The 144,179-nt window shown below is 43.4% G+C and overlaps 1 protein-coding gene across 3 annotated transcripts; it reads left to right on the forward strand.

Moving 5' to 3' along the window:
* Positions 1–12,101: 12,101 nt before the first annotated feature.
* On the forward strand, positions 12,102–120,360 carry NR4A3 (nuclear receptor subfamily 4 group A member 3). Of its 3 annotated transcripts, XM_075828518.1 has the most exons (9): positions 12,102–12,586; positions 14,274–14,417; positions 27,240–28,087; positions 32,098–32,227; positions 41,580–41,752; positions 69,377–69,579; positions 86,583–86,761; positions 105,902–105,995; positions 118,890–119,012. In XM_075828518.1, exons 3-9 carry the CDS (start codon positions 27,242–27,244, stop codon positions 118,924–118,926), a joined length of 1,662 nt encoding a protein of 553 aa, XP_075684633.1. In that variant the 5' UTR covers positions 12,102–12,586; positions 14,274–14,417; positions 27,240–27,241; the 3' UTR covers positions 118,927–119,012. The 3 variants fall into 3 exon arrangements, with proteins under 3 accessions (XP_075684633.1, XP_075684634.1, XP_075684632.1); XM_075828517.1 differs by lacking the exon at positions 105,902–105,995 and having other exon boundaries at positions 12,104–12,586; positions 118,890–120,360; XM_075828519.1 differs by lacking the exons at positions 86,583–86,761; positions 105,902–105,995; positions 118,890–119,012 and adding an exon at positions 86,426–86,499 and having other exon boundaries at positions 12,103–12,586.
* The last annotated feature ends 23,819 nt before the right edge of the window (positions 120,361–144,179 follow it).

The raw sequence follows: 144,179 nt of genomic DNA on the forward strand, positions 1-144,179 counted from the left end.
ACAAGACCTCTTCAAACCTGAATTGGTGCCTAAAATATATTCTAATAAAAAGGAGGCTCCAAAATCCACTAGGTGCTCCTTTTTATTCCGAGGCCTGTGCTTCAGTCCATTACCACACTAGGGCCACATGTGGGATATTTCTAAAATATTCAGAATCTGGGCAATACATATTGAGTTGCGTTTCTCTGGTAAAACCTTCTATTTTATAGAAAAAAATTTAACAAAAAGGATTTTCTCCATAAAAAATGATATTTGTAAATGTCACCTTTACTTTGCTTTAAATTCCTGTGGAAGGCCTAAAGGATTAAGAAACTTTCTAAATTCCGTTTTGACTACTTTGAGGGGTCTAGTTTTTTAAATAGTGTGTTTCCTTGGGGGTTCTAATATATAGGCCCCTCAAAGCCACTTCAGAACTGAACTGGTACTTAAAAAAATATGAGAAATTGCGGTTTATGTTCTAAGCCTTGTAACGTCCTAAAAAAAAATAAAAGAATGCTCAAAAAACAATGCCAACATAAAGTACCTATAGGAAATGTTAACTAGTAACTATTTTTGGTGGTATAACCATCTGCCTTAGGCCTTATTCAGACGGATGTGTCCGTTTTGAGCGCGCATAAAAACGCTGCGTTTTGCGCACGCAAAAAGTCTGTGTGTCATCAGCATATGGTGCGCGGCTGCGTGATTTTCTCGCAGCCGCCATCATTATGACACTCTGTTTTTATGTTTGCAAACAGAAAAGCACGTGGTGCTTTTCTGTTTTCATTCATTTATTTTACTGCTGTTGCGTGAATCACGCGCGGCACCCGGAAGTGCTTCCGTGTGCCGAGCGCGATTTGCACGCACCCATTGACTTCAAAGGGTGCGTGCAGCGCGAAACACGCCCAAATATAGGACATGTCGTGCGTTTCACGCATCGGACATACGCTGCGTGAAATTCACTAACAGTCTGAATGGCCCCATTTCAGTAACATAGGTCCATGCGACGCGCGTGATTTCCACGAGCGTAGCACGGACGTATTATACATTCGTGTGAATAAGCCCTTACAAGCAGAAACATTTTAATTCAGAAAACTGCAATGTTTTCAAAATTTTCTGTAAATTTTGCTATTTAAAAAAAAATAAACACTGAATGTATCAACCAATTTTTACCACTAACATAAAGTTCAATGTGTCACGAGACAACAATCTCAGAATCGCTTGGATTAATAAATTCATTCCAAAGTTATTACCAAATAAAGTGACACATGTCACAAGACCCAAACTAGGCTGCGCAATTAAGCTGTTAAACGGGCGGAATCAAAGTGATCCTCAATTATTCTGTTTACTCCTTAACTGCTGCCATGTACGTGGTATTTCGTTAAGGGGTTATGGTTAAGGGGTTAAACATGAACTCAAACATGACATAAATTCTGATGTGATGGGGTGTGTCTTCAGGTATGTTCACACCGGCTATTTTCAGCTGTTTTTCGGGCCTTAAATCCCCAGAATAATTGATAAAAATGCGGGGGCTGAACGCCTCCAAACATCTTCCCATTGATTTCAATGAGAAAAACGGCGTTCCGTTCCCTTGGGGCATTTTTTTCGCGCCCGTTTTTAAAAATAGCCGCGTAAAAAAGGCCTCATAAAAAGAAGTGCATGTCACTTTGTGAGCCATTTTTGGAGCTGTTTTCTATTGACTCAATGGAAAAACAGCTCCAAAAACGGCCGTAAAAAACGCAGCGAAAAAAAGAAGCGGCAAAAATGAGGCCGTGAAAATCAGAGGCTTTTTTCCCTTGAAACCAGCTCTGTATTTTCAGCAGTTTTTTGTTAAGCGTGTGAACATATCCAAAGAGCTACTGTTTGCTCATTGCACAATAGTATTTGCGTACTCCCGAGAGCCGCACTGCATATACTGTACTGTGCCGTATACTCAGACTGGCAGACGTCATAGGAAAGTTGTCCTGCCCTTCAGGATCCTTCAACCGCTTTTTTGGAACACTTTGGGAACAAAAAAGTACTTATCCAGAAGGGTCAGGGTATGTTCACACGCTGAGCCCAAAACGTCTGAAAATGCGGAGCTGTTTTCAAGGGAAAACAGCACCTGATTTTCAGACGTTTTTTGAGCAACTCACGTTTTTCGCTGCGTTTTTCGTGCCGTTTTCGCAGCGTTTTCGCTCCGTTTTTTCGGCCGTTTTTGGAGCTGTTTTCAATAGAGTCTATGAGAAAACAGCTCCAAAAACGTCCCAAGAAGTGTCCTGCACTTCTTTTGACGAGGCTGTAATTTTACGTGTCGTCTTTTGACAGCTGTCAAACGACGACGCGTAAATTACAGGTCGTCGGCACAGTACGTCGGCAAACCCATTCAAATGAATGGGCAGATGTTTGCCGACGTATTGGAGCCGTATTTTCAGGCGTAAATCGAGGCATAATACGCCTCGTTTACGCCTGAAAATAGGTCGTGTGAACCCAGCCTAACTGCCATAGATTCACAGATACACAGCATGTGACATGTGACAGATACACAGCACATTAATCGTTTATGTCGGGAGCTATTCCGATGTACACAATAAACGTAGGGGACTAATGCGATGTGAATGGGGCTTAAGGCTGGGTTCCCACAGTGCAGATTTGCTGCAGGTTTTGCCTGCATTTTGTAAAAAAACTGAATTGGATTTAGGAGAGCAGACCTAAGAACTAAGGCCTTTCTTCATATATTTCTTCTGTTTAGGTTCCGTTCCTGGTTTTGGCTTAAAAACCGCATGCAGAAAATCTACACTGTGGGAACCCAACTTTAATTTCCGCAACCTAAGGGCAGATTCACACGAACGTTGCGTTTTTGCGCGCGCAAACAACGCAGCGTTTTGCGAGCGCAAAAACCATTTGACAGCTGCGTGTGTCATGCGTGTCTGATGCGCGGCTGCGTGATTTTCGCGCAGCCGGCATCATAGAGATGAGGCTTGTCAACGCCCGTCACTGTCCAAGGTGCTGAAAGAGCTAAATCTTTCAGCACCCTCGACAGTGAATGCCGAACACAACAGCGAAAAACCTGTAAAAAAAAAAGATAAAGTTCCTACTTACCGAGAACTTCCCGGCCGTTGCCTTGGTGACGCGTCCTTGGTGACGCGTCCTTGGTGACGCGCCTCTCTTGACATCGGGCCCCACCTCCCTGGATGACGCAGCAGTCCAAGTGACCGCTGCAGCCTGTGATTGGCTGCAGCCTGTGCTTGGCCTGTGATTGGCTGGAGCTGTCACTTGAACTGAAGTGTCATCCCGGGAGGTCGGACTGCAGGAAGGAGACAGGAGTAATCGGTAAGTTAGAACTTCGGTTTTTTTTTACAGGTTAATGTATTTTGGGATCGCAAGTCACTGTCCATGGTGCTGAAACAGTTTAACTCTTTCAGCACCATGGACAGTGACTATCTCCTGACGTCGCGTACCGATAATTTTTTTGCCGGGATCGGCCAAAACGAGTTTGGCCGAACCCGGTGAAGTTCGGTACGCTTGTCCGGCTTCGCTCATCGCAAAGACACTCCGTTTGGATGTTCGGAAACAGAAAAGCACGTGGTGCTTTTCGGTTTTCATTCATCCTTTTCACTGCTGTTGCGCGAATCACGCTCGTCCCACGGAAGTGCTTCCGTGTGGTGCGCGTGATTTTCACGCACCCATTGACTTCAATGGGTGCGTGATGCGCGAAATACGCAGAGTTATTGAACCTGTCGCGCTTTTTGCGCAGCAGACAAACGCTGCGCAAAAAGCACGGACTGTCTGTACTGCCCCATAGACTTGTATTGGTCCATGCGTGCCGCGTGAAAACCACGCGGCCCGCACGGACCGAATACACGCTCGTGTGAATCCCCCCTAATTCTGTGCGTAAGTTCCGCAATATTTACAGTTAGCATTAAAGTGAATGGGATTTCTCATGCTCACGCTGCGAGAAAAAAATGCGGCGTAAGGCCTGATTCAGACGAACGTGGCGTTTTTGCGCACGCAAAACACGCAGCGTTTTGCCTGCGCAAAAGCCACTTACCTGCTCCGTGAGGCAGCAGCATATGATGTGCGGCTGCGTGCTTTTCGCATAGCCGCCATCATTATGACACGCCATTTGGATGTTTGTAAACAGAAAAGCACGTGGTGATTTTCTGTTTACATTCATCCTTTTGACAGCTGTTGCGCGAAACAGGCAGTTCGCACGGAAGTGCTTCCGTGCGACCTGCGTGGTTTTCACGCACCCATTGACTTCAATGGGTGCGTGATGCGCGAAATACGCCGAGATATTGAACGTGTCGCGCTTTTTACGCAGCGGACAAACGCTGCGCAAAAAGCACGGACTGTCTGTACTGCCCCATAGACTTCTATTGGTCCATGCGTGCCGCGTGAAAACCACGCCGCCTGCACGGACGCAATTCACGTTCGCGTGAATCCGCCCTAAGGCTGGATTCACACGAGCATGTTCGGTCCGTAAAGGACGGAACGTATTTCGGCCGCAAGTCCCGGACCGAACACACTGCGGGGAGCTGGGCTCCTAGCATCATAGTTTTGTACGACGCTAGGAGTCCCTGCCTAGCTGCGGGACAGCTGTCCCGTACTGTAATCATGTTTTCAATACGGGACAGCAGTTCACTGAGAGGCAGGGACTCCTAGCGTCGTACATAAGGGCGGATTCACACGAACGTGAATTGCGTCCGTGCAGGCCGCGTGGTTTTCACGCGGCTCGCATGGACCAATAGAAGTATATGGGGCAGTACAGACAGTCCGTGCTTTTTGCGCAGCGCTTGTCCGCTGCGTAAAAAGCGCGACATGTTTAATATCTCAGCATTTTTCGCGCATCACACACCCATTGAGGGCAATGGGTGCGTGAAAACCATGCATGCCGCACGGAAGCACTTCCATGCGAACTGGCTTTTTCACGCAACAGCTGTCAAAAGGATGAATGTAAACAGAAAAGCACCACGTGCTTTTCTGTTTACAAACATCCAAATGGCGTGTCATAATGATGGCGGCTGCGCGAAAACCACGCAGGCGCGCATCATATGCTGCTGCCACACGGAGCTGTCAAGTGGCTTTTGCGCAGGCGAAACGCTGCGTGTTTTGCGTGCGCAAAAACGCCACGTTCGTCTGAATCAGGCCTAACTATGATGCTAGGAGCCCGGCTCCCTGCACTGTGTTCGGTCCGGGACTTGCGGCCAAAATACGTTCCGTCCTTTATCGACCGAACATGCTCGTGTGAATCCAGCCTAAGGGCGGGTTCACACATGGCGGAATTGCACTTAAATTCCGCTGCGGACACTCCGCAGCGTTAATCCGCAGCGGAGCCGTTTCTACATTGACTTTCACTTTAATTTAGCAGTGTTCGTTTACACGATGCGTACAATTCCGCTGCGGAGCATAGGCTGCGGAGCGGAATTTGGTGTCCGCAGCATGCTCTGTCTGTTGCGGAGCAGTGGCGGACTCATGGCGGAATTTCTCCATTGACTTCAATGGAGATTCAAAGTTCCGCAATGAAGTCCGCAGCTGTCATGCACATGTCATGTGTGCTGCGGATGCGTCTTGCTTTTTTTACTTGACATTTCTTCATTCTGGCTGGACCTATGTATTTCTAGGTCTACAGCCAGACTGAGGAAGTCAATGGGGCTCCCGTAATGACGGGAGCGTTGCTAGGAGACGTCAGTAAATAGTCACTGTCCAGGGTGCTGAAAGAGTTAAGCGATCGGCAGTAACTGTTTCTGCACCCGGGACAGTGACTACCGATCCCAATATACATGTATCTGTAAAAAAAAATGAAGTTCGTACTTACCGAGAACTCCCTGTTTCTGTCTCCAGTCCGGCCTCCCAGGATGACGTTTCAGTGTAAGTGACGGCTGCAGCCAATCACAGGCCAAGCACAGGCTGCAGCGGTCACATGGACTGGCGCGTCATCCAGGGAGGTCGGGCTGGATGCCGAAGGAGGGACGCGTCATAAAGACAACGGGCGGTAAGTATGAATTTCTTTTACTTTCACTAGGGAAAGTGCTGTCCCTTCTCTCTATCCTGCACTGATAGGGAGAAGGGAAGCACTTTTCCCGCAGTCCGCAGCAGCTAGTCCGCATCAATTTTCTGCACATTTTGTGCAGATCCGCAGCCGTAATCCGCAACCCGGATTAGGTGCGGCATTGATGCGGACAGTTGCGGAGGAATTCCGCCATGTGTGGTCATGCCCTAAATGTTAATAAATTGACCTGCAGTGCAGAAATAAAATCTGTAGCATGTTAATTTATGCTGCATTTTCGTTGCTTTTCTGTTGCAGGTTTTCCCTATTGAAGTTAATGGCGATGCAAAACCCGCAACAGAAAGCAAAGTTTTGCAACTTTTGCGGGTTGCGATCATATGTTACTTTATAGTCTATGGTAAGATATGAGAAAGCCTTCATAGACAGCATTTTGGTTTGTGACGTATATGTAGTGTTTTTTAGGTCAGTGGCATATTTTGTTTTTTTCAAATGCAGCTCGCTGTTGGTATGGCGTTTTTTTTATGCCGCTTTCCCTAGGCTTCTCTTTAGGACTTTTAGCAGATTCACTCTCAACTACTCAAAATCTCAAATACATTTCCTCGACTTGACTATATACATGAGAAACAATAACATACAAACAACAATCTACCACAAACCTACAGGCCGTCCAGCATACCGGAGATGGTACAGCTTTCATCCAAGACACAAAGAAATCCATCATCTACAGCCAGGCTCTGCGGTACATACGGATCTGTTCAGACAGTGAAGGCAGAAAACAACACCTGCTATCACTGAGGCATACATTCCTACAACAGGGATACCATCCAGAGGTTAGGCCCCATGCAAACGACCGTAAAATCGTCCGTAATTGCGGACCGTAATTACAGACCAAGTAATTTCTATGGCCAATGGACACCTTCCCATATATTTACGGGAAGGTGTCCGTGCTGTAGAAACCTTTTGTAAAAATATCCTACTTTTGTCCTATTTTTTTTATTTTACGGACCGTGCTCCCATACTTTATAATGGGAGCACGGTCTGCGGCCGCCCGTGCCCGTAATTACAGACTGTGATTACGGCCACGGTCGTGTCCATGGGGCCTTATAGATGATCAGATCTACAGAGCCACAAGAATTCCAAGGAGAAATCTTCTAGAGTACAAAGAGAAGGTAGACAACAGCAGAGTGCCCCTAGTGGGGCAACCCTCAAATTAACATCTTGTGGAAAATTGCTGCTGATCTCCAACCCATATTACCTAAAGACAATCTGAAGGAAACAGTCCCAGAGTTTGCCTCTCCTCCAATAAAAACAGCCACCAAACCTAAGGATCTCCTGGTCAGTAGTGCCCGCTCATCACCATCAGAGACTGGCACATTTTATTGCAACAGTAGAAAATGCAAAACCTGTACCAACATCTTGTCATCAAGCACCATCCACATACCAAACATGCAACAGGACTATAAAATCACTGGCACGTTCTCATGTACATCATCTAATGTGGTGTACACGATACTGTGTACAAGGTGAATCAGTAAAGGAATCTACATTGGAGAAACAAAACAAAAAACTACAAACCAGGATGAATCTTCACAGACATACAATAAAACAGGCGGTGGTTCACACGGTTAACAAAAAACGTCTGAAAATCCGGAGCTGTTTGCAAGGGAAAACAGCTCCTGATTTTCAGCCGTTTTTTAATCAAACTAGCGTTTTTCTCGCCGTTATGAGAAACGGCTCCAAAAATGTCTCAAGACGTGACATGTACTTCTTTTTCGCGGCCGTTTTTCAAAACGGCCCGTCGGAACAGAACGCAGTTTTTCCCATTGAAATCAATAGGCAGATGTTTGGAGGCGTTCTTCTTCCAATTTTTCGCCCGTTTATGGCCCGAAAAATTGCCGAAAATAAGCTGTGTGAACAGACCCTCAGGCTACATGCAAAGGTTGCTATTTTGCTGCAGAAAATACGCAACAAAACTGCAGGAAATTTGCAGGTAAAAACATTTTGATGCGTAAATTGGTGCGTTTTCATGCTGTGGGTTTTGGAGTGTTTTTCTGTAGAACTAGACAGATACGATTCGCAAGCGGAAACGCAAGATAAATTGACATGCTGTGGATTTTAAAATACGCACCGCAGGTCAATTTAGGCGTAGAAAAAAAATCGCAGCGTGTAGATGAGATTTCTTGAAAACTCATTTACTTTGCTGGTACTGTATTACGCTGCGGCTTTGCCGCATGCAAATACGAATGTAATACGCATCATGTGCATTGAGCCTTAAAAGTCCTAATACTGAAGGACAGGGCCGTCCTTAGGATAGATAGCGCCCCGTGCAGAATTATCTTTCGGCGCCCCACCCATATAATAAAAAAATGCCCTATAAAAAGTATAATGCCCCCCACAGTATAATGCCCTATATAGTGCCCCCACACAGTATAATGCCCCTTTAGCGCCCCCCCATACAGTATATTAATAATATTTAGTAATATAATATATTATAACCCCTTCAAGGACACCGTATTTTGTCCTCTACCTGTGTCCCCTATGTGCCACACACAGTATCTTGCCCCCTGTAGTGCCCTTACACAGTATAATGTCCCTCTCCCCTGGCTGCCACACACAGCCCCCATCTTGTAGATAGTCTCCCCTGTAAATTGTGCCATACAGCCTCCCTGTAGACAGTGCCATAATCCCCCACTCCTCCTTGTAGACAATGCCATACATCCCCCCACCTCCCCCTTGTAGATTGTGGCATACATCCCCCCACCTCCCCCTTGTAGATTGTGGCATACAGCCCCCCACCTCCCCCTGACTACAAAAAAATTGTAGTCACCTAGGCCCCGTTCCCACGACGAACTAAGCTGTGTAGGCCGGCGTGATTCTGTAGCCTAGTACAGAGTTTCCCAACCTTTTTGGACTTGAGGCACCCCTGGAAACCACACATTTCCTCAGGGCACCCCTACCAAAATTTTTAAGAGAGACGGCTAAAAACAAGCACTACACACTTAGGGTATGTTCACACGAGGGCGTCCGTTACGGCTGAAATTACGGGGATGTTTCAGCCTGAAAACATCCCGGTAATTTCAGCCGTACCGGCATGTGCAGGCGCTTGAACGCCGCGTCCATTACGGGCGTAATTAGCACTGCTATTCATTGGAGTCAATGAATAACGGCTCCAATTACGGCCAAAGAAGTGACAGGTCACTTCTTTGACGCGGGCGTCTATTTACGCGCCGTCATTTGACAGCGGCGCGTAAATATACGCCTCGTGTGAACAGACAAACGTCTGCCCATTGCTTTCAATGGGCAGATGTTTGTCAGCGCTATTTTCAGACGTAATTCGGGGCTAAAACGCCCGAATTACGTCCGTAAATAGGCCGTGTGAACATACCCTCAGGGTATGTTCACACAGCGGTTTTTTTTTTAACGTTTTAATTAACAGCGTTATTTTAAGGTTTTTTTCTGAGGTTTTTTTAAGCCATTGAAGCTAATTCAAAAGACGCAGGCAAAGAAGCACTCCAAACGAGCACCGCTGGTATTTTCTGCCTCCTATTAATTTCAATTGGAGGTCAGAGGTGGAAACCACTTGAAGACCATCAGCCCCCACTCACAGTAAAATGACCATCAGCCCCCCCTCACAGTAAAATGACCATCAGCCCCCCCCTCACAGTAAAATGACCATCAGCCCCCCTCACAGTAAAATGACCTTCAGCCCCCCACTCACAGTATAATGACCATCAGACTGCCAGATTCCCCCTGTAGATAGTGCCACACAGCCCCTTGTATGTTGTGCCACACAGCCCCTTGTAGGTAGTGCCACACAGCCCCCTGTAGGTAGTGCCACACAGCCCCCTTGTAGGTAGTGCCACAAAGCCCCCTTGTAGGTAGTGCCACACAGCCCCCTTGTAGGTAGTGTCAGACACCCCCTTGTAGGTAGTGCCACACAGCCCCCTGTAGATAGTGCCTTACAGCCCCCTTGTAGGTAGTGCCAGACATCCCCTTGTAGGTAGTACCACGCAGCCCCCTTGTAGGTAGTGCCAGACATCCCCTTGTAGGTAGTGCCAGACACCCCCTTGTAGGTAGTGCCACATAGCCCCCTTGTAGATAGCACTACCCCTTCCTGTGGATAGCGTCACTGTAGCTCCCTGAAGAAGTGGAATCCCCGTGTGGCCGGGGATTCCGCTCATGGCCGGAGCGCTTTATGTCTCTGTCCATATATGGACAGTGACATCAGGGGCAACTCCTGAAGCAGAATCTCCGTTCCACTCCAGGGGCAGCCCCTGACGTCTCTGTCCATTTATGGACAGTGACGTCAGGAGCTTCTCCTGGAGTGGAAACCCCGGTCACAGCATCGGGAATCCCACTCTAGGAGTAGCCCGACGTCTCTGTCCATTTATGGACAGTGACGTCAAGGGCTTCTCCTGGAGTGGAATCCCTGGTAACAGGGTCGGCAACGCTGTGAACGGGGATTCCGCTTCAGGAGTTGCCCCTGATGTCACTGTCCATATATGGACACAGTGACATCGGGGACTTCTGAAGTGGAATCCCCGGCGCTGTGGCCGGTGTTTTCACTCCAGGAGAAGTCCCTGACTTCACTGTCCATATATGGACACAGTGACGTCAGGGACTTCTGAAGCGGAATCCTCGGTGCTGTGGCCGGTGTTTCCACACCAGGAGAAGTCCCTGACTTCACTGTCCATATATGGACAGTGAAGCCAGGGACTTCTCCTGGAACGGTAGCGCTATCTACAGAAAGGTGTGTGGGGGGGGGGGTGCCATCTATGGGGGGTGTGCTATGTAAAAGGGTCCTGTGTAGAACTACCTACAGGGGGCTGTGTGGCATTACCTAAAGGGGGCTGTGTGGCATTACCTACGGGGGGCTGTGTGGCATTACCTACAGAGGGCTGTGTGGCATTACCTACAGGGGGCTGTGTGGCATTACCTACAGGGGGCTGTGTGGCATTACCTACAGGGGGCTGTGTGGCATTACCTACAGGGGGCTGTGTGGCACTACTTACAGCGGGGGAGTGTGGCACTACTTAGAGGGGGGCTGTGGCAGTATCTACAGAGGGCAGTGTGTGGCATTATCTACAGAGGGAAGTGCGTGGCAAAAAATTTTACAAATTAAATTCATCCGTTTTTAAAAAACGGATGCAAAATGGGTCAAAATCGGCCGTTAAAAACATAAACACGGCCAGGAACAGATGCAAAATGGACGAGAAAAACTGACCAAAACGACACTTGGACCCTATCGTGTGCAGAGCCTTAGGGTATGTGCACACGATAAGTGGCTTTTACGGCTGAAATGACAGCCTGTTTTCAGGAGAAAACAGCTGTGTAGTTTCAGACGTAAATGCTGCTCCTCGTAATATACGAGGCGTCTTTGACGCTCGTAATCTTGAGCTGCTCTTCATTGACTTCAATGAAAAACGGCTCAAATTACGTTTCAAACAAGTGTCCTGCACTTCTTTGCCGAGGCAGTCATTTTACGCGTCGTCGTTTAAATTATTGTACGTATTGTAGCCGTATTTTCAGGCGTAAATCGAAGCATAATACGCCTCGTTTACGCCTGAAAATAGGTCGTGTGAACCCAGCCTTACGCTTCATTCAGACGAGTGTGTTTGATTTGCACACGTAAAAAATGCAGCGTTTTTCCTACATTTCATGTCCGTGTACCATCAGTGTGCGTAGCGTATGGCATGCGTTTTTCACGTCCATGCAAGCACTTCCTTTATTTTATTTTTTATTTCCATGCATTTCTTTGTAACTGGTGCGTGAAACACGGGTGTCGTCCGTGTGCTGTCTGTGGTTTTCACAGACCCAAAGACTTCAATGGGCAACTAGGCGCACAAAAATGCACCAATATAGGACATGCAGTGAGTTTCACGCAACGGACACTCGCTGCATGAAAACTCACGCATGTCTGAAGAGCCCCATTGAAATGAATTGGTCCGTGTGCTGTCAGTTATTTCAACACACAGCACACGGACGAGTATCGTCTGAATGATGAAATTCCTGAGGCAAGATTTCTGACTTCGCTACACTTGTATAGTACTACCATGACCCTCATGTGCGAACATACAACCTAAACAACGTGATGTTCACTAATGAAACATCCTCCCTCACTTGGTTTGACTAATTTTCCAGTCAACAATCTAAAGAATGAAGCGTCTTGGCAGAGGATGGCAGAGTGGAGCAGCGGCTACTGTATCTCAGCCCCTCAGCGGGAACACACAGACACTACGATAAGGGGAAAACTCCCGCCCCTCACACACAGCTCCACACGCGCGGGAAGGAGGAGGCCCGTGACGTCAGCCTCCCATGTTGTCACTATTGACGTCTCGCATTCCTGCCCCTCCACGGGGAGACTTGTAGCGCTCCTCTCATAAGAGATGTTCACACACAGCGAGTGTCTAGTACCGGCTCTGCCTCGCCGCTGCACGTCCACTTTTTCCACCAGGACAGATGCCTCTTTACACTCTCTTCTGACTATGGGAAGCGTTCGGCCGCACGTTATAACTCGATCTTCATAGAAGAGCCGGGACGTTCTCTTCACACAAGACCAGGCATTTCTTTCCAGAAGACATTTCTACAGTGTTGTAAAGACGGAATCTTCACAGCAACCAAGTAGGTATCAGGGGATGCAGCAAAGACTTAGATGTATTAGCCTGAGGAACTTGTGAAGCCCGACTTTACGGGAGAAGATAGCCGTAAGTGAAAGCGATGCCAAGTTACTCACTGCGGTTGCTATGGTAATGATGCTGCCGTGCTGATGGGCAGCAGTCGTGTGTCGCTGGGTCTAGCTAGAGTCTCGTAACCCGATATTATTGACGATACGACAGTCGCTGCTGGACGTGCGTATATATATATATATATATATATATATATATATATATATACACATCTGTACAGGGTATCGCCAATAGTAATATTTATCTGATGTATGTCTAGTCAGAAGCAGCGCTGACTACAGTAGCACCTGCCCCGTGCGCAGCGCTTCTCCTCAGCGAGGGTGGAATGACATGGAGGGGGGAACAGGACGGGGCTGCTGTAATTAGCTGCGCGGCTAAAGTCCCAATGACAGTCCCTTTGGTAACCGGGGGACTTGATGGCGGCTTCTTTGAAGGCACAGAAACAATCGGTATAGTTCAGTTGCAGCGGGTATGTTCACAGTTTTTTTTATATACGCCGGGAAAAACACTAGCAAAACGCCTACAAACCTCTTCCCATTGAAATCAATGAGAAATACACTGTGCTGGTCACATGAGGTGTATTTTTAGGGTATGTGCACACACACTAATTACGTCCGTAATTGACGGACGTATTTCGGCCGCAAGTCCCGGACCGAACACAGTGCAAGGAGCCGGGCTCCTAGCATCATACTTATGTACGACGCTAGGAGTCCCTGCCTTGCTGCAGGACAACTGTCCCGTAGTATAATCATGTTTACAGTACGGGACAGTTGTCCTGCAGCGAGGCAGGGACTCCTAGCGTCGTACATAAGTATGATGCTAGGAGCCCGGCTCATTGCACTGTGTTCCGTCCGGGACTTGCGGCCGAAATACGTCCGTCAATTACGGACGTAATTAGTGTGTGTGCACATACCCTTACACTGCTGAATTAAAAAGAAAAGTGTGGTAAAAAGAAGTAGCATGTCGCTTCTTGAGGTGTTTTTGGAGCTGATTTTCCATTGACACTATGAAAAACGCCTCAGAAAAGCTTCATTTCCAGCTCCAAAAACGTCTTGAAATCAGAGGCTCCGTAATTTTCAGCTACTTTTTGGACGTGTGAACAGTGGTTAGCAGTGTTGTCTTGGGACAACCAAGGACAACATCTGCACGGTGTTGGTATATTCTCCCCGTGTTTGCGTGATTTTCCTCTGCGTACTCCGGTTTCCCCTCCACACCCCAAAAAATATACCGATAGGGAATTTAGATTGTGAGCCCAAATGGGGAGAATAAGTGAGGACCTCTATACAGCGCTGCGTAATATGTTGGCGCTATATAAGTAACTGAAACAAATAAATAAATACCCTAATACGAGCCTTTTACGCTCCTAAATAAGCCATGTGAACATATTGAATTGGCAAAGAGGGATTAAGCTGCAAAGATAAAAAAAAGTAACATTAAGAGCAGGGCATTAAAAATGTAACCAGTTGTGGACCTGTTCAGGGGGAAGATTACTGCGACACTTTCTTCAAGCGATCCTGTGTGTAGTGCATTATAATTCTGGGAATATGCTGAGATCAGGTAACACCTGTAGTATGAAGGGTACTTTATTATAGCTACACCTATTCTGATATTTGTTTTTAAAGCCAACAGGTCGAAAGAGCGGCCATCACAAAGCTCTACTATATCCGTTACTGAACCGGTTCCTGCAAATCTAGAGCTTCCCGAAGTTCATTTTGTAGCCAGTCAGCCAAGTACTTCCACCATTCAGCAGGAAAGATACCATCCAGGTAACCGCTACTACTGATGATCTGTACATATACATTTATATCGAATTGCTCATGCGTACACACATACGTACATACATGTGTATGTATAATATATACATTATAAAAAGTGAAATAATTCTAAAATGATCACCTATTTAGTAGGCGCGATATCAAGCAGAATTGTGAATTTTTTTAGTAAGATATACGTTAGTAATTTATTTATATTTTTTAGCAATCACAAAGTAATGTTTCGGAGTATTTAGTTGCTTAATGTAATCCTAATATATAGTCCTCTCCTCTCATAAACCTATCAGTTGTGTATACTTTGTGGGCTAATAGAACATTGAGATATTTTATATATTCTATTACTTTGTTGTGGTTAATAGTGGTGATATTATTGTTTTGTGCTCCTTGTAGGAGATGCAAACCTTCTCGGGGTTGAAATATCTCCGATAATGTTGTTTACCCAAAGAAGACTTGTCAGGCAATTTTAGAAATATGGCAGTGCTGTTAGCAACGGCTCTAGAAATTGGGAAGGAATGATAAAAGCAGATATTTTGACCTAGTACATACAGACGCCTGGTTTAGCGCCTTGGAAAAAGAAGTTTAGTGCTTTTATTTTTAGCCAAACACAGGTGTGACTGCAAAGGGATGGCTCATATCAGTCATTGCTTCATACTTTTCCTTCTTTTTGGATCCACTCCTGTTTGTCCAAAAAAACAAACAAACCCTGTAGCCTTATTTTTTTTAAATGATGTTTCTTTAGAATGTTAAAGCAAAATTGTGCTTTGACTTGAAAATTGCGACTGCAGTTAAACCTCTTGTATTTTGGGTTAGCTGCGACTCGGTGAACCACTGCAGTCACGCCTGAATTTTCAGGCTTTGAGCAAAAATTTGTCTTTTAGGTTTCGCTTTGTATCATTACATTTTGGTCTGTAAATTTTCTTTATTTATGAAAATGTAAGAAATAACTTTTCTTCATCCGTATTAAAAAAAAAAAAAAGAAAGTGAAATGTATAAAAAAAAATAAATAATAATATAAAATATATTGTAATTTTTAAGTCGGTACCTTTTGTTTGTTTCCCTTCTGCCTCCGAGTAGGGCTGGACGGTTATGACCTCAATCAAAATCACGATTATTTGGGCCACACCCCTTTCTGCATACCATGCCCCTTATTTGCATGCTACACCATTGAATTAATATTTATCCCCTGAGCATGCTGTAAACTGCTGTATATAATATTCCCCCACACAGTATAATGCCCCCCATAACTGCCCTCCCCACAGTATAATGCCCCCTATAACTGCCCTCCACACAGTATAATGCCCCCTATAACTGCCCTCCACACAGTATAATGCCCCCTATAATGAAATGAATTAACCCTTTCAGGACTGATCCATTTTTTGCTTTCTTATTTTAGATTTTCACTCCCCGCCTTCCAAGAGCCATAACTTTTTTTTATTTTTTCATCAATAGAGGTGTGAGGGCTTATTTCTTGCGGGAGGAGCTGTAGTTTTTATTGGTACAATTTTTTGGTACATAAAAAGTGATTAAAAAGTTTAATTACATTTTTTTTTTAGAGCTAAGGTGACAAAAAAAAAATAGCGATTTTGGCGGTTTCAATCCTTAAATTTTTTTAAGGTGTTGACCGTGCAAGTTAAATAATGGTATATTGTAATAGTTCGGACTTTTGCGGACGTAGCAATACCAATTTTGTTCATTTTTTTTTACATTACTTTAGAAGAAAAATGGGAAAAGGTTTTTTTTTTTTAAACTTTAAAAAAATATATATTCTCACTACTAATAGCTTTAATTCTTCTACACATTTTATTAATTCCCCTTAGGGGACTTGATCTAGCGATAATTGGATCGCTGGTACAATACACTGCAATACTAATGTATTCCAGTATATTGTTATTCTTTCAGGCTTCTGTAACAGCGATTGCTGTACCTGTCCATTGGTCCCGGGTGTCAGCTGTAATATACAGCTGACACCCGCAGCGTATGGAGCGGGCTCAGCACGTGACCCGGCTCCATACATCTACCGCCGCACCATGACGGGCAATTAAGTCATAGTGCGCAAAGGGGTTAATGCACAGCGGATGGTTCAAAGTGAAAATTGCAATTTTCCACTGATATGCCATTTTAGTGCATAATATGTTGTGCCCAGTTTATGCCACAGAAAACAAATGCCTCATAAAACATTAAGCGGGTTCTGCCGGGTATGGCGATGCCAGGTATGTGGGCACAAACTGCTGCTTGGGGATGCTGTAGGGCTCAGAAGGGAGGGAGCACCATTTTGCTTTTGGAGCGCAGATTTTGCTTGGTAGTTGTTCTGTTTGGCGTTTTTGCTGGTATTTCAGTTTATAATGTGGGGGCATATGTAATCTGTGCGGAGTACATCAGGGCATAATAAGAGGGTATAATAATGGGGTAAATAAATAATAATTCATAGATATGTGGCCAGTGTCGCACTGCTAAATGGCGCCTGATCTTATCCGCTTTTGGAACACTGCACATTTTGCATCGCCATATTCTGAGAGCCAGAACTTTTTTATTTGTTCTCCACCGGAGCTGTGTGAGGGCTTATTTGTTGTGGGACAATCTGTACTTTTCATTGGTACCATTTTGGGGTACATGCGATTTTTTTTAATTTTTTTTTTGATCACTATTTATTACATTTTTTTGCAATCCTGACCAAAAACCAGGAATTCTGACAATGTTTTTTTTTTTAGTTTTTTTTTGCGGTGTTCACCGTGTACTATAAATCACATTTTTACTTTATTCTGCGAGTTGGTACGATTACGGCGATACCAGATGTATATAGTTTTGTTTTTTTTTAGCGTTTGCACAATAAAATCACTTATTTATAAAAAAATAATTTTCTGTGTCACCCTATTCTGAGAACCATAATTTTTAGTCAAAAAAGCTGTGTAAGGGCTTGTTTTTTGCGGGACGGATTGAAGTTTTTATTGGTACTATTTTCGGGTACATGCGACTTTTTGATCACTTTTTATTCTTTATTTAGGGAGCGGTGGTGACCAAAAAAATTGCGATTCTGTCGTAGATTTTATTGATTTTTTTTTTTTTGGGGTGTTCATCGTGCGGGAAAAATAACATTATAGTTTTATAGTTGGGCTTATTACGAACGCGGTGATACCAAATATGTGTACTTTTTTAACGTGTTCATTTTTTTTTTCTATAATAAAAGTCTTATTATAGGAAAAAAAAGCTTTTGTGTTTATAGAACTTATAAACTCATTTTTACACTTTTTTTTTTCTCTTTTTAAAACATTTATTACTTATTTTTACTTTTTTTTTTTTACTTGTCCCACTAGGGGACTACAAGACTTGCAGCTTTGTTCGCTGCTAGAGGACATTACACTACACACGTAGTGTAATGTACTCTAACTGTCATTGTGACGTAACTGTCACTCTGACAGGAAGCCGAGGAGGACCGGCCGGAGGCTGCTCCTCCGATGCTTCCGTACATGGCAACCCGGAGGTCATTGTCTGGCCTCCGATTGCCACGACAAGCATCGGCAACCCCCACAATCACTTTGTGGGGGCTGCCGATGTGCTTCAAATCACTTAAATGCGATGACGGCAATCCGTCACCGCATTTAAGGGGTTAATTGCCGAAAGCAGCGGCGATGGTCCGCTGACCGGCGACACTGATGTGTCAGCTGTCTAGGACCGCTGTCTGCGCGGGCTTGTCACTCTGTGTTTACACAGAGTGACAGTTTGAAATACTGACGAAAATGAACGTCATGGTGCGCGATCTAGCAGCCGACGTTCATTTTTGTCATAGGTCGGGAAAGGGTTAAGACTTATTTTAATGTTTATTGTAAAAAAATGTGCATGTGTATTTTTCATTTTAATATTACTTTGTTTTTACTTTATTTTTAAACTTTAATGTACTGGCATATATCTATATGCCAGTACATTAGCCTGTGTACGGATAGTTGGTGGGACATACCTAAGTGTGCCCTAACAACAGGAAATTTGGTAAGACAGCGCTGGGGTCCTTCAATGGACCGTGGGCTGTCTGCCCATATATGGTATGTCCCTCAATTGCGTCACAGGGATTCCTGTGATGCGATCCAAGGGGCATCCCCCTTTCTCACTTCCTCTTGAATTCTGCAGTAAGCTTTGATCGCAGCATTCAGGGGAATAGCGGCGGAGATGAGAGGTTTCTCTGATCGCCGCCGTTTTAGAGCGGGGCTACGGCTCTGTAATTGCCCCGCTCCTGACAACAAGTGCACGCGTGGTCAGCATGAGGGGATGCGGCCGGCGCTGCACTAATGAGCGGCGGCGCAGGCACTGAAGACATAACATGGGGGTATTTTGTAGTGCGCCCACCATGTTCTGTCTTCCGTGCCGCCGCTTATTAGTGCAGCTCTGGCCACATCACTTCATGCTGACCGCGCACACATGTCAGGAGCGGGGCAATGGCTGTATTACACAGCCGCAGCCCCGCTCTCATGCATTCATTTGTTACTATACTTAGCTGTGCGGCTGCACAGCTAAGTATCGAAATACATGAAATAACGGTATCTAACCGTTTGGGGATGCACAGTATCGAAGTTTCGATGTATCGTGCATCCCTTCCCCATTATAAATCCCTCCATGCTGCAAATACAGGGGCCTGTGGGACAGTACAGAAATACAGAATGAGATTCCCACAACAGTTGGTGTCCAGTCGTATGGAAAAAGAAACATTCATGGCACTTGCAAGTGAACAATTACTTATAGTGAAGTGGACCACGGTGACCGTTAGAGGGAGGGGGGCCACCATGGAAAGCAGAAACCTGTCTGTGTAACAGACTATAACAAATTTATGGGGGGGGGGGGGGGTGTACATCTTTCCGACTAGGTTCTACAACCTTACCTGGTGAAGTGCAAAAATAAGACCTGGCACAAATAGGTAGCACTCTACCTAATTCAGATTGATACCTATAACAGATATGTTCTTTTCAAAAGGGCCCAAGGACCGCTCTCTTTTCTACAGTTCCAGGAACAGGTCATTGACTCCACTGTACCTGCACAATTCTGCGAGTCTGAGGATGTGCACAGACTTTCAGAGCGCCACTTTTTACACCCCGTCCCTTCCAGTGAGACCCAAAAATATCCCCAAAATAGGTGCCGGGTATGTAGTAAGCATGAAAGGAGGAGGGATACCTTATTTTACTACCCCATATGTCCATGGCCTTTCAAAACCCATCACACAGTTTCCAATTACTAATATTAACACCAAAAATGGGATGGGGTTATTTTTAGGGAGTCAATTGCTTTATATTTTATTTTTAGTTTGTATGCTTTCCAAGTAGGGAAGATTTATTTTTGGAGAGGTTGTAGAGCATATATTTTTTTCAGACTGAATTTTTTTTTTACCCCTTGTGATTATTTTATTTTTTTTTCGTTATTTGTGGGTGATCAAGTCCTGGAATTAATGGTCCAGTACAAAAGCCCACATCTAGCAATTACAGATAATGTCCCTGAAATAAAATTTCTCATTATTAATGAGGTTTGTTTAAAAGGGAAAACCATCTGTCTGCTCCTACTCAGCTACGAGTGCTGTCCACGTTCAAGTCTCCACATAAAAAGCTAGTTTATGATTGCCAGAATAAATTGAGGCCGTTGTTCACAATCCTGTATTAGTCATTTCTATTTTCCTACACCCCCAATATGAATTTATTAGTGCACAGACACTAGGAGATCATAATTTTGTTATTGAACGAAGCTGCACGTTTTTTAGTTTTGTAACTACAGACATCATGATATAAAATATATGTATTGGATATACCACAATTTTTGTTTCTTTTGACTGTTATGACCATGTCCTGCCATGGTGATATGGGCATGATCTTTTTTAATTAGGAGGATCTCTAATAATAGAGTTGTTCCTTTTGAATACACTATGGACTTCATTTCAGTTTTGTTCAGGTTTTTGCTGGATTTTGAGAACTAGTGATCCTTTACTGTTCCTATAGATGGCTTTGGGCACTGTCCCTTTCTATATTCTATAGGTGATTGGTTGTTTGGTGCACATAGTGGTTCCTACCTTGCCGGATAGGGGCCTGTTATGGTGTACCTCCTATCTTGGCACATTCATCCCGTATATAGGAATTGATGGTGCTCAAGAGATGTTGTATGACCAGTCTCTATGAAAAATAACTTGTCATTAATAGCCCTATAGGTGTTTTTTCATTTTGTGAACAAACTCGAGCTTGCCACGTAGTTTCAAACGTTTTCCTCCATTTTTTTAATATATTGCCCTTCGCTCAGTACAGTTTATTTTTTCCGCTATAATTTGTTACACATCAAACCACAATGCTGTTCACTGCGGCATCCGAATGATACAAATGTGAGACAACTGCTTTGTTAGGCTCAGTTCACATCTCGTTTTGTTCACACGTTTGTGGTATACGGCGACATATACGTTTTTAAGCCCTTAAGGGCACTGCCAATCTTCGTTTTTTTTCACTTTCAATTTTTCCTCCACGCCTTCCAAAAGCCATAACTTTTTTTATTTTTTGGCAACATAGCAGTTTGAGGGCTTGTTTATTGCGGGACAAGTAGAAGTTTTTCATGGCACCATTTATTGTACCACATAATGTACTGGGAAACAGAAAAAAAAATCTGACGGATATGGCGTCCGTCAGATGGTAAAAATGACATGTTCACCTTATTTTACGGGTTGATACAAATACGGCGATACCAATTTTATATAATTTTAATGTTTTACCACTTTTATAAAAAAAAACTGTTTGCTAAAAAAAATAATATATTTTGTGTTGCCATATTATAATATTTAATATATATATTACAGAAGACTTTATTTAAAGGGGTTGTCCAGTCCCTAAAAATTGATGGCCGGTCCTCCGGATACATTTTGTACATTTAAAAAAAATATTATTTAAAGAGGCTCTGTCACCACATTATAAGTTCCCTATCTCCTACATAAGGAGATGGGCGTTGTAATGTAGGTGACAGTAATGCTTTTTATTTAAAAAAACGATCTTTTTTCACAACGTTAGTAGCGATTTTGGTTTATGCTAATGAGCTTTCTTAATGTCCAAGTGGGCGTACTTTTACTTTCGACCAAGTGGGCGTTGTACAGAGGAGTGTATGACGCTGACCAATCGGCATCATGCACTCCTCTCCATTCATTTACACTGCACTAGCGATATAGTTATATCACTATGTGCAGCTACATACACAAACCCTAACATTACTACAGTGTCCTGATAATGAATACACATGACCATCCAGCCTGGACGTCATGTGTACTCAGAATCCTGACACTTCTGACTCTTTTTTTTTTTTTTTTTGTGAGATCCCGGCAAGTGAAACCAAGTCTCGCGAGATCACGGAGCTAACATACAGCTGACACCCGCACAGTATGGAGTTGCTCAGCCCGTAAAATCGCTCCATACTACCCCGTGGCGGCTGTCACCTACATTCAATCTTTCTCACTCAATTACATGTCATTCATTGCTAGATTAGTTATAACCCTCAATACCATTCGTCCGTAAATAAGCACCTAGGCTTTTTTTAAATGCTGACATAGTATCTGCCATCACTACCTCTTGGTGTAGAACAGAGGCCTCAAGCATGCGGCCCCTGGGGCTGTCATCTGCGGCCTGCGGGGCACAGAGTCACTAGTATAGACTCTGCTCAGGGACTCTGGAATTCCCTGACATCGCTGTCCACATATGGACAGCGATATCTGGGGCTTTCCCAGAGCCGGAGTCCCGTGCAGAGCGCTAGTATAGGCTCTGCTCTGGGACTCTGTGGGATTCCCTGACATCGCTGTCCATATATGGACAGTGTGACAGGGTTTTTCCCAGAGCGGAGTCCCGGGCAGAGCGCTAGTATAGGCTCTGCTCCAGGACTCTGTGGAATTCCCTGACATCGCTGTCCATATATGGACAGTGTGTCAGGGTCTTCCCCAGCACGGAGTCCCGGGCAGAGCGCTAGTATCGGCTCTGTTCCGGGACTCTGGAATTTCCTGACATCGGTGTCCATGTAACTGGAAAACTGGATTGTTGAAATAAGCACGTGGAGAAATATCTAAAATTTTAAACCTAGCGATATTATTATAGTAATGTACTATTATTATAGTAATATAGTGTTATAGTAGATCAAATAACTAATTGATTAACAATAATCTTGTATTGTATCAAATTTGAAAGTAATGCGGCCCGTCAACTTCCCATTTGTTCTATATGTGGCCCACTTACCTGACTGAGTTTGAGACCCCTGGTGTAGAGCATTCAATATTATTACTACTCTAACTGTAAATAACCCTTCTCTATATTGATTTCTAAAACACGTAATAAATGTCCCCTGGTCCTTTGTAAAGTTCTTGGAAATAACAGATTATGTGCTAGCTCTTTGTATTGACTCCACATATACTTCTATATATTAATAAGATAACCTGTAAGGCATCTTTGTCCAAGTTAAACACCCAATTTTTCTAGCATTTCTTTGTGAGAGACACCTGCCAATGCCATTTAATAGTCTAGTTGCCCGCCTTTGAACCCTCTCTAGCTCACCTATATCCTTTTTACAATTTGGAACTCAAAACTGAATTCCATATTTAAGATTTGGCCTTACAAGGAATTTACCTACACGTTAAGATTACTTTTCAGTGTTCGATGTCATATGTGTGTATATGAGGAGTAACACTATTTCTGGCTTTTCTATGACTTATATCCTGCATTTTTTATTTTTTTTTAGCAGTTTTTTCCTCTGCAGGCTCTATCTCTTATTCTCAGTTTTCCCTGAGCTATTGGGCTCACTTGCCTGCAACAGTCTTAGGGCAGATTCAGACGAACGTTGCGTTTTTGCGCGCGCAAACAACGCAGCGTTTTGCGCGCGCAAAAACCACTTGATAGCTGCGTGTGTCATCCGTGTATGATGCGCGGCTGCGTGATTTTCGCGCAGCCGCCATCATAGAGATGAGGCTAGTCGACGCCCGTCACTGTCCAAGGTGCTGAAAGAGCTAACTGATCGGCAGTAACTCTTTCAGCACCCTCGACAGTGAATGCCGAACACAATATCGAGAAACCTGTTAAAAAAAAAAAAAAGGAAAAAGTTCGTACTTACCGAGAACTTCCCTCCCGGCCGTTGCCTTGGTGACGCGCCTCTCTTGACATCGGGCCCCACCTCCCTGGATGACGCGGCAGTCCATGTGACCGCTGCAGCCTGTGCTTGGCCTGTGATTGGCTGGAGCTGTCACTTGGACTGAATTGTCATCCCGGGAGGTCAGACTGGAGGAAGAAGCCGTGAGTTATCGGTAAGTCAGAACTTCGTTTTTTTTTTTTTACACGTTCATGTATATTGGGATCGGAAGTCACTGTCCAGGGTGCTGAACCAGTTTAACTCTTTCAGCACCCTGGACAGTGACTATCTCCTGACGTCGCGTACCGGAATTTTTTTTGCCGGGTTCGGACAAAACGAGTTCGGCCGAACCCGGTGAAGTTCGGTTGTCCGGGTTCGCTCATCTCAAAAGACACTCCGTTTGGATGTTTGGAAACAGAAAAGCACGTGGTGCTTTTCTGTTTACATTCATCCTTTTCACAGCTGGTGCGCTGTTTCAGTCGGTTCGCACGGAAGTGCTTCCGTGCGACCTGCGTGGTTTTCACGCACCCATTGACTTCAATGGGTGCGTGATGCGCGAAATACGCGGAGATATTGAGCATGTCGCGCTTTTTGCGCAGCTGACAAACGCTGCGCAAAAAGCACGGACTGTCTGTACTGCCCCATAGACTTGTATTGGTCTGTGCGTGGCGCGTGAAAACCACGCGGCCCGCACGGACCCAATACACGTTCGTGTGAATCCCCCGTTATGCTGTGGATTTTCCACCAAAAATGTCCGCATAAATACATTACCAGAACCAAGCTCATATTTCAAATACAGCACCAGAACCAAGCTGAGTGCATATATATACAGCACCAGAACAAAGCTCAGTACATATATACAGTACCAGAACAAAACTCCGTATATATGTTCACAGCACCAGAACAAAGCTCAGTACATATATACAGCAACAGAACCAAGCTCAGTACATATATAAAGCACCAGAACAAAACTCAGTGTGTGTGTGTGTGTGTGTATATACATACATACACCGCACCGGAACAAAGCTCAGTACATATATTTAATACCAACACAAATACAGCACAGATCATTTGCAAATTAAATTTAACACCTGCCATAAAAGATTGTGCCGCGTAAAACTACAGCTCCCAGTATGGCCTGAACAATGGTAAGGATATGCCGGAAGTTGCTGTTTCATGAAAAGGAATGATCTCACCCATCATCATACTGCAGATCATACAGTGACTATAGTACTGATCAGTCAGAGGGAGAATAAACATTTTACATTTAGTGACTCACAAGTGACATCTTCTCAGATTCTAGTTGTTCTTTTTCTAATTTCTTTGCCATCCGGTCCAGACCTCCATGACTATTTCTCCTGGCAACGACCCATTTCTGCAGTGTTTGGCTCCTCACGTTTCCAACATTACTCCGCCGATTAAACTAAGATCACACACTTCACATCTGATTATGATAACACCACACACTGTGTCCCTGAATACAATTGTGTCAAACACTATGAAGTAAAGCACCTCACACATAGTGCCCTCTGTAGATAGTGCCACTGACAAAGCCCCTGTAGATAGTGCCCCTCATAAAGCCCCCTGTAGATAGTGCCCCTCATAAAGCCCCCTTTAGAATAGTGCCCCTCATAAAACCCCCAGTAGAAAGGGCCCTTCATAACCCCCCCCCCTGTAGATAGTGTCCCTGACACTGCTCCCCAGAAAAAAAACAAATGGTACTTACCTGCCCCCATTCTCGCGCCGTCTTCCAGTGACGAAGACCTGGTCTCTTCTGACCAGGCTTGCTTCAGCGGAGCAATGCAGGCGGTGTGATAATGTCATCACGCCGCCTGCATTACAGATACAGCCCCGAATGGCGAAGCAGGGAACGAATAGTCCCCATGCTTCGCCTGCGCTAGACTACTCAATTGTATCCACGTCCTATGGACGCGGATACGGTTAAGTGCAGGGGGTCCGGTTCTTCTCCATGGTTCTGTGAACCGGCTGTCATTTTAACGACCAGCTCGGGAGAACCGGGCAGATCCTTAGTGAGGGGCAGTGGGGCCCGACACTTGCCTGGGTTAGCTGGGTGCTGACGCCGAGGAGATTATACAGCAGTAATAAGTAGTTTAGCTTAGAATCCAGCACTGGAATGAAATATAAATCTTACCATGCACTTCTGTGAATTTTTCTTCCCCCTCTGCTCCTGCTCTCCTCCTCCCCTCCATAGTCTTTTATGTAAGCTGTAACCTGATGTCCCAGTGAGCTGAGACCCTGTCTTGTCTAAGGCCTAGTTCACACTGAGTTTTTTGAAGGCAGAAAAAAATCTTCCTCCAGGAATTTTGAGGCAGATTTTGAACTGCCGGTGCATTTTTTTCAGCATTTTTCGTGGCGTTTTGTGCCTGTAGCCGTTGAATCTAATGCAAAGACCGTGGGCAACAAAATGCCGCAAAAAAAATGCTCAGAAACAAGTTCCTGGGGTTTTTCCGTCTCCCATTGATTTCAACCACTGGAAGAAAGAACATGCTGGGGTTTTTTTTTTCCACGAGTGGCCAAAAGCCGCCCGAGAAAAAAATAAATGCATCTGCCTCCCATTAAAATCAATGGGGGACTATTTGGGTCGTTTTCTGGCGCTGATTCTGACCGGGTTTCCACGTCAAAATCAGCGCCAAAAAACTCTGTGTGAACTGACACTAAGACCAGACAGAAAAAGGAGTAAATTCAGAGTGAGTGAAACATTTAGAAGGAGGGGTGCCTGATAAGTAGAGAGAGAGGAAATATCTCTAATGAGATATAGTATAAAGTTTATTATATTCGCTTATACTATTGATTTGTACAAAGTTTGTTCATAGTGCAGTGCCTATTTAAGGCTATAGTCAAGTAACAAAATGCAGTCCTTTTCATGTGTGGAGAATGTGCACTGACATGTAAAATAGAAATGTACTTATTATAAGCCTGAGGTCCTGTTCACATCTGTAGACGACCTAAACGGGAACAATAAGGGAACCCAGAGAATCATATGCAAAAAATAGGAAATCTTTATTAAATATAATTCACAGTGACATAATACAGAGTACAAGGATGGACCATAAAAAGAGTTAGCAGATTAGATGAGATGTTGAAAACCTAGTAGTCTGCAGAGACATCCGACCATCAGTAGCCATGAACCACTCCAATATCCCACAGCAACCAGCACATAGTCAGAAGGCAATACCAATTATAACATGCCCACAGATATCGAATATAAATGAAGATAGTCTCTAAAGGTAAAAAAAGATCTATATCTGCTGTGCATAAATATGTGGCCAATATAGATATATATGCTAATTAAACAGCAACACTGATAAGATAGTAATAGGATAACAAGCCGAAAAGGCAAGCTGAAAATTACGATGTTATTCAAGGGTACAGCACAGCAGAAATTGACACATGCCCTGAGACATGGTGGGGAGTGGGACAGGCAACGTTAGGTACTGGCAAAAAAACGGCTGTGTCAGGGGCTCCGTCGTAAAGATTCTGTAGTTATTTTGTCCAGCATAATGACAGAATCCAATGGGAAACCGTTGGTTTCTGTTCATGCGATGGATCCGGCGCTTCCGGTATTCTTGTTGTAAAGCTACCGTTTTGTCAAGTTGTGCATTTGGTGTAAGTGTAATGCAAGTATTTATCTGAAAAAGGTTTGTGTAGAATTTACTAATACTTAATTTACTTAATATTTACATGTTTTTACAGATATGCCCTGTGTACAGTATAATCCCACGCCACCTGGTTCTACATATGTTACCCAGAATTATGGTCATGCCTGTGAATTCAGTGTAGACATGACAAACTCCTCAAGTACAAAATACAACATGGAATTATGCAGCACAGATATCACGGCTTCAGCAACAACATCTTTGCCAAGTTTTAGCACTTTTATTGAGGGATATTCAGGAAGCTATGAACTCAAGCCATCCTGTCTGTACCAAATGCAATCCTCTGGGCAGAGGCCACTGATAAAAATGGAAAATACCCATTTGGCCAGCTACCAAAGTTCAATCTCTCAGCAAACACAAGATGCCATGCCAAGCACTTCAATGTATTTCAAATCATCACCTCCATCGATTTTATCTACACCTGGATTTTCAACTCACCAATCATTACAATGGGAAGAACCTCACACCTTGTCGGGTACACATTCATGTATGACACCCAGCCACTTGATGGATGCCTCCCATAGGACTGTTTCTCCACGATTTCCAATTCTTCACTTTAAGAATTCTCCTCCCCATACACCATTGCTTAATCCCCCAGTGTGCTATGATTCTTCTCATAACTTACCAGTAGGTTCTCAAGGAGATTCAACACATTTACCAGTGGAATCCCTACCATATAATCTGCCAATATCAAAAGTATCGAATCTTGTATTCTCCCCACTTTCCACTGGTCAACCAATTAGTCGGGTAGGCGAGGGGGGTATTCCATCACCATCTAGTAGAAGCTCTTCATCTGGGGAAGGAGCTTGTGCAGTATGTGGAGATAACGCAGCATGTCAACATTATGGTGTTCGAACATGTGAGGGATGTAAAGGCTTTTTTAAGGTAAGATAAAAACATTTAATATTATACATGTGTTTTATACAGTTTGTTATGTTATCGGGGGTACATATAGAAAGAAGTATTTTTGTGTGAAATTGTCCAGTGAAATCCACATATGTAGTATCTACTTAATGAAGTGGACTAGACTAAAGGCATCTTCATCCCTGAAAATGAACTGAAAAGGGGTTCTACGCTAAAACGAAATAAGTGAAATAGTGTCAGAAATGGTAGTAGTATATTTACCATGTTGACATTTGTCGTTTGGAACTGGCCCTTCGGATAATGCTAAGGAGGGAGGCAAGTATTGTTTATATAGCTGCGTACATGCTCATGACTACGGGAGAAGCTGCTTACACATACAGCTATTTAATCAGCTCTGTCTTTAAAGCCACACATATAGACATGATATATATTCCTACACAACTTGGGTTCACACTGTTTAACCTATTTTACTTTTAGCATAAAAACAGCTTTACTGCAGCTGGCATTGAAGTAGAAATAAACATTTGCTGCCAGGTTCTTATGATGTTTACGGCTGTTGGGGTCCCAACAGCAAGACACCACCTTGATCAGCTCTTCCTCAGGGGGGGTCAATTTAACCAACAGCGGTTGTTTGAAGCGGACAACTGTTTAAGGTTTGTAAACATTGGTTAACATTTATTTCACCACCATTAAAGAGGTTGTCTGGTTTCAGAAAATGTAAGTAATTTTTTTGCATAATTAAAAGTTATACAATTTTCCAATATGCTTTCTGTATTAATTCGTCACGATTTTCAAGATTTTTGCTTGTTCTACAATAGAAACATTCATTGTTTATTTCCAGTGGATACAATTCTGTCCATGGTCATGTGATGAGCACACAGGTGCTCGGCTCGTTACAGCATGTGTATTAGAGCTGTGTCTTTAACGATCCCAGCACCTGTGTGTCCATCACATGACGATGGACAGATTTTTATCCACTTGAAAAATGTATGATGGTTCCTTCTGAATGAGCAGAGATCTAGAAAACAGTGAGGAACTAATACAGAGAGTATATTGGAATATGTTATAACTTTTAGCTGTACAAAAAAAATAACACCTTAACGCATATTTACGTACATGCATGTCATGAGAAGGCTTCCCTTAGTGCATTCCGACATTCATGTACGTGATTGTGATTGTGATCGTGCAGGCACAGAAGCTGTGCAACCCCATGATCACCCTGGGAGTCTAGCTGTGACTGAAAGCTGGGCTCCCGCTGTAATGGCTGGGATTGGAGGAGCCTTCAATTCCGTCCGTTTAACACCAATAGTGATCGCAGCAATTAAGTGGTTTGACAGAGGGGGGCTCCCTCTGTCAGCGATCGCCGGCTATTAACTGTTTGCCATGGCAGCCAGGACCCTAACAAAGGACCCCAGGCCCGTCATGGCTTCATGCCAGTTAGGCCATGCCAGAGCATTCTATCAGCGATCAGAAGATTGCATTGTTAAGTCCCCTACGGGACTAAAAAATAGATAATTAAAAAAATAAAAGATTATAGTAAAAATAAAATTAAACCACTTTTTACCATAAAAAGTGGTTTTATTTAGTAAATTTGGGAAAAAAAAGAAAAATACACATTTATGGTTTTCCGCGATCGTAATAACCCAAACAATAAAGTTAACACATTCACTCCAGATGAATGCCGTACAAAAAGCAATGGCAAAATTCCTTTTTTTCCCCATCCCCCACAAAAAAAATTAAGTAAAAGTTAATCACTAAGTCCCATGTACCCCAAAATAGTACCAATGAAAACTACACCTTGTCCTGCAAAAAATCAAGCCCACATATGGCTACATCAATGAAAAAATAAAAAAGTTATGGCTCTGGGAATGAGGCGATCCAAAATAAATTACTTTTATTTAAAAGGGTTTTTATTGTGAAAATGTAGTAAGACATAAAGAACCTGTACATATTTGGTATTGGTGTAATCGTAGCTACCCATAGAATAAAGGTAACCTGTTATTTACAAAGTGAACAGTCCCCGGCTGCCATGGCAACCTATCGATGTCCTGCTATCACATTTACGGGCCGCCGACGGGTGACAGAGGGAGCCAGCTCCCTCTATAAACCAAGATGCCTGGGTCACTATTGACTGCGGCATCTAAGGGGTTAAACGGTCGCAATCGAAGTAAACTTCAATCGCGACCATTAGAGCATTTGTCTGTCTGTCATCAGACAGCTTAGCGCCCACAGTGGACATTCGTGCAGGACTTAGACTAGGCTGCTGTGAAAAGGCCGAAGGCTTGTTGATGACTGCTGTGAAAAGGCATATTGATGGTTACTAACGGGTTGGGCTGTGTAAAACTTTCTTTTTTTTGTGTTAGGTGTTTTTGAACATGTAATAAACATGTTAGGTGTTTTTAAAGATAAATCCCGTTTTCCACCAAAAGCAATGTAATAAAAAAAAATGTAAACATAATTGGTAAGGCTGCGTCTGTAAAACTCCGAACTATTACAATATAAAATTATTTAACCTGCACGGGGAACGCCGTAAAAAATGGATCATTTAAAATGCCAGAATTGCTGTTTTCTGGTCACATAGTCTCCCACAAAAAAAGTTAATAAAAAGTGATCAAAAAGTCTTATTTAATCTCAAAATGGTGCCAATAAAAACTACAGTTCGACCCGCATAAAAACAAGCCCTCACGCCTCACAATGGGCGGAAGAATAAAAAGTTATGGCTCTGAGAATATGGCAACACAAAACAATTTTTTTTTGTTTTGGACAATTTATTTTTTTGTTTATAAAATTAGTAAAACATAAAATAAAAGATATATAAATTTGGTATCGCTGTTAAATAACGTTAACATGTCGTTTGTATTGCACGACGAACAGCGTTAAATCGAAACATGAAAACAATGAAGTGATCGCTGTTTTTTCCCATACCACCCCACAAAGAATTTATGCCAGCCTGTGGTTATTCCCAACGTGCACATTTATGGCACATTCACAGGCTGCGCCATGCATGTGTGATTGGTGCCGGTCCCAGCTCCTCATCGATGTGGAGAAAGGGGGACTGCCAGCCACTGCATCCAGGTGGAAGAATAAATGCAAAATGCCCCGTTCTCCACATAGGTGCGGGTCCCTAAGGTGGTATCCACACTTATCACACATTTATGGCATATCCTTGTAAATGCCCCTTAAATCTTTTTTTTTACTAAACTATAGTAGAACATTTGCAGAAACTGAAAGGAAGGTTTGAATAAGTCCTAGGGATAGCCTATGACTGAATAAGCTTGTAGACGTGTACAGTGAAGGATATGACCAACCAGGCTCACTGTTGACTTCGAAGCCGTTCTGTTAAGCCAGTGTACATGTATAGTAAGGTGCCATATTGTGCATTCTAACACAAGGGTGAAACTCATAGTTTAGCTATTTTGATGAAAAAGGAAAATCATTCTTCCAAAACTTAAATTTTCTATTTCTTTGCAAAACCACCCTACACGAAATCACGAAACATTTTTTTCACATACAATTCATATAGGAAAATCCCATTTGAATTTGGGGTTTGGTTTCAGAATAAACATTATTTCCTTCATTGAAGTATTAAAACGGCATTATCCTGCTTGCTTCTCCAGGTGAAGCAGTGCCTGGAGCTCGCATATTACAGGGCATTTACAATATAGTGGATTTGTATAATATAAAAGAACTGGGCTACGACTAGAATTGGCGACAGCACGTGCTCATTATGCTCACATGAACAAACACCATAGAATAAAATCTAAACATTTTAATACAGTATGCGATAATTTCATAAACAATTTTAAATTTGTTCCAATGTCTTCCTTCAAACTCATTCTGGATTATTTCAATGACAGCCGCTAGACCTGATACGTTTTATCTTCTTGCAGGCTACTGTGTTGGGAAATTAATTTGATCTAATAATACAAATTGCATTGCATGCTTATTATGTGGTAAATTGCATGCCTTGTTTTGTTACTGTCTCCTCTTGTACTTCAATTAGCAAGTATTATGTTTTATATATTCCTCAGAGGACCGTACAAAAAAATGCTAAATATGTGTGTCTGGCAAACAAAAGCTGCCCTGTGGACAAAAGACGGAGAAATCGTTGTCAATACTGCAGATTTCAGAAATGCCTTAGTGTTGGCATGGTTAAGGAAGGTAAAAGTTCCCTGAAATTTTATAAGCTAAGTGTAGCACACCGTGTATTATGATCTTCATTCTATATATCGTATAGTGTTTACAGAATTTTTACAAATATTCGTATGTTGTATAGTTCAATGGACAGTAGTTATGTTACAAGTCTATCTTCTAAGGCTACAATCACACAACAGTGAAAAAAAATGGGCATTAAAAACGGATCAACTGTCAGTTTTTCATGCCCATTTTGCATCAGTGTGTCTCCAAATTTTCATTCATTTCCAGTAGGGCTGGGAAATTTGACCAAAATCAAAATCACAATTAATTGAACATGTAACCTCGATTACAATTAATGAATGATTATTTAGGCCACACCCATTTTAGCATACCACTCCCCCTATTTACATGCTATGCCATTGAAGTAATATTTATCCCCTGAGCCTCCTGTACACTACTGTATATAATATACCCCCTGACGCTTCCACACAGTATATTGCCCCCATTGGCTCCCCACCGTATAATACCCCATTACTGCCCCCACACATTATAATGCCCCTATAACTTCCTCCACACAGTATATGCCCCTATAGTTGCCCTCCACTCAGAATAATGCCCCCATAACTGCCCCCCACAGTATAATGCCCGCATAGCTGCCTCTACATAGTATAATGCCCCATAACGGACTTCCACGCAGTATAATGCCCCCCATAACTGCCCTCCACACTGTATAATAACCCCATAACTGCTTCCTATAAAGTCTCAATACCTATACCAATCCAGGCCAAACAATCCATATAATCTACGTATATCAATGCATAAACATAATACCTATAGACATATATGTAGATGCTACCATGTGAATATTATAATAACATAATAGCACACCATTGGTACCATACAAAAGATTTTTATTACATATAATCAAATAGTAAAAAACTATGGCCATCAATACCTTAAAATGACAAACAAGTTTAAAGCAACATGGTGGTGAGGGGACCACAATATAAAGAGCAGCATATCACAAACATTAACCCCTTAGTGACCACCAATACGCCTTTTCACGTGATTCACTAATGGGCTTTAGGCTAGGCTGACGCCTTTTCACGTCAGCCTAGTCTAAGTCCTGCACGGGTCTCCCGTGCAGGCAGGAGCCGGGGCTCTGCTGTCTGATGACAGCTGAGCTCCTGCTCCAACGCCCGCGATCGAAGTTTACTTCGATCGCGGCCGTTTAACCCGTTAAATGCTGCCGTCAATAGCGACCGCGGCATTTATCTTTGTTTACAGAGGGAGTGCGCTCCCTCTGTCACCCATCGGCGGCCCGCGAATGAAATCGCGGGTCTCCGATGGGGTGTCATGGCAGCCGGGGGCTTGATAAAAGCCCCCAGGTCTGCCCTGGACATATTCCTGTTAGGACGCGCCGGAGGCACGTCCTAACAGATTGCCTGTCAGATTTACACTGACCGGCAATAATGCTCTGGTATACGAAGTATACCAGAGCATTATAGCAGCGATCGGAATATCGCACAGTAAAGTCCCCTAGTGGGACTAATAAAATCAGTCATCAAAGTGAAATAAAGATTATTAATAAAAAGTACAGTAAAAAAATAAATCCATTTTTTTCCATAAAAAGTGGTTTTATTTAGTAAAAGTGTAAAAAAAAAAAAAAAAGTACACATATGTGGTATCGCCGCGACCGTAATGACTCCATTAATAAAGTTAATAGGTAATTTAAACCGCAAAGTGAACACCGTAAAAAAAAACGCAAAAAACCATTGCGAAATTGCAATTTTTTTCCATTGCCCCCCAAAAAAGTCATAATAAAAATGAATCAATAAGTCCCATGCACCCCAAAACAGTACCATTCAAAACTACGTCTTGTCCCGCAGAAAACAAGCCCAAAAAATCACTACATTGATGGAAAAATAAAAAAATTACGGCTCTTGGAAAGCGACGATGCAAAAACAAATAATTTTAGTTCAAAAGTGTTTTTATTGTGCAAAAGTCGTAAAACATAAAAAAACCTCTACATAAGTGGTATCGCCGTAATCGTACCGACCCATAGAATAAAGGTAACATGTTATTTACGTCGCATAGTGAACGGCGTCAATTTAAAAACGCATAGAGCAATGGCGGAATTTCAGGTTTTTTTTATAATCCCCCCCCAAAAAGGTTAATAAAAGTTAATATAAAAATTATATGTACCCAAAAATGGTGCCACTAAAAAGCACAACTAATCCCGCAAAAAACAAGTCCTCATACAGCTATGTAGACGAAAAAATAAAAAAGTTATAGCTCTTTGAATGCGACTATAGAAAAACGAATAAAATAGCTTGGTCATTAGGGCCTAAAATGGGCTGGTCACTAAGGGGTTAATGATCAGGAAGCACAATAATAGCACATGGGAAACCTGTACATATTACATAAAGAGACAGAGAATATAAGCACCCAGTATTCTACTGCATATCAGTGCTGTCTCAAGAATAAAAGAATATTATAGCATAAATAGTACTTGGGATTTAATACCAACCACTGTGCTGCATTATGTGCCCCTATTAACACCAGACCACCACCACAGAGCCCCGACACGCGTTTCGCCGTCAGCTTTTTCAAGGGGTACTGTATGGTGGGATGGATGCACCTTTTATAAGGAAATGCTTTAAATCTAGGGAGGAGATATTTGAAGCACACATGTAGCACATACATAGACATCAACTCTAACATAGGTCTTCCGTATAGGGGAATTATTTACCCACCTGAGTTAAGTATAGTCATGAGGTCGCCGTCTATATGGCGCCTGTCCATGGCGGACACGGCTGTACCGACCCTCCCAGCACGGCGTCCGGAAGATGCAGACCGCGCATGTCCATGCGCGTCTGCAACGCCACACAACCGGAAGGAGAGGGGCCGGGCCAGCGCATGCGCCATACACAGGCGCTGTGCGGCCGCCATTTTGATTCAGGGAAAGAAGGTAATAAATAGCCCACACTAAAGAGAACACATAGTTCAGTGGAACACATCGAGAGAACACCACAATATTTAAAGAGACCTATCAGTGGCTTGAAACATACATGATTCAGGTTTGCACATTAGATTACAAAAGCGATGATACATTATTTCAAAGTCCATTGTATGATATACATATTGAAAGTGACACAATAAGTAAAAAGAGGAAAAAAAATAAATATATATATATATATGAAATGAAATAAAAAACAGAAATAAATGTGTGTGTGTGTGTGTGTGTGTATAAATGTGATAAATAAAAAAGTGAACACACGTGCACAAAAATAAGTGAAAATTTCATATAGAAAAATAATTCTATAGCATATCCCCATATATACATAAGCTCATACATACTCTTATATACATACGTCCATACATGCCTATACATCATATAGGCAACATCCATGCACACGCACACGCACTGTATAAATGAAAATTGTAAAAATACCTACACCCAAAAAAAAAAGGGAGTTATGTTACATATATATAACCTAATATATTCTTCAACAAAAATTATTATAAATAATTTAATAAAGACCCGTCATTATGACAAGTCAGTGTAGATGCTATCAAAAAAAGTTATATAGGGATATAACACCCATCGATATTACTTATATTCACATCAGGGCCATTATGGCCTTAAATGCCCCATGAAAAAGCTGACGTGATCAATAACAAATATTTAAAGTGCATACCAAATTTAAACATATATACAAACCCTTAGCCAATGTAAATCCAAGCCACAAGTAAGGATTATAGACATTTTTCACACTAATAAAAAGTGTTAACGTGTCATCCAAATTCCTATATGAGAGATCATTAATAGCACCCTGAGCCATGATGAATCAGTGAAATTACAATGTTGCCATTGAAGACCTACAGTGAAGGAAATAAGTATTTGATCCCTTGCTGATTTTGTAAGTTTGCCCACTGTCAAAGACATGAACAGTCTAGAATTTTTAGGCTAGGTTAATTTTACCAGTGAGAGATAGATTATATTTAAAAAAAAAAACAGAAAATCACATTGTCAAAATTATATATATTTATTTGCATTGTGCACAGAGAAATAAGTATTTGATCCCTTTGGCAAACAAGACTTAATACTTGGTGGCAAAACCCTTGTTGGCAAGCACAGCAGTCAGACGTTTTTTGTAGTTGATGAGGTTTGCACACATGTTTAGATGGAATTTTGGCCCACTCTTTGCAGATCATCTGTAAATCATTAAGATTTCGAGGCTGTAGCTTGGCAACTCGGATCTTCAGCTCCCTCCATAAGTTTTCAATGGGATTAAGGTCTGGAGACTGGCTAGGCCACTCCATGACCTTAATGTGCTTCTTTTTGAGCCACTCCTTTGTTGCCTTGGCTGTATGTTTCGGGTCATTGTCGTGTTGGAAGACCCAGCCACGAGCCATTTTTAATGTCCTGGTGGAGGGAAGGAGGTTGTCACTCAGGATTTGATGGTACATGGCTCCATCCATTCTCCCATTGATGCGGTGAAGTAGTCCTGTGCCCTTAGCAGAGAAACACCCCCAAAACATAATGTTTCCACCTCCATGCTTGACAGTGGGGACGGTGTTCTTTGGGTCATAGGCAGCATTTCTCTTCCTCCAAACACGGCGAGTAGAGTTAATGCCAAAGAGCTCAATTTTAGTCTCATCTGACCACAGCACCTTATATAATCTATCGCTCACTGGTAAAATTAACCTAGCCTAAAAATTCTAGACTGTTCATGTCTTTGACAGTGGGCAAACTTACAAAATCAGCAAGGGATCAAATACTTATTTCCTTCACTGTATAAGAGATATAGATAACCGTAAATACACAAAATGTGTAGGAACAATCAATAGCTCCTCCTTTTTCCAATTTAATTGGATAACATCCAAAACCACTGCACAAAAAGAACATATTAAAAACTAGGAGGATGCCATAAGAATATACCACTAAAGAAAAGATGCAAACAACATTTTTTCATTAAGACCAAAAGGGGAACTAGTCTTCAATTTCGTTATCCACTTACATTCTATACGTTCCAATTTCCGAAAGGTTTCTCCACCCCGAGATCCAGTGATGATCTTGTCTATTCCACGTACTTTCAGGTCCTTCCATCTGTTGTCATGATGTTCACGAAAGTTTCCAGGAATGGGTTTTAGTTTGTTAATTTTATCCAGATCATCACAACCAATTTTTCCAGCCTTCTTTACATCCCTTACATGTTCCTGTATTCTTAATCTCATTTCCCTAGTGGTCATCCCTATAAAGTCCCCCACACTGTATAATGCCATCACTGCTGCCCCCAATAGTGCCTGATAAGAATAATAATAATATACATACTCGCTTAACCCCGTTCCAATGACGAGTGATGGAGATCCTCTGGTCTGTGCAGCTCGGCACGATGAGGCCACTGCCTTGCATCCGGCGAATGGTAGAGCAGGTCCCTTGCTCTACCATTGGATTCAACTGTATCTGCGTCCTGAAGATGCAGATATAGTTTAAGCCGGGAAAAAATAATTGATAAAACCGAAATTCACAAGATGATGTCTATTAATTGCGCTGAATATCGATTTCTATTAATTGCCCAGCCCTAATTTGCAGTCTGTCTGTCAGTTTTTAATGGCTATTTGCCATCTCTTTTTCATAGCCATTAAAAAAAAATGGGTGGATTTTTTTTTGTCCCAACCCCCTGAAAACACCAGTGTCCATGTAGATCAGGGGTCTCAAACTCGGCCGGGTAAGTGGGCCACATATAGAAAAAATGGGAAGTTGATGGGCCGCATTACTTTCAAATTTGATTAAATACAAATTTCTTGTTAATCAATTAGTTATTTGAACTATTATAACACTATATTACTATAATAATAATACTACATTACTATAATAATACCTCTAGATTTAAAATTTGAGAGAATTCTCCACATGCTTATTTCAACAATCCAGTTTTCCAGTTTAAGTGTTGCTAAATGCAGTCCGGCGGCTCAGTTGGCAGCGTTTGGCAGACACACGTGTCAAGATTGGGCAGCCCCTTTTCGGATAGTGCCACAGTGCCCTGTGCAGATAATGCCACAGTGCCCTCTGCAGATAATGCCACAGTGCCCTCTGCAGATAATGCCACAGTGCCCTCTGCAGATAATGCCACAGTGCCCTCTGCAGATAATGCCACAGTGCCCTCTGCAGATAATGCCACAGTGCCCTCTGCAGATAATGCCATCCACCCACTTGTAGATAATGCCACGGTGCCCCCCCGTAGATGCTGCCACGGTGCCCCCCCTGTAGATGCTGCCACGGTGCCCCCCCCCGTAGATGCTGCCACGGTGCCCCCCCCCCCCGTAGATGCTGCCACGGTGCCCCCCCCCCCCGTAGATGCTGCCACGGTGCCCCCCCTGTAGATGCTGCCACGGTGCCCCCCCTGTAGATGCTGCCACGGTGCCCCCCCCGTAGATGCTGCCACGGTGCCCCCCCGTAGATGCTGCCACGGTGCCCCCCGTAGATGCTGCCACGGTGCCCCCCGTAGATGCTGCCATGGTGCCCCCCCCGTAGATGCTGCCACGGTGCCCCCCCCGTAGATGCTGCCACGGTGCCCCCCGTAGATGCTGCCACGGTGCCCCCCCGTAGATGCTGCCACGGTGCCCCCCCGTAGATGCTGCCACGGTGCCCCCCCGTAGATGCTGCCACGGTGCCCCCCCCCGTAGATGCTGCCACGGTGCCCCCCCCCGTAGATGCTGCCACGGTGCCCCCCCCGTAGATGCTGCCACGGTGCCCCCCCGTAGATGCTGCCACGGTGCCCCCCCCCGTAGATGCTGCCACGGTGCCCCCCCCGTAGATGCTGCCACGGTGCCCCCCGTAGATGCTGCCACGGTGCCCCCCCCGTAGATGCTGCCACGGTGCCCCCCCCCGTAGATGCTGCCACGGTGCCCCCCCCGTAGATGCTGCCACGGTGCCCCCCCCGTAGATGCTGCCACGGTGCCCCCTCCGTAGATGCTGCCACGGTGCCCCCCCGTAGATGCTGCCACGGTGCCCCCCCCCCGTAGATGCTGCCACGGTGCCCCCCCCGTAGATGCTGCCACGGTGCCCCCCCCGTAGATGCTGCCACGGTGCCCCCCCCCGTAGATGCTGCCACGGTGCCCCCCCCGTAGATGCTGCCACGGTGCCCCCCCGTAGATGCTGCCACGGTGCCCCCCCCCGTAGATGCTGCCACGGTGCCCCCCCGTAGATGCTGCCACGGTGCCCCCCCGTAGATGCTGCCACGGTGCCCCCCCCGTAGATGCTGCCACGGTGCCCCCCCCCGTAGATGCTGCCACGGTGCCCCCCCCGTAGATGCTGCCACGGTGCTCCCCCCCCCGTAGATGCTCCCTCCAGGAGTGGAATCCCCAGTCAGAGCGTTGCCGACGCTTTGGCTGGGGATACCTCTGCTGTTGGAGCCCCTGACGTCACTTTCCATACAATGTGATGTCAGGAGATCCTCCTGGACGGGAATGTGATATCAGGGGCAACCCCAGAGCCGGTGTCCCCGAGCAGACTACTAGTATAGGCTCTGCGCCAGAACTCTGGGGAAGCCACTGACATCAGTGTCCATATATGGACAGTGATGTCAGGGGCTTGTCCAGCGCTGGAGTCCCAGGCAAAGCGCTTGTAGGCTCTTCCTGGGACTCCAGCTGTGCTCCTGACAACACTGGGACTCCTGCTCTGGGGAAGCCCCTGACATCACTGTCGATGTATGGACAGCGTTGTCAGAGGCTTCCCCAGAGTCCCGGAGCAGAGCCTATACTACTGCTCTGCCCTGGACTCCGCACTGGGGAAGACCCAGACATCGCTGTCAATATGAGGACAGCGATGTCAGGGGATTCCCTAAAGTCCCGAAGCAGAGCCTATACTAGAGCTCTGCACGGGACTCCGGCTCTGGGGAGACCCCATACATCGCTGTCAATCTGTGGACAGCGATGTCAGGGAATTCCACAGAGTCCCGGAGCAGAGCCGATACTAGCGGCTCTGTGTCCCGCGTGCCGCAGATGACGGCCCGTGGGCCGCCTGCTTGAGACCCCTGATGTAGATCGTGCCGCAATGTCCCTGTAGATAGTGCCCCTGTAGATAGTGCCGACATAGACAGTGCCCACATAGTACCACAGTGCCCACTGTAGATAGTGCCCACATATAAAGTGCCATAGTGCCCTCATAAAGTGCCATTGCCCACATAGGGCCACAGTGACCATTGTAGATAGTGCACACATACGGTAGTACCACAGTGCCCACATATAAAGTGACATAGTGCCCTCATATAAAGTGCCAGTGCCACAGTGCCCACTGTAGATAGTGCCACAGTGTCTACATAGTACCACAGTGGCAGTGCCCACATAGGGCCACAGTGACCATTGCAGATAGTGCCACAGTATTCACATCGTACGACAGTGCCCATATACAAAGTTACACAGTGCCCACATACAAAGTACCAGAGCCCACATAGTACCACATTGCCCATGTAGATAGCGCCACAGTGTCCCCTGTAGATAGTGCCACACCCCCATATAGTGCCACAGTGCCCATGTAGATAGCGCCAAACATAGCAACACCCCCCCTGTAGATAGCACTTCCCTTGTAGATAGAACCCCAACATAGATACTCCCCATGTAGACAGCGCCACTGTAGCTCTCTGTAGAAGTGGAATCCCTCTGGCTACAATGGCGCTTTCTACAGGGGGGGTTGCTATCTACAGGGCGGGTGCTATCTACAGGGCGGGTGCTATCTACAAGGGGGGTCAGGGAGCCACTGACGTCACTGTCCATATATGGACAGTAATGTCAAGGGCTTTCCAAAGACAAGTGTCCCCGGCCAGAGATCTCGCGATGCTCTAGCCGGGACTCCATTGTTGTAAGCCCGACAGAACTGCCCAGATATGGACCGTAATATCAAGGGCTTCCCCGGGCTCAGCACTCAAAGTAGTGCTGTGCCCATGGAGTCCTCGGCCAAGATCAGTTTTTACCGGCAGTTACAAGGATTGATTCCTTAAACTGTTGTTCAAAACTGATCCATTGAGTTCCTTGGGAGCCGCCTGGTCGTGAAAACGGCCAAAAATAGGACATATCCTATTTTTTGACGGTCAGTATTCACGGGCCGTTAAGAAAACGGCAGTGTAAATACACCAATAGAACTTCATTGTTCTGAAAACAGCCATGTGACGACAGTTAAAAAAACGTCACACGGCCATTTTTCACTGTCGTGTGAATGTAGCCTAAGGACATAACATATGGTATTGGAATATTATTGTAGCACTATTATTAGCATCACATGTATTATATATCCATATTTATGCATTGCTGATAAATGGATCATATTTAAAATTCATTGATTACAATATGTTTTATTTATTTATTAATTTAGTGGTAAGAACAGATAGCCTTAAAGGAAGAAGAGGAAGATTGCCTTCTAAACCTAAGAGTCCTTGTCCTCAAGAAATATCACAACCAAATCCACCATCTGCTCCAGTCAGTATGCTGGATGCATTGGTTGAAGCGATGGTAGACTCTTCCCCAAGGGAACTTGACTACTCCACAGTAAGAAAGCTTCATTCATTACTCCTTGTAAGGAAAAATGTGGTAAAATGATAAATTGTGACCATCAGCCTGGAGCCTGCAGGATATGAATTGGTAGTAGTAAATTAAATTAAAATCATTTGTTAGTCTAGTTGTGTTTAATTGTTTATAGCTATGTTTTTGGAGTTAGTATTTCCTTATTTTAGTCATCCATCAAGGGACCAACTTTGTAACAAATGTACACGTCACATGCTTTAGTAGAACTTTGGCTCTGATTTGTTTTCCAACATCCATTTCTTTACAATTTGTGTTGTGGTGATAATCCATTCAGGTGGGTTAAATGCATTCCTGCATCGGCCATCGGTGCTGATTGCGGCTTTATCGAATCACTGTGCCACAGGGCACAGTGATATGGTGGTGATTAGTGCTGTCTAGAACAGCACCAATCCCTTCCATGTGTTGATGAGTAGATGGCATTGGTGCCACCCCCCCTGATCACTATCATTGGTCGGTCTGCATAGACCGACCAATCGCAGTCATGGCGGGTGTTTTTAACACCCTGCACCAGCTCTGCCCACCTCATTCCAGTTAGAAAGAGCTAGAGCTAATGTGAGGGTGAGCTTGCGATCCTGCGGAATCATCTGCATCTTGCTTTTGTGTGATAACTTTTGTGTTTTGTTTTTTTTAGCAGCAGCAGCACTAGTTCTCTCCCTTCCCTAAATTTCCCAGCCCCTGTTCCTGTACCTCTCCCCCTTTTTATGTTATGCGGCTGCTGAGTGCGGATCAGTGACTGCCATCACTGATCGGCCTCTGTGCTCAATTTTTGGCACATGACTTTTTATTATTTTTTTCTGTTTTTTGCACCGTCTCCCTGTGTGCGCCCTATGGCCACTGAATACTGATCAGTGACCGCCATCACTGATCAGCATCTGTGGTAATTTATTTGACGCAGATTTTTTTTTTTTGTCTTTTTCTACCTGCACCAATTCACTGTGTTCATCCTGTGGCTGCTGAGCACTTATCAGTGACCAACATCGCTTATTGGCATCGTTTTTTGGCGCAGGATTTTTATTTTTTTGGCCTTTTTATAACTGCATCTACCTGTGTGCGCCCTGTGGCCAGTGAGTGTTGAGTCTAGAATCCGCCTTAGTGGTAATTTGTTGACGCAGGTTTTTTGGGCCTTTAGCACCCCTGTTCATGTCTGAGGTAGCACTACAATGACCCCCATGCCAGATTGCATCCTAGTCTAAAATAAGTACATGGCAGGGGTTGATCTCCCTCTGATCAAGTACTGAAGCCGAACAGTGCCATTTGGAAAACAAAGGTGTGGTACAAAAAGCTGGCCGTGCACATGGTACAGATCGCATTGTATAACTCTTTTATGTGCTATACCAATGTGCAGGCCGGACAAGGACATTCCTTCAGTTTCAAGAGGTGGTTATCAAGGCTCTTGTATTTGGCAACCATGAAGGGGAGGGCCCCAGTACTTCTAGAAGCGATGGTTCCACATACTGTACCAGGGCAACACTTTCCCAGCGAAATCCAAACCACTGGTAAAAGTGGTTTACAAAAGGGGGAGAAGACGAGAGACAAAATTTATCTTTGCAAAACCTGCCCCAAAAAACATGGCCTGTGCATAAAGGAGTGCTTCAAAGGATATCACACATTCATGGATTATTAAGTGAATCATTTATTTAAATGCTCACTACACCCCTAAATCACTCCCTTGTGGATGGTAGTTTCCAAAATGGGTCACTTTTGGGGGGTTTCCACTGTTTTGGCCACTCAGGGGCTTTGCAAATGCAACATGGCCTCCGCAAACCATTCCAGCTAAACTTGAACTCCAAATGGTTCTCCTTCCCTTCTGAACCCTGTCGTTTGTCCAAACAGCCGTTTATGGCCACGTATGGCGTATTGTTGTACTCGGGAGAAACTGCTCTACAAATTTTGGCATGCTTTTTAACCTTTAGATCTTGTGGAAATGAAAAAAAATTTGCTAAACCTACATTTTATTGAAAAAAATGTAGATTTTCATTTTCACGGCCTTATCCAATCATTTCTGCAAAAAACCTGTAGGGTCAAAATGCTCACTATACGCCTAAATAATTTCCTTGAGGAGTGTAGTTTTCAAAATGGGGTAATTTTTGGGGGGTTTCCACTGTTTTGTCCCCTCAGGGGCTTTGCAAATGCGACAAGTCCTCCGCAAACCATTCCTGCTAAATTTAAGCTCCAAAAGTCAAATGGTGCTCCCTCCCTTCTGAAGTCTGCCGTGTGACCACATATGGGGTATTGTTGTACTAAGGAGAAATTGCTTTACAAATGTTGGGGTACCTGTTCTCCTTTTAGTCCTTGTGGAATTAAAAAATTCTGCGTGTTATTGGAAAAAAATTATTTTTCATTTTCACGTCAAAATTCTAATAAAATCTTGAAACACCTGTGGGGTGTCCAAATGCTAACAGACCTAGATAAATTTCTTGAGGGATGTAGTTTCTAAAATGGGGTCACTTTTTTGGTGTTTCCTTTGTATTGGTCCCACAAGACTTCTTCAAACCTGACATGTACCCCAAAATCTAATCTAATAAAAAGAAGGCCCCAAAATCCACTAGGTGCTACTTTGCTTCTGAGGTCTGTGCTTCAGTCCATTAGCACACTGGGGCCACGTGGGATATTTCTAAAAACTGCAGAATCTGGGCAATAAATATTGAGTTGTGTTTCTCTGGTAAAACCTTCTGTTTTATAGAAAAAAATGTAACATGTAAATGTACATTTTACCTCTACTTTGCTTTAATATATGTGAAATGCCTAAAGGGTTAAGAAACTTTCTAAATGCAGTTTTGAATATTTTGAGGGGTGCAGTTTTTTTTTAAATGGTGTGATTTATTGGGGGTTTGTATTGTATGGGCCCCTCAAAGCCACTTCACAACTGAACTGGTCCCTGTAAATCTAGCCTTTTGAAATTTTCTTGAAAATATGAGAAATTTCTCCTAATGTTCTAAGCCTTGTAACGTCCTAGAAAAATGAAAGGATGATTAAAAAAAACCCGATGCCAATCTAAAGTAGACATATGGGGAGGTTAATTAGCAACTATTTTGTGTGGTATTACTATTTGTCTTACAAGCAGATACATTTGCATTTAGAAAAATGCACATTTTTGTAATTTTTCGCAGAATTTTGGTGTTTTTCAAAATTGAATACTGAATGTATCGACCAAATTTTATCGCTATCATAAAGGCTAATTTGCCACAATAAAATATTCTTAGAATCGCTTGAATATTTAAAAGCATTCTAAAGTTTTGACCAAATAAATGTCAGATTTGAAAAATAAGACTGTCAGGAAGGTCAAAAGTGCCGGTAGTGGGAAGGGGTTAAATACATTGATGTCTTCATTCCAGCATATAGCCCCTTTGAAGAAGCGACAACGAAAGGCGCACAGGGTGGTTTGCGGACAGGAGGTTTTTCTGTATATATATTACCCCATGTTGTCCTGCCATCTAGTGCAGGGGTCTCAAGCACGCGGCCCGCGGGCCGCATGCGGCCCCTGGGGCTGTCATCTGCGGCCCGCGGGACACAGAGCCGCTAGTATCGGCTCTGCTCCGAGACTCTGGAATTCCCTGACATCGCTGTCCACATATGAACAGCGATGTCTGGGGCTTCCCCAGAGCCGGAGTCCCGAGCAGAGCGCTGGTGTCGGCTCTGCTCCGAGACTCTGTGGAATTCCCTGACATCGCTGCCCATATATGGACAGTGTGTCAGGGTCTTGCCCAGAGCGGAGCAGAGCGCTGGTGTCGGCTCTGCTCCTGGACTCTGTGGAATTCCCTGTCATCGCTGTCCACATATGAACAGCGATGTCTGGGGCTTCCCCAGAGCCGTAGTCCCGAGCAGAGCGCTGGTGTCGGCTCTGCTCCGGGACTCTGTGGAATTCCCTGACATCGCTGCCCATATATGGACAGTGTGTCAGGGTCTTGCCCAGAGCGGAGCAGAGTCCTGGTGTTGGCTCTGCTCCGGGACTCTGTGGAATTCCCTGACATCGCTGTCCACACATGAACAGCGATGTCTGGGGCTTCCCCAGAGCCGGAGTCCCGAGCAGAGCGCTGGTGTCGGCTCTGCTCTGGGACTCTGTGGAATTCCCTGACATCGCTGCCCATATATGGACAGTGTGTCAGGGTCTTGCCCAGAGCGGAGCAGAGCGCTGGTGTCGGCTCTGCTTCGGGACTCTGTGGAATTCCCTGACATCGCTGCCCATATATGGACAGTGTGTCAGGGTCTTCCCCAGAGCGGAGTCCCGTGCAGAGCGCTATTATCTGCTCTGCTCCGGGTCTCTGGGGAAGCCTCTGACATCGCTGTCCATACATCGACAATGATGTCAGGGGCTTCCCTAGAGCAGGAGTCCCAGTGATGTCAGGAGCACAGCTGGAGTCCCAGGAAGAGCCTACTGTGGCCTTATCTACAGAGGGCACTGTGGCCTTATCTACAGAGGGCACTGTGGCCTTATCTACAGAGGGCACTGTGGCCTTATCTACAGAGGGCACTGTGGCCTTATCTACAGAGGGCACTGTGGCCTTATCTACAGAGGGCACTGTGGCCTTATCTACAGAGGGCACTGTGGCCTTATCTACAGAGGGCACTGTGGCCTTATCTACAGAGGGCACTGTGGCCTTATCTACAGAGGGCACTGTGGCCTTATCTACAGAGGGCACTGTGGCCTTATCTACAGAGGGCACTGTGGCCTTATCTACAGAGGGCACTGTGGCCTTATCTACAGAGGGCACTGTGGCCTTATCTACAGAGGGCACTGTGGCCTTATCTACAGAGGGCACTGTGGCCTTATCTACAGAGGGCACTGTGGCCTTATCTACAGAGGGCACTGTGGCCTTATCTACAGAGGGCACTGTGGCCTTATCTACAGAGGGCACTGTGGCCTTATCTACAGAGGGCACTGTGGCCTTATCTACAGAGGGCACTGTGGCCTTATCTACAGAGGGCACTGTGGCCTTATCTACAGAGGGCACTGTGGCCTTATCTACAGAGGGCACTGTGGCCTTATCTACAGAGGGCACTGTGGCCTTATCTACAGAGGGCACTGTGGCCTTATCTACAGAGGGCACTGTGGCCTTATCTACAGAGGGCACTGTGGCCTTATCTACAGAGGGCACTGTGGCCTTATCTACAGAGGGCACTGTGGCCTTATCTACAGAGGGCACTGTGGCCTTATCTACAGAGGGCACTGTGGCCTTATCTACAGAGGGCACTGTGGCCTTATCTACAGAGGGCACTGTGGCCTTATCTACAGAGGGCACTGTGGCCTTATCTACAGAGGGCACTGTGGCCTTATCTACAGAGGGCACTGTGGCCTTCTCTACAGAGGGCACTGTGGCCTTCTCTACAGAGGGCACTGTGGCCTTCTCTACAGAGGGCACTGTGGCCTTCTCTACAGAGGGCACTGTGGCCTTCTCTACAGAGGGCACTGTGGCCTTCTCTACAGAGGGCACTGTGGCCTTCTCTACAGAGGGCACTGTGGCCTTCTCTACAGAGGGCACTGTGGCCTTCTCTACAGAGGGCACTGTGGCCTTATCTACAGAGGGCACTGTGGCCTTATCTACAGAGGGCACTGTGGCCTTATCTACAGAGGGCACTGTGGCCTTATCTACAGAGGGCACTGTGGCCTTATCTACAGAGGGCACTGTGGCCTTATCTACAGAGGGCACTGTGGCCTTATCTACAGAGGGCACTGTGGCCTTATCTACAGAGGGCACTGTGGCCTTATCTACAGAGGGCACTGTGGCCTTATCTACAGAGGGCACTGTGGCCTTATCTACAGAGGGCACTGTGGCCTTATCTACAGAGGGCACTGTGGCCTTATCCACAGAGGGCACTGTGGCCTTATCCACAGAGGGCACTGTGGCCTTATCCACAGAGGGCACTGTGGCCTTATCCACAGAGGGCACTGTGGCCTTATCCACAGAGGGCACTGTGGCCTTATCCACAGAGGGCACTGTGGCCTTATCCACAGAGGGCACTGTGGCCTTATCCACAGAGGGCACTGTGGCCTTATCCACAGAGGGCACTGTGGCCTTATCCACAGAGGGCACTGTGGCCTTATCCACAGAGGGCACTGTGGCCTTATCCACAGAGGGCACTGTGGCCTTATCCACAGAGGGCACTGTGGCCTTATCCACAGAGGGCACTGTGGCCTTATCCACAGAGGGCACTGTGGCCTTATCCACAGAGGGCACTGTGGCCTTATCCACAGAGGGCACTGTGGCCTTATCCACAGAGGGCACTGTGGCCTTATCCACAGAGGGCACTGTGGCCTTATCCACAGAGGGCACTGTGGCCTTATCCACAGAGGGCACTGTGGCCTTATCCACAGAGGGCACTGTGGCCTTATCCACAGAGGGCACTGTGGCCTTATCCACAGAGGGCACTGTGGCCTTATCCACAGAGGGCACTGTGGCCTTATCCACAGAGGGCACTGTGGCCTTATCCACAGAGGGCACTGTGGCCTTATCCACAGAGGGCACTGCGGCAGCATCCACAGAGGGCACTGCGGCACTATCTAAAAAGGGGCTACCCAATCTTGGCATGTGTGCTAACTGAGCCGCCGGACTGCATTTAGCGACACTTAAACTGGAAAGCTGCATCTACGGGGGGCATCTACACGGGGCACTGCTGTGGCAGCATCAACACGGGGCACTGCTGTGGCAGCATCTACACGGGGCACTGCTGTGGCAGCATCTACACGGGGCACTGCTGTGGCAGCATCTACACGGGGCACTGCTGTGGCAGCATCTACACGGGGCACTGCTGTGGCAGCATCTACACGGGGCACTGCTGTGGCAGCATCTACACGGGGCACTGCTGTGGCAGCATCTACACTGGGCACTGCTGTGGCAGCATCTACACGGGGCACTGCTGTGGCAGCATCTACACGGGGCACTGCTGTGGCAGCATCCACCGAGGGCACTGCTGTGGCAGCATCCACCGAGGGCACTGCTGTGGCAGCATCCACCGAGGGCACTGTGGCACTATCTAAAAAGGGGCTGCCCAATCTTGACGTGTGCTAACTGGGCCGCCGGACTGCATTTGGCGACACTTAAACTGGAAAGCTGGATTCTTGAAATAAGCACGTGGAGAAATATCTCAAATTTTAAACCTAGCGCTATTATTATAGTAATATAGTGTTATAGTAGTTCAAATAACTAATTGATTAACAATAATTTTGTATTGTATCAAATTTGAAAGTAATGCGGCCCGTCAACTTCCCATTTTTTCTATATGCGGCCCACTTACCCGGCCGAGTTTGAGACCCCTGATCTAGTGACTCTTTTTTACCTATATTTATATATTCTCTAGGTGAATATAATTTCCATTAACTGCTTTGACAATATGATGTGATGTAGATATTGTTTTATTATAGTAAGAACATTTGCACTTAGTCTCTATTATATTATACTTGGTACAGCCAGCTTAATATTTGCCCTGTTGTATGTGATGCTCTGCATTTTAAAGAGGCTCTGTCACCAGATTATAAATGCCCTATCTCCTACATAATCTGATTGGCGCAGTAATGTAGATAACAGCAGTGGGTTTTATTTTGAAAAACAATAATTTTTTATCAAGTTATGAGCAATTTTAGATTTATGCTAATTAGTTTCTTAATGACCAACTGGGCGTGTTTTTACTTTTGACCAAGTGGGCGTTGTGGAGAGAAGTGTATGAGGCTGACCAATCAGTGATCAATCAACGTCATACACTTCTCATTGTTCCAGCCCAGCTTCTTTCACTGCACGATCATACTGTAACAATAGGCTGGAACAATGAGAAGTGTATGACACTGATTGGTCAGCGTCATACACTTCTCTTCACAGCGCCCACTTGGTCAAAAGTAAAAACACGCCCAGTTGGTCATTAAGAAACTAATTTAGCCTAAATCTAAAATTGCTCATAACGTGCTAAAAAATTATAGTTTTTCAAAATAGAAACCACTGCTGTTATCTACATTACAGCGCCGATCAGATTATGTAGAAGATAGGGCACTTCTAATCTGGTGACAGAGCCAATTTAACATATTTTAGATTGTTTGTCATGATGCTATATTAAAATGATTCTTCTTTTGTTAAATATTTTTGAAGGCAAAAAATACCTAGCTATGAAAAAAATACTATTTATATAGATAGTATTTATAAAGATAGTTAATAGATGCTAGATAATAGAACTTGATATCTAGCCATGGGCAGAGCACGTCTGCATACGATGTCATGATTAGTGGCCAGTTTATTGGGTACAAATGTGCATCTGTTCATTCATGCATTCTGAGTGACATTGACCATGAAATTATTGTTGACGCAAGATAGGGTGAATTTGTGTACCTCAGAAACAGCTTAACAGACAACAATCTACAGATTTTACAGGAATGATGCACAAATAAAATCTGGTGGTCACCAGTTCTTTGGGTACATAGTACTTTTGGAAAAATACAATGTCCAATGGATGGGAGAAAGGGAAGGAATATGAGTAAACTATAGAACTTTGTTTTATCTGTATTGATCTAGAGGAAGGTTTAAAAAATAAAAAATTCCCATAAGGCTTCGTTCACATCTGCGTCGGGGTTCTGTTCATGGGTTCCGTCAGACCTTTCCGTGAGGGGAACTCATGAAAGGAATCCATAGCTTTCCGTTTGCATTACCATTGATTTCAATGGTAACGCTTCTCTTGCTAATCGTTTCTGTTTGTCTCCGTTACGCAAGGTTTCCGTTCTTCTGGCGGAATCAATAGTCCAGTCGACTACACTATTGATTCTGTCGAAAAAAAAGGAAACCATTAGCAACGGAAGCATTAATCAATCTATACTAAAAAGGAAAAATTTCCCTCCTGATCCCAAGTAGTAATCAGACTGGATCGACATTCAAACAAGAATTCCACACATTGACATAGGAGGTGATATTTTTTCGTTCAAGGAAATCATCTAAGCCTTTTATAAAGCCATCTGCTGTAGCTACTGTGACCAGCTCCTATGGTAGGCTATTTCACAGATTCACAGTTCTTACAGTGAAGATGGCTTGGAGATTGAACCTTTTTTTCTCCAGACGGAGGGAGTGCTCTCTTCTATTTTGAGGGGATTTTACATGGAACTGGTTCTCACAACATTTTTTTGTATGGGCCATTTATATACTTATACAAGTTAAGCATGTCCCCCATTTGTCATCTCTTTTTAAGGCTTTGTTCACATCTGCGCCTTGACTCCGTTCATGGGTTCCATCTGAGCTTTCCGTCAGGGGAAATCATGAACAGAATACAAATTGAAGCAGATGAAAACCATAGGTTTCCGTTTGCATCACCATTGATTTCATTGGTGACGGATCCGAGGCAAATGGTTTCCGTTTGTCCCCGTTGTCTAAGGTTCCGTCCTTTTGACAGAATCAATACCATATTCAACTACGGTTTCCGTTTGTTTCAGATTGAATTCCGTTCATGGGTTCCCCTGATGGAAAGCTCAGACGGAATCCATGAACAGAGTCCCGACGCAGATGTGAACGAAGTCTAAGGCTGAATTGGTTGAATTCTTTTAATCTTTCCTCCTAACTAAGATTCTCCATGCTTCTTATTAGTTTAGTTGCTTTTGGACTCTGGCTCTGCAGCCAATTTTATACGCATCTCCTTCACTTGCCTACAAACCTTCTGGAGAAGCCGTTGATCATTGCCTCAGTAAATGGACTGCCTCTGCCCGACCGAATATTGTCTGTGACCAAACCGCTGAAGCTTCAAGTGGGAGTCCTTCGTTCCGAGCTCATCTTCTTTTTTTAGTCCTGCCCAGGACCGTCAACCCCGTGCTGCTGGGTTTGCCTTGGCTACACGCCCCAGTCCTGGATTGGAACTCCGGAGAGGTCCTCCAGTGAGGTCCCAAGTGCCTCAACCGCTGCATGGGGCATATCCATCCGGTTCAGCCACCTCCGCATCCGTCATTGACAGGGTTGCCCCCTTGCTACTCTCAATTATCTGATGTCTTCAGCTAGAAGGTGGCAGAGACGTTGCCCCCACACCGGGCGTATGCCTGTCCTATTGACTTGGTTCCTGATTCGCCTCCCCGTGGTAGAATATACCCTCTCTCCTTACCTGAGACCCAGTCTATGTCCGCCTATATCAAGGAGAATTTAGAAAGGGGCTTCATATGCAAATCCTCATCCCTGGCCGGAGCCGGGTTTTTCTTTGTTAAAAAGAAAGACTGATCTCTCCGACCCTGCATTGACTACCGGGGTCTCAATCAGATCACGGAAAAGCACAAATACCCATTGCATTTGATTTCAGAACTGTTTGATCGGATATGGGGACCAAAATTTTGTTCCATTACTAGACCTGTGGGGGGCCGACAACCTAATCCGGATTAGTCGGGGTGACGAATGTAAAACTGCATTTAATACTAGAGATGGGCACTACGAATACCTGGTGATGCCCTTCGGCCAGTGTAACGCTCCGACGGTCTTCCAAGAGTTCGTCAATGACTTCTTCCGTGATCTCCTCTATGTTTGTGTTGTGGTGTATCTCGATGACCTTTTGATTTTTTCCCCCAGATCCAGCAACTCATCAAAGACATGTCTGTCAAGTTTTGCTTAGATTGAGGGAGAATCGCCTATGTGCCAAGCTGGAGAAGTGCGGGTACGAGAAAAAGTATCTACCCTTCTGGGCTACATCATCTCTGATCAAGGTCTCAAAATGGATCATGAGAAGGTAAATGCTGTCCTGGAATGGCCACGCCCTCAAGGCTTAAGGGCCATACGGCGCTTCTTGGGATTCGCCAACTTCTCCCGGCTGTTCATCCCCAACCTCTCACTGACAGCTCCCATCCCTACCCTCCCCAAAAAGGGCATGAACGCCAAGGTGTGGACTCCAGAAGCAGAGGCCACATTCAGGAGCTTAAAGAAGGCCTTCACGTCAGCCTCAATCCTCCATCATCTTGATATGTCTCTGCAGTTTTTGTTGGAGGTGGACACCTCCTCTGTTGGTGCTGGCGCACTTCTGTTCCAGAGAGGCTCCAAAGGCAAGACCGTGGCATGTGGCTATTACTCCAAGCTTTTTTTCTCCCGCAGGGCGCAACTACTCGATTGGGGATCAGGAGTTACTGGCCATCAAGCTGGCTCTGGAGGAGTGGAGACCTCGACTAGAGGGCGCAGCTCATTCAATCCTAATATTCACGGACCACAAGAACCTCACCTATCTCCAGACGGCCCAGCGGCTGAAAACCCGTCAGGCCAGGTGGTCGCTGTTCTTCTCCCGGTTCCAGTTTGAGCTCCACTACCACCCTGCCGACAAGGATGTGAGGGCCGATGCCTTGTCCAGGTCGTTCGAGACAGAGGACGCTATGGCATCTCCACAAAATATCATTGATCCATCCTGCATCATCCATGTCAACCCTTTGCAAGTTAGAGACATTCCTCCGGGGAGGACTTTTGTGCGTCTGTCAGACAGAAGAAGAATCCTCCGCTGGGGACACCGTTCTAAACTGGCAAGTCACGCGGGTGCCTGTAAGACCCGAGACCTGATTGCCCGTCAGTTCTGGTGGCCCACGCTGCCCAAAGACATCATGGACTTTGTCGCCTCCTGCACGGTGTGTGCAGCAAATAAAGTTGCCCACTCCAAACTGGCTGGCCTGCTCCAGCCACTGCCTGTGCCCAATGCCCCCTGGCAGCATATTGCTATGGACTTTGTCACGGACCTGCCTCCCTCTGCTGGATTCAGTTCAGTCTGGGTGGTGGTGGTCCAATTCTCTTAGATGGCTCATTTTGTTCCACTGACTGGCCTACCTTCTGCTTCCCGACTGGCCAATCTCTTCATCCAACACATCTTCCGTCTGCACGGCTGGCCTCTACATATTGTGTTGGATCGGGGGATCAGTTCACCTCAAAGTTCTGGGGAGCTCTCTGCGGTCTCCTCGGTGTGAAGTTGGACTTTTCCTCAGCCTACCATCCCCAGTCCAATGGTTAAATCGAGAGGATTAATCAGATTATGGAGAACTATCTGCAACACTATCTCCAGGCAGCATGATGACTGGGTGCAGCTGCTTCCTTGGGCTGAGTGCTCCTACAACAACCACACTAGTGAGTCCACCGCCTCCAGCCCATTCTTCATTGTCTACGGCCAACACCCACGAATACCTCTTCCTGTTTCCACTACGTCCCAGGTGCCTGCAGCTGATTCTACATTCAGGGTCTTTCTACAAATCTGGCAGAAGACCCAATCTTTTATTCTGCTGGCGGTCAACCGCATGAAAAGAAAGGCAGACACAAGAAGACGAGAGCCTCCCCAGTTTCTTCCAGGCATTAAGGTCTGGCTATCCTCTAAGAATATCTGGCTGAAGGTGCTGTCTTGCAAGTTTGCCCCCAGGTTCCTCGGACCCTTCGAGATCCTGCTGCAGTTGAACCCTGTCTCTTACAAGCTTCGGCTGCCTCCCACCCTCAAGATCCCAAACTCCTTTCACGCCTCCCTGCTGAAGCCTGTGGTCCTGAACCGCTACACCAAGACCTCTAGTCCCGCAGTGGCTCCTAGAGGTTCGTCGGAGACATTCGTGGTGAAGGAGATCTTGGACACCAAGAGAGTAGAGGAAAGAACCTTTTATTTTGTGGATTGGAGGGGATTTGGTCCAGAGGAGAGGTCCTGGGAGCCAGAGGAGAACATCAATGCTCCTGCCCTCATGAAGAAGTTTCTCTCCCGCCCCAAGAACCTCCCTCCTGGTCAGTACACGTAGATGCAGGATATCTGCAAATTAGCCCAGAATGCCTCTGGACTATAAAAAGGGCTATGCCCTTCCAATCCTCGCCTGAGCGTTGTTGTGTTACCCTAGTCTGTCTTTGCAAATGGTCCTTTAGTGTTTCCCAGTGTTCTGTTCCCGCTTTCAGTATCCCGTGCTACTGTGCCCCTGTGCCTTAAAGTGTTGGAGTCGTGTTGTTCTCTCTCTGCTGTGTTGCACCCCGCCTGGTGCCTGCCTACTGCCGGAGCCTCATCTCAGCCTGAAACCACCGCTACTGTCTACATTGCCTCAGGTACCCTTTCCAGAACTATAGACATTGCCTATACCTGTTTGGCAGCTGCTATCCCGCTACGCGGTACAGCCCAATGGGTCCACACCCCGATTGTTGCAAAACGTACAGATATAATACCCTGCAATACATAATTATTGCAGGGTATTAGAACAACGATCCAATTGGATCTTCAAGTCCCTAGTGGGACTAAAAAAAAAATAAAGTTACAAAAAAATGTACAATAGTAAAAAAGTTACATCCCAAAATAATAAAATAAAAAATCGCCCTTTTTCCCTTATCAAAGTCATTTATTATTATAAAAAAATAAATAAACTATGCATAATAGGTATCGCCGCATCCGTAACAGCCTGAACTATAAAAATATTATGCATTTTATCCCGCACGATGACTGCCATAAAAAAAAATAATTAAAAAAATGATACCAGAATCGCTATTTTTAGTCACTTCAGCTCCCAAAAAATGTCATAAATAGGGATCAAAAAGTCGCATGTACTCAAAAATGGTACCAATAAAAACTACAGTTTGTTCTGCAAAAAACAAGCCCTCACACTGCTTTCTTGATGGAAAAAGAAAAAAGTTGTGGCTCTTAGAATATGGCGACACAAAAACGAAAGTTTTTTTAAAAAACGTGATTTTATTGTGCAAACACCGTAAAACATAAAAAAAAGATATACATATGATATCGCCGTAATCGCATTGACCCACAGAATAAATTAAATATTTATTTAATCAGGAGAAATTGCTTTACAAATCTTGGGCTGCTTTTTCTTCTTTATTCCTTGTAAAAATTGATAATTTCTAAGTTTTACTGTAAAAAAATTTAGATTTTCATTTTTACGGACTAATTCCACTATATTCAGCAAAAAACCTGTGGGGTTAAAATGCTCACTATACCCCTAGATAAAGTCCTTGAGGGGTGTAGTTTGCCAAATGGTGTATTTTTGGGGATGTTTCCACTGTTTAGGCCCCACAAGACCACTTCAAACCTGACATGGTGCCTAAAATATATTCTAATAAAAAGGAGGCCCCAAAATCCTCTAGGTGCTCCTTTTGCTTCTGAGGCCTGTGCTTCAGTCCATTACCGCACTAGGGCCACATGTGGGATATTTCTAAAAACTGCAGTATCTGGGCAATAAATATTGAGTTGCGTTTCTCTGGTAAAACCTTTTGTGTTACAGATAAAAATGGATTTACTGACAAAACTTGTCTACTACTTTGCTCTAATTCCTGTGAAACACGTAAAGGATTAAGAAACTTTCTAAATGCTGTTTTGAAAATTTTGAGGGGTGCAGTTTTTAAAATGAGTGACTTATTGGGGTTTCTAATATATAAGGCCCTCAAAGCCACTTCGGAAGTGAACTGGTACCTATAAAATAGGTTTTGGAAATTTTCTTGAAAATGTGAGAAATTGCTGCTAAAGTTCTAAGTCTTGTAACGTCTTAGAAAAAAAAAAGGGATTTTCAAAAAACAATGCCAACATTAAAGTAGACATATGGGAAATGTTAATTTGTAACTATTTTGTATGGTATTGCGATCTGTTTTACAAGCAGATACATTTAAATTTAGAAAAATGCTAATTTTCCAAATTTTCTCAAAATTTTGGTGTTTTTCACAAACAAATACTGTATTTATTGATCAAAATTTTCCACTAATATAAAGTACAATATGTCACGAGAAAACAATCTCAATCGCTTGGATAGGTAAAAGCATTCCAGAGTTATTACTACATAAAGTGACACATGGCAAATTTGAAAAAATCGGCTGCGTCCACAGGGCCAAAACAGGCTCAGTCCTGAAGGGGTTAATCTGTATTATGTTCTTTTGTGAATGGGTATTATTAGTACCCAGTTGCATAACTTCACATTTATCAACATTAACTACTGGCTTCACTTATTATGCTATATTCTGTCATATATATATATATATATATATATATGTCCCTTTTGAAGCCCTTTAAACATTTTCAATAACACTTTGTTAATAAAAGAGTAGTCCGAGGAAAGTGACCAGGTGGTTCAAGCTGATAGCAAGGGAACATAAACTAATACCTATGCATTACAACAGTGGCATGCGGGAAAAGCATCTCTGAACATACACTTAGTTAAACCTTGAAGTTTCTTTCCCAACATCTTAACTGAAGGCTACAGTGGGCAATTATTGACAAAAACTGGACAGCTGAAGACTGGAAAAGTGTTGCCTTCTCTATTGCACCATGTACATGGTAGGATGTAGCATAAGCCGTATGAGTACATTGATCCATCCTTCCTTCACTCAACAGTTCAGGCTGATTGTGATATATTGGTATAAGGAACCACATTGCACAAATTAGAGTCTTAAAGGGGTTACCTGGGTTGGGCTGTAAATTAAATAAATAAACAAAGCAATATGGTAAGTATCCTTGCTTCCCGGTGATCCAGCACTGACGCAATGGTTGTATACATGCATGTAGCATGTGACCTCTGCAGCCAATCAGAGAGCTCCGTGGAAATGTGTTGTATTTCTGCCAGAAATATGATTCGTCACCATTGAGCCCCGCTGAGCCCTCTGATTAGCTGCAGTGTTTACAGTTGTTCACCATGTGGTTTAAATAATGTACCTTTTTATTGTACAGGTCGATCTGGCTGTACCCCATATGTGTATTTTTCTTTTTGACTTTTGCATAATTAAACAACTTTTTTTGAATAAAAATGTATAAAAAAGTTAATGTGAACACTATTTTGAATTAACATTATACAACTTTTAAGAAAAAAAATCTTGGGTCCCATTAAGTGACTTAACATGCTGCGGTCGCTATTCACTGTGGCATCTAAGAGGTTAATCGGACAGGAACAGAGGTAACTCTGATCTCGGCTGTTGCAGTGAATTATTGGCTGTATATAACAACCGGCACCTGCTGTGAATGACGTGTGCTCGCGTCATCCAATAGACTACTGTATACTGTACACACATTTGCGGGAAGGCACCACTAAAATGGATCTACAGTTAAGTCCAAACGCAGGAAGGGGTTAAGTAGTGCTGGGCTATTAATCGGAAAATCAACGTCATCTTTCGCATTTAGTTTTTTTTCCCAGTTTCAACTGTATCTGCATGATCAGGACGCAGATACAGCCGAATCCTATGGTAGAGCAGGGAGCCATTAGTTCCCTGCTCTACTATTCACTGTGTAACGGCCGCTTACGGCTTGGCACAGACAGGTTCAATGACGTCCCTGTCTCACGCCTGTCTGTGCCAATCCGTGAGCGGTTTGGCATGCATATATCCAGAGTCCACTGGACTCCCACCATATACTGGTGTTTCAGGCATCTTTTTGGTCCACGGTGTCCTCAATACCCGCCCCATTTACTGCCACAGCCAGTGTGGTATATACTTGGATGATGGGTGTTATATACAGGGATGATGGGGTAATATACAGGGATGATGGGGTTTATATACAGGGATGATTGGGGTTATATACAGGGATAATGGTGGGCTGGTATATACAGGTATGATGCGGGTCCCTGTATATTACCCCCATCATCCCTGTATATACCACCCCGCCATCATCCCCGTATATTACCCCATCAACAGCAATTCCGCCACGTCTGAATGTGCCCTTAGTGTACACTGTCTAAATATTAGCTCGAATTTGTGAATCTGTGCCATTGAATGCAGAATGTTGCATATGACCGTTATTCGGTAACTTAGTTCAGACGTTGCGGAAAATTAACTGCAGAATTTAGGCTACGGTGCAGAATTTTCACTCCGCAGCATGCCCATTTTGTGGCAGAGAGTCAGCAGAATTTCACTGCGGATTTGCAATGCAAAAACTGAAATCTGCGGCAAGTCCGCTGTGATATCCGCAGCGTCTGAATTACCTGTCAAACATGCAAATGTTGCTGCAGATTCGTTGTGTAATTGCCGCGAATCTGCAGAAACATTTGCAGCGCAAAATTCTGCTGCGTCTGAACGTGCCCTAAAGGTCCTCTTACATGGCCAGTCCTGGGCCGTGTAAACGTGTGCCTATCAACAAGACAGCTCGGTGATCAGTGCTCGTTTGCACCTTTCACAAGGCGCTAGTATGGGGACGAGCACTCATTACTCTGATCGCTCATCCCCATACATTATCATGTCGTCAGCGCGTCTCCCTGTTTACACAGGGAGATGTGTTGCCGACAATGATAATATTTTACACTTTTAAAACAATGCGTTTGCTCGTTCATCTGCTGATCGCTGCCCTGTTTAGAAAGGGCAATTATTGGGAACCGTACCACATTGTGGTGCAGTTTTTCGGTCAGAACTTCCTCTGCGGAATACAGTGCAGGCGAAAAAAAAACTTCCATACTTACCCCCTCCCTCTTCTCTGCGCACAGTACGGCCTCCTGGTATGATGTTACAGGCCATGTGACGCTGCAATCTGTGATTGGCTGCAGCGGTCACATGGGATGCAACGCCATCCCAGGGGGCTGGACTGCAGGAAGAAGGAGAGCGCTCTAGGTAAGTATGACCCGCAACAGAAAATCAACAAAAATGCAGCATAAATTGATATGCAGCGGATTTAAATTCTGCACCGCAGGTCAATTTATTAATGTTTAGTCTGCGTCCTTTTTCCTGCAGCGTGGGCAAAAGATTTTTCTTAATCTTATCCAGTTTGCTGCTAATGTAAATGCTGCGGAATTTCCGCACTGTATTCCGTTGCGGAAATTCCGCACTGTTTACCCTACTTGGGAACCCATCCTGAGGCTCCCTGCCGACGCAGCAGATTTTTTTGCAGATTTAGTGCTTACTGCTGATTTTAAAATTATTTTCTCTTCCATATACTACTTCTTGATGGGCTTAGTTTATGCCAGTTTTTTGTGGCAAAATATTGGTGCAGTTTTGGCGTTTGTCTGAACGTTAAGTCACGCCCCTTTCACCAGACCACACTCCTTTTCCTCTGACCCAAAGCCCTTGTTGAGCGCAGCACAAAAAGTGTCTAAAACAGTAAAGAAACGTGGCTCACTGTATGTGCGGCTGAATTCTAGCTCAATTTGAATAGTAAATCTTCAGATTGCTGGGTGTGAGCTGATCACTATATTTTTTGATTGTTGGAATGGCTATAAGTCTCTCAATCATACATTGTATGTTTAGTTACAGGGCAATGGGATGTAAGAATAGTTTGACTTTGATGTCCAATTGTGTACACATTCAGTGAGGGCTTTGACCAATTATGTTCCCTGGTGGTCATCAGTGCACCGTATGTGAAGACGCATGACAGGCCGTCATGAAGATAATAAACTTCATTTAGGGCAGTATTATGATTATTGTGCTTAGACACTTGAGGTAATTTCTGTGGTGGATTTTAGACATAATGTTATAATATAGACTTAAAGAGGCTCTGTCACCAGATTTTGCAACCCCTATCTCCTATTGCAGCAGATCGGCGCTGCAATGGAGATAAGAGTAACGTTTTTGTTTTTTTAAAACGAGCATTTTTGGCCAAGTTATGACCATTTTTATATTTATGTAAATGAGGCTTTCTAAAGTACAACTGGGCGTGTATTATGTGCGTACATCGGGGCATTTTTACTTCTTTTACTAGCTGGGCGTTGTGTATAGAAGTATCAGCCACTTCTCTTCACAACGCCCAGCTTCTGGCAGTGCAGACACACAGCGTGTTCTCGAGAGATCACGCTGTGACGTCACTCACTTCCTGCCCCAGGTCCTGCATCGTGTCGGACCAGCGAGGACACATCGGCACCAGAGGCTACATTTGATTCTGCAGCAGCATCGGCGTTTGCAGGTAAGTCGATGTAGCTACTTACCTGCAAACGCTGTAAGTTACAGGTCCTGCTTAGAGGATGAGCAATCACGGGAGCACTCATCTGCCTCTTCTACAGCGACGCCAAAAGACATCGCTGTAGACCAGGGGTGGGGAACCTTTTTTCTGACAAGGGCCATTTGGCTATTTATAACCTCATTCGCGGGACATACAAAATTATCAACTTAAAAATTAGCCTTCTATATTTGGTCAAACATTTCATTAACTCACCCCTAATGTAATGGCTGGAACTGCTTCTCTTTGGTGAGGCGTGTGATGTTAGCCGTTATTAATGATGTTGCTACTGAGTCGATCAGTCTGGAGCGCAGTCGATTCTTTGGTAAGTTTTGAAAAAAACTCTCAACAGTAAGTTGTTCCAACTTACTTAAAGGGGTTTTCCCATGAGGGATATTCATGACATATCCACAGGATATGTCATAAATGTCAGATGCGGGTCCCACCTCTGGAACCCGCATCTATCTCTAGAATGGGGCCCCCTAAACCCTGTTATACCGCTAAGTGCTCCGGCTGATTTACGACCATGAAGAAGAAAACAGCTGAGCTACGCTGTCTCCGTAACTCCCATAGTAGTGAATGGCAGTTACGGAGGTAGCGAAGCACGCGAGCTATGTTGTTTCCGTAACTACTATTCAGTTGTATAGGACTTACGGAAACAGCGTAGCTCAGCGAGTTATGCTGTTTTCTTATTCATGGTCGGAAATCACCTGCATCAACCGCAACACAGTGAGGTATAACATGGTTTAATGGTTTAGGGGGTCTATTCTAGCGATAGATCTGGGACCCCATCTATCTGACATTTATGACATATCCTGTGGACCTCACTTCGAGTAAGAAGGGCGGGCGGACGGAGCCAAGGAAGGAATGACACGGCGGCGGTCAGAGTGTGTTCGGGGCGTGCTGTTGCGGGAGTGGACCAATCCAGTTACCTGACCTTAATGGAGAAATCCCTAGGGGTTCAAGAGGCTCTGTCACCAGTTTATAAGTGCCCTATCTCCTACCTAAGGTGATAGGTGCTGTAATGTAGATAACAACAGTTGTTTTTTTAAATTTTTTAAACGTTTATTTTTTGTTTTATGCTAATTGATTCTAACTGCCCAACTGGGCGTAATTTTTTTTACTTTAGAGCAAGTGGGCGTTGTAAAGAGAAATGTATGACTTCTCCTCATTCATGTTCAGCTGTACTCACAGCATCGCGTAATCTTGCTGTGCTGTGAGTACAGCTGAACATGAATGAAGAGAAGTGTATGACGCTGATTGGTCAGCGTCATACACTTCTCTTTACAACTCCCACTTGCTCTAAAGTAAAAAAAGAGCCTAGTTGGGCATTTAGAAGAAATTAGTAGAAAACAAAAAATAGTCATACCATGCCTATCACCTTTGGTAGGAGATAGGGCACTTATAAACTGGTGACAGACCCACTGTAATAGATAAATCCCTTGCATTCTAGGGGAGAGAAAGGATTAATAGAAACATCCTTAGTTGTCTAGAGGAGAGAAAATGTTAGCAGAGACAACACTGGTATTCTATGGCAGTGAATGGATTTATAGTAAAGTCTCTGGTAGTTTAGGAGATAAATACCTGGTGTCCAGGTGTTACTTACCTCTGCAGGCTCCTGCACTGTCTGCTGCAGCTTCATGATGGTTGGGCAGAGCAGTCTGCCTAGAGAAAAAAAAAGGTCTGTTCCATAATCTGGTTGCTACTGATTGTTCTGTGCTCTGGAGCCCCCTAGGAAACAGGGGGACGGACAACTGCTAACTTTGCCTATCCACCCCTGATGTGAGTTCAGGTGAGTGGAAAAGTCCAGTCACCTGACCTCCCATCACTGACTCAGGTCAGGTGACCAGAATAACCCACTTTTGGGCCGGCACACGCCGACCTCACTCAGACCGCCGCCGCCATTCTTGGCTATGTCACTGGCGTGAGGTCAGATGACTGGACTGAGCTGGCCCGGGAGTGGACCAGTCCGGTTACCTGACCTCAGGTCAGGTGACCAGACTGGTCTGCTCTAGGGCCGGCACAGTCCGGTCACCTGATCTTACGTCACTGACCCACTCTTGGCCCGGCACGCACCGACCTCACTCAAATCGCCGTTGCTGCCGCCGCCATTTTTGGCTCCGTCTGCCCTTCTGCTCCTAAACGTGAGTAAGGTGGACAGAGCCAAGTAGCGAATGACACGGCGGCAGCGCGGTCTGAGTGAGGCTGGGCCAGACCAAATGATCCTGCGGGCTGGACATTCCCCACCCCTGCTGTTAGACTAAGCACCTGCACCGCCTGCCATCAAAAGACAGTGGGCGGTCGTTAAGGAGATAACAGAGAAATTGCTGGGATTTTTTTTGGGGTTAAACCTGACGTATGCCACTGTAATACCATACAGTGACATACGTTATCCGTAGGCCCCCATATAGTTACATATTTTTATGTAGGTTGAACGAAGACACGTGTTCTTTATTTTCAACCTTTCCCAGATCTATTACACATCATTCATTGCTAAATTATTTATAAACCTCAATGCCATTTGTTATTAGATAAGCATCTAGCCTTTTTCTGAATGCTGAAATGCCATTACTACCTTTAAGGCAGTCCCTTTCGTGACCAAGGATTATTGATGCCCCTGTGTCGAGGTCAAATTTGTAATTTTTGAAATGCACTTTTTTTAACCGATTTAATATCTTTGCAACCGCTTTGAATATCACAACTATTTTTACTTTGTTTTATTACAAGACTTATGAGGCTTTTATTTTCTGGATTAGTTTAATTCCATGTTTTTAATTTTTATTATGCGCAGACAAATCACTGAAAATTTGGGAGAGAACTTTTTTGTTTTATATATATATATATATATATATATATATCTATCTATCTAATATATATAATTTTTTTTATTATTAAGTGTATACGCTGTTGCAGCTCTGTAACAATTAGTCATCTTCTCTCTCCGTCAGCCTAAATCGCTGTGAGGGGAATATAGCTGTAAGGCTATATTCACACAACGTGGAAAAAAAGGCAGTTAAAAACGGATGAACTGTCAGGATTTTTTTCTGGCTGTTTTGCATCAGTGTGTCTCAAAATTTGAATCCATTTCCCGGCCGTCTGACCGTTTTTAACCGCTATTAGCCGTCCATTTTTCATGGCCTTTAAAATTTTGTTTGATTTGTTTGGGTTTTTTGTTCCAACCCCCTTAAAACACCACAGTGCCCATGTAGATGGTGCCGCAATATCCCTGTAGATAGTGCCCACTGTAGATAGTGCCAGTGGCCACATAGTGCCACAGTTTCCAATATAGATAGTGCACTCATAGTGCCACAGTTCCCACTGTATAGTGCCACACACAGTGCCCATGTAGGTAGCGCCACAGTATCCCCTGTAGAAAGTGCCCATATACTGGCACAGTGCACATGTAGATAGTGCCACACCCACTGCAGATAGCACAGCCTCTGCTGTAGATAGCACCAGCCCCTCCCTGTAGATAGCACCAGCCCCCCCTCTTGCCGGGCATTCTGCTCCTAGAGGGAGCCCCTGACGTCTCTGTCCATATATGGACAGTGACATCAGGGGCTCGCTCTAGGTGCGGATTCCCCGGCCAGCAGAGTATTGCCGACATTCTGGCCAGGGATTCCGCTGCTAGAGGGAGCCCCTGACGTCACTGTCCTTATATGACGTCAGGGATTCTGCTCCTAGAGGGAGCTTAGGTTTCGCTATCTACAGGCAGGGTTGATGCTATCTACGAGGGGTGCTAGCTTTAGGGTGGGTTCTATCAACAGGGGGGTGACGTTATATACAGGGGGGTGGTGCTATCTACAGGGGGGGATGGAGAGACGTCCGGGGCTCCCTCTAGGAACGGAATCCCCCGCCAGAGCGCTCTGATTGGGGATTCCACTCCTAGAGGGAGCTTAGGTGGCGCTATCTACAGGGGGTTTGCACTATTTACAGGGGGGGTATATTTCGGGGCTCTCAAATGCCCGGCAGACATGAGTGCAGCGCCGCTTACAGTCAAGCAGCACTGCACTCATTAAACCCCGTTCCAGGCTGCCAACGTTTATATACGGGACAACAGCATGGGACATCGGCAGTTGGAACGTATATAGCTGTATGGCTGTCGTAAGAACCTTTGCCTATAATGTTGTCTGAATCGCCTTTCTTCCACATGTAATGAATATCCGCTGGTCCTTTCTATAGTTCTTGGAATTAATTAGTCATGTGTCATTTCTTGGTATTGACCACACATATATTTATAAGAATAAAAAAAATTATAAGCAGGCTTTCCTTTTCTCTACTGTAAAAAAATAATAAAAAAGGTATAATGACCGCTTTCGCCTCATACTGTGCATAGGAAGAAAAACTTCCAGTCAGCGGCGGGGAGATGTAGGGGGGGGGGGGGGGCGCAGCTCATGAATACGGAGGCAGGAGAAAAACAGTGATTTTATGAAAACTATAGATTAGGGCCTGGTCACATCAGCGTTGCTTTCCATTGAGGGGTGCAGTCGACTGCGCTATTGATTCCGTCAAAAAACGTAACCCTTTCACAATGCTGGCAAACAGAAACCATTAGCAAAGTATCCGTCACCATTGAGATCAATGGTGATTCAAACAGAAGCCATGGTTTTCTTTTGCCTTTCAGTTGAGGAGTTCCCCCGACTGCTGGCAGCCATGCATGCTGTGGAATGAAAATTCTGCGCCGCAGCCTATTTTTCGCAACTACTTTTTCAGCAACGTCTGCACTAAGTTACCTAAAAAGCCATAGAAAGTAATGCAAAAAAAGTCTGCTGCGGATTTCCACTGCAGACTGTCCACAGCAGAATTTCACAGCAATTCTGCCACATCTGAATGTGCCCTTGTTTTGAGCAGGCATAGAGTTGCACCAGAATTTTGTTCCTTTTTCACTGCTTTCACTTAATAAATATACTTAAAGAGGCTCTGTCACCAGATTTTGCAACCCCTATCTGCTATTGCAGCAGATAGGCGCTGCAATGTAGATTACAGTAACATTTTTATTTTTAAAAAACGAGCATTTTTGGCCAAGTTATGACCATTTTTGTATTTATGCAAATGAGGCTTGTAAAAGTCCAAGTGGGCGTGTTTAAAGTAAAAGTCCAAGTGGGCGTGTATTATGTGCGTACATCGGGGCGTTTTTACTACTTTTACTAGCTGGGCGTTCTGACGAGAAGTATCATCCACTTCTCTTCAGAACGCCCTGCTTCTGGCAGTGCAGACACATCCGTGTTCTCGAGAGATCACGCTGTGACATCACTCACTTCCTGCCCCAGGTCCTGCATCGTGTCGGCCACATCGGCACCAGAGGCTACAGATGATTCTGCAGCAGCATCAGCGTTTGCAGGTAAGTAGCTACATCGACTTAACTGCAAACGCCGATGCTGCTGCAGAATCAACTGTAGCCTCTGGTGCCGATGTGTCCTCGCTCGTCCGACACGATGCAGGACCTGTGAGTGACGACACAGCGTGATCTCTCGAGAACACGGCTGTGTCTGCACTGCCAGAAGCTGGCCGTTCTGAAGAGAAGTGGATGATACTTCTCGTCAGAACGCCCAGCTAGTAAAAGTAGTAAAAACGCCCCGATGTACGCACATAATACACGCCCACTTGGACTTTTACTTTAAACACGCCCACTTGGACTTTTGCAAGCCTCATTTGCATAAATACAAAAATGGTCATAAAATGCTCGTTTTTTTTAAAATAACGTTACTGTAATCTACATTGCAGCGCCTATCTGTAAAAAATCAATTGATAGCTTCATTTATAACACCACTGTTGTCACAAATAGGCTGTACAGGGGAAGAGGTGACAGTAACTGGCTGTGATTATTCTTCCAGCTCTCACTTGGAGCTTCCACACTCCTGCCCCCCTCCCCTACATAGACCCACAACTATGAAGTAAAACTTTTCATTCTGCTCACCAATTGAGTTCTGCTTTCCAAATATTGCACAGATTCTAAGCTTTAAAATTATACCAAAAGTCCTAGCCTTTATATTTTTGTCGCATTGTGAATAGGTTAAAGCTGATATTTTACTACTGCCGCTAATGTGTTATTTCTTTCCCCATGGAAATTGAACCCTACAAATCGTATAAAAAAACAAAGCTGACAAAGTCTTAAAATTGGTTTCTTTTTCTAGTTTGGTTAGTTTCATATATGGCTCACATAGTTGTGGTTCATCAGGGTGGTACTAGCGCTGTCGTTTGGGCTGTTTTTAATAAATATATATATATATATATATATATATTTATTTTTAATTGTTTTTTAATTTTTACTTTGCATTCGACAGATTGTTTCCCCCATAAGGTCTTGAGAGACTTAGGCCACGTTCAGAGGTGGCAAATTTGGTGTTAAATTCCACTGCGGATAGTCCGCAGCAATTCTGCAGCAGTCGTTTTTTCTTTTTTTTCTTTACATTTTTAGGAAACTTTCCCCTCGACAGCATGCACATTATATTGCGGAGAAGCAGCATTATTTCACTGCGGATTTCAGCCGTTGCAATGCAAAAACTGAAATCTGTGGCAAGTCCGCTGTGATATCGGCAACGTCTGAATTACCTGTCAAATATGCAAATGTTGGTGCAGATTCGTTGCAGTACAGAACAGTAAATGATAAGTGGAAAAAAACTATTAGAAATTGACCTTCAGTGCGGTGTTTTACTCCGCAGGATGTCAATTGTATTTGCAATCACTTCTATTTTGTTGTGGATTTTCCCTATTGAATTTGATGGGGAGGTAAAACCCGCAACAAATAGCAGATGTTGCGATTTTTGCTGTGGAAAAGTTGCGATTCCGCCACAAAAAGATCGCAACTCAGAAAAAAAAAAACCTTATACTTACCCAGAATTCTGTGCTTCTTCGCCCAGGCTGGCCTTCTGGGATGACGTTTCATCCCATGTGACTGCTGCAGTCAATCACAGGCTGCAGCAGTCACATGGGATGAAACGTCATCCCAGGAGGCCAGACTGCAGGATGGAAGAGGGACGTGTCTTTTTTAAATTGTACGTGCATTTGGTGCCGTTTTTCGGCCGAAATTCTCTGCGGTCAGCAGGGCGTATACGCTGTGTGCTATTACGGAGCATATCCACCCTTTGTGAACATACCCTAACAGTTATGCAGGGACAGGGGACAGCTATGTTCCATACATAGTAGAACTAAGCTTTATGTAAGCAATTAGAATACATTTTACATTTCCAAACCTTTGATAGGTTGTTGCGTATTGAAGCACTAAATTGTGTCAATTTAGTTTTTTTCGTGTTTGCAATGATTACATACTCCATATTTGGGGGTGACAGACAGAGACTTATTATTGTCTAACTTATTACAGTGCATTTATTTGATTATTTGCATTCTCTCTAAAACCCTGTAGACAGGATCACACACGCAGTTTTGATGCAGCTTTTGGCTCTGTTTTTAACTTAAGCACTGGAGTGGACACAAAAGAAAGGAGTTTGATCAGACTTTACTTTATACATATCCTACCTTTTGTATACACTTCCGGATTCGGCTAAAAGGAACTAAGCCAAAATCCCTTGTTTTAAGATTGCTGTTACAGATTAAGGCCTCATGCACACGACCGTATTTTTTCCCACCCGTAAATACTGGCGTAAATACGGGTCCGGTGTCACACTTATTTGACCCGTTTTGCACCAGTATTTACGGACCCGTGCCCGTAAATATGGGTCCGGTGTCACCCGTATTCCACCCGTATTTACGGGCACGTTTTTGGCAGCAAAATACCACTGCACTAATCGGCAGCCCCTTCTCTCTATCAGTGCAGGATAGAGAGAAGGGACAGCCCTTTCTGTAATAAAAGTTAAAGAAATTCATACTTACCCGGCCGTTGTCTTGGTGACGCGTCCCTCTCTTCACATCCAGCCCGACATCCCTGGATGACGCGGCAGTCCATGTGACCGCTGCAGCCTGTGATTGGCTGCAGCGGTCACATGGGCTGAAACGTCATCCAGGGATGGCCAGGACGTCGGGCCGGATGTCGAGAGGGACGCGTCACCAAGGCAACGGCCGGGAGACCGGACTGGAGGAAGCAGGAAGTTCTCGGTAAGTATGAACGTCTTTTATTTTTTACAGGTTGCTCTTTATTCTGATCGGTAGTCACTGTCCAGGGTGCTGAAAGAGTTACTGCCGATCAGTTAACTCTTTCAGCTCCCTGGACAGTGACTATTTACTGACGTCGCTTAGCAACGCTGCCGTGATGACGGGTGCACACATGTAGCCACCCGTCATTACGGGAGCTCCATAGACTTCTATGGACTGTCCGTGCCGTTATTACGGCCTGAAATAGGACATGTTCTATCTTTTTTTAACGGCACGGGCACCTTCCCGTGAGAAAACGGGAAGGTACCCGTGGCCAATAGAAGTCTATGAGCCCGTTATTACGGGTCGTAATTACGACCCGTAATAACAGGAGTTTTTACGGTCGTGTGCATGAGGCCTAAGATATCAGAATATAAATGCCAGGGATATTTTCACCAGACAAATAATATTTAAAATCAAGCACTTCTGATTGTCAAAAGTTCAGAAGTTATCCAGGCTAATGGATACCCACCCTACATGCCCCCCTGAAAAAAGCACCAAAAACTAATATAAATGAAAATGGCAAGTTATATTTGTAAAAATTATAAATTTGGATCATATATTGGAATTATACAATTTCCTTTTTATTTGTTATAAAAACCGGTCTTTATATTATGTATTCCAGTAAATGCAAAATATGGATAATAGAAAAATAGATTGGCCATGATGTAGTAAAGAATGAATTATACATTGTGCAAATCACTAACTTTGTATTTATATTTTTGCACATAGTACTCTGCTGATAGTGACCAAGATCGTGCAAGCACAGATACAGAATACATTCAGCAATTCTATAGTCTTCTTACTATCTCCATTGAAATTTCAAAAAAATGGGCACAAAAGCTACCTGGATTTTCAGAACTTTCAAAAGATGACCAGATATTATTGATTGAAACAACATTTCTGGAACTTTTGGTACTGAGACTTTCAATAAGGTAATCTATATTAATTGTTTAATTATTATTGACATTGTAATTCGAGTACAGGATAGTCGACCACTGAAGCATATAATTTAAAGTACTCAAAGGAAAACATAATAGTAAAACAGTAGGGTAGATCCGTGCACTTAAAAAAACAAAAACATTTATGACTTAGATTTAAAGCGTAGCTAAACTTTTGCAAAAAAAAATTAAAATTTAAACTGCTATTATGTCCCTCTAACTTTTTTGACTTCAAAGTACCTTTTTTGCAGCTCTTTTTCTTGTGAAACCGTCCACATCTATTTTCTCACACTTCCTGGTTCTGGCAGTTGCTAGGGGCGTGTCTTACTGTGTGTGATGTTACGATTTGTCTGTATCTTTCATGGGCAGTGAACTCTGAAATGATAACTACAATACTGTGAGCGTGCACTGAGCTATGCAGAGCAGAACACATTATATACAGAGATGTGATCACTACAATACTGTAAGCGTGCACTGCGCTATGCACAGCACAACACATTATATATAGAGATGTAAAGATCTCTGCACACTCCAGAAGAAAGGAATCAGAGTTTTCAATTTCCCTGGCAAGTGCAGGGAAGATAAGACAGGATGGCAGGGTGCTTGGGGGAGGGGGGGACACGGACGGAGCAGTCCTAGTCTTATCTCATGCTAATTAGCAGCTCAGATTACATTGTCCTGAGACTCCTTGCCGGAGGGAGGGGGGAGAATCATCCAGGCACAGAGACCAGTGCGCACAGTCTCTTCCCTGCGCTCTGTTTCTGCCGGTTACTCCATAGAGAACTGTGTAGTGTATAGAGGCAGAGAGACCTTCCTGACGTCACGATGGGGGCGTGCACATCTGATGTCAGGATGGGGCCACCACCCACCCGTACTCATAGGCAGCAGAATCCGTACACTGATACATTCAAACGGTGTACCGATTTCTGCTAGAGAAATACAAGAAATAAAATCTGGCAGAAAAGTGTCCGAGTGGTCATTTAAAACACATATAACACAAAAAGGAGCCCAAATTCATTAATGAAGTATATTACAAAATATATTTATATTACACATGCTGCTAGAAAATAAAAAGTTGATTGAACGCTTAGTTACGCTTTAAATAAAATTATAAAAAAAAAACCTCTAAGCAAATTATAACGAAGTACAATTCCATGGAACTCGACATCACAAATATATATTTGATGTTATAACCAACATTAGCTAATTATATATGCTATTTGGACTTTTCTATTAACCCTTTCAGGACACAGACCATTTTGGCCTTCAGGACGCAGCCTTATTTTTAAAATCTGACATGTCACTTTAATAACTCTAATACTTTTTCCTATACAAGTGATTCTGAGATTGTTTTTTTTGCATAACACTTTGTTCTTTGTTAGTGGTAAATATTGGTCGATATGTTTATTCTTTATTTATAAAAAATTCAAAATGTAGAGAAAATATTCAAAAAAAAAATTCTGCATTTTCCTACATTTAAAATCCTCTGCTTCTAAAAATAGATAACTGTACCACCCAAATTATTAAATAAAGTTTATATCTTTATGTAGGCATCATTTTTTTTTTATTTCATCTTTTTTAGGTCGTTATAAGGCTTATAAATGTACTAGCAGTTTTTCAAATATTAAGCAAAATTTGCAAAACAGATTTTTTTCTTTTAGGCACAACTTCAGTTTTGAAGTGCCTTTGAGGGGCCTTTGATATTAGAAACCCCTTATCAATCCTCTATGAGCCTTTTTACATCAGCGTTGCTTTCCGTTGAGGGGTTCCGTCGGAGGTTTCCATCGGGGGATTCCCACAATGGAAAGGCAAACAGAAACCTTAGCTTCCATTTGGTGATGGAAACTTTCCGTTTGCCTTTCCGTTGAGGGGTTCCCCCGATGGAAACCTCAGACGGAACCCCTCAACGGAAAGTGAGGCGCATGTGAACACAGCCTTATTTTAAAAACGGCACCCCTCAAATTATTCAAAACAGCATTTAGCAAATTCGTTAACCCATTAGGTGTTTTATAGGATTGAAAGCAAAGTGGAGGTGAAATGTAAAAATAAAATTTTTTATTTCAGTTTTTCATTTTTAATCCATTTATTTCAGTAACACAGCAGGTGTTAACAGAAAAAAACAACTCAATATTTAATACCCAAAATCTGCAGTTTTCATAAATATCCTATAAGTGGCCCTAGTGTGCTATGTGACTTCAACACAGGCATCAAATTGAAAGTGCACTTTGTGGATTTTGGAGTCTCCATTCTATTAGGATGTTTTCCAGGCACTATTTTATGTTTAAACGGGCCTTGAGTTGCCAAAACATTAGATACACCCCAAAAAAGATCCTGTTTTGGAAACTACACCCATCCAGGAGTGTAGTGAGCGTTTTGACCCCATAGGTGTTTCATAGATTTTCTTTAGAATTAGGCTGTGAAAACGAAAAATGTTTTTTTCACTATGTAATTTTAACTCCAAATTTATCATGGCCACAAGGAATTCAGGATACACGGCAGCGCTCAGAAGGGAAGGAGCGCCTTTTAGCTTTTGGAGTGCAGATTTTGCTGGAATGGTTTTCTGATGCCATGTCGTATTTACAAAGCCCCTGAGTGGAATGCTAAAAAGTCAATCCATTTAGGAAAGTATGCCACACAAGGAATTCATCTGGGGTGTAGCGAGCACTTTAACCCCACAGGTGTTTCAGCGAATTTATTAGAATTGGACTGTAAAAATGGAAAACAAATTAGTTTTTTTGCCAATAATGTAGTTATTATGCAAAAAAAATTTCATTTCCACAGGGACTATAGGAGAAAAAGCACCCCAATGTTTGTGTACTATTTTCTCCTGAGTACAGCAATGCCCTATTTGTGATAATAAACTATTGTTTGTGCACACAGCAGGGCTGAGAGGGGAAGAAGCGCCATTTGGCTTTTTGAGCACAGATTTTGCGGAATTGGTTAGTGGGGGAAATGTCGCATTTGCAGAGACCAGTACAGTAAACATTCCCCAGTTCTTTGAGACCATACCCCTCAAGGAATTAAGTTAAGGGTGTAGTGGGCATTTTGGCTCCACAGGTGTCTTACCGATTTTATTAGAATTGGGCCGTGAAAATTTAAATCAATTTTTTTTTCTAATGATCTATGTAGATTTAGCTCAAAGGCGCCACAAAATTTGTTACGCATTTTCTCCCGTGTAAGGCAATACCCCATATGTGGTTGTAAATTGCTATTTACACACACGGCAAGGCTCTAAAGGGAAGGAGCGCAATTTGTTTTTTGGAGTGCAGGTTTTACAAGATTAGTTTTCAGACACCATGTTGCATTGCGCTGAGGTACCAGTACAGTGGAAAGCCCTGAAAAGTCACACTATTTTTGGAACCACGGCCCGCAAGGAATTCATCTAGAGGTATAGAAAGCATTTTGACCCCACAGTTGTTTTGCAGAAATTCGCGTACAATAGATGTTGCAGATTGAAAATTCCAATTTTTTCCCCCCCAGATATGCCATTTCAGTACCCCAATATGTTGTGCCCCGCTTGTGCCACTGGAGACAGACATCAGCAGTTATGGGGGCATTATACTGTGTGGAGGGCAACTATGGGGGCATTATTCTGTCTGGAGGGCAGTTATAGGGGCATTATACCATGTGGGGAACGCTGTGGGGCAATATACTGTGTGGGGGCAGTGTCGGGGTATATTATATACAGTAGTTTACAGCAGGCTCGGGGGATAAATATTAATTGAATGGCGAAGCATGCATGTGGCCTAACTAATCGTTCATTAACCATAATCGAGGTTACATGTTCAACTAATTGTGATTTTGATTTAGGTCATAATCGCCGAGCCCTAATAGCACATAAGCATTATACAATGCTATCTGTGTGATGTGCATGGCCAGCTTTATGTATCATGGGACATGACTATGTGGTAAATCCGTGGTACTGTACAAAATATCTGCGCTACAGTATTCACTAATCTTTGATTTCCTCGTCTAAGCTACATCTGCAGGGTTCACCTGTTGGGTCTAGCAAATGATGATGTGGGGTTTTTGGTGAAAATGTACTGGATCTATAAATAAGTCTAGGCCATCATTTTGTCATTGTTGCGTTTTATTTTTCCTTTGACGGAGCTATGTTAGGGCTTGGTTTTTGCGGAAAGAGCTGTAGTTTTTATTGGTACCATTTTGGGGTAGATGCAATTAATTGATAACTTTTTATTCCATCTTTTGGAAGGTGAGGAGACCAAAAAACGAATTCTGGCACTAAATAAGGTTACTAAAAAAGGAAATTCTGTCATGGTCTTTTATTATTTTGTTTTTACGGTATTCACCGTGCAGGTAATATAACATTATATTTTTCTAGTTCAGGCCATTACGAACGTGGCGACACCTATTATGTATAAAAAAAAAAATTCTTCCAATTATGAAGGACTTGATCGGGAAAACAGGGCGATTCTTGCTTTTATTGCCTAAAAGTTTTATTTATTATTCGTCCAAATTATTATTATTTTTTTTAACATTTTTGTATTTTTTTTTTAGTCCTTCTAGGGGACTTGAAGGCCTGATCTACTGATCGCAGGTATAAGGGTATGTTCACACTAGGTCATTACGTCCGTAATTGACGGACGTATTTCGGCTGCAAGTACCGGGCTCCTAGCATCATAGTTATGTACGACTCTAGGAGTCGCTGCCGGACAACTGTCCCGTACTGTAATCATGTTTTCAGTACGAGACAGTTGTCCGGCAGCGAGGCAGGGACTCCTAGCGTCGTACATAAGTATGATGCTAGGAGCCCGGCTCCCTGCACTGTGTTAGGTCCGGTACTTGCGGCCGAAATACGTCCGTCAATTACGGACGTAATGACCTCGTGTGAACATACCCTAATACATTGCACTACTTATGTAATGCAATGTATTGTAACTGTCATTTTTCCACTGACAGGCTTCCGTTCATGGCCGACCAGGAGGCCATTGTTAGACTTCGTGGTTGCCATAGCAACCATCGGCACCGCAATCTCTCGCGGTGGCCGACCGGTTACAGAAGGAGCCCCCTCAATCTGTCAACCACTTCGATGCCACAGCCGCTATTAACCGCGGCATCTAAAGGGTTAAACAGCGGCAATCGGAGATAACTCCGTTCTCCGCCATTGCAGCAGGATGTCGGCTGTGCCCACTTCATCTTCAGGGCGGAACTGTATGCCCATTTGCGTTAAGATGCCCTTAACATGGGCGCAAAGTTACGCCCAGATATGCAAAGGAGTTAAAGGAGTAGTCTCAGGAAGACAACCCATTTTTAAGATAAACAGGGACTGCAGTCAGTTGATCCCTGTGGGACCTCTCACCTCCAGCGATATTGTTGGGGGAAGACTCACCCAGCCTCTGCAGGGGAAATGTAGCATTGCATGGCTTTCATTCAAATGAATGGCTGTCCATGTAATGCATAAAAGTGTTTGGTCCGCCAGATCGGCACATAGAGGTGGGAGTCCCGAGCAGAGAAACCCCTCTATGATGTCCATATACCCTGCATATGAACAGGGGTTTTCATGATGTATCTTATTTTAAGTGAACCCTTTGCTCTATTTGTCAAGTAGTTGTATTTAGGTGTGAATAAGTCCAAGGGGTTTACCTAACTTGTTGTTCAGCTGTCAATGTGAGATCACATGACGTGTCAGTCAGCTGTCAATATAGAGAAGGCTGCTACATGTGACCATGAGCAATCAACAACTGTTCTGTAAGGACATATTCACACAGTGATACCACTATACAAGGGAATGACCACACACTACCCCTACATAGTGACTGAATATTACCTTCATAATGTTACTGAATAATATAGCCATACCATAACTGCATATGTTCTCCACATAGGGACTGAATAATACCACCATGCTGTTACTGAATGTTACCTCCATGTCATGATCACATATAACCACCACATAGTGACTGATTAATACTACCATACTGTTAATGAATAATACTGCCACACCAAGACCACATATTATCACTACAAAGTGACTGTATAATGCCACCTTACTGTTACTAAATAATACCTGTGTGATGGTCGCGGACCGCTGGCATCATTTACCTTCAAGAGGCCGCGACTGCAGACCAGTGAACTTTAGCCGCCATTTCCCTCCTCTGAGTCGCCGGCACACATTACTGTCTTCGGCTATTGCTGCTCTTAGGGTGCATGTGTGCCCTCACTCCCGGCTGTAAAGAGAAAATCTCCCCCAACCTATCCCAGCATACCAGGAACTACAAAAATAACTCTGCCCATTCATTCCTTGCCTGAGCAATGTTGTGTCCACCCATGTTTGTCCTGCAATTGGTTTCTTCGCTGTATCCCAAATCCATTATTTGTGTCCGAGTCAAGTATCTGAGACGACTGCATTATCCGTGTTCTGTGTCCGTGTCAACGTCTGGATGTGGGTCCTGTAGCTAAGCATTTGGATCTTCCTTCCACGGCTGCTCCTCCTACAACACCTCCTGTTAACCCACCTTGCCTCTTCTGGGTCCGGAATTTCGTTGCCTCTATCTCCTCGCTACGATGGTTATGCAAAAACCTGTAGAGGCTTAATCAATCAGTGCAACATCCACTTTAAGTTATTTGCTCATCTCTTCCCCTCTGATGAGGCCAAGGTCGCTTTTATCGTCTCTCTCCTCTCTAACAAAGCCGTGGCATGGGCAAATCCCATCTAGGAACGAGAAAGTCCGGAATCCTCTAATTTGCAACTATTTCTAGAGACTTTCCGTACAGTGTTTGAGGAACCAGGCCGAAACTTCAACTGCAGCTGCCTCACTTCTGCCATCCAATTCCGTACCTTGGCAGCGGGACTAGCCTAAAAATAACAAGGTCTTAGTGGCAACATTCTGGCAGGGACTAGCCTCCCGAATAAAAGACAAGCTGCCGGCACGAGAGCTTCCATCTACCTTGGATGCCCTAATTCTCCTGGCTACTTGGATCGACATGAGGATCCAAGAACGCACCCTGGAGATTCACCGGGAGAAAAGGGTCTTATCAGCTGGCGCCCAAATTTCAAACACCTCTACTGCCCTCTCCATTTGTAGCCCTGGAGAAGCCTATGCAAATAGACAGACTCACCACTGTCCGAACAGGAGCGGCGAGCGGCAGCGCAGACGTTCGACTGGATTGTGTCTGTATTGTGGCCACAAGGGTCATTTTGTGCGTCAATGCCCCCAGAAGCTGGGAAACTCCAGCACCTAGGTTTGATTGGAAGGCAAAATCCTAGGTGGATCGACGCCGATTACTAAGTTCTCTCCTAGACTCCTGCACTCTGTCCCTGCTTATTTGGACTCTGGAGTGGCTGCAAATTTTATTCAGCAGGACTTGGTAGATCGTCCACTTGGCCACAGTTCCTCTGGAGAAACCTTTGGCGGTCGGTTCAGTAGACGGACAACCTCTGCCTGACCCAATCCTGTCTATCACCAAACCTCTGAGGCTACAGATAGGAGCCCTCCATTCGGAACTGATAGCCTTTTATGTCCTGTCCATGGCTTCACCAACACGCTCCTGTCCTTGATTGGAATTCCAGAGAGGTTCTCCAATGGGGTCCCCGATGTCTTCACCGCTGTCTGCCTAAGGTTCGTCCTGTTCTTTCTCCACTACATCTGTCACTCACTGGACTGCCTCCACAATAATAATTACGCGGATGTCTTTAGCAAGAAAGAGGCAGAGGCCTTTCTCCTCATCGTCCCTACGACTGTCCTATTGAGTTGCTCCCTGAAGCTTTACCTCCTCGTGGACGGGTTTATCTTCACTCCTTGCCTGAAACCCAGGCCATGTTGGAGTATGTCAAGGAGAACCTGGAGAGGGGGTTCATCAGGAAGTCTACTTCACCAGCGAGTGCCGGACTCTTCTTCATGAAGAAGGATGGATCACTCCGACCGTGCATTGAAAACTCGTAATGCCCTTTGTACTGTGTAACACTCCAGCACTGTTTCAGGAGTTTGTGAATGACCTCTTCCGTGATCTTCTGTATGTCTGTGTGGTGGTCTATCTGGACGACATCTTGATCTACTCACTTTGATCTAACGACGCATCGGAAGCATGTCCGCCAAGTCCTGTTGCGGTTGAGGAGTAACAACTTATACGCTAAACTTGAAGTGTGTTTTTGAAAGAAAATCTTTGCCTTTCCTGGGCTATAGGGCTATATTATCTCTGATCGTGGATCCGGAGAAAGTGAAGTCCGGCTTTTTCTGGTGGTCACATCCTCAAGGTCTCCGAGCCATACAGAGATTTTTAGGATTTGCTAATTTTTATCGTCCGTTCATCCCAAATTTCTCATCTCCAACTGCCCCCATCTCCGCTCTTACCAAGAAGGGAGTGAACGGTGAGGACTGGACTCCTAAGGCAGAAGCGACATTCTCCAACCTCAAGAGCGCCTTCACTTCTGCTTCCATTCTTCATCATCCTGATGTGACTCGACAGTTTTCATTGGAGGTTGACGCATCTTCCATCGGTGCTGGAGCACTCCTGTTTAAAAAGAATTCCAAGGGTAAGGCAATATCCTGTGGATTTTTCTCCAAACTCTTCTCTCCTGCAGAGCGCAACTATTCCATTGGGGATCGAGAATTACTCGCTGTCAAGTTGGCCTTAGACGAGTAGAGGCACCTGCTGGAGGGGCGGCTCACCCCATCATCATCTACACGGATCACAAGAATCTTTACGGATCACAAGATCACAACTACTGAACACTCGTCAAGCCAGATGGTCCCCGTTCTTCACCAGATTTAAATTCCTGCTTAATTTCTGCCCTGCGGACAAAAACATTAAGGCAGATGCCCTGTCCTGGTCGCTAGAGACTAACCACTCTGAAGAAAGTCCTCAACATGTTATTAATCCTTCTAGGATTATTGCTGTTAACCCTCTGCAAATCAAGGTCATTCCTCCAGGGAAGATTTTATATCTACCATATAGTTGTAGATACTGGTCCAACACGGGTGCTCTGTAGGCCGTATATTTGATTAGTGACTTATAGGTTAGGTCTTCTCAGATTGGAATCGTTCACTTTCCCTTTTCTTCTTCATCTCGGCCGGACCGCCATGACTTGTCTCTCAACCCAAAACATTGTACAACTGTATAGCTAGAAAGAAAATACACGGTCGCAAGTGACCTACTAATATTATGATCAGGAAAGATTTGAAGACTACTTCAGAACGTATATGCATATAACCTTACAAAAAAAATGATGCTATATAGTAGGGATGTCCCGATACCAGAATTTGGACTTCGATACCGATACTTCGTGTAGTATTGCGATTTCGATACCAAAACGATACTTTGTCAACAGTAATAAAAAAAAAAGTTCTTCCATTTTGTGATGTGAGGCACGAGGTGTGATGATGAATTGTGCCTCACATTAATAGTAATTAACCCCATTATGTTTCTCAGTCATAATGGGTTAATGTGTGAGGTACATTATGGGGTTAATTACTATTAATGTGAGGCACATGGAGGTTTAATTAATCACACCTCGTACCTTACATTAATAAGTGAAAAGTTTTTATTTATTTTTACAGCGTACACCTCATAAATGAATCAAAAATTGTTGTGCAGGTTATTACGGCTGCGCTAATACCGAAGATGTATATGTTTTATGTATTGTGACTTATTTTAATGTTTATTGTAAAAAAAAAAGGTGTATGTGTATTTTTTTAATTTAATATTACTTTGTTTTTACTTTATTTTTCAACTTTAATGTACTGGCATATAGCAGCTATATGCTAGTACATTAGCCTGCGTACGTATAGTACACAAGCAGTTGTTAGGACATACCTAAGTATTCCCTAACAGGAAATATGGTAAGACAGCCCTGGGGTCCTTCAATAGACCCTGGGCTGTCTGGCCATATATGGTATGGCCCTCGATCGCGTCACAGGAATTCCCTGTGACTCGATCCAGGGGCATCCCCCTTCTCATTTTCTCCTGAATGCTGCAGTCAGCTTTGATCTCAGCATTCATGGGAATAGCAGTGGAGATGAGAGGTTTATCTGATCTCCGCCGCTATAGAGCGGGGCTGCGGCTGTGTAATACAACCATTGCCCCGCTCCTGACTTCAAGTGCGCGCGCGGTCAGCATGAGGCGATGCAGCTGGCGCTGCACTAATGAAAATCAGCATTGTTCTGCCTTAATCCTGTATTCAAAGATAATTCAGCCATGCCCCCAAGTAATTAGCTCCGTCATAAACACTAATGTATATATAATAGTTTACAAAATAGTAATGTTCTTCCCAAATAACACCACTATACTAGGGCCAAATAATACCTTCATATCATTACTACATACAGCTAGCAGATATTTATTGAATAATACTGCCATACTGTTACTAAATAATACCACTATATAAAAAAATTTAATCACTACATAGTAACTGAATAATAGTCATATATTTACCAAATAATACCACTATACAAGGATTAAATAATACCTCTACACCATGACCACAACTACCATCACAAAGACCAACGTTACCAATATCACCATACAGTGGTCACATACAAGATAAAAACTTGAACTCTGCAGATTATTACCACGCTGAAGACCATTTAAATGGACACTAACTTCTCAAACAACTTATGTTGATCTAATAGTATACCTGATGTAAAAACAACTTTGTAATTTACTTACTGTTAAAATGTACTTGTTTTATCCATGCAAATTCTGTGTGAAGTTACTTCCACTAGGTGTCTCCCTTCCTCTAATCTGCTATCCACCTCCTGTTGTCATGCATTGGCCAACCCTGGTTACAGAGCAGAATTGACATCTGCAGAAGGTGGGAATGTGTAACTTCACTGCCTGGCTATAGCTTTCTATGGAGATGGGTGCGGGTGCAGGAGGAGGTAGCAGAGAGAGAGTGTGAGTCACACAGACGCTACATGTAAGTGTATGTAGGGGAGGGGTGAGCAGGGGGAGTAAGCAGGAGCAAAGAAAAACATATAGACGTGATTGTAGGATTTCTGTTTCACACCAGTGCTGGATTCTCATCTACACTAGTCTGTACTGCTGTATATTGTCCTCCATGCTGCCGCAACTTCTATATATGTGATGGATAGAGATAGCAGAGCAGGATTCTAGTCTTCTATCTGTGCAGTGTATAGAAGACAAGATATCTGTTAGGCTCACTAGCCCACTAGCTTTGAGACAACTGAAAATTAGAGATGGACCCTACAAAGATAGACCCTGCTAAATGAAAGTCATATAATGGCCAGAAATAGTGTTATACCTCATGTAAACACATATGACGGCTTATTCTGAAAAGTCACCTGAAAAGTTGTACAATTACATTCAAGCACTCACAGGTGACATTTTCTCTGATTGACGTTGTTTAGTTTCCTTTTTCTTCTTCATCTGGAGCAGACCACCATGGTGACTTCTCCTGGTCATTTGAAACACTGATATCTTTGGATCTTCACTTTTCCAGCACATCCCCACCCACTGATAGTGCCATTCTTAGTGCCCCACACAGTAATAGCTATGCCTTAGTGCCCCCCATGGTAGTAGCAACCCCTTTGTGCCCCACAAAGTAATTGTGATTTCTTAGTGCCCCCCACAAAGTAATAGTGCTCCCTATGTGCCCGCCACACAATGATAGTGCCTGCCCACCTTAGTGCCCCACACACAATAATGGTGTCCCCCAAACAGTAACCATGCCCCCTTAGTTATCCCCCACAGCAAAAGTCCCCCCACACACAGTAGTGTCCCCCCACAGTATTGGTAGAAACTTAGTGCCCTCCACACTCTAATAGTGTCCCTTAGTGCCCCCCAACAAATAATAAAACATACTCTCCAAACACCTTTCCCACGATGAACGGAGCTCCACAGTCCTAGGCTGCATGCCTCCTGAGCCACGTTGGGCATGCAGCCTATAAGACCCTAAGACGGCATCCTTACGTAGGTCGGCACAATACAGTTCCATCATTGCACCAGCCTGCGCAGGGAACCTGTTCCATCGTCTCATAGGCTGCAGGCCTAACGTGGCCTGTAGCCTACGAAAGTGAATGGTGGGGCATGGAGCTAACAGCTCTCTGCTCTGCCATAGTATGCAACTGTATCTGCGTCCTAAGGACACAAATACCATCGATTATGGCAGTCGCACAGGGATCTGGGGACACCTGGTGGTAGCAAAACCGCTGCAATTTATTTCATATTGTTTGATCAATTTTAGAAATCAATTCGATTACAAAATATAGATGCACATTTTTCTAATAGCCGCAAAGCAACATTTACATTTATTTCTAATAACAGGAAAGCAACATGCATACTCAAAGGAGTTGTACAGGCTTATGTAAATTTTTGAGCTGTTCCCATCTCGGACATTTATGGCATATCCACAGGACATGGCATAACTCTGGGACCCAGACCTATCTCTAGAACTGGGCCCCAGATTTACGAGGTAACCTTTTTTCCAGACACAGGCACTCGCGTTTCGCTGTGCTGCTTCAGTAACTCCCATAGAAGTGAATGGAAGCTCTCTGTGCTACGCTGTTTCCATAACTCCCATTCACTTCTGTGGGAGTTATGAAAACGGCGTAGTTCAGCAAGCTCGACTATTTCTGTAGTCCCGGGCATCTCTTAAGCGACAGAAGGGGGGTCAGAGGACCGCATTCTAGAAATATTTGCGTGTCCATCTATTATACATTTATGGCATATCCTGTGGATCTGCCAAACATGCTTAAAATGTTTGTCACAAAAATGTTTTATCTGAGGCAATTTAGAAGATGTGTGTTTTTTTTTGTTTTTTTTTTACCGCAATTGTCTTTTTGAGCAGGCACCATTGTTTTTACCTTCCTGTTGTGGGGTGTGATTGTAGTTTTAGTATGATGCTGAAAACTAAATTTTGCTGCATACAACAGTACTCTGCACACTTCTTCCCTGTTGCTGTTCCTTCCTCCCCTCTTTATGGAAAGACGCTTTACCCAGGTGCACTGGCATCAATTTACTGAGCATGCGTAAAGGAAAAAGCAATAGGCTGGGTTGCCACGTAGCGGAAGTGCTAGGGAATTTCTGCAATGGAATTCTGTTATGAAATTATGCAGCATTTACAGTAGCAGCAAAGTGAATGAGATTTGAATAAATATGCACAGGCTGAAGAAAAACCTGCAATGAAAATGTTACTAAATTGATCTTTGGTGCAAATTTTATATTGAAAACTTCATTATTTTACGGTTTTAGGAGTGTGTATGTGCACGTGTAAAAAGTTTTAATTAAGATGCAAATACAACACATTAATTTTTTTTTCTATATATTTTGTAATTAAATACAACTAATAAAAAGAATAAACAACTTTATAGGACAATTTTATTAATATTTGCTGCCAGTGTCCTGGAGTAAATACATTTTGGGCTAAACACCATCTTTATTAACTCCTTAACGACCGCCCACCGTCTGTTGATGACAGGCGGTGCAGGTCCTTAGTCTACAGCGACGGCTTTTGGCGTCACTGTAGAAAAGGCACATGAGCTCTCCTGGGAGCGCTAATTCTCTAAGCAGGAGCCGTGACTAACAGCTCCTGTACTTAAAGAAGCTTGCGGAGTACAGCTGGTATCTGAAAAAATTCTTACCCAGCTGGTAAACCCTTTGATAGCCGCGGTCTATGACCGATGAAAGGGGACTCCTCTCTTCTATCGCGTCACAGGAAATCCGGTGGCGCAATCGAAGACTGGCGGAACCCTCTGCAGTCAGCCCTGGGGTCCTTCTGTCTGCTCAGTATGCCTTCTCTTAGGACACATTATCTATGTGCTGCCATAACAGCAGCCTGTGTCCTAGTGAAAGTGTAATGTATTAGCACACAAGAGTATACATTATAAGCAAAAAATAAAGTTGTAAATAAAGTTATCCCTTCATGGGATTAGAAACAAAATTTGAAAAAAAAAAAGGTTCAAAAACAAGTCATTATTTTGCATAAAATACATTTTATTGCCCCCACATTACATTAAAAAAAAAAAATACACATATTAGGTATCTACACGACTGTAATAACCTGAAGAATTATATTAAGACGTTATTTAGCGTGACACGTGAACAGGATAAAAAAAATAAACAAAACTCTGCCAAAAATATTTTCTATATTCATGTCGCAAAAATAAATTATATAACATATCCGCCAATTTTTTCTACCCCTAAACTGCGCAGAAGATACAATTTCTCCCGCATTAAACAAGGCCTCATATAGCCACGTCAATAAAAAAAATAAAAAGTTATGGCTGCTGAAAATCAGAAAGGCATAAACGAATAAATTTTGCTGGACATTAAAGAGGCTCTGTCACCAGATTTTGCAACCCCTATCTGCTATTGCAGCAGATCGGCGCTGCAATGTAGATTACAGTAACGTTTTTATTTTTTAAAAACTAGCATTTTTGGCCAAGTTATGACCATTTTCGTATTTATGCAAATGAGGCTTGCAAAAGTACAACTGGGCGTGTTTAAAAGTAAAAGTACAACTGGGCGTGTATTATGTGCGTACATCGGGGCGTGTTTACTACTTTTACTAGCTGGGCGTTCTGATGAGAAGTATCATCCACTTCTCTTCAGAACGCCCAGCTTCTGGCAGTGCAGACACAGCCGTGTTCTCGAGAGATCACGCTGTGTCGTCACTCACAGGTTCTGCATCATGTCGGCACCAGAGGCTACAGTTGATTCTGCAGCAGCATCAGCATTTGCAGGTAAGTAGCTACATCGACTTACCTGCAAACGCCGATGCTGCTGCAGAATCATCTGTAGCCTCTGGTGCTGATGTGTCCTCGCTCGTCTGACACGATGCAGGACCTGTGAGTGACGACACAGCGTGATCTCTGGAGAACACGGCTGTGTCTGCACTGCCAGAAGCTGGGCGTTGTGAAGAGAAGTGGATGATACTTCTATACACAACGCCCAGCTAGTAAAAGTAGTAAACACGCCCCGATGTACGCACATAATACACGCCCAGTTGTACTTTTGCAAGCCTCATTTGCATAAATACGAAAATGGTCATAACTTGGCCAAAAATGCTCGTTTTTTAAAAATAAAAACGTTACTGTAATCTACATTGCAGCGCCTAACTGCTGCAATAGCAGATAGGGGTTGCAAAATCTGGTGACAGAGCCTCTTTAAGGCCTTTTCAGGCCTCGTCATTCAGCGTTAAGCCTCACGCAATTTAAAAAAAGAAATAAGGCTGGGCATTAGACTAATTTATAAACACTTTCCACTGGTTTTCTACAACAACATTAGGTGCTATCTAGTGTTTTATTTAGCCTTTTACAGGTTTACAAACAGGGGGTGCACCCTATTGATATGGTGCATGCAGCTGCTAAAAGCAATTGTATATTGGAACAGCGGGGGGGGGGGGGGATTTAGCAACCTTTCTACGCCATAAAATTGTGAATTTTAGCCTTTTTATGATGCCCCCGGCACTTTTGCGGAAAATAGGGTGTGGCTTCGCAAAAGGGGCTGGGTCACCGCAGCCCATCAAATTTATAATAATCTAAACCCGAAAGGCTGGTGTAAATTATAGAGGAAATGAACGCCAGCTCCTAGCTGGTGCAGATTTCCCAGTTATTTAAAGAGACTCTGTCACCACATTATAAGTGCCCTATCTCCTACATAAGGAGATCGGCGCTATAATGTAGGTGACAGCAGTGCTTTTGATTTTGAAAAACGATCTATTTTCACCACATTAGGAACGATTTTAGCTTTATGCTAATTCAATTCTTAATGCCCAAGTGGGTGTGTTTTTTTACTTTAGACCAAGTGGGCGTAGTACAGAGAGTGTATGACACTGACCAATCAGCGTCATGCACTTCTCTCCATTCATTTAGACAGCGCATAGTGACACTGCGTTATTCACTATGTGCTCTCTTATACTGACATATTAACGTTACTGAAGTGTTTAGACCATGACTAGACATTCCTTCCAGACAGGATGGGATGTCTATTCACAATCTCTGCACTTCGTTAACGTTTGTTTGGTACTTACAGCAGAGCAAGCGTAATCTCGCGAGATCATGCTGTAAATGACAGGTTACAGGGAGATTAAGCTTGCTCTGCTGTAAGTACCAAACAAAGATTAACGAAGTGCAGGGATTGTGAATAAACATCGCGTCCTGGCTGGAAGAAATGTCTAGTCACGATCTAAACACTTCAGTAACGTTAATATGTCAGTATAAGACAGCACAGCGTGAATAACGCAGTGTCACTATGCGCTGCCTAAATGAATGGAGAGAAGTGCATGACGATAATTGGTCAGTGTCATACACTCCTCTGTACAACGCCCACTTGGTCTAAAGTAAAAACATGCCCACTTGGGCATTAAGAAACTTATTAGCATAAATCTAAAATCGCTCCTAATGTGGTGAAAATAGATTGTTTTTCTAAATAAAAAGCACTGCTGTCATCTACATTATAGCGCCCATCTCCTTATGTAGGAGACAGGCCACTTATGTGGTGACAGAGCCTCTTTAAAAAAAAAATACAAAATAAATGTTTAACATATAATTTGCCTGTACTCTGTTGGCTCTCTTCACACTGGCAGCATGGCTTGTTTTTTCCAGGAGCCATGGCAGATATGAGCAATCGTTGTTTTTTTTTTTAATGAATCATGATGGATCCCTTTGATTTACAGGGGTTGTACAGGATTAGAAAAATAGAACTCCTTTCTTCGAGAAACAGTGCCATGGGTTGGGGCTTGTATTGCAGTTCAGCTCCATTGAAGTGAATGGGTCTGAGCTGAAATACCACACACACAACCTGCGGACAGGTGTAGTATTGTATATTGCAGCCATGTTTTTCCAATCCTGTAAACTCCCAAATGGGTCTGTTAAGTCTCCATAAGGTTTCTGTTTGTTTGTTTTTTTTACTGGAAAAATAGCATGCCTGTTAAAGAGCAATGGAAACCTGATGGAAAATAAAAGTGCGAGCGTCAACACGGCCTTACATCTAGATTTACCTGTATGGTTTTCTTAAGGTAGGTTTTGATCCATGTATTATTGATTTATTCATTCATCCATTTACTTACTTACAAACAGGTCAAATATTACTGCCGATGAATTTGTGTTTTGTAATGGACTAGTTCTTCATAGACTTCAGTGCCTTCGTGGATTTGGAGAATGGCTGGAAGCAATTCGAAATTTTGCATTACGTTTACAGAGCCTTAATCTTGACATTTCAACCCTGGCTTCCCTATCCACTATATGCCTTATTTCTGGTAAGTACAGAAGTTAACAAACTGTAGTGAGTTGACTCACTAATAGAAGATGTCTTTAAAATTGAGTTCCTGCATAGAGGATGTAAAATATTCCTCTGCATGATTATCTGGCCTGTTAGTACTAATTGCCTTTTTATTGATTGAACTCCTATTCATTGCTCAATAATTACAATGACCAGGCTCATTTTACTAAATCATCAGTAAAATGAGTATTGGAGATGTTCAACATGCGCAAAATAGCTCAGTCTATATCATTCTATGCTGAGCAGCATTATTATATTTCAGATGTCAATCAAATATCCAATGATTTGTTCTCTGCCAACCCAAAAGTCAAAAAACTTCTCGTAGTCTCTGAAGGCGTTTTCTTACCAAAGATATTTATGGTACAGGGCTCTAGAAGGCAACTAAAATGGTTGCAACTGCAGCCAAAAAATATTATTTGACTCCTACATATTTAAACTTTGGATCCGAAGTGGTCCAAGTGTTTTCTGTTATTTATTTTTTTATGCATAATGTGTTATTATCGAGTTCAGTGTATAACAGTATGCTCCTACCATCCCTCCAGTGGTGGCTGCAGGTAGCCAGAAAGAAGAACACATAGTTTTCTGTAAAAGTCCAGGTTAAAAGCTGTGATCACTCAGTCCACAGTGTAGTTTAAATGCTGAGGTCGTTCCTTTCACGGTCTAGTGTTAATGTTGTGGTCGGTCAGTTAGGCCCCTTTTAGGGGAGATTCACACGAACGTTGCGTTTTTGCGCGCGCAAACAACGCAGCGTTTTGCGAGCGCAAAAACCATTTGACAGCTGCGTGTGTCATGCGTGTCTGATGCGCGGCTGCGTGATTTTCGCGCAGCCGGCATCATAGAGATGAGGCTTGTCAACGCCCGTCACTGTCCAAGGTGCTGAAAGAGCTAAATCTTTCAGCACCCTCGACAGTGAATGCCGAACACAACAGCGAAAAACCTGTAAAAAAAAAAGATAAAGTTCCTACTTACCGAGAACTTCCCGGCCGTTGCCTTGGTGACGCGTCCTTGGTGACGCGTCCTTGGTGACGCGCCTCTCTTGACATCGGGCCCCACCTCCCTGGATGACGCAGCAGTCCAAGTGACCGCTGCAGCCTGTGATTGGCTGCAGCCTGTGCTTGGCCTGTGATTGGCTGGAGCTGTCACTTGAACTGAAGTGTCATCCCGGGAGGTCGGACTGCAGGAAGGAGACAGGAGTAATCGGTAAGTTAGAACTTCGGTTTTTTTTACAGGTTAATGTATTTTGGGATCGCAAGTCACTGTCCATGGTGCTGAAACAGTTTAACTCTTTCAGCACCATGGACAGTGACTATCTCCTGACGTCGCGTACCGATAATTTTTTTGCCGGGATCGGCCAAAACGAGTTTGGCCGAACCCGGTGAAGTTCGGTACGCTTGTCCCGCTTCGCTCATCGCAAAGACACTCCGTTTGGATGTTCGGAAACAGAAAAGCACGTGGTGCTTTTCGGTTTTCATTCATCCTTTTCACTGCTGTTGCGCGAATCACGCTCGTCCCACGGAAGTGCTTCCGTGTGGTGCGCGTGATTTTCACGCACCCATTGACTTCAATGGGTGCGTGATGCGCGAAATACGCAGAGTTTTTGAACCTGTCGCGCTTTTTGCGCAGCAGACAAACGCTGCGCAAAAAGCACGGACTGTCTGTACTGCCCCATAGACTTGTATTGTCCATGCGTGCCGCGTGAAAACCACGCGGCCCGCACGGACCGAATACACGCTCGTGTGAATCCCCCCTTACACTGTTGTTGTTGTTGTTGTTGTTATTATTCCTTCCATTTAACATATAAGCCAGGAAGAGCTACTAGCTATGCAGGACGCCTAAGGCGTGATTCACATTGTGTTATTCTTCTTCAATCTAAAGTATATGTCGGGATGTGTCCCGACGGATTGTAGCCATGTATCCCACTGTATAGGCATACAGTGGGATACATTGCCCGAACTTCCCGGGCAGGGTACTGCTTGAAGTGCTGTGCCCTGGGAAGCCCTGACGTCACTGTCTATATATGGACAGTGATGTCAGGGACTTTCGACTTGGGAGTCCCTGGCCAGAGCATTGCAAGCGCTCTGACTGGGGACTCACGTCTTGGGAAAGCCATTGATTTCACTGTCCATACATAAGGTGCTTTAAGATCCCAGAATCCCCCGCCAGAGCGTATGCGTCGCTGTGGTCAGGGTTTCCGCTCCTGGAAGAGGTGTTGACGTCGCTGTCCATATATGGACAGTGACTTTAGGTGTTTTGAGATGGCGGAATTCCCGGCCAGATCGTCGGCAATGCTCTGATCAGAGATTCCACTCCTGGGGATGCCCCTAATGTCACTGTCCATATATGGACAGTGACGACAGGGACTCCTCCAGTCCCGGAGTCCCTGGCCATATATGGACAGTGACGTCAAAAGCTTCTTCAGTCCAGAACGGTAGCGTTCTGGCCGGGGGCTCAGTAATTGAAAGCCCCTGACTTCACTGTCCACATATGGAAAGTGACTTTAGGGGCTTCCCCAAGGCCAGAATCCCCGGGCCTAGCGCTACCTGATTCTCTACCCAGGGACTCCTCTGACAGATGCCATACAGTGGCATCCGTCACACGTAGGCTCACATGTTTAATCCCTTAAGCACCTGTCCTATTTTGGCCTTAATGACCAAGCATTCTTTTTAGTTTTTTCTCCCCGCCTTCCAGGAGTCATAATTTTTTTTATTTTATTTTTTAAATTGGTTTTATTAAAAATTTTGCAAACAGGATAAAATCGTATACATTGATACATCTCAAATGTACAGTAAAAGGAATATGTTCAATCACATACACTATAATGATTAAAGTGCAATAGCAAGATTCAAAATAGTTTTTCTTTTTTTACAAAACCATAAATAAAAGGAAACAACAGAACTGGTGGTCTATGCCGCTATTAAGTTGCGTGAGTGGGAAAAGAGCAAATCACACAGTGAAAGTTAAGAGTCCTCCATTTCAATGGATGCAGAAGTGTCTAACCACGGGCCCCATACTTTATAAAATTTATCTGGACAACCCCAGTGCTGATAAACCAAGAGCTAGTAGGAGAGGGCAGTGTTTACGAGTGTTTTCCATTGTGAAAGAGATAGTGGCCTGTCTGCCATCCAATGCATTGCTATAATCTTCCAGGATAGAAATTATTCTTTTCAGAATATGTGTGTGTAATGTGGCCATTGTTCCTCATCTAGAATGCCAAATAAAGCGACCTTAGGAGATAAATGTACACTACCGTTCAAAAGTTTGGGGTCACCCAGACAATTTTGTGTTTTCCATGAAAACTCACACTTATATTTATCAAATGAGTTGGGAAATGACTAGAAAATATAGTCAAGACATTGACAAGGTTAGAAATAATGATTTTTATTTGAAATAATAATTTTCTCCTTCAAACTTTGCTTTCGTCAAAGTAATCATCCATTAGCCTTCTAACACAGTTAGCAAACACAATGTACCTGTTAGGGATCTGCCAGGTACTACGTCTAGGTATACTCCTGGGATTAATCAATCCACACCTGAGGCCAGACCTGTTAGACTGACACCGTCTCCCACCAACCAGGGTGGCAGGCTCAGGAGTGGGAGAGCCTATCGCGGCCTGGTCAGTCGGAGTTAGCTCCGCCCCCTGTCCTTTATTACCTGCCGTGTTCTCTTCCTCAGTGCTTGTAATTCTAATGGATTCCTGGCCCCACTGCTGCTTGCTCCAGCCTGCTTCTGCCGTGCTTCTGCCGTGCTTCTGCCTTGCTGCAGTTCCTCTTAACCTGCTTCGCTTTGCCCCTGGCTTGCTTCCTTCTCCATGCTCACGTTGGTATACTCCACTTCATCCTGGTCCTGACTATTCATTCGCCGCTCCGTTTCCTCGCGGCGTTCCGTGGGCTACTGCCCCTTCCCTTGCGTGTTCCCTGTTTGTTCTCCCGTGCACTTAGACAGCGTAGGGACCGCCGCCCAGTTGTACCCCGTCGCCTAGGGCGGGTCTTTGCAAGTAGGCAGGGACAGGGCGGTGGGTAGATTAGGGCTCACTTTCCCTTCACCTCCTTCCTGCCATTACATAATTACAAGCCCATACCTAGTCTACCATTCTCCTACGCTGACGCTATCATGGACCCCCTTGAGACCCTGACCCAGCAGATGCAGGGCCTCTCCCTACAGGTCCAGGCCCTGGCACAGAGGGTCAACCAGGGTGACGCTGCCTTAGTAGTACCCCTCACCTCACCTCTAGAACCCGACCTCAAGTTACCTGACCGGTTCTCAGGGGACCGTAAGACGTTTCTCTCCTTCCGGGAGAGTTGCAGACTGTATTTCCGCCTAAAACCCCACTCCTCAGGTTCCGAGAACCAGCGGGTGGGTATCATCATAGCCCGACTCCAGGAAGGGCCCCAAGAGTGGGCCTTCTCCTTGGCTCCTGACGCCCCTGAACTTTCCTCTGTTGATCGTTTTTTCTCTGCCCTCGGACTCATTTACGACGAGACTGACAGGACTGCTTTAGCCGAGAGTCAGCTGGTGACCTTACGTCAGGGTAGGAGACCGGTTGAGGAATACTGTTCTGATTTTAGAAAGTGGTGCGTAGCTTCTCGGTGGAACGATCCGGCCCTAAGGTGCCAGTTTAGGTTAGGATTATCTGACGCCCTGAAGGATCTGCTGGTTAGCTACCCCTCTTCTGACTCCCTTGACCAGGTTATGGCCCTAGCAGTACGACTTGACCGACGTCTCAGCGAACGTCAGCTTGAACGTTTCAATGTGCTCCCCTCTGACTTTTCTGCGATCCCCCCCGAGGTCCCGTCCCCTCGCCCCTCCACGGAGGACTCGGAGGTACCTATGCAACTCGGGGCCTCCATGTCCCCTCGACAACGTAGGGAGTTTCGCAGAATGAATGGTCTCTGCTTCTACTGTGGGGACGACAAGCATCTACTGAACACCTGTCCCAGGCTCAAGAATAAAAAGCCGGAAAACTTCCGCGCCTAAGTGATCATCGGGGAGGTCACTTGGGCGCACAGGTATTTCCCGTTAATGTGAAACGCAATAAAATTTTGCTTCCCTTTCAGGTCTCGTTTGCTGGCCGGTCTGCCACGGGCAGTGCTTTCGTGGATTCTGGCTCATCTGCTAATATCATGTCTGTGGAATTTGCTATGTCTCTAAAGATGCCTTTTATTGATTTACCTTATCCTATCCCTGTAGTAGGTATCGACTCAACCCCCCTTGCTAATGGTTATTTTACTCAGCATACTCCTGTTTTTGAACTCCTGGTTGGCTCCATGCATTTGGAGCAGTGCTCTGTACTGGTGATGCAGGGATTATCGTCTGATCTGGTATTAGGTCTTCCCTGGTTGCAGTTGCATAATCCCACGTTTGATTGGAATACTGGGGAGCTTACCAAATGGGGTAATGAATGTCTTATGTCATGTCTTTCTGTTAACTCTATTTCTCCCCGGGAGGAGGTAAACACGCTTCCTGAGTTTGTTCAGGACTTCGCCGATGTGTTTTCAAAGGAGGCCTCCGAGGTGTTGCCCCCCCATAGAGATTACGATTGCGCCATCGATTTGGTGCCTGGTGCCAAGCTTCCTAAGGGTAGGATATTTAATCTTTCATGTCCTGAACGTGAAGCTATGACGGTGTATATCCAAGAATGCCTGGCCAAGGGTTTCATTCGCCCCTCGACTTCTCCTGTAGGTGCTGGCTTCTTCTTCGTGGGGAAGAAGGATGGTGGTCTTAGGCCGTGCATTGATTATCGTAACCTGAATAAGGTCACCGTAAGGAACCAGTACCCACTTCCTTTGATTCCTGATCTTTTTAATCAGGTTCAGGGAGCCCAATGGTTTTCTAAGTTCGATCTACGGGGGGCATATAACCTTATCCGCATCAAAGAGGGGGATGAGTGGAAAACTGCGTTCAACACACCCGAGGGTCATTTCGAATACCTGGTCATGCCCTTTGGGTTGTGTAATGCCCCTGCTGTCTTCCAGAATTTTATTAATGAAATCCTGAGAGATTACCTGGGTAATTTTCTTGTTGTGTACCTTGATGACATACTGGTGTTTTCCAAGGACTGGTCCTCCCACGTGGAGCATGTCAGGAAGGTGCTCCAGGTCCTTCGGGAGAATAATCTGTTTGCTAAGACTGAAAAATGTGTCTTTGGGGTACAGGAGATACCATTTTTAGGGCAAATCCTCACTCCTCATGAATTCCGCATGGACCCTGCCAAGGTTCAGGCTGTGGCGGAATGGGTCCAACCTGCCTCCCTTAAGGCGTTAGTGTTTTTTAGGGTTCGCCAACTATTACAGGAGATTTATTGCCAACTTCTCGGTCGTCGCTAAGCCTCTTACGGACCTTACTCGCAAGGGTGCTGATGTCCTCCATTGGCCCCCTGAGGCCGTCCAGGCCTTTGAGACCCTCAAGAAGTGCTTTATCTCGGCCCCCGTGCTGATTCAGCCCAACCAAGAGGAGCCTTTTATTGTGGAGGTTGACGCATCCGAGGTGGGAGTGGGGGCCGTCTTGTCCCAGGGTACCAGCTCCCTCACCCATCTCCACCCCTGTGCTTACTTCTCTAGGAAGTTTTCGCCCACGGAGAGTAACTATGATATTGGCAACCGCGAACTTCTAGCCATTAAATGGGCTTTTGAAGAGTGGCGGCACTTCCTGGAGGGGGCCAGACACCAGGTAACGGTCCTTACGGATCACAAGAATCTGGTTTTCCTAGAATCGGCCCGGAGGCTTAATCCCAGACAAGCTCGGTGGGCACTATTCTTTACCAGATTTAATTTCTTGGTTACCTATAGGGCTGGGTCCAAGAATATTAAGGCTGATGCTCTGTCACGTAGTTTCATGGCCAATCCTCCTTCCGAGAAGGATCCTGCTTGTATTTTACCCCCTGGTATAATCGTTTCTGCCACGGATTCTGATTTAGCTTCTGATATTGCGGCTGATCAGGGTTCAGCTCCCGGGAACGTCCCTGGGGACAAACTGTTTGTTCCCCTGCAATACCAGCTAAGGGTACTCAGGGAAAACCATGACTCTGCTCTATCTGGTCATCCTGGCATCTTGGGCACCAAACACCTCATTACCAGAAACTATTGGTGGCCTGGGTTGCCTAAAGACGTTAGGGCTTACATCGCCGCTTGTGAGGTTTGCGCTAGGTCCAAAACCCCTAGGTCCCGACCTGCGGGCCTACTACGTTCCTTGCCCATTCCCCAGAGACCTTGGACCCATATCTCCATGGATTTTATCACCGATTTGCCCCCATCTCAGGGCAAGTCGGTGGTGTGGGTGGTAGTAGACCGCTTCAGCAAGATGTGCCACTTTGTGCCCCTTAAGAAGCTACCTAACGCCAAGACGTTAGCTTCTTTGTTTGTGAAACACATCCTGCGTCTCCATGGGGCCCCAGTCAATATCGTTTCTGACAGAGGGGTACAATTTGTTTCCTTATTTTGGAGGGCTTTTTGTAAAAAGTTGGAGATTGATCTGTCCTTCTCCTCCGCCTTCCATCCCGAAACTAATGGCCAAACGGAAAGGACTAACCAATCCCTGGAACAATATTTAAGGTGTTTCATCTCTGACTGTCAATTCGATTGGGTCTCATTCGTTCCCCTTGCTGAATTTTCCCTGAATAACCAGGTCAGTAACTCGTCAGGGGTCTCCCCGTTTTTCTGTAATTTCGGGTTTAACCCAAGGTTCTCCTCCATTTCCCCTGGTTGTTCCAATAATCCTGAGGTAGAGGATGTTCATCGGGAACTGTGCACAGTCTGGGCCCAGGTTCAGAAGAACCTAGAGGCGTCCCAGAGCGCACAAAAGATTCAGGCTGATAGTAGACGTTCTGCTAACCCCCGGTTTGTCGTCGGGGATTTGGTCTGGTTGTCGTCCAGGAACTTGCGCCTTAAGGTCCCGTCCAGGAAGTTTGCTCCCCGATTTATTGGACCTTATAAGATCATTGAAGTCCTCAACCCTGTATCCTTCCGTCTGGAGCTGCCCCCATCCTGTCGCATACATGACGTCTTCCATGCCTCCCTCCTCAAACGCTGCTCCCCGTCCTGGTCCCCCTCGAGGAAACCTCCTGTTCCCGTTCTCACCCCTGAGGGGGTGGAATTCGAGGTGGCCAAGATTATGGACAGTAGGATGGTCCAGGGCTCCCTCCAGTACCTGGTCCATTGGAGAGGATACGGGCCGGAGGAGAGGACTTGGGTACCTGCCCGTGATGTTCACGCTGGGGTATTGATCAGGAGGTTCCACCTTCTCTTCCCTACTAAACCGGGTCCTCTTAGTAAGGGTCCGGTGGCCCCTCATAAAAGGGGGAGTACTGTTAGGGATCTGCCAGGTACTACGTCTAGGTATACTCCTGGGATTAATCAATCCACACCTGAGGCCAGACCTGTTAGACTGACACCGTCTCCCACCAACCAGGGTGGCAGGCTCAGGAGTGGGAGAGCCTATCGCGGCCTGGTCAGTCGGAGTTAGCTCCGCCCCCTGTCCTTTATTACCTGCCGTGTTCTCTTCCTCAGTGCTTGTAATTCTTCTGGATTCCTGGCCCCACTGCTGCTTGCTCCAGCCTGCTTCTGCCGTGCTTCTGCCTTGCTGCAGTTCCGCTTAACCTGCTTCGCTTTGCCCCTGACTTGCTTCCTTCTTCATGCTCACGTTGGTATACTCCACTTCATCCTGGTCCTGACTATTCATTCACCGCTCCGTTTCCTCACGGCGTTCCGTGGGCTACTGCCCCTTCCCTTGCGTGTTCCCTGTTTGTTCTCCCGTGCACTTAGACAGCGTAGGGACCGCCGCCCAGTTGTACCCCGTCGCCTAGGGCGGGTCGTTGCAAGTAGGCAGGGACAGGGCGGTGGGTAGATTAGGGCTCACTTTCCCTTCACCTCCTTTCTGCCATTACAGTACCATTAGAACACTGGAGTGATGGTTGCTGGAAATGGGCCTCTATACACCTATGTAGATATTGCATTAAAAACCAGACGTTTGCAGCTAGAATAGTCATTTAGCACATTAACAATGTATAGAGTGTATTTCTGATTAATTTAATGTTCTCTTCATTGAAAAAAACTGTGCTTTTCTTTCAAAAATAAGGAAATTTCTAAGTGACCCTAAACTTTTGAACGGTAGTGTATAGGGGTAGGTAAAAGGGATGTGAGAAAGTCAAGCACACTTGACCAAAAGGTGGAAATGTAGGGACAGTCCCACATAAGGTGCCAGAGATTTGCCTCCAGTCGGTAACCTCTATGACATGCCGATGTGGGTGTTCTACCAGTTTTGTGTAATCTGGTAGGTGTTAAATAAGACTGATGTATAATGCAAAGCTGAATTAGTTTGTTATTAATTACCAGAGATACGGACAGGTAAGAGCTCAACAAATCAGTCCTGTCGTCAGGGGTGAGATCTGGGATCTGCATCAACCATTTATCATATATTGGCAATGGCGTCGAGTCCACTTTGGTTGAGAGTAGATGTGTGTGTATACGGGCCTGTTCACATCAGCGTTGCCCTTCCGTTGAGGGGTTCCGTCAGAGGTTTCCATCAGATTAGCCCCTCAACGGAAGGTCAGAAAACAGATATTAGTTGTTGTTGTTTTTTTAACACAACATTCAGCATCAGTGACTTTAGCACAATTTTTTTAATTATGCATGACCTGTCCTAGACAATCCACTATAGAACAGAAGTGTAGATTTCTAACGTTAACCTGTTTTCCCCTTAGTCCTAACAGCAGTACAATAATGGGGTATTTCTGCCCCTGTGTACTAGTAGGACAGATGTAATTTTTAATTCAATCAAATTAAGAATTAATTAATTCTCCTGACCCTCTAAAAGGACATTTTGCCCCTCACACCTTGTGTTTATTATAAAGTACTAGCATTAATCAGGGCGGGAAGCTTGTGCTGCTGTTAGGACTCAGGGAAAACAGATTAATGTTAGAAATCTACACTTCCCTTACATCCTTCTAGCAGCACAATAATGGAGATTTAGCAAAAAGTAACCCCATAGGGAGGGCCCTCTTGTCTGGTGGAACTCAAAATTGACTGCTCAAGAGCCATATCCTCTCAGAACCAAAAATTCAGCCTATAACGGTTAATAAATATTAAGTGCGAGCTCCAAACTGCACAGCAAATCTGATCCAGTTGGGTCAGACTTTATTCAGCTTGAGAGATGGACACTGCTCTAGTAGAGTAGGTTCTAGAAAAATTAGATGGATCAGAGTTCTAACAATGTAAGCCAGTGTAACAGCCTACACAGGTTAGGTTTGGTAGATTTTAATCCTTTGTTTCTTTCAGGAAACAATTAATTAATTCTCTTCACAGCTATTATGGCCAGGGGCGGACATACCACATGTGCAAACCGTGCAGCTGCATAGGGGCCCAGTACATTTCATGTAAAGGGGGTTTTACACTGGGCAATTATCGGGCAAACGATCGTTCATAGAATGCTCGTTGCCGATAATTGCCCTGTGTAAACAGTGCAGCGATCAGCAGATAAACAAGCAAACGCTCGTTCATCAGCTGATCGTATTCTTTTAAAACAGTAAAATATTATCGTTGCCAACAGCACATCTCCCTGTGTAAAAAGGGAGACACGCTGCCGACATGATAATGTATGGGGACGAGCGATTGAAGTAATGACCACTCATCACCGTACATAGTTCAGGAGCAGACAAGCGCCGGGACTGCTAGACTTTTAGACTCAGTCGGCACTAATTTTGAGGTAGCATTGAATATGTACAGCAGATAGAAGGGTAGATTCAACTCTGTCCATGTCAAGATCTTTCTCACTTCCCTGGGAAGGGCTTCTGCTCAGCTGCCACTGTCTGATGTTATGATGTCCGACCTTTACACAGACTGCTTTCCCCTGCACTTGCAGAGCAAAGTAAGAGAGTGCATATATAATATATATAAAATGGCTTTGACCTCTTTTAGGATCGATGACATAGACCTCTAGAGGGGACTCCTTGAGACCTGGACTGTATACTCCTCCAGGTGTACTCCCAACCTAGCTGAGATGCATCTGTAGTCAACAAGATCAAGGACCTCTCATCTGAGATGTTTCCATATCTGACAGATTCATAGGTTTAAAATGACAGGATGCACCTAATCTTCAACCACACTGGGTTGCATTACGTTAGCGCACTTACAACCCCTCCAGAGAGAGATCCAGAACCTAAGGCCCAAAGAACTGCCTCTGTAGCTGTTGATAGGAAAGCCAAGATTCTTTCCTACCAAGCGGGAGGAAGGGAGAGAATATCTTCGGGGAATTTATGACAAAGCCTAAAAACTTCTTTGTTCTTGGTGGAACAATGTCCAACTTTTCCCAATTTATTATCCAACAGTGTTGGAGTTACTGGACAGTAGTTTGAAGATGAAACATTCGATGAATCATCCAGGTATGGAACCCCAGATATCCCTTGTGTTTTTACAGGCAGCTATAGCAGACACCACCTTAGAAAGGTGTGAGGAGCCGAAGAGATCCTGAGCAGAAAAGCTGTGAATTGCAGGGTGCTTGGCACTGCCACTTATCTACAGAGCTATTCTTAGATCTTTTCTGAGAGGCAGAAAATGGGAATATAAAGATATGCATCCTTCAAGAACAGAGAGGCCATGAAATCTCCTTTAGAGAATCTGATTGCCTCCTGTCTGAATTTCTTATTTCTTAAGAATTGGAGGTCTATACCGTTCCTTTATTTGCCTAAAGAATAAACTCCAGTTCCTCTCCCAGGAGTAGGGACCTCCTATAGGTTATTCCTTTCTAGGAATTGTAGAAAGTAGACAGCCAGGATGACCTGATGTAAAGGAGCAGTACAAGAAATTTTACCGGAGGAACCAAATTAAAATCTATTGAATAGCCAGGCTGCATGATCTTCAACCCCAGGAAAGGTTATACTTTTCCAGCTTCAGAAGAAAGTTGGGGTGCCACCTAAAGGAAGGATCTGGTGTCAGTTTGGGCATTCTGGTGTCAGAAATTGAAATCTGAATCACCGTCTCCAGGGTGAATTGTGACCTTAACTTTAAGGGCAATGGAGCCTCTTAATCCCCCTCTGTGGAAGATTGGTCTACCTCGGTATTGACTTCTGTGGCATCAGAGGAAGTTTTTCACGTTTGAAGGGTCTATGTCTACCTCAAAGGACTTCGGTAACGATTGCCCCCTGTCTTCCATTCTTATACTTGTCCATCCCAAAGCTACGCAATGTCTGCGATCAATTACATTTAGCTTATCCAAGAAAAGATTCAGTGGCCAGGATAAGGCAATGTTATCGAGCCAGGTAGGAGCCGAGACTACAATCTTGTTGTTCGTAGCTAGATGCGCCATTGCGTCACTGGCCCTGCTCAGCACAGTAGGCCCTTCAAAGGACTTCAGCAGATACAATAGAACTCCTGGACAACTTTGGCGATAGCCATATAAACCCCACTGCTTAAGTGTACCTTATTCATAGGAAACGTGGACTGTACTCAGGATGTTTCCACATCTGCCATCATAGCTTTTTTTCAGAGCTTCATCCACTTTGAAGGCCCTAGGCCCCTTAGAGGTGGAAACTTGAGCTCCCCCCTGGTCAATATCCTGGTCCCTTGCCCAGATCAACAATTTCAGTGTTCTTTTCACAGTAAAGAATATTCTCCAACTTTTTCCTGACCTTCTTCAGAAAATTATCTGTTGGAATGATAAAGTGACTGGGGGCGTTGATCATGGCCATGCTTAGAATTTCCTGATAGAAGGGAGACTGGTACTTTCATCTCAGCATGGATTTTTGGACAGAGTCCTTAAATCGCATCAGCTTATCTTGCAGAGATGGTTCACCAGCGAGGTCACGAGGGCGACAATCTTGGCACTCATAAAGTTCATAGCTAACAGGCAGGGGGATATAACAATCTCTGCACCTACAGAGCTTTCAATTGGAGGTTATTCCATTTTGTTTTTGTTATGTTTTTTAAAGAAACCACAACTGGGGCTGTACACAGACCCTTGTTAAACAGCAGACCTGTTCCAATATGTCTTTAGTATATTGCTCCTTCTCTGGCAGGCAGCTGCTTCTGCTGAGGAGCTTCCTCCCAACCTCTGTCACCAGAACCTGCTGAAGACATCTAAGAAATAAATTAATTAGAAATTTATACCAAGAAAGAAAAAATACATATCTGGTTTCACAGAAAATAATTATAAAACGAAGTGATAGATGCAGTGCAGCACTGTGCTCAGTTTAAATAGTGGGAACTGGAGCCAAAGAGAGGCGAAGCTTCATCTACTGCACCTCCAACTAAAGGAGCCTAGTTCCCAAACAGAAAATATTTTATGGGATTCAGCTATGTAACAAAAGAGGCTTCCTCTTCATACAAATACTAATTTTCTTAGGAAAACTCTCTGAGAAATGCTGAAAACTCAGGGTGCCCCCGACCGAACAGGTGAAACGTCCCCAAGGAACGCTAACTCGAAATGCCTAGTGGAAGGAAAAGGATTAACGTGCATTAGTGCACCACCAAGCTAAAACATTCAATAGCAGAGTGCAAGCAACAGCTTGACAGATTGCATAGGGTTAAGAAACACCTTTTGTATACCTCCCAGTTCAATCTAGGAAGTCCAGCATAATAGATTAAAACAGAAACATAATGCAAAGCAAACAAGTAGAGCAAACCATCTATCCAAGTCCACACAGGATAGAAAAACACAAGGTGGGACAACTAGACGTCTGTTAAGAGGGTCAGGAGGCTGTAGTTAATTAGGGTTTTATTTGATTAAATTAAAAATTCCATCTATCCTACTAGCACACAGGGGCAGAAATACCCCATTATTTGGCCCTGTTCACACAGAGTTCTTGGACGCGTTTTTTGACGCGGAAACGGCGCCGCAAAACTCCTCAAAAACCGCCCGAAAATGCCTCCCATTGATTTCAATGGGAATTGGACGAGTTTTTTTTACCGGGAGTAAAAAATAGCGTCGCGGTAAAAAGAAGCGTCATGAACCATCTTGAGGCGGTTTCCGCCTCCAAAACCCCATTTGAATCAGTCAGAAAGAGGGAAAAAACGCCTCGACGAGTGTTTTGACGAGTTTTTGTCAAACCACTGTGCAAAAACCGTCTGGAGCAGTTTTGTGAACACAGCCTTATGCTGCTGGTAGGATGTAAGGGAACAGCTATTGGCTGGCCTGGTAGGGAAAAAACCCAAAATGCACATGATGCACTGCATTCATAGACACAAGGGCTGGGGTGCAGTAACTGTCGGACTGTCCATAGGACTGCAGAAAGAGACCAATGTACAGTGACTGTAGTTTAGAGTTGGACAGTGGACTGGACACAACAGGGATATAGATCAGCTTATTCCTCACAGTCAATCTACAGTATATCAATCACTTTTCCTGGATTCCCGTATTTGGTATGGTTCAGGGATGGAGACCTTCCATATCGGTAATGGTACAAATAGTATTTCTAAGAGGAAGAATTTTCAGCTCCAGCACTAGTTGGTGTCGTCAGATTAAAAACTTTTTATTTCAGCAGCACTGCAGCTGAATCCTAACACTGCTGGGTGCACTTTGAAAAGGCAGGGCCTACACTGTAGGCGACAAGGTGTGCATCGGGAACTGGGAGATCAGCTGTCCCCTACAGCTGTACTCCAGCGTTGCCAATCAGCGGCTCATCGCCGCTGATTTCGTCAATTAACCCGATAAATGTGCTTGATTGCGATCACCACATTTAGGGGGTTTGTAGCACATCAGCAGCCCCCATGCAATTGTGGGGGCTGCTGATGCTTGTGATGGCATCTAGAGGCCAGGCAAGGGCCTCTGGGTCTGCCATGTATGGAAGCCTATGAGGACTAGCCTCTGGCTGGCCCTCGTAGACTAACTGTCAGAGTGACTGTGACGTCACACTGACAGTTGGAATACATTACACTACCTAGGTAGTGTAATGTATTCTAGCAGCGATCAGAGCTGCAGGTAAAAAAAATAAAGTGTATAAAGTAAAAAAAAAAGTTAATAAACAAAAAAATAAAGTGTAAAAAGTTAATAAAAATGTTTTATAAAAGTGTAAAAATAAAAGTTTTTGTTTTCCTATAAGTCATTTATTATAGGGAAAAAATGAAACCGTTAAAAAAAAAAAAGTACACATATTTGTTATCACCGTGTTCGTAACGACCCAAACTATGAAACTATAATGTTATTTTTTTTCCGCACGGTGAACGCCGCAAACAAAATAAACGGAAAACTGTCAGCATTGCTATTTTTTGGTCACCACCCCTCCCAAGATATAGAATAAAAAGTGATCAAAAAGTCGCATTTACCCCAAAATAGTACCAAAAAAAACTACAACCCGTCCCGCAAAAAATAAGACCTCCCACAGCTTTTTTGACGAAAAAATTAAAAAGTTACGGCTCAGAATGTGGTGTCTCAGAAAATAAATTCTTTTATAGAAACTTAATTTTATTGTGCAAACGCTGCAAAACGTTAAAAAAAACTATACACATATGGTATCGCCGTAATCGTACCGACCGGCAGAATAAAGTAAAACTTAATTTATTGCGCACGGTGAACGCCGTAATAAATAAAGGCTTTAAAGCTGTTTTTTGGTCACCTTAGCTCTAAAAAAATCCTGTGGGGTCAAAATGCTCACTATACCCCTAGAAAAATTCCTTCAGGGGTGTAGTTTCCAAAATAGGGTCACTTTTGGGGGGTTTCCACTGTTTTGGTCCCTCCGGGGTGTTGCAAACCCGACTTGGCACTGAAAACCAATCCAGCAAAATCTACGCTCCAAAATCCAAAAAGCGCTCCTTCCCTCCTGAGCCCTGCTGTGGGTCCAAACATCCGTTTATGACCACATATGGGGTATTGCCGTAATCGGGAGAAGTTGCTTTACAAATGTTGGGGTGCTTTTTCTCCATTATTCCTTGTAAAAATGAAAAAATTATATGTTTCCACAGAAAAAAAAGGTGATTTTCATCTTCACAGACTAATTCCACTAAATTCTGCAAAAAAACCGTGGGGTCAAAATGCTAACTATACCCCTAGAAAAATGCCTTCAGGGGCGTAGTTTCCAAAATGGGGTCACTTTTGGGGGGTTTCGACTGATTAGGTACCACAAGACCTCTTCAAACCTGACATGGTGCCTAAAATATATTCCTAAAAAAAGGAGGCCCCAAAATCCACTAGGTGCTCCTTTGCTGAGGCCTGTGTTTCAGTCCATTAGGAGACTAGGGCCACATGTGGGATATTTCTAAAATCTGCAGAATCTGGGCAATAAATATTGAGTTGCGTTTCTCTGGTAAAACCTTCTGTGTTACAGATTCTTTTTTTATTACAAATGAATTTCGGCAAAAAAAAGGAAATTTGTAAATTTCAACTCTACTTTGTCTTAATTCCTGTGAAATGCCTAAAGGTTTAAAATACTTTCTGAATGTGGTTTTGAATACCTTGAGGGGTGCAGTTTTCAAAATGGGGTGATTTATGGGGACTTTCTAATATAGAAGGCCCTCAAAGCCACTTCAGAACTGAACTAGTAATTGAAATTTTCTTGAAAATATGGGAAATTGCTGCTAAAGTTCTAAGCCTTGTAACATCCTAGAAAAATAAAAGGACGTGTAGACATACGGGAAATGTTAACTAGTAACTATTTTGTGTGGTATTACTATCTGTTTTACAAGAAAATACATTTAAATTTAGAAAAATGCAAAATTTTGCTAAAATTTGATGATGTTTTTCACAAATAAATATTGAATTTATCGACCAAATTTTTTCACTAACATAAAGTACAATATGTCACGAGAAAACAATCTCAGAATAGCTTGGATAGGCAAAAGCATTCCGGATTTATTACCACATAAAGTGACAAAAAATCATCTGTGTCAACAAGGCCAAATCAGGCTGTGTCCTAAAGGGGTTAATTTAGATTATTATTTTTTTACTTTAATGTACTGGCATACATCTATATACCAGTACATTAGCCTGTGTACTGATAGTACACAGGCAGTTGTTAGGTTATACTTACAGTGGATATAAAAAGTCTACACACCTGTTAAAATGCCATTTTTTTTGTCATGTTACAAAATCAGTCCAAGATTAATCATTTCAGAACTTTTTCCACCTTTTAATGTGACCCATAACCTATACAATTATATTGAAAAACAAACTGAATCATTTAGGGTGGAAAAATAAAGAACAAAAATAATGTGGTTGTATAAATATGCATACCTATAAACTAATACTTTGTTGCATTACCCTTTGACTTTATGACAGCATTCAGTCTTTTTTGGCAGAAGTCTATTAGCACGGCACTTCTTGACTTGGCAATTGTTGCCCACTCTTCCTTGCAAAAGCGCTCCAAATCTGTCAGATTGTGAGGGCTTCTCCTGTGTACAACCCCCTTCAGGTCACCCCACAGAATTTCAATGGGATTCAGGTCTGGGCTGTGGCTGGGCCATTCCGAAAACTTTGGTCTTCTAGTGAAGCCATTCTTTTGTTGATTCGGAGGTATGCTTTGGGTCGTTGTCGTGCTGAAAAGTGAAATTCGTCTTCAGCTTTTTAACAGGTTTTAGCCTGCAGGTTTTGTGCCAATATTGACTGATATTAGGAACTGTTTATAATTCCCTCCACCTTGACTAAAGCCCCAGTTCCAGCTGGAGAAAAACCGCCCCAAACATAATGCTGCCTCCACCATGCTTCACTGTGGGTATGGTGTACTTTTGGTGATGTGCAGTGTTGGTTCCCACATGCTTTTGGCAGACTTAATGTAGGTCTTTGCAAAACATAGCCGGGCTTGGATGTTTTTCTTTGTTAAAAAAGTATTTCGTCTTGCCACCCTACCACACAGCCCAGACATATGAAGAATAAGGGAGATTGTTGTCACATGCACTACACAACCAGTACCTGCCAGAAAGTCCTGCAGCTCCTTTAATGTTGCTGTAGGCCTTTTGGTAGCCTCCCGGACCAATTTTCGTCTTGTCTTTTTATCAAGTTTTTAGAAACGTCCAGTTCTTGGTAATGTCACTGTTGTGCCAAATGTAATCCACTTCTTGATGACGGTCTTCACTGTGTTCCATGATATATCTAATTCCTTGGAAATTCTTTGGTACCCTTCTCCTGACCGATGCCTTTCAACAATCAGATCCCTTTGATGTGTTGTAAGCTCTTTACGGACCTTGGCTTTTGCTGTCACATGCAACAAAGAAAATGTCAGGGAAATCCTAATACAACAGTTGAACTTTATATGGGGTTACTCAGAATCACTTTAAATAATGGCAGCTGTGTACTGACTACTATTTAACATTAGTTTAAATGTGATTGGCTAATTCTGAACACAACCACATCTCCAATTATAAGAGGGTGTTCACACTTATGCAACCACATTATTGTAGTTTTGTTATTTTTCTTTTTCCCCTCTAAATGATTTCAGTTTGTTTTTCAATATAATTGTACAGATTATAGGTGACAAAGGTGGAAAAAGTTCTGAAATGATTCATCTTGGACTGATTTTGTAACATGACAAAAACCTGACATTTAAACAGGGGTGTGTAGACCTTTTTATATCCACTGTAAGTATGAACTAACCGGAAATATGATCAGACAGTCCTGGGGTACTTTAATGGACCCTGGGCTGTCTGTCTATAGAACGCATGTCCCTCGATTGCGTTACAGGGATTCCCCCTTCTCATTTTCTTTGAAATGCCACGATCAGCTTTGATCGAGTCATTGAAGAAGGTAACGCCAGAGATCTCGTTTTAGAGCGGGGCTGCAGCTGTTTATTACAGCCGTTGCCCAGCTCCTGATCGAGCTGGCACACTTGTTGTGCCTGTGAGATCAGCCAGACGTCCATGCTCGTCATGATGCGGCAATGTCCAGCTGCACATGATGAGCATAGACGTCAAGCATCGCCAAATCACTTACTTTTCTAAAAAATGTACTCTTTCCCCGATCCAGTCTACCGTCCTGTGACGCAGATTGTGATAATCGCACTTCCTGTGACGTTCCTCCTCACCAAAAGCCTTCTTCCGGCCTCCCAGACGGCACGTTATGACTGAGGTTAATTTCAGTGGGTGGTCAAGTGCGTCTGCGTTCATGTAACTTATTTTCTAAAGCCCTTATTCTCCTACTGCACATGCACCGCTTGCATCCAATTAGATCACAATAATGTTATGTGATCCTTTATTGTAATCATTAGGAAAAACCGTAAACGGCTGCAGACCGGATGTTCGGAAAGTGAACAAACCGGAGTGCGGCCACGGCATCAGGAGAGAAGAAGATTACAGAAAGAGGTATTGGGGAGTCATTATGACGGAATGCACAATAAACAGAACTTTAAAAAAAAATGTATAGCAGTTTCGGAATCTATTTCTATTCACTTGAGTCAGCCGTTTTGTGCAAAAATTACAGGAAAAAGCAGCAATATTGGTCAATTTTGACTTCGCTACTCAGAAACTGAAGGCCAACTGTCATTCTTCAACATGTTCTATTAACAACAAAGTGACCGTTTCACTGTCAGTTGCTGAGAAGCTAATTCAAAACCAAAATGGCTACACTTCCTGTTGCCGTTTTGCAAAAGAGGCCTCTGCAAAAGGATAGGAAAATGTAACTAGCTTTATTGGTATAACAACAATAATTAAGAAACCTTGTCTATCTTTCGATGTTCTGATTTGCTCATATATAGCCATTTTTATGTTTTTGATATGCTTAAACTTGTGTGATGCTTAGTAAAATAAATATATATTTGCTCCAAAACTTGTGTAAGGTGGATGCTCAAAATATTTTGATTTGTTTTTTCTTGCTTAGTCTTCCATAATATGTTTGTTTTTGAATGTCAACAATAGCTGCTTGGTAGACTCGATCCAGGGTCATAAACATGACAAAGTTCAAGTTAACTGAACTGAACTACACTGAACCACCTACTATTAGTTAGCTGGTAGAGATATTACATACGCCAGATGGGAGTAGGGTTAATCAGCCACCACACACCAATGGCATAGCATATCTTGGCTACACAATAGAATCGGTTAGGTTGAAATGAACCTGCTGAATCCATGTTTCTCCTGATGGCACAGGGATACGGTCAGCCAGTCGCCATAGACATTTGATTGAATTAGCGAGATCTACCAACAAAAATCTGATGGATGTTTGTTTCTATCATACCAAAAAATACATGTAATATATTTCCCAAATATGAACTGATTGGTACTGAATGGAATGTTTGATGCAAATATGAGCATGACAAAATCGAGAAAATTAATAAATTTCAATTTATACATTCTTTAAGAGAGTGTGTTTTCAAGATAGATAGATATGAAAGAGATAATCAGACAATCTGCTATATTCCATCTTTTGTTAAATTAAGAGTCTTTGTTAAATTAGATTAACGAAGGCGACCATAAAGGCAATTGATAAAGACCTGAATTTCTACTGGAGTGTGTGTAAATTGCTTGCGGAACATGAGTAGCAGCCCTGACAAGACTCGCAAGCTATATTGATCTTTACTTGAATTCACTGAATAAATAATGGTTGTCATAGTAATTGAGCATTCATGACAAGTAGAGAAGCAGACAGAAATCCAGAGCACCTTGTGTGTCATTTTTATCACAGAGTAACTATACTAATGTTGTGTAGCTTTTATCTTGGAAATATTTTATTTTTTATTATATAACATAATTTATACAAATGTGGACATATATCAAAGGAAAAAATATATATTTTCCACATTAAATTGTGTCTTTTCTCCTGGGAATAACATTTCACAATATTTAACCCCTTAAAGAGACTCCCTGTCCCCAGTTTATCAATTCTCTATCTCCTAACTAATCTAATAGGCGCTTTGCTGCTGATAACTAGTGTGATTTGTTTTTTAAAAAAACTTTTATTATTTTAAAAGTTATTTTTTCTAAATATGTAAATGAGCCTTTATTAGACAATTGGGAGGTAACAGCAGCAATTCTCCTGAGGTGGAGCTACCTAACTACTTCTGACGTGGTCTTATTAGCATGAAGCTGCTTCACACACCGTGTGAAACTAAATCTGGAGAGAAGGGGGATCACTTCAAACTGCCATATCTCCGGCTGTGGACCACCTAGAACAGGGGCATATCAAAGAGGAGATTCTAATCTTTCATATGACACCAGGATGCAATTCTAGCTGTGACACAACCGGAGATTTCGCCCGTTGAATACACAGCCGGGAATGGAAGCTGTATACTATATGATCACGCTGTGTTGCTGGTCAGGGAAGGTGGAGAAACTGTAAGCTGATTGGACAGCGTCATACAGAAAACATTACACTGCTCAGAATGAAAAGAAAGTGTCACCTCCTATTTGGCTGTTAGAGCAACATTACCATATTTCGAAAAATGCACATAACTTTGCAAATAATAAACTTTTTTAAAACAAATCACACTTATCAGCAGCAAAGTGCCTGTTAGATTAGTTAGGAGATAGGGAATTGGTAAACTGGTGACAGAGTCCGTTTAAGGACACAGTCTGTTTTCGCCGAATAAACCAGGCCATTTTTTTCAAATCTGACGTGTCACTTTATGTGGCAATAACTTTGGAATGCTTTTATTTTTTTCAAGCGATTCTTAGATTGTTTATTCGTAAGACACATTGTAATTTAAGTTAGTGGTAAATTTTGGTTGATACATTCAGTGTTTATTTATTTTTCTAAATTTAAATGTATCTACTTGTAAATTAGATATACAGTTATACCACACAAAATAGTTACTAGTTTACATATCCCATATGTCCACTTTATATTTGCATTGTTTTTTGAACATTATTTTATTTTTCCAGGATGTTACAAGGCTTAGAACTTAAGCAGAAATGTCTCACATTTTCAAGATAATGTCAAAAGGCTATTTTGTCAAGGACCAGTTCAGTTCTGAAGTGACTTTGAGGACCTTATGTACTAGATAGACCCCATAAATCACCCCATTTTACACACTGCACCCCTCAAAGTATTCAAAACAGCATTCCGAAAGTTTATTAACCCTTCATTTGTAATACATTTTCTTCTGTAACATAGAAAGTTTTACCAGAGAAATGCAACGCAATATTTATTGCCCAGATTCTGCAGTTTTTAGAAATATCCCACATGTGGCTCTAGCGTGATAATGGACTGAAGCAGCGGCCTCAGAAGCAAAGGAGCACCTAGAGGATTTTGGGGTCTCCTTTTTTTAAAATATATTTTAGGCACCATGTCAGGTTTGAAGAGGTCTTGTGGTGTCAAAACAGTGGAATCTCCCAAAAAGTGGTTTTGGAAACTACACACCTCAAGTAATTTATCTAGGGGTATAGTTAGCATCTTGACCCGATAGGTCTTTTGCTATATTTATTGGAATATGTCTGTGAAAATGAAAATCTACTTTTTTTTACTGAAAAAATATAAAAAAAATAATTTTTTACAAGGAATAAAGAATAAAAAGCACCCAAAACTTGTAAAGCTATTTCTCACGATTACGCCAATACCCCATATGTGGTAATACACTGCTGTTTGGACCCACGGCGGAGCTCAGAAGGGAAGGCATTTGGCTTTTGGAGCGCAGATTTTGCTTGGTGATAGTTCTATTTGGGGTTTTGCTGGTATTTAAGTTTATAATGTGGTGGCATATATAAGCTGGGCAGAGTACATCAGGGCATAATAAGAGGGTATAATACTGGGGTAAATAATTCATAGATGTGTGGCCGGTGTCGCACTGATAAATGGTGCCCAATGTTATCCGCTTTTGGACATTGCACAATTTCTGTCACTACATTCTGAGTGCCAGATCTTTTTTTTTTTTTTTTTTCTCCACCGGAGCCATGCGAGGGCTTATTTGTTACGTTACAATCTGTAGTTTTCATTTGTACCATTTTAGGGTACATGTGATTTTTTTGATCACTTTTTATTCGATTTTTTATGGCAAGCAAAGTGACAAAAAAAAGATACATTTTGACAATGTTTTTTGTCCTTTTTTTTTACAGTAATCACTGTGCGCTATAAATTACATTTTACTTTATTCTGCAGGTCGGTAAGATTACGGCGATACCATATGTATATCGTTTTTTTAAGTTTTGTGGCGTTTGCGCAATAAAATCACTTTTCTATAAAATTAATTCTTTTTTGTGTCACCATATTCTGAGAGCCATAATTTTTTTATTTTTTAGTCAAAAAAGCTGTGTAAGGGCTTGTTTTTTGCGGGACGGGTTGTAGTTTTTATTTTGGGGTATATGCAAATTTTTGATCACTTTTTATTCTATATCTTGGGAGGGGTGATGGCCAAAAAAATAGTGATGCTAGTATTGTTTTTTAATAATTTTTTGCGGTTTTCACCGTACGGGAAAAATAATATTATAGTTTTATAGTTTGGGCCATTATGAACGCGGTGATACTAAATATGTGTACTTTTTTAACGGGGGTTTTTTTTTCCTATAATAAAAGACTTCTAGAAAAAAAAAGCATTGTTTGTTTTTGTAACTTATAACTTGTTTTTACACTTTTAAAAAACATTTTTATTACTTTTTTTTTATTTTTTACTTGTTTTACTTGAAGACCTGCAGCACTGATGGCTGCTATAATACATTACACTACCTAGGTAGTGTAACGTGTGTTAAACTGTCAGTGTGACGTTGACAGTCGCACTGACAGGAAGCCTATGAGGACCAGCTGGTCCTCATAGGCTTCCGTGAATGGCAGACCGGAGGCCGTTGTATGGCCTCCGGTTTTGCCATGCAACCAAAGGCAGCACCCACAATCGGTCCTCGAAAGTTTGTTGTAGCAACAAACTTTACAGTTTGTTGCTACGACAAACTTTCCCTGCGATCACATGATCGGGACCTGAACCAATCAGGTCCCGATCATGTCTCTGGGACCAGAGGCAGGGGTTGACAGCGCGATCCGGGTGTCACTGCTACTCTGAGACACCCGGATCACGCTTTTAACACCCACTGTGAATTCACGCCGGCGCTGCACAAGCAAGCGCCAACGTGAATTTACTGTAGGCGGTCAGGAAGCAGTTAATAAGGGTGATCATATTCTCTGTAGCGGAACCAATCGGTTCGGCTGTAGAGAACAGGTTACTGGGGAGCAGCGTACACTGACACAGCCGGCGTCCGAGCGCTTTTCACAGTGCTGAAACAGAACGGTTGTTTTTTTTGGCCCACTAGGGGACTTGAATGCCTGCACCTCTGATCTTTACTCTAATGCATTGCACTACTCACGTAGTGCAATATATTAGAGCTGTCAGTCAGTCACTGACAGCCAGCCTATTAGGTCCCGTCTCTGGGCGGGGCCTAATAGGCTATCGTACGTGGCAGGCCATTGTTAGGCCTTCGGTTACCTTAGTAACAATCGGCATCCTCACGATCACATAGTGTCGATGATGATCGCTACAGACTACTAAGATGCAGCGATCACTTTTGATTGTGGCATCTAAGGGGTTAATGGCAGGGATCAGAGCTAGTTAACTTCCCTGTCGATACAGCACGGTGTCAGCTGTAGCATACAGTTGACACCACCGGCTGATGTCGCAGGCTCCGCTTCTGAGCCTGCACAATCTTGCTTTTGTGGCCGGAAGCCTTTTAGGCCTTGCATCAGGGCGGGACCTAGCAGACTTCCTTACTTGGCAGACAGGAGGCAATTGGTAGGCCTCCGGTCTGCCAGAGCAGTCGTCGGAACCCCGCAATTGCTTTACGGGGTTCCGTTCTGCTTGTACGTTGTGTTGCGTTAAGGGGTTAATATATGAGTTAAAAATTCAGTAAAAGCCATTAAGTTGCTTTTTTAGGGCATCTCCTCATTTAAATTTGTTGTTCTTCACAAAAATGCATAATACTTATTACAACATTTTAGGATCAAGATTTATAACCAGGATGGAATTTATACTGCTGGAGCCTATAGGCAAACTGTTTTGGAGCCCTAAAACTTCAAGTAGCACCAGATTATTCAGGAAATTCTAAAGATTTTGTTTTAAAAGAATATTCACATCTCAGACATTTATGGCATATACTCAGGATATGCCATAAATGTTCGATAGATGCGAGTCCCACCACTGGGACTGGCATCTATCACTAGAACTGTGCTTCCTGATTCCCATCCCGAGATGGAAATACCCCTTTCAGTGAACAGAATATAGTGCTACAGCCCTACACAGTTCATCCTACTTCCTCTAAAGTCTTTCCACACTTGTTTCTAACCTTATTTTACACTTAACATGTGCATACCTGTGTGTGTGTGTGTGTGTGTGTGTGTGTGTGTGTGTGTGTGTGTGTGTGTGTGTGTGTGTGGACGTGTGGACTATATTTGACCATTTTGTGACTTGTATCCTGCATTTATCACCAGTGTTCCTCTCTGCAGGCTCTATTTCTAATTGTCAGTATTCCCTGAACTCCGCTCCAAAGGGGTCAGAGCCCAGCTGCTATCATGTCTCCCATACAAAACACACATCCTGCTCCCCATCTCTCTCTCACATTCAAAAGCAGAAGAAAGAAAATTATACTGAGCGGTGTAGCTGTGAATCTAGCTCTAGGGTAAGATATAACACTTACTATAAGCTGCAGCAGCGTCTGTATCTCTCTGTCTCTCTGCGGCTTCCCCCCTCCATAGACTTCTATGAGCCTATATAACCTCATTGAAGAGGGAGTATATACTCGGTGGGTTTTGGATGTCTGTTTCAGCCGAAACTTCACTGCAACAGCCGGAATCGGAGATAAGGCTGATCCCGGCTATTTAACCACTTAGATGCAACGGTATCTAAACCATAAAACAGAAAAGGGGGCCCCCACCATCAACCCGGTGGTGCCAATGGTTGTCATGGCAGCCTGGGGGCATAATGAAGGCCCCAAGGTCTGCCATCTTCCAGTTCCTATTATTGGGCTTTTAACCAGTAAAAATGACAATACATCTCAATACATAGATCGTGCAGTGTACTATACCAGCGATTTCCTGTTTTAGGGGGACTAAAAAAAAAGTTAAATAAAGTAGCTTTTTTAAAATATACAGTAAAAAATAAATTACTAAAATTTTTAAAAAAATGCTCTTTTTCCCCTTAAAGTAATGTAAAAACAATAAACATAATTGGTATTTGCGTGTCCCTAAAAGTCTGAACTATTATAATATAACAATATTTAACCTGCACAGTGAATGCAGCAAAACCTACAGCTCGCCCGACAAAAAACAAGTACTCACACCGCTCCATGGACAGAAAAATAAAATATTATGGGTCTCAGATTATGGCATCACAGCAAATAAGTTTTTCTTTGTAAAAGTATAGTACATTATAAAAAAAAAACATATTTAAATGTGGTATTGCCATAATCGTATTGACCCGCAGAATAAAGTTAACAAAATCCCACAAACAATGTTTTTGCCGTTTTCGAGCAACATTTAATGTACAACATAATGTTCTAATAAAAATTAAAACTTGTCCCGCAAAAAACATGCCCTTATACATATATATATATGTCGATGGAAAAATAAAAAAGTTTGGGCTTTTGGAAGGTAGGGAGGAAAAAAAACAATACAAATTTAAATGGCTGTGGCGTCAAGGAGTTAAACAAAAATTCTTATTTTTTTCATAGCCATATTCCAAGCGTCAACCTTTTTAATTTTTTGTTGATGTAGCCATATGTGAGCTTGTTTTTTGCGGGACGAGATGTAGTTTTCATTGATACCATTTTGGGGTACTTGTGACTTATTGATTAACGTTTATTAATTTTTTTGAGTGAAGATGGAAAAAAAAGGAATTCTGCCATTGTTTTTTTGCATGTTTTTTCTTTTTTACCGCCGTTAATCATGCAGTTTAAATAACGATCGCAGCAATACCATATATGTGTGTACTTCTTTTTTTTTTTTTTTTTACACTTTTACAACCTAAAACCACTTCTTATGTATTTTTTTTATTCCCACTACGGGACTTCACAGTGCGATCATTTGATCAAACATTACTATCTGTCAGTATAAAAGATCGGAGCTTCCGATGGGTGAGAGGGAACATCCTTCCTCTGTAAACCACTTGGGTGCTATGTTCGATTTTAACCGCGGCATCTAAGGGGTTACATGGCCCAGATCAGAGGCTTCCCAGACCCCGGCCGTTAGGGCAGGAGCTCGGCTGTTATCAGACAACCAAGCACCTGCTCCCCCCAGCAGGGGACACCAGTGTGTGGCCTGTTCCGAGGTGCCGAAAAAAGGTTTGTTGATTGGAATAAGGCTCCTCAGACAACACAATAGGCGTATAGGAGGTCAGTAAGCGGTTAAGCTCTTCTATGTGTTTCTCACTCTGAGCAACATTATATGTACATGAATAATAACCTTCAGTATATCGGGTGCATTCACATATATCAGTTGCATCAGCATAGTTTTTTTTGTCTCCAGTGCTTACAACTGATGCAAAAACTGCAGCAAAAATGTATCACTTGCCATCAGTCTTTTTTACTGCAAAACCATCAGTTGTCATCGATTGTCGTTAGTTATCAGTTTTTACCATCCATTTTTAACATCAGTTTTTACCACAATGGTCCACCAAAAAGGTAGTATAGTGTCTGAAAATGTACCAATTAAATCAGAGTGGCGCATAGTTTGTGATAGATTGGATACATGATAGATTAGATACATGTTACGTACTTGTCATTTCACAAAACTTCTTCTGACATGCTTCTGGCATGTCAGGGCTCTCCTTCTCTGCTCTGGCCTCAGAGCTACACTGAAGTCTGACACACACATTGTAATGTCAAATGTGTCATATTCAGTGCGGCACCGAGAGGGAGAGCCCAGAAGTCAGCTGCTGTCCACTCACCTCAGATCAGATGTTTGAAGCAGCTTTGTGAACCTGCAACGGCACCAAACACTAGCCCTAACTTCAGAGAGGAACTAGTGTTTGGCGCCTTTACAGCTACCCAATAGCACCCCATCTCCTACCCACACCACGCTGGAATTGCAACAGGGTCCGGGTGTCGGCCGTTGAAAACCGTTTTTGACTGCTGTTTTGCATTCGTTCCGTGTTTTCGACGGCCGATTGTGACCCGTTTTGCATCAGTTTTTCACTGTCCCTTTTAAAAATTGATACATTTCATTTGTAGATAATGCCACAGTGCCCTCTGCAGATAGCGCCACAGTGCCCTCTGCAGATAGCGCCACAGTTCCCCCTGCAGATAGCGCCACACAGCACCCTGCAGATGGCGCCACACAGCACCCTGCAGATGGCGCCACACAGCCCCCTGCAGATGGCGCCACACAGCCCCCTGCAGATGGCGCCACACAGCCCCCTGCAGATGGCGCCACACAGCCCCCTGCAGATGGCGCCACACAGCCCCCTGCAGATGGCGCCACACAGCCCCCTGCAGATGGCGCCACACAGCCCCCTGCAGATGGCGCCACACAGCCCCCTGCAGATGGCGCCACACAGCCCCCTGCAGATGGCGCCACACAGCCCCCTGCAGATGGCGCCACACAGCCCCCTGCAGATGGCGCCACACAGCCCCCTGCAGATGGCGCCACACAGCCCCCTGCAGATGGCGCCACACAGCCCCCTGCAGATGGCGCCACACAGCCCCCTGCAGATGGCGCCACACAGCCCCCTGCAGATGGCGCCACACAGCCCCCTGCAGATGGCGCCTCCCATGCCCCCTGCAGATGGCGCCTCCCATGCCCCCTGCAGATGGCGCCACCCATGCCCCCCTGTAGATAGCGCCACCCATGCCCCCCTGTAGATAGCGCCACCCATGCCCCCCTGTAGATAGCGCCACCCATGCCCCCCTGTAGATTGCGCCATTGTGGCTCCCTCTAGGAGTAGAATCTACAGCCAGAGCATTGCCGACGCTCTGCCTGGGGATTCCGCTCCTGGAGGAGCCCCTGACGTCAATGCCCATATATGGACAGGGACGCCAGGGGCTCCCTTTAGGAGCGAAATCCACGGCCAGAGCGTTGGCAACGCCCTGACCGCGGATTCTGCTCCATGAGGAGCCCCTGACCTCACAGTCCATATATGGACAGGGAAGTCAGGGGCTTCTAGTAGCGGAATCCCCGGCCAGAGCGTTGCAATTTCTTGGCATCGCTCTGGCCGGGGATTCTATTCATGGACGAGTTCCTGACATCCCTGTCCATATATGGACAGGGACATCAGGGGTTCCTCCGGGAGCTTAATCCCTGGGCAGAGCATCGACAATGTTCTGGCCAGGGATTCCCACGCCGGGTGCTGGCAGAAGGTGGATGTGGCAGCTCCCGGCGTTCAACCGGCGAACAGTACATTAAAATAGGATACGGCGCCGGACCTCCCAGGGAGCCGGTTACAAAAACGCTGCATTTAATTATTATGGATCCGGCTCCTGCAGAGGTACGACGCCACAATTTATATCCCATGTGCCAAAACAGATCCCATAGAAAACTATGGGATTCGTTCTAGCATTCGTTTCCCTCCGGCATTTCTGCAACATGCCAGAGGGAAACTGACAGGGTCAACGGATATATGTGAATGGCCCCTTACAAAATCATTGTCTGTCCAGAGCATGTTCTAATAATTTGCAATCTGAGAAGTATACTTTCTTTACACACTAGTCATGTAAATGTGTCTACCAGCAAACTTTCAAATTATTTCACATGTCTGTGTAGACTAATATCTACATTTGCATATATCCACTCCACAACAAAAAACACAATTTCCTACAATTCATCCTTATCATTAATCACCTGCCAACATTACTATTTCTACGGCGCTTTTCCATGCATAACCATTTTCTATCACATCTATTTCTGGGAAACCCATTAGAGCGTGTTCACATGGCGTATTTTCCGTCGTATTTTGTAGTATAAAATAGTTGCAATACGCTACAAAATACACCTCAAAAATGCCTTCAAACAACTTTCCATTGTTTTCAATGGTAAAAAGCTGTGTAGTTTATAAGAGGAGTAATTTTACTCCGTTGTATTAAAAAAGCTGTGTAAAAATAAGTTTCATTAAAAAAATGCCATGTCACTTCCTTGAGGCGTTTTTTAAGCAGATTCTTAAAGTTTTCAATGGACAATGCCAAAGACGCTTTGAAAACACACTTCAGATACACTTGGCAAATCTGCATCCAAAACGCTTGGTTTCTAGATGCTAATTTCTCTTGAAATCAGCCTTGTATTTTTGTTCTTCACACATAAGCCATGTGAATATACCCTTACTTTCTTTGTATATTGTTGGCTAATTAGAGTAAGAGCGTTAAGCTGGTATTACACGGCCCGACGTGGGCAGTGTAAATGAGTCCCGATCAACAAGACAGCTCGTTGATCGGCGCTCGTTTGCTCTTTTCACAAAGAGCTAGTATGGGGATGGCTACTCCGATCGCTCATCTCCATACGTTTCTATTATGTCGGCAGCACGTCTCCATGTTTATACAGGGAGATGTGCTGCCAAAAATGATAATAGTTTCAGTATTTAAAATGAAACGATCACCTGATGAACGAGTGTTTGCCCGTTCATCGGCTGATCGTTGCCCTGTTTACACTGGTCAATTATCGGGAACGAGTGTTCTTTGAATGCTCATTTGCCTGATAATTGGCCAGTGCAAAAGGGCCTTTAGAGGATGTTGATATAAATATGTGTGAGATTAAGATTACATTAGTGGTATCTGTGAGGTCCAACCCAAGGCGATTTCTATAGATTGCTTCTCAAAAGAAACCACCAAAGCAATCAACTGATTCACTTTGGGTCCAGCTGATATCCGTTGACCCTCAGTTTGTGTCTTGGATTATCTTTGTTTTAAGGTTTGGATATGTTTTTCTCTATATGTCTCCTACTGAGGCGACTTTTATTATCCATGCTATTGTAAGCAGTTAGCAGGCTGGATGGCAGGTACGCGTCACTAAAGAGCCTCACACACGAGTGTGTTCAGTCTGTGATATACAGCCCGTATGTCGGCCACATTTTCCAGACCGAACACGCGGCAGGGTGCTCCTAGCATCATAGTTATCTATGACGCTAGGTGTCACTGCCTCGCTGCGGGACAACTGTCCTGTACTGAAAACATGATTACAGTACGGAACAGTTCTCCCGCAGCGAGGCAGTGACACCTAGCGTCATAGATAACTATGGTGCTAGGAGCGCGGCTCCCTGCAGTGTGTTCGGTCCGGGAATTGCGGCCGACATACATTCGTATATCACGGACCAAACACGCTCGTGTGTTAGGCTCTTAAGACGGCTACTCTCAGTGGCATAAACCCCAGAGCAAATGGCACTGAGCAACACGTAGATTACCAAGCAGGTTGCTTAAAACAAACTGGATTTTGTGGTCCGGATTTGGGAGTAGATGTAGTGTAAGAAAAATGGCCACTCCAGGATTTCGCAGTCTGACTTGGAGTCCAGGTGAGGCAGTAGAGCGTGTTATGTGTGAGCTGCATGAAGGTGAAGTGCAGAGTCTGGTGGGCTCTTCTGAAGTGGAAAACTATTGCCAAAAACTGCAGGGTTCCTGGGTGAGCAATGAACTGAGTTTCGGTTTCTAAAAAATACTTTAAAGAATTTCTGTTTTGCTGAAGAAAGCATATCTATTGCTTTTTTCCTTTGGACTTTATTTGTTGCTGGAAAAACACCATGTTCAATTTGCTGTAAATAAAATCAGAAAAGACTTTTGTGAATATTATAATTTATTTTTTTTTACACTACATATACAGGTGTCAGTCAGGCCAAATACTGCAACTGTCTTTTAGTCGACTTGCATACTTGTGGTATAGCAAAAAACTTACCACAAACAATTGTTTTTCTTCAGGGGAGTAGAATATGTCCAAAATGATTTTCTATTCTGTCTTAAGGGGGTCGTACAGGATACAAGAAACATGACTTCTTTATTTTAAAAACCGCGCCACACCTGTCCACAGGTATTGTGTGGTGTTGCTGCTCAGCCCCATTCACTTCAATGGGGCTGAGATGCAATGACAGACACATCCCATGGACAGGTGCAGCGCTGTTTATGGAAGAAAGCTGCCATGTTTTTCTAATCCTGTACTATACAGTGTTGTCTGAGCAGATTAGTACTCTTATTAGTACTTCACTTAAGTTTATGAAATCCACATTGGGATATCATGGGAAGAGGTCGAAAAAATTACTAAGACTTGAGAACTTAGAATGGTTTCATTTAGTTGACATTGTAAAATTGTATAATTAAAAAAGATATTTAAAAATTACTTATACTTTTCTAATCTTTCTATTTTTCTTTTTTTTTTAAAAGAACGTCTTGGTCTAAAAGAACCGAAGAAAGTGAATGAACTACGTAACCGAATCATCTCTTGTTTGAAAGACCACTTAGCTTTAGATGGCCAAATCAAGGGACAACTAGACGTTGCAGCATTATTAAACCTTCTTACAGATCTGCGAGCTCTGTGTACGTTGGGACTTCAGCGTATATTTTACCTGAAGCTTGAAGATTTGGTGCCACCACCTCCTGTGATTGACAAACTGTTTTTAGATACATTACCCTACTGAGCTAATGAGTAATGTTACTATAATTCCAACAACAGGTTGTCCTAAAGTTGTACTTTTCATGCACTGAATCTGGGCAATTTAAATAATTTTATCTAACAACGATTTTAGCCTTTGGTATTGTCGATTTTAAATAATGCATTTTTAGAAATAGTCACATACATTGTCTTATACTTTAAATAAAATGCAGATATTTATGATGTGTAAAAACAGCTTACATAGGGCTCAATCAATAAATAAATTTTTAAATACCCTGCCTTAGGCCTCATGCACATGACCGTAGTTTTCATCCATACTTACAGATTTGGTAATTATGGATGAAATTGCGGACCCATTCATTTCTACAGGTCACTGACACCTTTCCGTTTATATACGGATGTGTGTCCGGGCCGTAGAAAAGATCCTCAAAATATAGAACATGTCCTACTGCTGTCCGCAGCATGGTCTGCAATTGCGGACGTTTACGGATGTGCATCCATGTTTGCAGACAGTAAAAACCCTTACGATATGAATAAAAAAAGCGCTAAAACATTCTACATTACTTCTGGATTTTAAGTGTCTACAGAAATAGCACCATACATTTTTTTTGTGATTTTTGTTTCCAGTGTTACAATAGATAAGCATATTTTTGTTGTGTCATTTCTTATGATCCTTCAATGCCATGTTTTTACTTCTCGTTTATTAGATGCTAGCTGATAAGAATAACGATGAAAGATTTTAAAAAGTTAAAATCACTATTATAAGACAGTAATATGTATTGTATGCACTGTACTTCATTAACCGAGAAGTCTTTTGGCTATATCTATCCATGAGTGCTAAACGATGACCCTTGTGTATGTATGTATGTATGTATATATATATATATAATATATATTCAGTGCGCATAGGTCTTCGTACCCCACTTATGCAAGTATTGTATAATTAACATTGAATATAATTTATTTCAATAATATGAACAGGTGAATCCGATATGAAACATGCATATTCCCTAATCATTAAATAAATACACTGATTATATTGTGTTAATTACCCTATAATCTATTTTGTAGTTAATACTAGTGCACCTATTTATATTTATTAAACATCTCTCATTTTTTGTTAGTTATTTGACACTTGTGAATTTCAGAGGATAATTATGCACATGCACTAAATGTTTCATGGGAATATTTTTTTATTTTTTTTCTCAAGAACATTTTGAATGTCAACCTAATATTTGTGTGATTTCTGTTAGATTTGCAACGTTTTGCTTTATATATATATATATATATATATATATATATATATATTATATATACACACACCTTCTTAACACCACTTTTAACTTTGCTAATTAAATTATGCAATTTTAAATATATGTAGGGTTCAATGCAAATTAATGTTTTGCAAATTTGATTTGTATTTGACAAATAACAATTAAAGTATTTTTATAGCATTCGTGTGTTTATTTATTATTTTACTTTAAAATCTACAAGCAAAGATTGTTACAACCAGTTTTGCATGAAATTAAAGGTATTTTTTGTAAGGTATACAATTACTAAAACAAAACTTGCCAATATGATTAGCAAAATGCCATAAAAGGTGATCAGCAGAGTGCAATGTAAACTTTTTTTAAAATGTAGTTAAATAAAAACTAAAATGTAGTGCATAACATTTATTTTTTACAGCGATAAGTAAAAATTATTTTCAACAATGTCTAACATTTGTAACTGCTTTTCATAGGTAGATTGACTGTTTATAAAGAATAATAAGAAATGAAAAATTTAAATGGTTAGATAGATGAAAATACCAGTCCCCTTATGTACTGGAAACCATTGTAACAATGTTGACAAAGTACTGTACGGTCATTACTTTTGGTGAAAAAAACTTCTTTATTACAACATTTATTTATATACACAATTTCTACAGTCTAAGGCGATGTTTCTGTTAGTTTCGGCTTTTACTTTGACAGCTAGAACTGTGTAACATGTTGCTCTATTTTATCCTGTAAAAATAAAATGGACCCATAATATGTCGATAAAGTCTGTTCGGAACGGTTACTTAGCAGATTTAAGTTGATCTGTTATATCTGTTATGGCTCCTGTAAAATGTAAGCCATGACTGTGAACACTGCACATCACATGTTCATGTTCCATTTAATAACCTATTCAATTGTGTTATTGCACACAACAGTGAATATTATCACTTAGGACAGATAGGATATTTGTGAAATAGTTGATTTGTGTACAAGTTATTTAAAGATAGACCCCCATAGACAAATTGGTATGGGAGGAGCTTGAAGTAATCCAAGATGTGTGTTATTAGGTGGTCTTTTTTATTTTATTTGGATTTTGAACTTTTTTTTTATTACGCTTTTAAGTGTTGAACAACACAGATAAATACAATTAGTACCGCAAAAGTAGTGTATCGTAAAACATTTCGTTTTGGAAAAACAGCACATAAATGATAAAATAAGATTGTCGTTAAGTAGAGTATTATACCATTGAAACAACATGTAAGTAAGCATATAAGTGGGAGGTAAATTGGGATGTTGAAGTGGGATATTGAAGGCTATGCAAATGAAAAAACAAAAATAGTTAAAAGGGTTATCCCACATAGAATATTTATCACCTATCCATCAGCCCCACATACATTAATTGGAGCGGCAGGGCGCATTCGCGTGTCTACTGCTCCAAACTCCTCACTGCAGACATCCATTGAGGAACCGGGGGGGGGGGGCGCTTGGGACTCCTGTTCTAGTGATCATGGAAGTCCCACCGGTCGGACCCCTAGCGACCATACATTTATATTCTAGCCTATGGATAGGTGATAAATGTCCTTCGTGGGATAACCACCTTGAAGCATACTAAACCTGTTACCGCCAACACAGCCATAAAAATGAGAAATCTTTAGTGGGATTCAAAAAAACCTCCTTACACCTGACCAGCAAGAGAGAGGATCACAGTAAAGCTTGCCATACCTAGAGATTTTAAATGGCTTAAAAGAAATGTGAAAAAGTTGAACTGCCATGATGGATTTATTAGGTCGTTATCGGGTGCAGTCTTGTAAAGTCGTTCATGCAAAACGACAAATGTGTTTCCCATTAAAAGCCCATGCCAGGCCACAGATTAAGGCAGAGATCAATTGGGGATTTGTCTTTTTAACTTATAACGTCCTCCAAAACAATAACCTTTAGGGCAGGGGTCTCAAACTCGGCAGGGTAAGTGGGCCGCATATAGAAAAAATGGGAAGTTGACGGGCCGCATTACTTTCAAATTTGATACAACACAAAATTATTGTTAATAAATTACTTATTTGAACTACTATAAACACTATATTACTATAATAATAATACTACATTACTATAAAATTAATACTACATTACTATAATAATATCGCTAGGTTTAATATTTGAGATTTCTCCAGGTGCTTATTTCAACAATCCAGTTTTCCAGTTTAAGTGTTGCTAAATGCAGTCCGGCGGCTCAGTTGGCAGAGTTTGGCAGACGCACATGTCAAGATTGGGCAGCCCCTTTTTAGATAGTGCCACAGTGCCCTCTGTAGATGCTGCCACAGTGCCCTCTGAAGATGCTGCCGCAGTGCCCTCTGTGGATGCTGCCGCAGTGCCCTCTGTGTGATGCTGCCGCTGTGCCCTCTTTGAATGCTGCCGCTGTGCCCTCTGTGGATGCTGCCGCAGTGCCCTCTGTGGATGCTGCCGCAGTGCCCTCTGTGGATGCTGCCGCAGTGCCCTCTGTGGATGCTGCCGCAGTGCCCTCTGTGGATGCTGCCGCAGTGCCCTCTGTGGATGCTGCCACAGTGCCCTCTGTAGATGCTGCCACAGTGCACTCTGTAGATAATGCAACAATCCCCTAGATAATGCCACAGTGCCCTCTGTAGATAATACAACACACCCCTAGATATTGCCACAGTGCCCTCTGTACATACTGCCACAGTGCCCTCTGTAGATGCTGCCACAGTGTCCTCCGTAGATGCTGCCACTGTGCCCTCCGTAGATGCTGCCACTGTGCCCTCCGCAGATGCTGCCACAGTGCCCTCCGCAGATGCTGCCACAGTGATGTCAGGGGCTTGCCCAGAGCTGGAGTCCCGGAGCAGAGCCGCTTCTAGCACTCTGCCTGGGATTCCAGCTCTGCTCCTGACATCACTGTCTATATATGGACAGAGATGTCAGGGGCAACCCCAGACCCCTGCCGCGTGCTTGAGACCCCTGCTTTAGGGTGTGTTCACACGCAGAGTCAAAAACTTCTCAAAATACGGAGCTCTTTTCAAGGGAAAACAGCTCCTGATTTTCAGACGGTTTTTGTGCCACTCGTGATTTGCAGCGTTTTTCGCAGCGTTTTTTACGGCCGTTTTTGGAGCTTTTTTTCAATAGTCCATGAAAAACAGCTCCAATAACGTCCCAAGAAGTGACCTGCACTTCTTTTACGCGGCCGTTTTTCGAAACGGCTGCGTAAAAAATGGCCTGTCGGAACAGTACGCCGGTTTTCCCATTGCAATCAATGGGCAGATGTTTGGAGGCATTCTGCTTCCGATTTTTCAGCCGTTTTTCGGGCGTTTACGGGCCAAAAACAGCCGAAAATAGGCCATGTATACATACCCTTACAGACCAACCATGAACATCAGATCGTTCAGAAAAAGGCTTCAGTAATCACTAATGTATGGCCGGAATGGAAATCCCAGTGCAAGACTCAAAAGGTATAGCAAATCAAAAACTCTGCATATGAATAATGCAGTCGAATAGTACAGAAAATATTTATGCAGGTTATATGCATATCCGGATCATCAACAGGACAGAAAAGTTAGCTGAGAAATTAGCTAGGTCAATAGGGAGAACAGCTATCATAAGTTACTTTCAGAATATGACATCAGGCATGAGAAAAGGCACATGGATAAAATGTGTTTATTGATATATATATTTTTCTAAATACTGGATCCCTACAATGGTAAGGATTGGGGTGAGCTAAGATGGAGGCGGATGTTAAAATAGTATTTAGTTGGTTGACCCCTTAAGGACGCAGCCTACTTTGGGCCTCCATGAATGCTACTTTTTTTTCTTATTGCAGCATTCCGAAAGCCAGAATTTTTTAATTTTATGTCGACTTATCCATAAGTAGACCTATTTTTTTAGTTGCCCTCACTATTTTAGGATACATATAATTTATTAGTTAACTTTTGTTATTGTAATGTAAAAAAAAACAATGGCAATCTGCCATTGTTTTTTTGAAACTTTTTATTACTCTATTTACCATGCGGCATAAATAGTTACATAGTTAGTTAGGTTGAAAAAAGACACATTTTCATCAAGTTCCACCTCTCTCAGATCAATTATACGTCATTCATTGCTAAATTATTTATAACCCTCAATGTGATTTGTCATTAAAAAAAGCATCTATCCCTCTGTCATTGTATCTGCCATTATCACTTATTGGGTTAGAGCATTCCATAGTTTAAAACCCTTTACGCTATGTGACGTAATAGTACGTCACAGGCGTTGCCCTGTTAACGCAAACTGACGGACTATTAAGTTAATAAAAACAAACACTGCCTTTTTTCCTATAATAAGCCTTTTATTATTGGGGTAAAAATGAAACCGTTAAACAGTACACATATTTGGTATTGCCTCTTCCGTAACGACCCAAACGATAAAACTATAATATTATTTTTCCCGCACGGTGAACACTGCAAAAAAAAAAACCACCCCTCACAAAACATGGAAAGCGGATAAGTTCGGGCACCATTTATCAGTGCCACACTGGCCACATATCTCTGAAATATTAATTATTTACCAGATTATTATACCCTCCATAATTATGCTCTGATGTGCTCCGCACAGATTAAATATGTCCCCACATTATAAACTGAAATACCAGCAAAACGCCAAACAGAACAACTGCCAAGCTAAATCTGCGCTCCAAAAGCCAAATGGCACCCCCTCCCTTCCTTCTGAACCCTACAGCGTGTCCAAACAGCAGTTACGTCCACAGATATGGCATCGCCATACCCGGGAGAACCAGCTTAGCAGTTTACGAAATGTGTGTCTTCGGTGGCACAAACTGGGCACAACATGTTGTGCACTAAAATGGCATATCAGCGGAAAATTTCACTTTGCACCATCCGCTGCGCATTTAATTACTAATGTAAAAATACCTGTCGGGGCAAAATGCTCACCACACCCCTTAAAATGCCTTAAGGGGTGTAGTTTCCAAAATAGGGGTCACTACTTGGGGGTTGGTTTTACTATTTGACCTCGGAGCCCTGCAATTGTGGGCCAATGCTGTGAAAATCACCAAAATGGACCTCAAATGCGCATGTTGCTCTTCACTTCTGAGCTCTGTCATATGTCCAGGCAAATGTTAAATGCCTTGAGGGGTGTAGTTTCCAAAATGGGGCCGCTTATTGGGGGCTTCCACTGTGTTCTGGTACCTTTAGGGTTTTGCAAATGCAACATGGCACCCAAAATCCAATCCAGTAAAATCTGCATGCCAAATAGCGCTCCTGCCTTTCTGAGCCCTGCCATGTCTCCAAACAGCAGTTTCAAACCACATGTGGGGTATTTCCGTACTTTTTCTACTTTATCCCTTGTGAAAATGAAAACGTTCAACTTTTTAGTCGAAAAAATGTTGATATTAATTTTTACGGCCTAATTCCAATAAATTCTGCAAAAGACCAGTGGGGTCCAAATGCTTACTATACCCCTAGATAGATTCCTTAAGGGGTATAGTTTCCCAAATGGGGTCACTTTTGGTTGGTTCCTACTGTCTTGGTCCCGCAGGCACTTTGCAAATGTGACATGGCACCCGAAAACAATTCCAGCTAAATTTGAGCTCCAAATGGTGATCCTTCCCTTTTGACCCCTGCCGTGTGCCCAAACAGCAGTTTATTACCACTTATGGGGTATTGCCATGATCGGGAGAAACTGCTTTTCAAATGTTTGGGTACTTTTTCTCCTTTATGCCTTGTACAAATTGAAAATTTAGACATTTCATTTTCACGGCCTAATTCCACTAAATTCCGCAAAAAAACCTGTGGGGTTAAAATGCTCACTATACCCCTCTTTAAATCTTTAAATTCCTTGAGACGTGTAGTTTCCCAAATGGGGTCACTTTTGGGGAGTTTCCACTGATTTGGTCCCTCAGGGGCTTTGTTAATGCGACATGGCACCTGAAAATCATTGCTGCAAAACTTGAGCTCAAAAAGCCAAATGGTACTCCTTCCTTTCTGCGCCCTGTCGTGTGTCCAAACAGCAGTTTATCACCACATATGGGTTTTGCCGTAATCGGAAGAAATTGCTTTTCAAATGTTGGGGTGCTTTTTCTCCTTTATGCCTTGTATAAATTGAAAATTTCTACGTTTTATTGGAAAAAATGTAGATTTTCATTTTCACGGATTCATTCCACTAAATTCAGAAAAAAAAAACATGGAGTCAAAATGCCCACTATACCCCTTGATAAATTCCTTGAGGGGTGCAGTTTGCCAAATGGTGTCTTTTTGGGGGTGTTTCGACTGTTTTGGCATCACAAGACCCAGGGGCGTAGCTAAAGGCTCATGGGCCCGGGTGCAAGAATTCAGCTTGGGCCCCCCTACCCCTCCCCAGCACCACCATCATCATCAGACCCCTGCGCTCTCCTATGCCCAGACGCCTTGCCCAACAGACCCCATAGTATAATGCCCCCACACAGGTAATGCTCCCATAGCTGCCCCCAATATCAGCCCCCCCATACAGTATAATGCCCCCATATGTGCATAATTACTTACCTATCCCCGTTCCCACGTCGAGTGGAGGATCCTTCGCCTCCTCCGGTGTGTACTATGAGTGACTCAGCGCAGGAAGGCGCGATGATGTCGCTACATCCTGCCTGCCTGCGTCGAGCCGCTCACGGCACAGGGAATGCTGGATCAAGGAGATGTCAGCTCCTTGCTCCAGCATTGATTGGAACCGGGACCTCGGTGAGTGACTCACGAAGCCACAGGGGGACGCGACCCACAGTGTAGGGATGTCACGATACCAAAATTTGGACTTCGATACCGATACTTCGTTTACTTTGCCAACAGTAATAAAAAAAGTTCTTCCATTTTCTGATGTGAGGCACGAGGTGTGATGATGAATTTTGAATGTGCCTCACATTAATAGTAATTAACCCCATCATGTTTCTCAGCCATAATGGGCTAATATATAAGGTACATGATGGGGTTAATTACTATTAATGTGAGGCACATGGAGGTTAAATTCATCATCGCACCTTGCACACGACCGTAAATAACCTCCATTCACTTTCATTGAGCGCGGACACATTTCCGTAGCGCTACGGATGGGTGTGCGTGCCGTAGAAATGTTCCGAAAATTATGGAACATGTCCGTCCTTTTGCATTTTGCGGGCCGTTCTCCCATACTTTGTATGGGAGCACGGCCCGAAAATGCGGGTGGCAGTCGGCGGCCGGCCGTGCCCGCAATCGCGGGCCCTGATTGCGGGCACGGTCGTGTGAATGGGGCCTAAGTGATAGAAAGCTATTTTTATTTTATTTTTTTACAGAGTACACATCATAAATGATGCAAAAAAATTGTTATGCAGGTTATTACGGGCGCGCCAATACCGATTATGTGTATGTTTTATGTATTGAGACTTATTTTAATGTTTATTATAAAAAAAGTGTATGTGTATTTTTTTTATTTAACATTACTTTGTTTTTATTTTATTTTTAAACTTCAATGTACTGGCCTATAGCTATAGGCCAGTACATTAGCCTGTGTACGGATAGTACACAGGCAGTTGTTAGGACATACCTCAGTATGCCCTAACAACAGGAAATATGGTAGGACAGCCCTGGGGTCCTTCAACAGACCCTGGGCTGTCTGCCCATATATGGTATGTCCCTTAATCGCATCACAGGAATTCCCTGTGACGAGATCCAGGGGCACCCCCCCCCCCTTCTCATTTTCCCCTGAATGCTGCAGTCAGCTTTGATCGCAGCATTCAGGAGAATAGCGGCGGAGATGAGAGGTTTCTCTGATCTCCGCCGTTATAGAGCAGGGGCTGCGGCTGTGTAATACAGCCATTGCCCTGCTCCTGATATAAGTGCGCGCGCGGTCAGCATGAGGAGATGCGGCCGGCGCTGCACTAATGAGCGGCGGTTCAGGCATTGAGGACAGAACATGGGGGTGTTTTGTAGCGCGCCCACCATGTTCTGTCTTCAGTGCCGACGCTCATTAGTGCAGCGCCGGCCGCATCACATCATCCTGACGGCGCGCACATGTTAGGACTCAGGAGCGGGGCAGTGACTGTATTACACAGCCGCAGCCCCGCTCTCATACACTCATGTGTACTAAACTGCATTGTGCAGTTTGCGGTGGAGGAGGGGGGGGGCTGTGATTTAACGCTCCCCCCCTCTCCACCGCATACAACACAATACATTACAAGGCATCACATACATTACATTACAATACATAACGTTACAACACAATACATTACATTACACTGCAGCTTACCTGGAGTCCTCCGCACCGACTCTTCTGCTCTGTCTGGAAGCCGTGTCACGTGACAACACGGTCACATGGTACACTAAGTGTACCATGTGACCGTAACCCGGAAGTGCCGGCTTCGCGGCACAGAAGATTTAGTTAGAAAAAATGCTGTATGGCAACGGGGGCCCGTGGGCCCCCCAGGCTTAGGGGCCCGGTCGCAACTGCGACCGCTGCGACCCCTATAGCTACGCGACTGACAAGACCTCTTCAAACCTGACATGGTGCCTAAACTATATTCTAAGAAAAAGGAGGCCCCAAAATCCTCTAGGTGCTCCTTTGCTTCGGAGGTCTGTGTTTCAGTGAATTCGCACACTAGGGCCACATGTGGGATATTTCTAAAAACTGCAATAAATATTGAGTTGCGTTTTTCTGGTAAAACCTTCTGTGTTACAGAAAAAAAAGGATTAAAAATGAATTTCTGCAAAAAAAAATAAATTTGTAAATTACATCCCTACTTTTCTGTAATTTTTGTGAAATACCTAAAGGGTTAATTAACTTTCTAAATGCTGTTTTGAATACTTTGAGGGGTTCAGTTTTTAAAATGGTGTGATTTCTGGGGGTTTGCATTGTATGGGCCCCTCAAAACCATTTCACAACTGAACTGGTCCCTGTAAAAATAGCCTTTTGATATGTTCTTGAAAATGTGAGAAATTTCTGCTAAAGTTCTAAGCCTTGTAACGTCCTAGAAAAATAAAAGGATGTACAAAAAACGATGCCAATCTAAAGTAGTGTGGGAAATGTTAATTAGCATTTATTTTGTGTAGTATTACTATCTGTCTTACAAGCAGATACATATAAATTTAGAAAAAAGTTTTTCGCAACATTTTGGTGTTTTTCACAATAAAATACTGAATGTATCGACAACATTTTACAACTAACTTAAAGTATAATGTGTCACGAGAAAACAATCTCAGAATAGCTTGGATAGGTAAGAGTATTCCAAAGTTATTACCACATAAAGTGACACATGTCAGATTTGAAAAACGGGGCTGTGTCCTGAACATGCAAACTAGTCCATGTCCTTAAGGGGTTAACTACTCTAACTAAAAATAACCCTTTTCTATAATGATGTCTGAATCGCCTTTCCTTCAAACATAAAAAAAAAAGTCCCCTGGTCCTTTGTACAGTTCTTGAAATAAATAAATCATGTGCCAGATTTTTATATTCACCAGACTTATATTTATATATGGTAATAAGATCACCTATAAGGTGCCTATTTTCCAGTCTAAACAAGCTCAATATTTTTTACCCCCTTATTGTAAGACCTCCCATCCCATATAATAAAATAGTCACCCGCCTTTGAACCCTCTCCAGCTCTCCTGTATCCTTTTTAAAATGTTGAGCTTAAAACTCAATGCCATATTCGAGAAGTGGTCTTACAAGGGATTTATAGAGGGGCAGTATTACATTGGGATCACAGGTTTTTATCCCCCTTTTTACACACTAAAATTGTGTTTGCTTTTGCAGCTGTGCTTGACATTGAGTATTGCTGCTTAGATTAGGCCCCCTTTACATCATGTTTATGAGCTACCTTTGTAATGTACATTGGGAAAACTCCCGGCGTACAAGATTAACATGCCCATTATCCCAACAGAGGCCAGAGGTGTATCCTTTTGGCCTCCGTGAAGCTACCGGTCAAAAGTTTTAGAACACCTCAATTTTTCCAGTTATTTTTTACATTAACACAGCTCCTACTTAACATTGGATTAGATATTATCCCTGGATGGGCCAGGTGGTGTGTTAGTATAATCCTGTCTGCAGCTTGCAGCGAAATATTAGTACACTGGAAGTCTGATAAAATCCCCCTGATAAATGAGGTAATTAACCAGGTCAATGTTTATTTTCAATATGAACATTGGATAGGAGAAAATAATAATAAGTTAATCTATCAAACTAGATGGAGGATTTGGATGGATGAAAAAAATCTATTTAAAGCGTATACGATCCATTGGTAAGAAAGGAATCAGTAGAGTACGGTCCTGCCTTCAGCAGAGCTATTCCCAATATCTGTAGATATAATGATAATGGAGGAAATTTCTCTTTTTCTCTTAATTAACTAACTAAATTTTTCTATTCTTTTCTTATCTATTTACTTTCTTTTTTTTCTTTCCTCTCTATTTTGTTCTTTTCCTTTTTCTATCATTTAAATGTTTTTTTTTTACTTATTTATTTTTATTTTTTATTTCTTCTGTGTTTTGTTGTATGGTGTATTTGATGTACATTTGTATGGTATAATAAAAAAAAAGAAAAAGGGAGGGGGTCAGAGCATCTGACTGACTGCTGAGAGCTCTATCCACAGAGCCCTCAGAGTCAGACGCTCAGACCCCCCTTGCAGTATAATTTCCCCCATAGCGCCCTCAGTAGTTTTTATATTGCAAGGCGGGGTGAGAAGTTTCTGCCTGCTTCAACTGTAACTAAACATTTAAAAAACTTCTGGCTTGCCATAGTGACATGTCAGAAGTTTTGATTGGTGTGGCTCTGAGCACTAAATCCCCCACTTATCACTAAAACCAAGCGGCAGAAGTGCTTGGGTGAGCGCTGCCGCTTCGTTTGTAATCGGCTTTCCTCGGAAAGCAGAGCAAGCAGTGTACGGACTCATAGACTTTCTTTTGTGCCCGTACACCACTCCGAGAAAAGCCGATCAGAAACTAAGTGGCAGTACTCACCCGAGCAATTCTTCCGCTTCGTTTTAGCAATCAGTGGGGGTCTCAGATCTCCACTGACCAAAACTTCTGACATGTCAAAATACTTACACTTTAAAGAGGATCTGTCACTAGTTTATTAATACCTTATCTCCTACTTAATCTAATAGGCACTATGATGCTGATAACTTCAGTGTAAATTGTGTTTCAATACATTTATCGTTTGTAAAGTTATGTGCATTTTTCTAAATGTGATAAATCGGCTATATTGCAAAATGGGAGGTTAATCTTTCTTTTCTCTAGGCGGTATAATGTTTTCTGTATGACACTGTCGAATCAGCGTCCTACAGTTCTCCTCTTCCCAACCCAGCAACACAGCGTGTTTTGAATTAAACGTGCAAATTATCCAATACACCGCGTTCCAAATTATTATGCAAATGTTATTTTTCGCTGATTTTCCTAAATAGTCGATGCAAATGACAGTCAGTATAATCTTCAAGCCATCAACCGTTGGAGTATAATGCAAATTTTATTGAACAAATCTCCTAATGATAATAGATTTTTTTTTAGAAGTAAAAAACTCAAAATGCACTGTTCCAAATTATTATGCACAACAGAGATCAAAACATTTTAAAGGTTGTAAAGATTATCAGTTGATTTTGACTTGACGGAGAAGGAAACATTCTCCTATATTCAATTAAAGCATGCATTTGATAAATTTAAAGATGGCAATCCTCTCAATAAAGACCATATGGATGACTTTTACAAAAAATACAAATGTGAAAAAAAACCTCTCTCCAGGTTGTATAAATCCCTGATGGAAATAAAGTCAAGGAAAATAACATTTAATTGTGTTATAAAATGGGAGAAGGAATTGAATAACGATTGTGTTCTTGATTGGAACATAATATTTCAAAATATTTGTAAAGTATCGATAAGCATGAACCATCAGCTTATTCAGTTCAATTTGATACATAGGCTTTACTATACGCCAGCCCTTTTGAGTAAGTTCTCGATTAATAAAGCTTCTAACTGCCCCAGATGTGGTGCAGCGGAAGCAAACTATTTGCACATGTTATGGAATTGTATTAAGATTGCTGATTACTGGGATAGAATTTTTAAAAACATTTTGGAAAAAATAGATCCAGATATAGTGTTTCAACCTCAACTGGTATTGCTGGGTGATGATTCCAAATTAAATATTTCTAAGGAAAAAAAATGTGGATTAATAAAACTATTATTTATTGCAAAATTACTAATAGTTAGAAAGTGGATATCTAGCTCCCCACCGGAGTTTAATGCTTGGGTAAATAATGTGAAAATTATAATGAAATATGAGAAAATCTATAATCAAGGCAAACACTGTAAAACCTATTGGGGGGAGTGGTAAGAATTTTTGTTCTTTTTGTTTTTTTTTTTCTTTTACCAAGATCGGTCTTGAGAGGGTGGGGGGTGGGAGTAGGGGGAAAATGTAAAAATATGTGTATAATTGTATTTTCTTTATTCCTTACGTGTATGGAATTTTATATTGTATTGAATTGCATTGAATAAAAAAAAAAAAAAAAAAGTATATATATATATATATATGTTATACATATGCATATCAGAAACAGTGATAAAAATGTATATAATAAATGTGAAAAAAATAAATAAAAAGGTTGTAAAGAGAACTAAAATGGTAATTTGTTGAATTTGCAGCATCAGGAGGTCATATTTACAGAAATCAAAAGCTCTTTCAATAAAAAAATACTTAGCAGGCCAAGTTACATGTTAACATAGGACCCCTTCTTTGATATCACCTTCACAATTCTTGCATCCATTGAATTTGTGAGTATTTGGACAGTTTCTGCTTGAATATCTTTGCAGGATGTCAGAATAGCCTCCCAGAGCTTCTGTTTTGATATGAACTGCCTCCGACCCTCATAGATATTTTGCTTGAGGATGCTCCAAAGGTTCTCAATAGGGTTGAGGTCAGGGGAACATGGGGGCCACACCATGAGTTCCTCTCCTTTTATGCCCATAGCAGCCAATGACACAGAGGTGTTCTTTGCAGCATGAGATGGTGCATTGTCATGCATGAAGATAATTTTGCTATGGAAGGCACGGTTCTTCTTTTTGTACCACGGAAGAAAGTGGTCAGTCATAAACTCTACGTACTTTGCAGAGGTCATTTTCACACCATCAGGGACCCTAAAGGGGCCTACCAGCTCTCTCCCCATGATTCCAGCCCAAAACATGACTCCGCCACCTCCTTGCTGACGTCGCAGCCTTGTTGGGACATGGTGGCCATTCACCAACCATCCACTACTCCATCCATCTGGACCATCCAGGGTTGCACGGCACTCATCAGTAAACAACACAGTTTGAAGATTGGTCTTCATGTATTTCTGAGCCCACTGCAACCGTTTCTGCTTGTGAGCATTGTTTAGGAGTGGCCAAATAATAACTTTATGCACACTTGGAAACCTCTGGAGGATCCTACACCTTGGAGGTTCGCGGGACTCCAGAGGCACCAGCGGCTTCAAATACCTGTTTGCTGCTTTGCAATGGCATTTTAGCAGCTGCTCTCCTAATCCTATTAATTTGTCTGTCAGAAACCTTCCTCATTATGCCTTTATCTGAACGAACCCGTCTGTGCTCTGAATCAGCCACAAATCTTTTCACAGTACGATGATCACGCTTAAGTTTTCTTGAAATATCCAATGTTTCCATACCGTGTCCAATGTATTGCACTATTTTACTCTTTTCGGCAGCAGAGAGATCCTTTTTCTATATTTTCATTTTCACAGACTAATTCAAATAAATTTAGCAAAAAACCTGTGGGGTCAAAATTCTAACTATACCCCTAGATAAATTCCTTGAGGGGTGTAGTTTCAAAAATGGGGTCACTTTTGGGGGGGGGGGGGGTTTCCACTGTTTTGGCCCCACAAGACCTCTTCAAACCTGACATGGTGCCTAAAATATATTCTAATAAAAAGGAGGCCCCAAACTCCACTAGGTGCTTCATTGCTGTGGCCTGTGTTTCAAGCCATTAGCACACTAGGGCCACAAGTGGGATATTTATAAAAACTGCAGAATCTGGGCAATAAATATTGATTGAGATGCATTTCTTGGGTAAAACCTTCCGTGTTACAGAATTTTTTTTATGAAAATGAATTTTGGCAAAAAAACTGAAATTTGTCAATTTTATCTCTTCCTTGCTTTAATTCCAGTGAAACGCCTAAAGGGTTAAAACACTTTCTGAATGGCGTTTTGAATACTTTTAGGGGTGCAGTTTTCAAAATGGGTTGTTTTATGGGGGTTTCTAATATATAGGACCCTCAAAACCACTTCACAACTGAACTCGTCCCTGAAAATATAGCCTTTTCAAATAGTCTTAAAAATGTGAGAAATTGCTGCTAAAGTTCTAAGCCTTGTAACGTCCTAGAAGAATCAAAGGACGTTCAAAAAACGATGCCAACCTAAAGTAGACATATGGGAAATATTAATTAGTAACTATTTTGTGTGGTATTACTATCTGTTTTACAAGCAGATACATTTCAAATTAGAAAAATCATAATTTCTTCAAATGTTCTCTAAATTTTGGTGTTTTTCAAAAATAAGCAATGAAATTATCGACCAAATTTTTCCACTAACAATCTCCGAATCGCTTGGATAGGTAAAAGCATTCCAAAGTTATTACCACATAAAGTGACACATGTCAGATTTGTAAAAATGGGGCTGGTCCTGAAGGCCAAAATGAGCTTGGTCCTGAAGGGGTTAAACAGACAGCACACAGATGTGAAATACGTTCATGTGAGCAAGGCCACAATAAGCGGCATTGATGCGGCCCCTTATTTGGCACAGCTGTCAAATTGCTTATTTATTACCTTGCTTTGCTACGTGTGTCAGGGTTACTTCCTTTTCCCTGTTATTTCACACCGAATAAGTACCTCTGTATGTTGGAATCTGAGGGCATGCATGGAAGATATGTACCAAACAGACGAATGGTGGTAAACATCCTCCCTCACTGAACTTTTTTATTGAACAAAGAAAGAAACACAATTTCCTCCCTAGAGATGTGGGACGTGCTTAAGCCCCATTGGCTCTATTCAGCTGTAAGTCCATCTGTACACTCCTCTTGCAATCTAGGGGCGGTGTCTCCCATAGGCGTGTTCCTGATACAGCCTCCATCTTGTTTCATTTACAAATTTTGTGGAATATACTGATATAAAGCAATAATGTTTTTGCAAACAATATACAGGCTAATAATTCCTGACAGTCCCCCCTAAAAACATTATTACTCTATCCCTGAATCTTGCCTATCAACCTAACACTGACCACTCGAACCAGGCGGGTAGGGGTTTTGGATTTCTTCACCAGCTTGAGACGAGCTACTCCTTATGAGTGACCCCCCTTTGTACCTGGACTTCCAAGGTTTCGGTGTGGTCCTAACTTTCCCTATTCTCCTCAGGATACAGGATGGTTGTCTTGGTATAATCTACAAACCGCTGCTGGTTGTAATATATATAATTAATCCAGTCTACATTTTATTAATGGTAATAATTGTCGCACTGTCACTTACTGTCCTAATGGGACTTTTACCCCTGCAGACACAACAGGTCATGGGCAGCATCTTCCCCAAACCTAAAGACACCCGGGTAACATAACCTCCGGGCTGTCATTGCTGCCATGTACTTCTTACGTATGAGTGACAACAACCAGTGACCTTCACCTCACACCTCCACATAAAACTCCTCAGATCGTAATTTGCAGTTTGGCATATTTACACACATAATAATTATAAACCTCAGACAATATAAACAATAGGGCCTCAATTAATATTATAATGCTATCACAAATCTCATGCTATCACCCTCTGGTTTTGGATCCCATCAGTTCATTGCCAGTCCTGTACATCATCGTCCTCCCCTTCTTCTGCTCTTCTGTTGAGTCAGACTGCACAGTGGTGTCCAGTGGGGGATTTATTATTATCCTCCACCTGGTCACTTACTTATTAAAACACTTGATACTGCTGACGTATTCACTCAGGTCTTTGGTCTTTACTTTACTTTGCTGATGTCATCAGGACTTGGTTTGGTCCTTCTCATCTGTCAGACACCGTCTCTTTTAGTATACGTCACCGGGCTGTACATACCATCTCATGCTGTGAGCCTGGGGTGAGATCCCACGTAGACGGAGTAGTGGAGTTTAATTGTGACTACCACAAACCCTCCGCATCTGTCCTCTTCCTCCGGTAAGTTACTTGTCTGGGTGGCTGCTTAGAATTGTGACACTGCCTTCAGTTCATGATAAACGCGTTGTACTAGCTCAGGCTGCGCCTGCCGCAACTGAGTCATGGAGTTCATCATATTAAAAGTCTTTTAGTTCATGTTTACTGGCACTTGCCGGGGACCCAAACCTTGTCAATTGTTAAAATAAATACTAATCTGGTGATAACATCATCCGCATACACTATAAGGCCTCATGCACACTTCCATCACCGTTTTAGCGGCCGTTTTTGATGGATCCGTGTGTCCGTTTTTGTTTCCGTGTGCACTCCGTTTCCGTTCCGTGTTTCCATTTAAAAAACGGATGTGAACTTCACTTGAACCTGTCACATGTCCCAGGAAACACCCATAGAAAGGTTACAAGAAGTTTTTGGTGCTGTTTTCTTAGCTTTCAGAGCATAGAGAACAGTTTGATATTACTCTGCTTGGCTTACTTTGGATTTACGGGTCGTAATTACGACCCGAAATAGCGGGCCCATAGACTTCTGTTAGCCACGGGTACCTTCCCGTTTTCTCACGGGAAGGTGCCCGAGCCGTTAAAAAGCTAGAACATGTTCTATTTTTTTATTTTACGGGCCGTGCTCCTATACTTTATAATGGGAGCACGACTCAGAAAAACGACTGGCTGCCCGTGGCCGGCCGTGCTCATCTCCTGAAATACTCTGTGCTGCCTTAAAATCTGTGGACAGGTCAGGATCCTGTTTCTTTTAAATGCTGCTGGGGAACCCGCTCGATCCACGATATAAGGCTGTGCTACAGTGCAGCATTTAAAAGAAACAGGATCCTGACCGGTCCACAGAATTTGAGGCAGCACAAAGTATTTCAGGAGAGGAGCGTGTGATTGGCTGCAGAGGCCGCGGCAGCCTGTGATTGGCTGCAGAGGCCGCGGCAGCCTGTGATTGGCTGCAGAGGCCATCACGTGACGAGCGTGACCGCCACTACAGCCTGTGATTGGCTGCAGCGGCGACATGGATGAAACGTCATCGCTGGAGGCCGGACAGGAGGAATGTAAGTATGAACGTATTTATATATTTTTTTTTATTACATTAAAATTGTATTTTCCGTGCGCCGAGCATGTACTGTCAAGGTTGCTGAAAGTGTTAGTGCAGCCCATTAACTCTTTCAGCACCCTGGACAGTACCATGCTTGGCGCACGGAAATTACAGGTTCGGTCCGAATCGAACTTTTTCGTGAAATTCGGCGAACCAGCCGAACCGAACTTTTCATAAGTTCGCTCATCTCTACTAGAAATAATACAGAATACAACTGTGCAAGGTCTACGCTACCCTCTGACACACTTGAAACTGCACAAAGTCTATACCGGTCAGAATTTTGGGATTGCAAAGCACATGTTATAAGACAGCAGGTCAATGCGAAAATAACATTACTGTGGGTGTGTAAAGTTTACCTACTGAGAATTACATACAATGGAACAAAAGAAAAGCATGCTCAGAAAACAAGCAGTGCAATGTGTGCATTTACTTACTTATTTTGTGACGCTGGGCAGTAGTTCCCTTCTGCCATCTGCGTGTCAAAAGCTCCTTGGCAAGCTCCTCCCGCGCGGCGTCCTTTTTATAACGGTCGTATCCCACAGTTCTGGGTGATCCTGCACCAATGCTATCATTCTTTCCACATCCATCTTCAGAACTGACTGGCAACTGTAGACTGTGAGTCTGTGAACTTTGTCCCACCCAGCCGTTGCTATGGCAACGGATCAGTCAAAAACGGACAGCACACGGAAGCCTTCAGTGTGCCATCCGTTTTTTTCACTGACCCATTGACTTCTATGGGCCACACGGTCACTGAATCACTGAGCAAAGTAGGACATGCTCTACTTTGCACGGAACGGAACAACGGATCCGTTTAAATAACGGAAGTGTGCATGGGGCCATTGCAATGAATGGGTTCAGGGTGCTATCAGTGACAAAAACGGATAGCACCCTGAAGGAAAAAACTGAAGTGTGCATGAGGCCTAAACGTTGTTCTAAGTACATACAATAACAATGACAGGCCCTTAAACGACATCGAACACCTTTATATAAGAAAAACTTCTCTGTTCCACTGAACAGGGCACCTAGAAGATGTGTAATTACTGGGTACATTATATTTGAACTTGGTGTCACACTTTCCAGCAGGCTTTATACCTTGATCTCAGCTGATTACCTGTAACAGCTCCTATTCACAGAAATATACAAAGATTCCACATGTTTATCTGCCAAGTGTCTCAAACCAATCCCCCCCCCCCCCTACTCTGGTTCGTTCTACCTGGGAAGGCCTCTCAAGGTCTCTTCTCTTTGTGGGAGCCGGGTATGATAAGGTTGGCACCGGTCTGCCAGGACTGTTCTGTAGGCAAATCAAACAGCTGTAACAGAATTTAGCAGCATCAGCTGTAAAGCCTGGGACATACCAATTAGCTCTTACCACATCGATCCTTGCAGTCTTGGGGCATATGTGAGGTCATACACCATCAATGCAAGTGCCATCAAGAGTGCCTTGGATGCTACCGGTTTACCTTCCTTTATCCGTCCACATTCTGTCAGAATCTGGTTCTCACGCCGTCCACTCCCAGTTGGACACTTCCTGTGGAGAACAAGCTTTTCATCGCATAATCAGTAATTGATCTTAATCAGATAATTAATTTGAAGAAAAAAATTAACAATTACATATTTATGTTAAACGTTCACACTGGGCAGTAACTAAAACTGATACCTATAAACTGATTCTCCTTCTCTTTATATATATATATATATATATATATATATATATATATATATATATATACACTGCACAGAATTCTCTGCTCTAAAATTTTCCTTTCACAACAAAAATATTTTCAGATGGGAATCTACTTGCACTGAGAAGTTCTCATTTACACAAACATAATACTGACGCATACCTCCAATAGTCCAATGCTAAGGCTGATCCAGAACTTCACATAAAACGTAACCTCAGTATTTAATATTCCCACAACACTTGTTAAACAAACTAACTTTGGGATAACATCTGGAGAACTGCTGACATCTTATCATTGTACAAACACCAGTTCAATACTTGGGATAACACTGTTCCCCTGTCTCTACACACAACTTCTGCAGTGGGGAAGATACCGGCCGGACTTCAGGCCCCCCTGAGAACAGGTCTACACACACGAGCACGTTTTCATACACTTCTACCTCGGGTAGTTGTATGTTCTGCAGTCACTGGGACGGGTAATCTGGCCGGGCTGCACTTTTCACAGATACCTTTGCTGTTTTACCTATGTCATGCCGTGTGCACATCATGTAGGCTGCTACAAACCTAGCGGTGGCGTTATTGTATCCAGGGACAAGCCAATTTACTGATACCTGGCTGCACATACTCTTGTTGTCAGTTCTGTCTTCTCTTGCTCTCTCAATTGGCTTACCCGATGATCCAATAAAGTTCCTACTACCAATGGGCCCATAATTGTGGGCGATGCCAAAAGCGTACCTAGAGTCAGTGTAAATGTCGGCCGTCTTACCTTCTGCCAGGTTACAAGCCTCAGCGAGCACTTCCAGCTCCGCTCCTTGAGATGAACAAGAAGGTGAGAGTAGTTTCTGGATGATTTACCTGGTGCCTCGTATCCTGTCTTGTACATACTGTATATGATGAAGTATTTCTATATTACAAATTTACATTGGAAACCCATGTCACATATAGATAGAACATTTCAAGAACATTTCAAAGAGATGGCGTCTTCATCCTCTAAAATAAAAACACATGTTATACACTTCTCCACACTCATCTGATAATCCAGAAGACTGTGAGATTCTCACTTTTATCAGGTTCTGTAAATACTTGATTAATACAAAAACAAATAAAAATTACTAAAATCTTTACATAAAATTAACAATGTTCAGATAATTTTCACCTCCTTCCCTACTAAATCTGTAAAGACTCATCTGTGAGTGACCTCGACCTCTTGTGTAAATTTGCTGGAGGTGGATGGTCTCTTACACATTTTGTAGATCTCCTGGAACCAAATTCATTAATTCAAAACAAACCAAGATTGTACCTGATCAGTCCCTTCACCATTCCCCCCTTTTTGGACTCTGCAAAAGTAATGTAGCAGGGTTCAAAACTACATATCAACATAATAAAGTCGGGCACTCTATCTGGGGGGCACTAGTTTAACCCCCTGTAATACACAACAACCTGGAACAAAAATACATTTTATCTTTAAAATGACTTGCAACCATTTACCTGTAAAACATCTCACATTTTTCAAAATAACATTTAGGCCGCACTATAGCACGTGTCTCATGTGTGAAAACAAAAACAATTGTAATTAGTTATTCAATAAAACAGAAAATAATATATCTGGTAATATTAATTACTGCAAACCAATAAACTGTATATAAAAATAGGGAACAGTGGGGGCACATACATTTTCAAGACCCCGTGTCTCACAATATCTATAGTTTAATACATTTAAATTAACATCAAAACACATTAAATCTTATCACATCATAACACATAAATATGCAGCGTAACTTTTATCTTTTTTTTCTTTTCCGACATATCCAGCGGTCTGTAATATTTTTCTCGCTGGGTGAAGGTTATGACAACAGCGCATGCGCAAAGATAAGAAACTTTCCTGTACACAGAAAAAAAAAGAAACTGATTTTAACCCCATACACAAAACTCTAAGAACTTTTTTTTAGACATTACTGCTGTTAAAAATAAGAAAATACAGTCTGACCGCTGAGACTAATGGCTGCTTGATCTCTGCTCTCCTGCATCGTAGCAGCTCAAATCAGCTCATAGCGACACTATCCCCTCCATTGTCCGGCTAAGATACCTGCTGGGGTTTGAGGCTGGACCGGAGCATACATTGGGAAGTTTCCCCACAAGTTTACTCACTGTGTCGGGATCTCAAACTTGACTCTTCTTCCAGCGACGCCATCCACAAGACGATCTGCCACGAGGTGAGAGGAAACACTAGCCAGGTCCTGCTCTCTCCTAGGCTGTGCTCGTCTGCCTGCCGCCTGTCAGCTGCTTAGAGATCGCAGCCTCTGTGTCTCCCTCTGTGTCTCCCTCTGTGTCTCCCTCTGCAGAGGGCTCTCCTCGTGCTGTAGCGAGGACTGTTATCTAGCTGCACTGTGCACAGAAGCTGCCTCTCGCCCATCCCCCCTCTGGCTCAAGTTACATAGAGCAGGGACGCCAAGACTGCTGAAGATAAATCTGTCAGGTTCCACTTATCTCACCTCCTGCTGGGTTCTCCACAGCCTGTGAAGGGGTGAGTGACTCATTTTATCTACTGGGGGAAGTTGCCTGGTTTTCTCCAGCTCCAGGAGCTAACATAGCTCAGCACAAGAGGTGTCAAGGTGGGAATACAATCGGAATTAGCAGTATCTACTGACACGATCCCTCCTTTTGGTGAAGTTCTTTCTAGCTTCTTCACAGTCAGCTACCATGGCAAAAAAGAGGGGGAAATCGACTGCTCCCAGAAAAATGACAGAATTTTTCGGCTCTTCAGCCCCTGATTTGGAGGAATCTTCATCTTCGCCGTTACATAATGTGGAGATGCCTTCCCCATTGAGTTTACAAGCCCAGTCTTCGGTTGCTCAGGCCCTCCCGGGGGCGCCTGATCCGAACCCAGATGGACACAAACGTAGAGTTGCTGCCTCTTCCCCGGCTTCTCCCAAATCCATGGAACCTGCACAAAAAAGAAGCAGTCCCGAGGGGGACACATCATTGTCCTCGACCCTTTTAAACCTGCAATATGATATAGCTCTCTTTCCATCATCTGGAGAAACCATTACGGTGGATACCCTCAAGGATATGCTCGTTCTTCTGCAAAATGGGATTACCACTAGTATGCCTTCCATGATCCGCAAGTTGCAATCTAACGTGAATATTATAGGTGAAAGAACGGATCACTTGGAAAGAAAGATGGAAGAATATTCTGCTGCCCATAACGAACTGGTTGATGCACACTTTGCTTTGGCTGACGATGTAAAGTGGCTCAAGACCAAAACTATGGACGCGGAGGACAGATCACGGAGGAACAATTTAAAAATACGGGGCATCTCGGAGGAGGTCCCTCTATCGGATCTCGCAAAATATATCAAATTATTGTTTCTCTCCATAGTGCCAACGCTCTCAGAACTGGACTTGACAATAGATCGTGCTCATAGGCTGCCTAAGTCCAAACAATCTCTGGACTCGGCCCCTAGAGACTCTCTGGTTAGAGTTCACTTTTATCATATTAAGGAACTTATTATGTTCACATCCAGGAAACTCGGCCGTTTTTCTACTCCGTATTCCTCCATTTCCATATTTCCGGATTTGTCTGCCGCCACGTTGCAAGCACGCAGGATTCTCCAACCAGTTACCAAGCCTCTACGGGACAACAATATCAAGTACCGCTGGGGATTTTCCACCAAACTAATAATTTCTTACAAAGGCTCATCCCATGTCATCCCCTCGGTGGAGGAGGGCATGTCTTTGCTGCAAAAATGGCATATCCTTCATCCGGGATACGACCCGCCACCTGAGGGTCGTTCTCCACCTAGACTTTCTCCTGACTGGCTTCCTGCTAAACCTAGACGATCCCCCACATGAAGGGTGGTAAGATGCCGATATTGATTTTGCACTCACCCACATTGTATTCTGATACAAGATAGTGTCCATTATTTTCTTGTTGGTTTTTTTTTGTATTACGCTTTTTGGACATCCATGTTTTTCCTACCAAAAATTTGGTGTCTTGTCTCCCCCCCAGAGTCCATAGTGCGCATACGCGCTGTATCTACTGTTGCATGTGTTAATGCTGATATGTTATTGTTATGTTGCTTTTGTTCCTGGTTCTATACTGTGACTGCTGCAACTCTCTCTCACATAGTAAAATGTCTGCAATACTGTTGTTGTAACTCTGATCTGTGTGTCCCTATATGCTCCACCGTGCTGACACTGAGCCATCTTTCATGTCGTAGCTTTATTTGGAACGCTAATGGTTCTGAAAATATCATCTATTAACGTTGAGGGGCTAAACAGCCCCTTCAAGCATAGTATGTTTTGGCGGGAGGCTAAAGGGTTGAATTGTGATGTTGTTCTTGCTCAGGAGACACATTTCCATATAGATAAAACTCCCCAATTTACACATAAACGATTTCCACATATTTTCATGGCCTCATGTCCAGCTAAGCGTAAAGGTGTTCTCATTGCTATCAGAGACTCAGTGGCGTTTACCCTTAAGTCTACTCTTCTGGATCCTCAGGGTCGTTTCCTAGGCATAAATTGTGAAATCAACAATATTTTGTACACATTTTTCAATGTTTACCTCCCCAATAAGCGACAGGGCCCCTACTTTAGATCCCTGCTCCCTAAAATTAAGTCATTTGCTCAGGGCCTTCTAATTATAGGGGGTGATTTAAATTTAGTGCTTGACTCAGCTTTGGACACTACCTCATGTTTAAGAAACCCCCCACTAATTGCTCCACTTCTACATGACGAGGGCTTGTATGATGTTTGGAGGTGTCAGCACGGTGGAGAAAGGGATTATACTTTTTTCTCTGCCCCTCATAAATCCTACTCTAGGATTGACCTTTTCTTGGTTTCTAACAGGGCCCTTATCCAGTCCCAATCTTCCGCCA

Source organism: Rhinoderma darwinii, chromosome 5, assembly GCF_050947455.1.
Source record: "Rhinoderma darwinii isolate aRhiDar2 chromosome 5, aRhiDar2.hap1, whole genome shotgun sequence".
Taxonomy (NCBI): Eukaryota; Metazoa; Chordata; class Amphibia; order Anura; family Rhinodermatidae; genus Rhinoderma; species Rhinoderma darwinii.

Excerpts from the sequence above, each read along its gene's own strand:
- NR4A3 (XM_075828517.1), top strand. The coding sequence starts at position 27,242 with ATGCCCTGTGTACAGTATAATCCCACGCCACCTGGTTCTACATATGTT. Across the intron at positions 28,088-32,097 it reads GATGTAAAGGCTTTTTTAAG|AGGACCGTACAAAAAAATGC; the intron begins GTAAGATAAAAA and ends TATATTCCTCAG. Across the intron at positions 41,753-69,376 it reads GGGAACTTGACTACTCCACA|TACTCTGCTGATAGTGACCA; the intron begins GTAAGAAAGCTT and ends TTTTGCACATAG.